The following is a 144,179-nucleotide window of genomic DNA, read 5'->3' as shown; positions in this document are numbered from 1 at the left end:
TGTTTTCCATAGTGGCTGTGCCAACTTCATTCCCACCAACAGTGCACAAGTGTTCCCTTTCCACATCCTTGCCAACCCTTACTATTTCTTTTTGATAATAAGCATTCTAATAGGTGTGAAGTTATATCTCATTATGGTTTTGGTTTGCATTTCCCTGATAATGATGTTGAACACCTTTTCATGTACCCATTGGCCATCTGCATGTCCTCTTTGGAAAAATGTCTATTCAGTTTCTCTCTCTCTCTCTCTCTCTGTGTGTGTCTCTCTCTCCCTCTGTGTGTGTGTGTGTGTGTGTGTGTGTGTGTGTGTATAGCTATTGAATTACAGGAGTTCTTTGTATTTTAGATATTAACCCCTTATTGCATATATGACTTGCAAATATTTTCTCCCATTAAGTACATTGCCTTTTCACTTTGTTGATGGTTTCCTTTGCTGCATAGAAACTTTTTAGTTTGATGTGGTCCCACTTGTTTATTTTTACTTTTGTTGCTTTGCTTTTGGTGTCAAATCCAAAAAAATCATCACAAGACTGATGTTGAGCTTATTGCCTATGTTTTCTTCTAGGAGTTTTATGGTTTCAGGTCTATAGTCAAGGTTTTTTTTTTTTAATCCTATTTTGAGTTATTTTTTGTGTATGATGTAAGGCAGTGGTCCAATATCATTCTTTTACATGTGGGTGTCTGGTTTTCCCAACACCATTTATTGAAGAGACTGCTCTTTCCCTGTTTCCTTGACTCCTTTGTTGTAAATTAATTGAGCATATAATTGTGGGTTTATTTCTGGGCTCTCTATTCTGTTCCCTTGATCTATGTGTCTGTTATGCCAATACCATACTGTGTTGATCACCAGAGCTTTGCGTTATAGTTTGAAATCAGGATACATGATGCCTTCAGTGTTATTGTTCTTTCCCAAGATTGCTTTGGCTATTTGGGGTCTTTTGTGGTTTCATACAAATTTTAGGGTCATTTGTTCTTGGTGAAAAGGGCCACTGGAATTTTGATAGGGATTGCATTGACTATGTAGATTGCTGCGGGGAGTGTGGACATTTTAATATTTATTCTTCCAATCCATGAGCACAGCGTATCTTTCCATTTATTTGTCTTCAATGTCTTTCATCAGTGTCTTACAGTTTTCAGTGTACAGGTCTTTCACCTCCTTGGTTAAATCTATTTCTAGATATTTTTTGATACAATTATAAATGAAATTATTTTCTAATTTTGTCTTTTTGATAGTTCATTATCAGAGTATAGAAACACAACTAATTTCTGTATATTGATTTTGTATCCTGAAACTTCACTGAATTTGTTGATTAGTTTTAACAGTTTTGGTGGAGTCTTGGGGGTTTTCTATATATGGTATCATGTTATCTGCAATTAGAGACTGTTTTACTTCCTCCTTTCTGATTTGGCTGCCCCCCTCCCTTTTTTTCCCTTGCCTAATAGCTCTGGCTAGTGTTTCCGGTACTATGTTGAATAAAAGTCATGAAAGTAGGCATCTTTGTCTTGTTCCTGATCTTTGAGGAAAAGCTTCTAGTTTTTGATCACGGAGTACGATGTTAGGGGTGGGCTTATCATGTATGGCCTTTATTATGTTGAGGTATATTCCTTCTATACCTACTTTGTTGAGAGTTTTTATCATAATTTTTTAATGTGCAAAGTGGGTCCTTAGTTGGGGAGGGATTCACAGCAAATCCCTTGGCATCATAGTTATACAGATTGTGGTTTCCCTTTGGTGGGTAAGGAAACAGGAGTTTGGGGACCCTCAAACGTGGATATAAGGGTCCTGGTGGAGAGGGTACCACTGAGGAAAAAAGGGCAAGGAGAGATCCCCAGTGATGGGAATGTCTATATCAGGGAAGTGATGCCTGATGTTGAATTATTACCGATCCCTGTGCTGTTCTCCAGTTCCATTAGATCCAAACCCTTGATAAAAATATATTGCTGTTTCCATGGTGCTGGGCTGGGGTGGGGGTGGGGCGAGTGGAGAAGGAGGGGTGATGGGGGCTGGTGTGGGGCAGAAACAGAAGAGCAGCAGCTCAGGGAGGCCAGGAGCTAGAATGGAAGTAGGAGAGATGGTGGGAATGTGAGCCCCTGGAGTGCTGGGAAATCTGGAAGCGGTGCTGGGTTTCACACTGGGGAGGAGGATGCTATTTAAGGATACGGCAGCTCAGAAAGGATAAAGGGGACACCGTTCCTGCCCCTAAAGCTGACAACAACGCAGTTAGGGGGAGAAGGTGTGTGTGCACGCACACGCACGCACACGCACCGACAGGAAATGTGCCTGGTAACTAAGGCAGCAAATGCTAAATGCCCATTCAGTGAGCAGAAAAGATAGGAAGCACTTGGAGAGTTTCGAATTCAGAGGGATTACTTTGGCTGGCATCAGTGGTGGTGCTGGTAAATGTTTAACAACCAGCTCCCAGGGAAGAAAATAAAAGCTTTACTTTGTAGCATTTGCCACTTTCCATGGTGTAAATACCATAATGCCACCCTGGTTAATTTCAAGACACCAGGCTGATTTCACGAAATGTGGAGCTGGGAAGACACACACAGGAGACACACAGGAGCAGCCCTCATAGAGTAGTTCTGCCATGAAGGTGCAGTGGGTGCAAAGACACTCAAGCATAGATTATTATCAGATGTAGGATAGTAATTCAGAAGTGATGAGTTCTGGGCATTTACTACTTTTGTCTTTAATTTCTTTCATTGTTAGTTTACATGATGCAATTTTAAATGTCCATGTTCAATAATTGGCTTGCAAAATTCCTGAAAAATTACCAGTTAACCAACTCTTGTGAGCTCATATGAGCCAGCTCTGGGACCCTGCTGGCTCAGAGAACATGGGCCTTAAGCTGGGCTTTGGAGGGTGAATAGGAATTTGATAGGCCTGGCAGAAGACATTCTAAGCAAGGCAAAAGATGTGGTAAAGGTGTGGCCGGTAAAGCAGGTGGCATGAGTGACAATAGTAGGGCTTCTCTTGGTTCTGTAATGTTTCAAGGTTAAGAAATTATTTTTTTAACAAATCAAAAACGATGGAAAGACCCAGGAGGCACTGAACGTTCATAATACACATGAAGTATATAAGGCACCAAATATTCATGGTATCCTATATATAGTCAGACCTGGTACTGAATATTTATAAGGTCTTAAAATGGCCACATATTGGTGTTACCTATTCTGATGCCTATGTTCCCTGCCAGATGAAATTCATAGCCACTCAACAGGCTGATTGACGAGCCACAGCTGTGGCCGTGAGCACTTGCCCCTGCCCTCCCCCCATGGAGCAAATGTATGTTATTGGCCCAGGTACCTTCTGCCTGTGGGACCTTAGCTCGGTCTTCTTAGTGAAACCATCAGTGGGGAGGGTTAACCTGGCCAAAAGAGACCAGAGACCCACATACTGCATAACCCAAGACTCGGGTAGTGTGGTCCTTCACTTCTGCCCTAACCCATCTCTTTCCCCTTGTTTCTCAATTTTTAAATTGATTTAATAAACTATATTAATGTCTTGGTGAGGGCTGCTATTGCGGAATACCACAGACTAGGTTATAAACAACAGAAATGTATTTCTCCCAGTTCTGAAGGGCTGGGAAGTCCGAGATCAGGAGTGGCCAAATTTGCTGTCCGGCCACATCCTGCTTTGTAGACAGCTGTCCTCTCGCTGCCCCCCCCCCCCCCATGGTAGAAGGGAGAGGACGCTCTAAGGTCTCTTCTCTAAGGGCACTAGTCTCATTCATGAGGGCTCCACTCTTATGACCTAATCACCTCCCCAAAGTCCCACCTCCTAATATTGACATACTGAGGATTAGGTTTCAATGTAAGCACTGGGGTGGGGGGGGGGAGTATGACAACATTCAGTCTATAGCAGTTAGTTCTCTATGGCTGTGTAAAAAAATTATCCCACAACTAGTGGCTTAACATAACAAACATTTATTCTCCAAAATTCTGTGGGTCAGGAATCGGGATGGGTCCTCTGGTCAGGGTCTCTTGCTGGCTATCATTTGGGCGTAGGCTGGGCTGCAGCCTTCTCGAGGTCAGCTGGGGGTGGATCTGCTTTTAAGCTGCTTCAGTGGTATTGGCAGGATCCTCCCCTCCGTCAGAGGCCTCCCCCAGTTCCCCGCCGCGTGGGCCTCGCTACAGGGTACTTACAGCATGGCAGGTGCTGTCCATCACAGCAAGGGGGTGAGAAAGCGAGAGATGGTAAGACAGAAGTTGGGGTCTCAGGAGAGAGAGCCCATCACTTTTGCCAGGTTCATTAGACCGTAAGTCACTAGGTGTCCAGTCGATACTCAAGGGGAAAAGATTACACAAGGATGTGGCTCTCAGGAGACAGGGATCTTTGGGAGCCATCTCAGAAGCTGCCTGCCACATAAAGTTCTGTGACTTCCAGCTTAGCCAGCCCAGGGTTGGACTTGGGGGCTGGCGTCGCATCAAAATAATTCCATACCGCAGTCCCCCAGAGGTTCTCACCCCTGTCTCACAGCAACCTTGAGATGTCAGTGGTGGTGGTCCGATTTTACGGCAAAGGCATTGAGAGTTTAATGACTCATCTGTGTCCACATGAGTAAGTAAAAGAGCCAGACCTTGAACCCAGGTCTCCTGAGTTCAAGGCTGTGGCCTTTACCCTTTGCTATATGGTACTAGGGTGAATGGTGTCTCCTTCCTCATCTCCCACCCCCACCAAATTCATGTCTACTCAGAACCTGAGAATGAGACCTTATCTGGAACTAGGCTCTTTGCAGATGTATTTAATTAAGATGAAGTCATACTGAATTAGGATGGACCCTAAGTCTAATGGCGGTGTCTTTATAAGAAGGCCATGTGAAGACACAGAGACACGGGGGGATGGGGAGGGAAGGATACTGTATAACAGTGGAGGCAGAGACTGGAGTGCTACAGCTACGAGCCAAGGAAGGGCAAGGATTTCCAGGAACCATCAGAAGCTGGGAAGAGGCAAGGAAGGATTCTTTCTTCGAGCCTACAGAGGCACTGTCAGCCCACCAACACCTCGATTTCCGATTTCTAACCACGACAACTGGGGGAGAATAGACGTGTGTTGTTTGAAGCACGCAGTTGGTAGTCCTTTGTTACGGCAGCCCCAGAAGCCCAATACATGGATCGTCTCCCTAGAAAAAGATTCCAGCCGCAAACTTCCCGAGGTCTACAGCGTGCTGAAAGGGTTTGTTGATAGCGGTTCGTAAAGCACAACTACTCTGGCTTAGCCTCCATCCAGAATTCGGTCTCCCAGTTCTCCTCCTGGCTGGCATATCCTGTCTTCTGAGTCAGCAGCCATAACCCAGGACTGGGGGAAGAGAAGGGAGTAGATTGAGTACATGAGAAGATTCACTGCCTGTGATCTAAGATGATAAACGTTACGGGACAGAAGCGTGGGTATGTGAGATTTGCTTTCTTCTTCCATGTGACAGGCCAAAGATTAGAATCCCTCTGCCCTTCTCCCCCTCATCCCCTTGAACTTGAAGGCAACTTGGAGCAACTGGCTCACAATAGCTCTGGGTGTGCATGTGGAGTTGTCGGTAGTCTCTTGCCTTGTATGGGCTGGCTTAGAATAAGAAGCGGAGGTCAGGGTTCAGCTGGAAAAGGGGTGGGTGGGGTAGGATGGCTGTGGGACCCGGCCTTCTGTGTGTCCACGTTGGTAGGTTCACACAGAGGAATCAGCAGCACTGGATCAAAGGAGAGGGAGGCTCAAAGGATGTTCTTCGGACTCAGGACTATGGCAAGGGGCTCCTGGTCATGTTTGCAGCTTTCGAAATGCAAGAATTTCCTCTTGTACAAGGAAAAAGAGCTCATCATGTGAATTGTGATTAAGGTTTAAGGATTATCCTTAAAATAGCGCTAAAAAAAATGCCTGCCACCTTCCAGCTGACCTTCTGATGAAAGCGACTGTCCCATTTGTATTCTGCGGGGCCCAGTGACTGGTGATTCACAGTTTGTGGTCCAAAAGCATCACAGCCTGGAAAGGTCTAAACGTACTCCTTTGGCAGAAAGAGAAGTAAAGGCACAGAAATCCTTTCCAGTCCACCCAGAAGCTTCCCTGTCCCCCAGAGAACCCAGCTGGACCAAGGGCTCTGCCCTCCATTTGTCTCCCTACTTGTGTTCTGGTATCTTCTTCTGACCTCCACATCTGCCTATACAACCTCTGTCCCTACAGCATCTGTAGTTTACATGGTGGGCTCCAGCGCGGTGTAGCCCTCATCCCTCCATCCATGTACCCGTCCCATATTTACTGAGGGAGTTGCTGTGGGGCCACCACTAGGTACTGTGGATATGGAGACTAGCAAGATCCTTGCTGTCAGTGAGCTTACTGCCTGATCAGAGAGCAAACACTTGCATGCAAGGAACTAGACCTCAAATTAGCCTGCTTCAAGGGAGTATAGACTAGTTCCCACCCAGCAAACCATTTGAAGAATTAGGAAATAACTGTCACTAAGTGGCCGTAGTCTCACAAGGAGGTACCGTCCATTGGCCTATACAATTTGAAAAGTTAGTGGAATGTATATTTGGCAATCCTACATCCTGAATTTTTCAAAATAGCTCCGATGTAAAATAATTCTCTTTTCAGTTCATGTGTCCTAACTGTTGGTCAAGAAGAGCTGGATGTCACGCAGGCAGGGTTTTCTCTACCCAATCCAGCTTCTCTACCTCCTTCCTACTTTGCGTCTGACGGATTCATTCTTTGGACCGCAATCTTGCAATGCATCTCTCCTTGGAGGAGTGACACCCTAAGTCACAGACCAGCTAGCTCTTCGGCAAGCACTGGAAGCCCCACTTCGGACGGGGCACTGCTCGGGTGATCCAGAGGTGCTTAAGTGTGTCCGGGAGCACTGGGCTGTTGGGCTGAATGGGAGATGGAATCTTATGAACATCACGACATAGACATCAACAGAATGCTTAGGGGATATTGTCAATGGGCCTTGGGGTAAGTATTCAGGATGAGCAGGTAGAAAATGAGAGAAGGTCCTGGGCAGCGGGAGAGAATCAGATTCTTCCAGCCATTTAACCACTCTACCCAGGGCTGGTCCTGTTAGACGGGGGCTCACTGGCTGGAGACCTGGAGATGGAAACCATAGCAAGCAGTAAGAGCCTTTAAAGTCTTTGCGTTTCAGTTTTATAGGTAAAGAAGCCCTGCTCTTTCTTTTCCCAATGGCTTGGAGAGAAAATAAATCAACGTTGTTTTCTGGATTAGTGTGGACGCCTTTTCTCTCTGTATAAGGACAAATGGTTCCCCTGCGAGGCAGATATTCATTCAGTCATGGATGAATTAACCAGAAATTAGGGAGCATGCTAGGGAGTGGTCTCAAGGCATCCAGGGTTCATCCACCCTGGTAGCCCTGACACATGACCCTGTGCTGTCACAGATGTCCTTATTCCCTCCAATGTCTTTCTCTTACTGGTGTTTGAACAACAATTATCGGGGTAATTGAAGAGTATGTTATATAATATGTGTATTTGAAATAGATATGTAAGTTTAGAATAGATTTGCTCTATTTTCCTTCAGTAAATATATTTTATTTACTGAATAAATATATTTTAAATATATTTATTTAGTAAATATATTTTAAGCACCAACTGTATACCAAACACGAGTGGGGCTGAAGAGGGAAGAGTCCCTGGGGTACGGCAAGGTGTAAAGTCTTCTGGGAAGGAAGCAGGAGCAGTGCCTCCTCCCTGCTGGGGAGTTTCCTCTTTAGACCCCAAACCTGCTCTCAAAGTCAGGTCAAGGTCATGAGCCTCACGGCGAGCTCCCTTACATCCCATGGCTGGGCACTGGAAGGCACTGTCCCAACACTCTTCTTGATCGATTTCATCTGAAATCCACTTCAGAAAACCTCTGTTTCACAAATGTTTTGACTTCAGTCATTTTGATCTATTGCTTTTTGCAGTGCTGCCTCAAGCACTTGGTGGGCTTCTGTCGTCCCAGTCTTTAATCTTGTCTCTGGATTACAGGAAAGACCTCAGAGCAAGGCCCAAGAGGTTCAGGGACCTCTTCCAGGTTGGACAGTGAGTTAGGATGCCTGCACACTGTTCCCAACTTAACACCAGTTTACCACGGGATGGGCTTACACCGTCTGGGGCGGAGAACGATCTTCGATGTCTATCTTGGGTCAGGGCCCTCATCTTTTGGATAAGGAAAGCGAGAGCCAGAGTAAGTTACTGGTTGTCCACAGCCACGGAATCACAGACTCCTTGAGCTGGAAGGCACCTTGGGCCTTTTGTTATCTAGTTTCACCTCCAACCCAAAGGAGCAATACTTTCCAGACACTGTTTGCCAGTTGATCACCCAGCCTCTGCTAGAGCACTTCTGGAAATGGGGAGTGCATGATCTGTCTGTCCATTCCACTTACAGTCATGTCTCATTGTTGTCAAGCTCTTCTCTGTAATCAGAGGGAATCTGGTTTCCTGCCCTGTCTACGGACAGCTGCCTTGCAGAGCGATCACCGCACAACCTACAGCTTCTGTCCTAGGACCGTTGTCCCCACCATGGATCCCTTTACCCAGCTGGACCCTTTCAGCTCACCCTGCCTCAGTTTCCCTGGTTCAGACGGCCTCTCTTAAGCATGGCTTAGTTCAGAATGTTTATTTTGCTTTTATTTATTAATGGGAACCACCGCCTTCTGTAAGTCCCACCCATCTCCCCCTTTTCTGAGATGCAGAAGGCTCTCGTTGAGCATCAGTGAGTTCACCTCACTCTTTAAAATCAGGACAACAACAAAAAAAACTTGAGTGTACTTCCCCTGACAGGCCTCCTTAAATATAATCATAGATCTGTCACAAAATCAGCAGGCTTATGAGGGCTTGTCAAAGTCTTTTCTGGAGTGGGAGATGTTCAGGGGCAAAAAATTATTTTACATTAACTGAAAAGGAACAAAGTAGGAAAAAAACGAGGACCAAATGATTTTGTGAAGACTTTACATAGCTATGATGTCACAGACTTTGCCTTGATTAACGATAATGCAGCCGATTCCGAGGAGGGAAAGAGGAGGTTCTGGGCTATAACCGTAATTCTGAGCGTGTAGTTGGTCTTGACATTTCTATTCTATGAGTTTTTCTCTTAGTGAGGAAGCAGGTGAGGTAAGAGCAGCAAAGTCTTCCTTTCCAGTCATTACGGTTCCGCCTCCAGTGCTGATGGGGAGTAGACCAAAAGGCTCCATGAACGCCCCATTTCCTTTAAGCAACGTCTTGCTTAGTGATTCCCATTATTAAGTTGCGTCCACACCATGACTCTGTTGGGTTTAGGGACTCTGAAGCATTTGGCATTTTTAGAAAATTTCCTTTTAAAGCCATTTGGCTTTATAGCTCAACACCAAGGAGAATTCAGATCCTTCTGGGTTCTACAGATGGGATCCGTAAGGTAGTTCTGGTTTTCTCTGCTTCTTGGGGCAGGCTCTTCGAGGTCTGGTGGACATCTGCCTGTGTGTCGGGTTCCCAAATGAATTCCTCACTGGCCTAAGCATCTGGTTGCTTCAAGGGCCAGCATAGACATGTCCCCACATTGCATAACATTAGAGGAGTAATTACAAGGACAAACAATACAGAGATCTGGTGCCCTGGCTCCTCTGGGACTCTCCAGCCATGATCACATCACTCTGTCCTCATCTGATGCCAAATCTCCCAACCAGTGCAGGGATTTCTGAGCCTTCGGCAATTACTCAGCATAATAAGATTTCAGAGCTCTCCCTGGCTTAAAATGAGCTTTCCGTTTTCTCACCAGCCCACTCCCCTCCCCCGGCCTTGCCCTGAATTAGAAGTACATCAGCAGAAAGATTCACAGGCCCTTAAGCTGCCCAGTGGCATATTTCTGCCTTCCCTTTCTTCTGTGAGCATCTCCTCGGCCCTTCTCCTTCGCACACCGGGCTGGACGGGAGCATTACATCCAGACACACCTACGTTGCCCTGCCTGGAAGTAGAGCCTTGCAAACATCAGCTTAGTCTTTCCTCCACATGAGAAAGCTGTCCCCACCTTCTAAATTCCCAGTCGTTGTGATGAGGATTATAAACAAACAGTACAGAGATCAGTTTTCGAAATGTAAGAACCCTTTCAAGTGCCTAACCCTAATTGTAGGCTCTTTCGGTCGTCCTGGAGTTGGTTTTGAGAACCACGTTGATGATGCCCGAAATTAAGTTACCATTCACCTGCGCACGCAAAAGGCAGAGACATCAAAGGAGGACTCCATGCAGACGACCAACAAAAGAAACGCCAGGCACAGACATTGAAGACATCTGGCTTTTCTGGAGCCTGGTGTTTGTTTCTCAGGCAAGGACAATTAGTGACTTTAACGAGAGCTGGGTGTGGCTTTGTTCTGTCCTCAAACTTGACTGTGAGTCCGTTTCTGAAGCCTCCCTAATTTCCAGGCAGAAAGGATGCGTCATTGTCTTACTTGTTACTCTTTAAAACTTTATCTTGTCTTTTAATAAAGAAAAGTAATCTTTTAGGTAAGAAGTCGATGTCGACCTGAACGCGGGCAAAGTCAGATTTAGGCTATGGTGAAGGGAATGCAGCTAGCTTTCTTTCAACCTGGAGAGACAGAACATTGTATGGGAGAGAGAGGTCTTTGGGAGATTTGCTCAGATGGAAAAAATAACAAATATTTTTAATTAATGTCACTTGTCTTTTTTTGTGGACTTTGACGCGTTTCAAATTATTTTTGTATGCAATTTTAACACTATCTCCTAAGATCTTTTTATACTTTATCTCTGAAATGTGTCAGATTCCAAACTGACACCATTTTAATAGAAAGGAAGTGGCGTTGGTGGTTCTAGAGTCAGCGGGGACCGGGATTTGAATCCTGGGTGGGCAGCACTGTCTGGGTGCCTCTGGGGCACGTCATTAACTTCAGGGGGCGGTGACAGTCCCCACTTTCTGACGGCATTGTGGAGATGAGATGACCCCATCAGTGGGCACCGCCGCTCACAGCAGGGCTGGGCACAGAATGTGAAGAACACTAGCTGATAACGGGATTTCTGAGCGCAGCATTGGGGATTTCCGATTCGTGGGGCAAAGGCTTCGTCTGCAAAGGTCTCTGCTCCCCACCGCCCTTCCCAGGAGGAAGCCGGACAGCGCCTGCTCTGCCCAGGCTTGAGCCCTAAGCAAATAACAGATCTAATCTCAGGGGAAGCAAGTGCATTTTGTTATGGGTACGGAAACATTTTATCAGTCTTCAGACAAAGTAAACAGTAGATGAAAGAACGTCATCTTTCCAGTGTTTCTGACGTGTTGGGCGAGAAAACAGCAGTGCGAGTGGCTCGGCGGCCTCAGGGGCACCTGTCGTATCACAAATAAAACCCCGATGGGTGTTAAGTGCGAAGTAAGAGCCCCACCCAGGCGTCTCTGGACGCCTGGGTTCTAAAGCCAGTTCTGCGCTGTGCCCCAGTCACAGGTGCCGTGGGCCTGACTCCCCCTGAGGCTACGATGGCTCCACTCATTTGTCGCCTTAGATTCTGTGACCTCCTGAGGCGTCCTACCAGCTCTGCGGGGGTGTTTGTTCACAGCAGGGATAAAATCCCCTCTAAGGTCTAAGAATACCTGCCTTCCACAAAGGCCCCCAGGCAGGAGGTGTTTTTTCCTGCCAGATATCCATGTCCCCTGGGGAAAGACCCCACCCAGCCGTCCCTGGGGCTATTCCAGGCAGGCCAGCCAGCCCCCAGAACGGGGATCCCTGCAGGGAGGTTCTTTTCGGGACCAACACCCACCATCAGGCGGATGGGCCCTGGGCTTCCATGGGGCCTTCTCAGGAGAAGGACCACGCGTGGCTGGAGCTGCGGTGATTACCCAGATGGCCAAGAACACGTACCCACTGCTCAATCCCAGGCGCGGAAGGTCTTTACAGGGAGTTTTAGAACCTTCCCTATTTAGTTCCAGGCTGCACGTCCCTGTCTGCGTTTTGTCGGCAGGCCAGCTGTCTCTCGGGGAGTGCGTGCTGCTGTTTCTCCCTGACGTGGGCTTGCTTGACACCGTCGTGCTGGCCCGTTCGAAAGCAGAGTCCACTCGCTCCAGCCAGAAGCACTTAGAAACCAGACGCGGGTCTCTGCTGCTCTCAGAGGACGAAGCTGCGTCGTGCTGGAAAATGGGCCACCGGTTCAGCTCTGCGTCTTGTAGGGTCCAAGTACGGACACGCCTTCCAAGTGCCGCAGAGGCGACGAGAGCTTGGTGGCACCGCGCGAGGAGCGCCGTGTGGCCAGGACGGCGCTCCCCAAGTGAGCCGCTTCCCTTTCCTCAGCTCGCTGGCCACCTCGACGTCTGTCGTCAGGGCGCCCGATGTCTCAGCATTTGTGGCCCTGGTGGGCTTGCTTTCCACAGAAGGAGTGACGCTCTTGCTTTTCTCTTAATCGTTCTTATTTTTGCTCTCTAAGACTTGGGCTTATGGGAAGAAGGCCTTATTTAACTCCCCCCCTTTTTTTTTTCTGAAGCAAAGGCTGGTCTGGAGACAGAGGTGTGGCTCTGAGTGGCACACTCAGACCCCGGAGAGCGTGAATCTAGGGTGGTGGGAAAGAAACCAGTGAGCCTGGGAAACAGTGACAAACCGTCGCTCGGTGAGTGAGTGGCTTCGGCCAGGCCTGGTTCTCGTGTGTGGAGCACATGGCCGGACCCTCGCGTCCCCTCCCAGCCTTTCCGACGACAGCCATTTTATAAAGTAGGTTGACTTAAGCCACCAAAGCCTTTGCGGGGCTGACACAGGAGAGGATCCGGGGCCTGCATTTCTTTTTTCTTTTTTTCTTCTTCTTCCATCCCTCCTCCTTTTCTTTTTTTAAAATCACAACTTCCCACCTGTATGAGTTTTCGATGCGATGTGGTGACAGACGGCCACCAACCTAGTGGCTTAACGCAGCACACGTTTACGTCTAACAGTTCTGGAGGTCAGAGATCCAGACTGTCTCCGCGACCAAAAACATGCCTGCTTTCCTTCCGGAGGCTCGAGGAAAGGTGGTTTCCTTGCCTTTCCCTGCTTCTGGAGAACCCCCGTCTTCCTTGGTGACCAAGTCGCAGGTTCCGGGGACCGGGATGTGGGTATCTTTGGGCCATCCGTCTGCCCACCGCACGGGCAGACTCGTGGAGCTCAAGGGCGGGGGCGGAGGGGGGCACGGTGACTGCTCACGACAGGGGACGCTCACGTCAGACTTGATTAGCTTTCCGAGTAAGCCAGGAGTCCAGGGCCTCCGGGATAGACTTAAGTCTGTCATTCAGCGTTCTTTCTTACAAAACCACACAGCTCGCTGTGCATTTCATCAAACCTTAACTCGACTTAGTTATACACAGAGACCTGTGTAAATAGGTACAGAAGAGATTATCTATTATATTTTACAAGTCTTCAGGCACCAGGAGACAAATGGAAAAGAGGATTTTTGTTGTTGTTGAATGTAGCTCTTCAGATGTAGGCAAGATTCTGAATCTTTTAGGGAAGAGTTTAGGGAGGGGGATGGTGTCTGTGGTAGAAGATAGGAAAAATCCCAGAGTGCTTTCAAAGTGAGTAAAGGGAATTTTCACCAATCGACTACATTTACTCAGGCCCGGCCCACGTTCATCACTGTCTGGACCTATTCCTTACCCTAAAGCAAATAAAATCGGAATGCTTCCTTAAGCAGAGACCATGGCTGAGTTTCCCTCCAAAAAACAAATAGTCACCCCTGTACCAAAAATGAGAGCAACAGAGATGTGCTTCTGACTTTGAGACAAGCTACAGTTTTAAAGAAAATCTTTTCCTTTGGGGGCCTAATGTTGTCTTTAAAAGATTCCTTGCCTTGCCATTCTCTTTCCCCTAACAGAATCACCATCTCCAAAGGAATATATTTATTTTGAGAGGAGGTAGGCTCAGTAAAGGTCAGGAAGCTTGCTTGTGGGTCAGTCCCCTGCTGTGGGTCACAAGATTCATTTGTGATAGTTCGAGGTTGGGAAGGGGCAAGCTAATAGCCCTTCGACAAGGAGACAAAGACCAAGGCTCCGTCCGTGTTTTCGTCTTTAATCTGGTTGCCATATGTTGTTTCTGAAGGATTAGATAATTAAAAGACCTTATTTTCAGAACAAGTTGAACTAGCAATATGCCAGAAAATAAGAAAAACAGATTAACTAAATTTGTCAACTGCAGAAATGTCTCAAAAAAATGCTTAATAGGCTTTTGATAAAAATTTTAAAAAATTAATCTGGAGTAGGAAGAGAATATAGATTTTACTCCAAATTCGTGAGTGTTATTAACTCACAAGAAATGAATACTCACAATTCTTTCTGAGATCATACTTAAGGATCCACTGGTAATAATGAAGTCAGTGCCCGTGATTTGGACACCTCTAAATCCACTGTATTTTTTAGGCAAAAGTTAAAGCAGTAAGTGCACACTAAGTTAGGATTCAATATAGCTTTGCTGTTATCTTTTTTTAAACAATAGTCAATATTTGCAGAGTTTATTTAGATAATTACTGTATGCTTCCTAAGGCTGCTGTAGCAATGTACCACAGACCTGGTGGCTTGAAATAACAAATATTTTCTCTCCCAGGTCTGGAGCCTGTAAGTCCAAGCTCCCTCTGAGGGTCCAGAGAAGGAGCTGTTCCATTCCTGTCTCCCTAAACTTCTGGAAATCCTTGCTATTCCCTAGCTTGCTGATGTAATGACTCTGTCATTACATAACCTCCTTGTGCATCTCAGGGTCTCTGTCTTCCCATGGACTTCCTTCTCTCCCATGTCTGTGTCCAAATTTCCTTCTTTTTAATAAGAATACCGGTCTTTGGAGTAAGACCACCTTAACACATTATGACCTCATCTTAACTAACCACATTGCAAAGACACTATTTCCAAATTAGGTTATATTCTGAGGTTCCAGGTGGACATGAATTTGGGAGGTCCACTCTATTCAACCTGGTACAGTTCCTTTCTCCCTGGATCAGCTTTTCTGTGAGTAAAATGGGGATACATACTATTGCTTGTTCATATTTGGTTTTAGCATAATGAATATAAGACTCATTCTTTGACTCTTACTCCTGAGATCTAGTGAGAGCAGAAGTGAAACTTCCTCTGGAATTATTTTTATGTAACCTAAAAATTACTAAGCAAGGATTTTTTTTTTTTTCCATTTCATCTAGCGTTTCTCAGAACATACCTTGGGAAACATCAATTTCATAATGTGGCCTATGTGTCAAGTAGAAATAATAAAACTAGAGATGTAAGTAGTGTGATCTGAATGTTTGTGTCCTTTCCACCCCCTTAAATTCATATATTGAAGTCCTAATCCCCAAGGTGATGGTATTAGGAGGTGGCTGGGCGGGGTGGGTGGGGGGCTTTGGAAGGGGCTTAGGTCATGAGGGTGGCGGCACTGTCATGGATGGGATTAGTGCTCCTGTAAAAAACAAACCCAAAACCCCACAGAGTTAGACCCCCCTCTTCCACCACAGGAGGACACAGTGAGAAACTGGGAGCCGGCCGTCCAGAAGCAGGCTCTCACTGGGACCTAAGCACGCTGGCACCTTGATCTTGGACTTTCAGCCTCCAGAACTGGGAGAACTAAATTTGTGTTGTTTATAAACCATGCAGCCTGTGGTATTTTTATAATAGCAGCCGGAAAGGACCAAGACCGTCAGTAAAACTCTTGCCCTCAAGTCCTAGTCCCTCACACACACACCTACTTCGAGCCCTTAAATGCCAGGTGAGATTTGGCTTCAGGAGGGATGTTTTGGAATTTCTAGTAGTGCGGCTTAACATTTTCATTAGTGTTTTGGATGAAAGCCTTAGGCTTTAACGACGTTAGAAGATGCCCGATGGCTTTGGAGATGGCTAACGTTGACAATCATAAAGGAAGGAAAAGTCTCATGAACACAAGGCAGGGAATGATGGTTCTTGCCCAGAGGACAGCACATGAGGATATGGGAGAAGAGACTGATTTTCGGAGTGACAGTGTGTGGAACTCTGCTGATCTGCTCCCCAGTGAAACTGGTGAAAATGATTTTAAAAAAGAAACAAACACACACACAAAAAACATTTAAAGCCTCTGGAAATGGTCCTAAGGTCAAACAGTAAATGAAGAAACATTTGAGAAAATCTGTGCAAACTTGGTAAAAAGTTGGCGGTCTGGGGTATGTGAAACAAGACTGCCCTCTCCCTCATCCTGCTGGCTCAGCAAAGTTAAGACCCCACTCCGGACAGCTGTGGCCACCAACATGGGCTGCCTGGCCCCCAGCTCCCGGGTGGAGGGCTGTCTTTCTGGGAGGAGCAGACCTCAGTGTTTCCAACCTCCCAGCTACCTGTTGCTGAGGCTTAGTCTTGGCAAGTACGGTCAAAATGTGGGGGCTTCCTTGTTTTGCTCAGCCCCTGTTCGTGGAATAGAGACTTGACCTTGGGAAGGGTGTGATGAAAACATTGGAACCCGGACTGTCCTTGCCCCTGCTCTTGAGGCTGTGGTCCCAGGCTGGGAGAGGCAGGCCAGGAGGACCTCAGGCTGCTGCTACAACCTGCCCCCCCCCGCCCCGCCTTGCAGGGAGTGCTCAGCTCCTAGAGCAAAAATGTCAGAGAGCAGCTTGCCTTTGTGGCAGTCCCAATTCCAGGGCCCTGGCTCTGAGATTTTGCCCCGGGGAGAGAAGGGAGCAGCAATTTTAAAAACAGCTCATCTCTTCCCGGAGAAACTGATTTCATTTTACAACAGAGAGTGAAAAAGTTCAAATATAAAGGCACTTTCAAGGGCAGGGGAGGTTGTGGTTAAAGGCAATTGACAGGTGATTCATCAATTCCATGAACAGCCTAGATTATAGGCTAACTACTTTGTGGGACAGAACAGAGGAATAAGAGCTGGGGAGGAGCCTTCCTGAGGTCAGAACAAATAGCAAACACTGACCTCAGGAACTATTCCTTCAAAGGAGCCACAATTTGACTGAGTTCACTTGTGGAGCAATTTATGCCCGAGTGCACTGCTGAAAACAATAGAGCAGTCAGCTGGAAATTAGTAGAGTTTAACAGCGGGGTGTGGTCAGTGAAAGAGAGGAAGGGATCCCTGTGAACACCACAGTCACCCCAGAGTGACTGTACTCCAGCCAGTCACTAGAACTAAACAGGCAAGTAACCATAACAATTGGGGGGCCCGTATCCAGAGTGGCTGCAGCTCGTTATCTAAAGTGTTCCGTTTCCAACAAAAAAATTACGAGGCGTGCAATGAAACAGGAAAGTATGACCCACACACCAGAAAAAAACCAGGCAACAGAAGCTGCCTGTGAGAGACAAGATGTTGGATTTAACAGAAAAAGACTTCAAAATAGCCACTATAAATATGTCCACAGAACTAAAGGAAAGCGTGATTACCCAAGGAAAGGAAGGTATGATGACAGTGTTGCGTTACACAGAGAGCATCAGTGAAGAGATAAAAATTGTAAAAAAAGAAGCAAATGGAAGTCTTTGAGTTTAAAAATATAATAACTGAGATTAAAAATTTACTAAATCAGGAGAATGAGAAGACGAGTCACAGACTGACATTCTGATAAAGGAGTATTATCTAAGAAGTCAACAGTAAGAAAATGAGCAACCCAGTTTTTAAAAGGGCCAAAGATGTGAACAGACACCTCACCAAAGAAGATATATACCGGTGGCAAATAACCATATGAAAAGATGCTCATTGTCACATGTCATCGGGGAAAGGCAAGTTAAAGAAATGATGAGATACCACCACACACCTCTTTTAATGGCCAAAATCTAGCATCCCAACACCATCAAATGCTGATGAAGATGTGGAGCCATGGGAACTCTCATTCAGAGCTGGTGGGAACGCAGAGTGGTACAGCCATCTTGGAAGACAGTTTGGCAATTTCTTAGAAAACTCTGTGTGTGTGTGTGTGTGTATTTTTTTTTTTTTATCACATCCAGCAATTGTACTCCTTGGTATTTACCCAAATGAGCTGAAACCTTATGTCCACACAAAAATCTGCACACAGATGTGTATAGTAAGTTTATTTATAGTTGCCGGAACTTGGAAGCAACTGGGACGTCCTCAGTAGATGAATGGCTAAATAAGCTATGATACATCCAGACAATGGATTATTATTTGGCCCTAAAAGAAATGAGGTGTCAAGCCATGAAAAGATACAGAGGAATCTGAAATGCATACTACCTATTTGAGAGAAACCTATCTGAAAAGGCTACATATTATGATCTCAACCATATGACATTCTGGAAAACAGAAAACCATGGAGATGGTGAAAAGATCCGTAGTTGTCAAGGGTTAGGTAGGGTGAAAGGATGAAAAGGCAGAGGATTTTTAGGGCAGTGAAACTATTCTGTATGATACTATAATGGTGGATGCATATCATTATACATTTGTCAAACTATAGAATGTATAACTGCAAGAGTGAACCCTAGTGTGAGCTATGGGCATTGGATAATAATGATGTGTCAATGCAGGTTCATCAATTATAACAAATGGACCATTCTAGTGTAGGTTGCTGTTAGTGCAGGAGGCTGTGCATGTATGGGGATAGCAGATATATGGGGAATCTCTGTACTTTCTGCTCAGTTTTGCTGTGGACCTAAAACTGCTCTAAAAAATAAAGTCCATTAAATTTACTAGAGGCTTGACAGCATATTTGAACTAGCAGAAGAAAGAAGTTAGTGAACTTGAAGATAAATCAGTAGAAAATATGACAGCTGAAGAACAGAGCAAAAGAAATGAATAAAAATGAACAGTAGCTCAGGGAAATGGGGACACCGTCAGCACATCAACAGGATAACTGGAAAGAGAAAAGAGAGAAAGGAGCAGAAAAATTATCAAAGAAATAAAAAGTCCCAAATTTGGGGGGGTAATCAGAAGGGGGAATGAAACATGAGAGAATATGGACTAAGAGAAACAAACTGAGGACTTCAGAGGGGAGGGGGGTGGGGGAATGGGATAGACTGGTGATGGGTGGTAAGGAGGGCATGTATTGCATGGTACACTGGGTGTTATACGCAACTAATGGAGCATCGAACTTTACATTGGAATCCGGGGATGTACTGTATGGTGACTAACATAATATGATAAAAAATCATTAAAAAAAAAAAAGTCCCAAATTTGTTGAAAAATAATATCCTGCACATCCAAGAAATTAAGCTCAAAATAGGATAAAAACAGATCTATGAATAGATACATTATGGTAAAAATTATGAAAGTCAAAGATGACAGAAAAATCTTGAAAGCAGTAAGAGAAAAATGATGTGTTACATGCAAGAGAATCCCAATAAGATTAGCAGAAACTAGTGGAGGCCAGAGGCAGGTAGAATAACATGTTCAAAGTGCTCGAAGACAAAAACTGTCAACCAGACAGACTTAGTATAGACCCCATGAGTTAAAGGGTTAGTAAAGGTCCACAGCAAGACTGATCTCATGTCAGATCAACTTGCTATAAGCCTGGGAGGTTTCCATGACCTCTACGGGTTCCGTAATTCACCAGAACAATTCACAGATCTCAGGAAAATACCTAAATGAAGAGACATGTAGGGTGAGGTCTGGAAGGATCCCAACATAGGGCTCTGTGCCTTGTCCCCATGAAATCAGCACCTGTCACCCTCCGGGCACAAGATGTGTTCACCAGCTGGGAGGCTCCACCAGTTGTGCCCAGAGTTTTTATTAGGATTACATCACATAAGCATGATTTATTGAACATTAACCATATGCTTGAACTCTAACTCCAGCCCTGCCTTCTCCTCCTTGGAGGTCAGGAATCTAGGCTGATATCATGTTGCTCATAGCTTCAACCCTCTAATCACATGGTTAGTCCTTCCAACCGTGATCAGCCCCCCATCCTGAAGCTACCCAGGGGCTCTCCAGGAGTCACCTCATTAGCATAAACTTAGATGTGGTCCAAGAGGCTCATAAACAACAAAGACACTTCATCACTCAGGAGATTCCAAGGGTTTTAGAAGCTCCATGCTAGGAGCCTTAGGCAAAGACCAGACAAATTCTTTATTATACAACAGTCACGGCATGCCATTCTTTTTATATGTTGCTAGATTCAGTGTGTTAGATTTTTTTTCCAGTTTGTTAGATTTTTTTAAAAGATTTGAACATCTGTATTCATAAGAGATATTGGTTTGTAGTTTTTTTGTGACATGCTTATCTTGGTTTGGTACCAGCCAACACAGAACAAGTTGGGGAGTGTTTTGCTACTTTTTGAAAAAGTTTTATGAAATTTAGTATTAATTCCTCTTGAAACACTTGGCAGAATTTACCAGTGAAGCCATCTGTTCTTGCGAATATTTTTGTGGGAAGTTTTTAAATTACTAATTCAATCTATTAACTTGTATAGATCTTTGAATATTTTCTATTTCTTCTTGAGTCAGTTTCAGTCATTTTGTCTCTATAGGAATTTGTCCATTTTATTAACGTTATTAATATTTTTCATTCATAATCCTTTTTACTTCTGTAGGGTTGGTAGTAATGTCCCCCCTTTAATTTCTGCTTCTCTGTATCACAGTTCTGGACATGGAAGTGAGGATAGTAGCCTACTTTTGGGGAGTGACACTCAGGCTTTGTGAGGAGGGCACCAGGCAGGGTGGTAACCTCTGGTCTTTCTAATTTGCATCTGGTTGGAACCTCTGCCCTGAGTGAGGTGGGCTGAGTGTCCAGGGTCCCAGTAGTCTTGGCTTGCCATGCCTAGGGTGGAGCCTCCACTGTATGAGTGGCTATGGATGAAGGAAGGCAGACCCTGATCTCTTGGCTGTATGCACCTGGAATTTAGCTTTCTCAACACCCAGGTTGGGGAGATGAGAATGTTGGCAGCCTGCCTTCCTGGGGATCCACTGCAGCCCTCTCCTGGGAACCAGGGGAGAAGCAGTCTGAGCTTCTTGGCCACATCCACTGGAGTGGAGCTTCTGTCATACTGATCTGGGGTGGAGGACGTGGGAGTGGGTCATGGCTCTAAGGCCACAGATTCTCAAGCTTTTTACCTAGGTTTAGTAGATTTTCTTGAATAGATGTTTCTTCATTTGCTGTATGCTCTTGGAACAATTAACAGGGATTTTAGATGGTTATTTAGAAACAATTTTCACCAGTTATGGTCGTTCAATGGAGAGAGGGTCCTCAGAACTCATGGGAAGTAAGCCTAATCTCCACTATTAGCTGTTCTTTTCACAGAATGCACTGGTTAATTCTTGGCTTATGGCTTTAGGTGGCCGTCAACAGCTCAGGGAGAGCTGAGAGAAAGCAAAAGCCTGAGGAAGAGAACCTAGAAGGCATATATATGGGGAATGAGTATTGATTTGAAGACGATGCTAAAATATGAAATGACTAACTTTGAAAAGAGAAGGTTAAGGGTATGAAGAGCTAGGACACATGCTCACTGAGTAACAAATGAGTGGAATGCTTTGTAATGCAGAGCGAGGTACTTAGACACAAGGTATCATCTCTTTGCAAGGTTGTTAAATAATAGAATGTACTACCCATACAGGTTGGAGAATTGCATTTTAAAACAGGCTAGACCCTTATTTTTAGGTCTCGTGAGTGACTAAAATGCAACTTATCTATCACCTCATTCATTACGATAAAATCTGGCAGAGACGCTTTATTAACACAAATTATCAAAATAACTTTGGTGTTGTACCTTTCACCTACCACTCTGAACCACAGCAAAACACCCAAGAATATCTTACAGTTTGTAATAGCAAGGTGCAAGTAAACCAAATAAGGTTCTGGGCCACGCGGATGATTATTTCATTCTTCCTCCAGAAAGTTAAACAAATAAAAGCAGCTGTCTTTTCTACTTGCTTTTCGCAAGGCTGACTTAGGCGTGTTGCTGCCCCAAGACCGGGGCACAGGGTAAACAGCCTCATTAGATCCCTTGCGATGCTTGGATTCTTAGGGCATGTCAGCTTCCTGAACATGGGTAAGCTATTGTTTTTTCCCTCTCCAGGAATGGGGAGATAAACGACACTTCAAATATTTATCCTCCTTATCTTTCTTGTTCTAATAAGGGACTCGGTTGTGGTGCCATTTCCAACAAAATGCCGACTATAGAGCTAGTTCAATTTAAAGAGGTAGCTGTTATTTAACGAGATGACGCTTTTCAAATTAAAACCTTAAAAATGTTAGGGTCCATGAATGCTCTCTTGTGTTGGCAGGATTGCAGAACTTGACCTTTCCACTCTGCTAAGCGCAAGTCAGTGTTTTCTTCAATAAGAGGAAGAAGAAACAACAGACACAGTGATAATGTCTAGCAGTTTCTCTTAGCAACGAAATGCAAATAGGCGGGGCATAGATTCAAATTGTAATTTGTAAAGTTTAATTAAACTTAACTACTTATTAAAGTTGTGCTCTATGCTTGACTAGAACTTGAGTTTTGGGTCAAAAAGGGGACACTACAACTGGCCAAATATACACACCCAGGAATGATACACACTAAATTATATATGTAGGCCATGATTTTATATAGATAGATAGATAGATAGATAGATAGATAGATAGATAGAGATAGAGATATATCCATAGTGGTTATAACTAAACTGTATCTCGATCTAGATAGATCTGTATCAAGGAGTTCGAATAATGGAAAGGATAAGCAGATATCCCAACTTTCGCAAGCTGAACCTTGCCTTTTGATGTGGGGACTAAGCCCCCGTCAGCATCCAGTGGTGCGTCCGTGCCGCTGATTGTTTTTCAAGAAGGGGAGAAGCCCCTCAAGATAAAGAAACAGGATTGTTTCAGATCAGTTTTAAAATCAACAAGTGTTAGTGAACCTAGGATGAGAATTTTTTTCCACATTAATGAATATTATAAAGTCCTAAGGCATAAGCATGGTTTGGAGGTCAGGGAGATGTCTTTAAGCTAAAAAGTGAAACCCTACCTGAGCATTAAGGAGGTCACTTAAAGTGCTTTGGCGAAGAGTAAAATGCAGTACAGTGAGTTCCTGTGAAAAATTGGTCTCATTGTAGTTTTACTAAAACCTGATGATTCAAAAGCTGATTTGAAGCAATCTATTGATTTACTTTGAGGGGTTCCCTGCTGTCTTGGACAGGACAGGCAATTTCAGACTGTGAGAGTTTAGAAATACATTGGCCTATCATTATCCAAATTCCTTGATTCCTTAACAGCTGACGAGATAAGCATTGAGCACAAAATATCCTCAATGTCGAGATGTATTCCCTGTACCATGAAAAAAAATCACATAATAAAGAGCAATTTATTGTTTGGAAAGCTGTTAAGTTCAAGGTCATGAATCCATAAAATAGCACGATGACCGTATGTTGGATAACCCGTGATTTTTAAAAAATAAACCTTCATTTAAATGAAGTTTAAAAATATCCTAAATAAGATTTTATATACATAAAGGATATTTCAAATATATTTGTGGCATATTCATTAAAAAAAGGAGAGGGATGAATATCCAATTTTTCCCCCTCACGATTCGTTTAAGTCTGAAGTTTCTTACCCAGTTAGCAATTGAATTAGCTAGAGAATGGAGTTGCACAGCATTATTTACACTAATAGGGTTGCCTTTGGTGAGGTAAAAATGTTTTAAATAATTTTCTCAGTCCTATTCGAAATCTGCATATCTTTAAATGTACTAAAACTTGAGTTGGTTTATAGGTGTGTGTCTCTTCCTAAAAAAATAAAGTCCCAGGGTGTAAATAACAAATCATTGTTATTTTAAAGTAAAACTAAACGAGCAGATTTTTCCCTGTCTATTCCCAATTGCTGAATCTTAGAACGGCCCAGAAACTGAGGTCTTTGGGTTACATTCCCCTCTTGGGATAAACACATCAACCGTCTTTGAGTCTCTATTTGAAGACATTCACGGGCAGGGAAGTTGGTGTTCTCCGTGGCATGAATGACTCAATGTTTGGAGTCTTCACTAGTTGTTAGTCACTGGGCTAAGTGCTTTTCTAATGTTATAAAATGATTCCGTGAGGTAATAATATCTAGGTTAACAGATGAGGAAACTGAATGTCAGTGGATAGGAAGTAACTTGCTCGTGATCATTGTGGGATTGAGTGATAGTATCAGGTCAGCTGGCACAAAGTTGGTGTGTTTTAGACATGGTAATATACCTTGTGACAGACTCTCGTTTATGTGATTTCTCTTCACATATTCTAAAATAGCCAGTAGAGGCTCCCCCCCCCATATTTATATATTCAATCATGTTTCTCATATTAGTCTTCATGACCCTTCTGGTTACCTTTTTCAGGATGCGCACAAAGCAAGCAATGTGATTGTAGGAAACAGAAGTAATCCTTTTCCCACTTTAGTTTTCTCTAAAAACTTGTAATATTAATTTGTAAAATTCTAAACAATACAAAAATATATAGGGTAAATAATTACCAGTCCCTCCCTATCCCCTATATTCAACTCTATGTAGTTATTAGGGTTTGTCGTATTCTTCCATTTATCTATTCCCTTTTTTTTTTAACCCCCCCCACTCCACATGCAGATAGTTCTTACTCTGAACAGTTCTGATGGGCCCAGTTTCAGTTACCACAGTTTAAATAACACCACTCCCTCAAGAACCCAGTTCTAATTTCAGCTGCACAGATTATTGGCTGTAATCACCTAAGTACAAACTTCACTGTTAGCTCTTCAGTCCACAAATCACTGTGCAATATCAGATGTGTCCCATGATCAGGGACCAAAAATGTCACTTCTTCCAAAGTCTGTTGGTGACTGGTCGCTGGGTGTGATAGTTTGTGCACAGACAGCAAAGTGTGTAGTTGTGGTGACTTCTTGTTGGATAACCAAAAGAGGGATTTGGCCAGAAAGACAGGAAGTCCAGCAAAGAAACGAAACACACACCGGAAGTGACATTTGAGTTGAACGTAGGTGTAGTGAGAGCTAGCCTTGGGAACGCTGTAGCTCTTCGATAGACTCAATGTGCACCCGGGGACATTGACGGAGGGTGACCTTGACATCCGTGAGGAAAGTGGCTGTGATGAGAAGGATGATGATGTCCCAGAGGAAGTGATGATGGAAAAAAGCCTCACATTAAGGAAACCGTGGGAGATAGAGCACAGCATTGAAAACACGGATGAAAATGTTGGAAGCTGATCCAAACTTAGGCAAAAGACAATTTGCCTTTGAGAAAAACACTTGCTATCATAAAAGTTATGAGGAGAAGGAAGCAGGCACTGTTCCAATACTTTTGATACGTTTTCTTACAAAGAAATGGAAGTTTAATTCTCAACATTTGTAATGTTTTAAACTACAGTGCAATAATATAAGCTTTATTTTTTCATTTTCCCGTACTTTCATAATTCAGTGGGAGGCCTTACTCTCTTATTTACCTTGTTTCAGCAATTACTCCTTTGGTTTATTTGTTCATTCTTATCTCTCCTTTCATGTACAATGCAAGCTCCAGAGCAAGGACCTTGTCTGATGCGTTGGTCACTGGACCTAGAGACGGGACAGATGCTCAGTAAAAGCTGAGTGGATGGATTTGCATTTGATTTAGTGGAGTGAGCATTTTCTCATTGCTTTCTTTTATGAGCTGTATGCTCACATTCTCTGCCCACTTTCTAACGGGTATGTTTCATAGGATATATGAGCTTCTGTTAATACAGACACTTGAAATATATATATTTCAAATATTTCATATATATATTATAGTTCATAGGCACTCCTCATATATGATTATGTCCAATATTGTTTTTGCAATACTTTTTCATCTTAACTTTTCATATCCGTTCTCATTTGTTATACAAATGCTTAAAATTTTTATGTAGTCATACATATCAACCTTTCCCATTATTACTTTTGGGTTTTAGGTCATACTTAGAAATGCCCTCCCCACCCCTGACACTATATTCTCTTTCATTTCCTCTGGCATTTTGTATTCTTTTTATGTGTCATTAATTCCTTTCGAATTCGTATATAGTGTTAAGTGGAGATTTTTTTTTTTTCCTTTCTTTTGTAAAGATTTATTTATTTGAGAGAGACAGTGTGTGAGCTGGGGGACGGGTAGAATGACAAGGAGAGAATCTCAAGGAGACTCTCCACTGAGTGCGGAGCACGACGCAAGGCTCAATCGCATGAAGCTGAGATCGTGACCTGAGCTGAAATCCAGAGTTGGATGCTTAACCAACTGAACCACTTAGTCACCCTTAGATATAGTTTTTCTTTTCAAATGTTCCCAATACCATTTACTGAATAGATGACCTTTCCTAAATGCAGTTTTTACACTTATGATTTTAATTACTGTAATTATGATTGCATGATTTTATTTTTATTTGCTTGCAGATGTTTTTTTAAATTAAGTACTATGCTCATTTCCCCAAAAGTTCAAATACTAAATCGTGACTTACAGATTTGTAGGCAGTAAAATTATCTTCTGGTGTATTTAAAACAGAAAGCATATTAAAAACAGAAACATGGCTTTAGAGAGAAAATATTTAATCTATTCCATGAAAAAAATGCAAAGTTTTAGAAAAGAGGCATTAGGCATTAGTGTACAGTATAAATACATTTTTGGTTTTATAATCACGTGTTACACTTCTGAGTTGGTAATGAAGGCTGGTGCACACATTCATTCTAAATGATCTTGTTAACACAGCACTTGAAAAGGTCACTGAAAATAGTCTTGAAATACATGTAGAAATACAGTGTTGTAAAAAAATATATTAATCTGTCTACATTAAACACTTAAAAATACAGACCACATTAATTTTTAGAATTAGAGCATGAATGGAAATATCAGTATATGAAATTGTAAGTTGGATGTCCTTGCATTTTTTATCTTTGGAGGAAAAAATGAATGTAATCAAACCTTCGGAATGACAGATGTGAAGTCAGCACAGCAGACCAACTCTACTCTCAAAAATAAAACCACAACTATCCACACAAAAGATGGGAGCGTCTGAGTCTCTAAAATTTGACAAATTTATGAAATGTTACAATTTGGGAGTGTATTACACATACAGATCTCAAGCACACAGCAAACTTTGATTTGTCCATAAACCACAAGTAAAGTAGTGACAGCAACAAAAACGTTTCTAAGCTGGTTCTCAATGCACCCTAACAGTGAGAATTTCAAATCTTTAAAAAAATATTAACCTAAATATTCCTAAAATATTAGGAAGGTGTATTGCAAATTAGAGAGCAATTAATCTTTAAATGACATAGGGCACTGTGCTTCTCTGGAAACTGAGATAGCATTAGGAATTCTAGGAAAAAAAAAATTCCTGCAACAAAACCATTCTGCTCTGTTACTTGTGAAACCATAGCTCCTCACTGAAACTTCAACAGAAACTACTATTGTTTTTAAAGAAAGGGAAGACTACGGTGTGGAGAGAAAGTGGTAGTGTATGTTTTACAGGTAAATTTGGATGATGAATGTCACAGTGTGCATGAACAATACATTTCAACTCTATACAAGCAAACAAGTGTTCGTTTTGAGCAGTGTAATCAACAGTACACGTTCACGCAGGATTGTAATGCCGGTGGGATGGAGAGTAAGGACCACCAATGCTAACAATAGAAGATTGTCACATGGCAGAGTCCTTCTACATTTTCAGAAAGGAACATGTCTATTTTTACCCTTCATTACCATAATTTATCAACTAATGTTTTGCCCTGTATATCTTAGTATATATTTCTCACGAGCATAGCACAGTAAAGAATCATAAAAATTGGCTGTTTAAACCGGGCATATTTAAATCTGAAGGCCAATGTTTTTTTTCTACTTCTCAGCATTATGAGGTCTCATTTCACTGGATTTGAAATCTAAGGATGTAACCAAGTCTATCAAAACCAAAGGCAGTAAGTTGTCCATGTCATTCATAGTCTCAAGTTTCCAACATTAACAGCTTTTGCTTCACTCTGTTGCTGAGCAACACCAGCTGTCAGTTGCTACTGAGAGAGGAAGGAATTCATACCCTGCCCTGACAGTCACAGAAGGGCCTGACTATACGCTTTTCAGTGTTTTTTAGGATACGGTTGCTGGTACAGGCAGGGAGGCCTATTTGGAAATACCTGTGATTCTTTCCTTTTGGTTGGGGGCTCTCAACACAACTGAACACCCTTTGGTGTACTTGAGAGTGACGTGTCTCAAAGAGGGACACGCTGGACAGTGGAGAACTCTAGGCAAACATTCCGCAGCAGGGATCTAGAGTTCTCACTTTTCAGTTCTAACGTTTGAAAATTATTAAACCAAATCAGCAAAAAAATGGAAGGGTTGCAATCAGAGAAGCTGCCTAGGCTGCCTCCTGGTCCACTGTACCTGGGCCCTCTGCGGTCGGACAGGCAGCTGGGAGGCCAGAAGCAGCCAGAGGAACCTGCAGGTCTGATGGAGAAGGGCCAAGGCTTGCTGGTCGCGGAACACATATAGGCAGATCAGTAAGTCCCTACTGTGTCACACTGTTCTTTAGGTTATCCTATTGCAAAGAAATGGGGAAAACAAACTTTTAATTATTCAGGACAAAATAGTGACTTTTGGTGAGTGTGAATTCATTTAAATAAACTACGTATGTGCCCCAGGAGAAAGAGGAGGAAATCTTGGTGACTAAAAAGTAAATTCTATCTCTAAAGTATGACATGATAATTACTTTTTAAGTTGTACATTTCCTTATGGGTTTCAGGAATGGGATTTTATAACAATTAAGAAATTCTAATAGTTTAAATTAGCAGACTATCTAATGAAAAGATGTTTATAATCTTGTTCCTAGATCACGAATCACAGCGGTAGAATTTTACTTCGTTCCTTTCAGTACTTAACACTAGAACAGGCTGACCTGTTGAAAACTTTNGGGGGGGGCGGGGGGCGGGTCTCATCCAGTGTCATTTATAGAGCAAGTAAGCAGAGAACTTTGTGTGTTAACAGGCTGGCCAAATATTACGCTTCTAGAACTCATTTTGGTTATTAAAACAGAATGCTCCTTAAATATGAAGATGTTTAGGGTCTGAGACAGCCCTGTGCTAAGAATTCAGTTATTCTTTATGACAAGGCCTTATAATTACCTTTTGAAGACCAATTAAGATAGCATTGTTGGAACGAACACTGAAAATCTACTTAATTCCTTAATACATCCGTCTGCCAAGAAAAATTCTGGATAATAACCGAATTTAAGAAAGAATGGTACATACAATCTTTTGGGAAACAAAAGCAGACAGACTGTTCCAAGCCAGGAAGGATAAGAGTATAGAGTGAAAAGTCCAAAGAGCTATTAGAGTTAAATGGATTTAACTTAAATTTCAAAAACAATCATCACTAGGACTTTTTGGATTCTTTGGGTTGATTATTATTTACCATATATAGCTTTGAAGATTTATGTCTAAAAAAGCCCTACTTTTGAGAAGCAATGCGGCATGGTAGTTGAGCAGACTCGTCTAAATGGATGATCCTGAATCTACTGGCGTAACTGCTTGGAACTTTTTAGTTTCAGTTTTGTCATGGGGAGATAAGGAAAAACAGTCTCTCAGAAGGCTGTTGTAAGGATTAAGTGAATTAATGCATAAAAAGCACTTAGAAAAGTGCCAGGCACATAGTAAGCACTCAATAAATTCAGCTATTTGTATTACTTTATTTAAATACTACAGAGGCTGAAGAAAGCATTCACAGAAGTAAGTACTCTTAATTCTGCAGTTTGTTTTCACTCTCCACTAGGAACAGAGGTAGGAATTAGGAGTCCTATATTCAGACAAGATACATCACTCACTATTCACCTTTTAGTCACTCCACGCAATTGGCCGAGCAACGGCCCAGGCCAGGCCCCATTCCAGCATCAGGCATTCCTCTGAGAACTTGAGTTATGTCACCCACATTTTCACATCTGTAAAATGGGCGTAACATCTACTTGTCTGATTCATAGGTTACTTTGAAGCTCAAATGAGGCAAAATGCATGAAGGCACTTTGAAGATTTTGTAAAGCACCATCAGAGTGTGTCACAGGAATGGGGTGTAGGGTGAGTATGTCTGGACCCTCTCGAAGTTTATGACTCATAGTTCTGGGTCTGTTTAAGAAAATTTTCATAAAACTGTAGGTTTGTTTCTAACTATAATATTTATAAAATAGTAATATACTTTATTATAAAACTGTTTCTGTTCTTGAATCCCAGTTCTATAGGGATTATTAACATATCAGATAGCTGGTTGAGAAATATTTTCCTTTAGGAATTGCAGCTGCAAAGAAAATGTCAAGCTATGTGTTTATGGTCATAAATTATTATCATTAAGCTAATAACTAGCAGTTCCATTAATTACTAAATGCTTTACAAACACTATTTCATTGGATCCTTACAGTCACCCCATAAAACAGGTGGAAATAGCCCCATTGCACAGGGTTAGAATCCTAGAGCCTGCAAAGCACATGCTCTCCACCACTACACTACACTACACTGCACTGCACTGCACTGCACTGCACTGCCCTGCACTGCACTACACTAAACACCGGAGACAAGTCATGACCATTTCTGTCTTCACCAAATCACACAATTAAGAGAACCAATCGAACAAAGGCTCCAAACTATGTTCTGATACTTGGTAATAAAGATGACTTTAGAAAAGTTACATCAGTGCTTACAATTCAGTTCACTTTAAATCTTTAAAAAATGCTCCCAGTTTTTTTTTTCTTTCTGAAACTAACACGTTCACTGAAAAAAAAAATACAGACAAGCAGAATTCAAATATTCATAATTTCATTCAGGAGAACCACCGTTGACATAGTTCCTCTCCATAGTATTTTTATGCAATTATGAACTATGGAATTTATTTTTTGATAATTTTTTTTTAATTTTATTTATTTATTCGACAGAGATAGAGACAGCCAGCGAGAGAGGGAACACAAGCAGGGGGAGTGGGAGAGGAAGAGGCAGGCTCATAGCAGAAGAGCATGATGTGGGGCTCGATCCCGTAACGCCGGGATCACGCCCTGAGCCGAAGGCAGACGCTTAACCGCTGTGCCACCCAGGTGCCCCTTGATAATTGTTCTTAAACACGATGCCAAATACAATGGTTAGACTGAAGTCTTTTTAAATGGCAGATATAATAAACTAATAGTAAATTTTGTGCAGGCAGAAAATTATTACTGATACATATTTTCAATATTTTCCTAAGTTTTCCAACCATGGAAAAACAAGCGGAAGGTTATTTCGGTGACATTAACTCAAAACTATACTGCCCATGAGAGGATCTTAGATGGAAATTCTTGACTTGATCTTTTTTTATTATCTTATCCACACATATGACATTTTTTTGGTGGTGTTAAGATTAAGGCTTTCTGCAGGCCCGATAATACTAGAACTATAGTATTAGAACAGTTAAGGAGAAAATTGTTTTGTCATCATTGAACTTTATCAAAGTTACACTTACGGGTGATTAAACTGTTAAGTTTTGCCTTGTGAATGGGTTAAATATTTGCTTGAGGCAGCATATTAAGATAAGCAAAATTCGTTGCACGATCATACTAATCCTGAGTATAAATTCAGGGAAAAAAAGTTCTACCAGTTGTGAAATGACATCACAAAGATGTGTAAAAAATAGTGACAAAGCAGCACAATAATTTAGGGCAAAGATTCTAGGTGTGATGTCAAAGTGTGTGTGAGGCCGCATTACTGGCACTTTGATTAAGGTGACTTAACGAAAACCTTACTCTTTCTAAACTATCACTGGACATAATTTATACAGGAAGGGAAGCAAAAGTTAAAAAAATATGGAAGTCCTTATAGAAAACAGAAGGCAGACAAGGATCAAGTTTTTAAAAATAAACTTTCTAGTGCTTCCTCTTATGTAAGAGGTTTATGTTAGTCATAAGTTCTAGGAACCTATTTTTACTGCTCTAGTAGGATTTACAAAAAATCATACTAAATCCATATAAATAATATTTTTAATGTAAGTAATGGTACAGACTGGTGACTGGGTAAGAGTAAGAATGTTCAATAAAACTATACTTTGAAAGAAAAGTATAAGCTTAATACTAACCGAAACTGTCTAGACAAAAGGAATATTAATAGATTCGGAGAAACATATAACTGTATGTGTGCTTATGTATTATATTGAAACATTAATTGTCAGGTATTTCTGAATTAGGTTAAAACTGCATATACTTCTATCCCAGGGAGTGAAAATATTCTCATCATGTCCAACTGGAAATAAGAAGTGTAGTATTTCAAATGAGATTAAAACATGACTTCAGCCTATTCTCTGTAAAAGAGAGTATTAATGTTATACATCCCCTTATTACAGAATGTTTTTTTGTGGAAAGAAAAGGTTTATGAGGTAATTATGTATAATTTTAAACTTTACACATCTCTTTAGAAATAGCTTTAGCAGGTTACAAATCGAATCCAAGTCAGGACTACATACTTCCTTACTTCAGAGGTTTAGGACCTGAGTAAGTAAAGCTAGTATGTTCCACACTGTATTTCAAAACCAAAAATGGGCAGATGACGGTGCTCCACAGATCACATTTCTAATTTGCTTTTGAAGGGGGAAAAGCATATTATGCCATCTTGTCTATAAATATTTATTGGATAAATAAATATAATTTAAATATAATTTACCTAACGTTTTCAAAATCCTGTAAGCTGATTAAATCACAAACATGTTGAATCAATTATAGTAAAACCAAGAATAGGCTTTTAAATAGTTATAAAGGGAAATGATGATATTAAAAAAACTTTTCAGCATCTTCTAGTGACAATTTCTTTTCGGTGTTAAAAATAACCCCAGTGTCATTAAATCCCTCTATATTTTAGAGTAATAAATATATATACATATTAATAGCATGAAAGTGCCTCACACTAAAATTTTCTTTGAAGGCTTAAAAGTGATTTTTAAAAACATTACAATAAATGATCATAATTTAAGTTCTGGATATGGGAACCAAAAACCCAAACCCCAACAAATCTGCACATTTTAATGTGTACAAGTGAAATTTAAACCTCTAAGACGACATATATACCCATTTACTCAGATTCAGCTGTCACAATTTATTCTTTATCGTAAATAGTATCACAGACAGTAATATGTCCCAAAGTCCCTTTCTCCGTGAAAGTTGTAGTCTCTCTGGGGACTCATTCATTATCTGGTAAGACTGTATTCATTCAGAAAAAAGTTAAGGGAGTAAGTCTGTACATCCTTTGACATACTTTTTCTGAATAGAGTTATAAGGCATTATTAATAATGGTATGTTAAAATAGCAAATAATTTATAATAAAAATAGAAATTCTCTTTTAAATCACTCTCAACTGAGAGAATCACAGAAGAGAAAAACATATTTACCACCCAGATCTCTTTAAGTTTCTACTGTGATGTGAAGACTTTTTTTTTTTTTCTTTTTGGCTTAAAACAGACCTTAGGCTTTGAATGGCAGGTGTCCTGATACCAACATGTGAACTGGATCTGAGGTTCTGTTTAAAAGTTATTGTGAAATTTATATATTCAGATGTGCTCCTTGCTACTAATAAAGGTAGAAAAAGTTAGTTAAAATATTTGGTTTCATCATTATTATCAGTATTCACTGCAAATTATCTTCATGATAATATTCTAGACTACAGTGTGGACTTAAGTCTTGTGCCAAGTAGCAGCAGAGATTACAAAATCATGGTTCAAATGATGGTCAGTGATTCAGCTGGTACACAGCCAGAATGAAGGAATTTGTTTATAATAGATAAGTAAATATGGAGCATAGCTTTATTTTAATATCAGCTGCTAGAACTGAGCAGTGGGTTTCTTGGTATCCAGAGGCAAAAATAAAGCTGCTTTTCCTAAATTACAGTGACGATGAAGACAGAGGACGGTGGCCGTGGAGACCGGGTAGCTAACTGGCTTGTTAAAATCCGTACTTGAGCTCTACTGGAGCGATGCAGGCTTGGTGTGCACTGCTTATTTGTAAAGGCTGACTGAACACAATTCCCTTCATCATACAGGCATTGCTGTCTGCGCTACAGTAATAAAGGAACACGCTGATAGAGATCACGGCTTCAAGGGATAAGCAGTCTCCAGGAATCTGAAGTGAGATCACTGGTTGACTGGAAATGCTCTCTATTTCTCCAGAGGGTATCTGTCCTTGAAGAAGCCATTCATTGCCTAGAAAATAAAAAGGTAAATTCCTAAGACTGTACAAGAAGACAAGTAGGTAATTAGACAAACCTTATGAAGACCAAATTCATTCAATCAACAGATATTTACCGAAAGCCTCTAAGTGCCAGGCATTATGCTCTGTGTGAAGGACATAGATGGGATATAATGACCGCCCATGAGAAGTTCCCAGGCTAATCATCTTGATATCACATTATTAAAATTTTTCCTTTGAACACTGTAAATTGCAAATTTCTACTGAAACTGAACTGAATAATGCAAATATGGCTATGGATCCTTAATGCTTGAAATTAAAAATGAAAACTATTAAGTTCTAGAAATATAAATAGGTCATTTTTATCAGATAAAGTGTTTAGGAATAGCATATGACAACTACAAAATAACCTAGGGTATACGAATTATGTACAACTCTGCTGTGACTTTCTGAAAGTCACAGTCAAGATAATGATGAATTATTAACTATCCAAAGGTAAAAACCAAAAAGTACATTTTTAGAAACAACACTGCATATATTATTCAGATGGGCTCAACAATGTAAATGCTAAGATTCTGTCTACCTCATTTTAATACGTAACTCTTCTTAAATTTAAATATGTAGATTATAACACAAGTCTAGTAAACCACGAAAAATCTTTAAGCTTCTAGTATCAGAATTTTAAAAATGTCTTTATTCATGCAGTGCCTCCTCTCCAAAAGGACATCTGTGTCATATTGAAGAAGGACACGTTTACATGGACATCCAGCTTAGAGAGGGGTTAGAAATCAAGAGCCAGCATCAGGAAAACACAGGACACGCTTTCCTGCCATCTTAAAGAGAAGATGCGGAGCACAGTCTCATGACTTCTCAATGACTTTGGTCATCTGTACAAAAACTGGACCACCTACTGAGTGGTAATGAAATTCTATGTCTACTTTTTAGCTTTTTTTTTTTTCTTTTCACCTCAGGATGAGTCAACAGACTCGGAGCACCTGCTTCTATTAGGCCTCTCCATCTCCTTTCCAGTGTACTGCTTCTAGTTCTCTGTTGATTGAAAAATCAAATTTGAGAAAAATCTGCCAAGTCAGAGGAAGGAGAAAGTGAAAGGTAAAAATCTAAAGAGTTAAGGGGCGCCTGGGTGGCACAGCAGTTAAGCGTCTGCCTTCGGCTCAGGGAGTGATCCTGGTGTTGTGGGATCGAGCCCCACATCAGGCTCTTCTGCTGGGAGCCTGCATCTTCCTCTCCCACTCCCCCTGCTTGTGTTCCCTCTCTCCCTGGCTGTCTCTATCTCTGTCGAATAAATAAAGAAAATCTTTAAAAAAAAATCTAAAGAGTTAAGAGATTTTAAACCATTATTTACAAATTCTCTTTAAAATTCTTTGGCCGCCTTTGCTTACTTTTGTATTGGGGAAAATGTTTTATTTCATGTTTGGCTTGTGGGGAACTGCTTATATTTTAAAACAGGAACACAATTGTGCTATTTTAATAAACACAGTCTTTTTAGATATTTTTCAGATACATCACAGTGGGATTTGTGGAGTTATAATATGCCAGTGGTGCTTTTATAACCACCTTTCGGGGGGGGGGGCTTAAAATCTTCACATGTGCTAACAACTTTAAGATTATATAGATCAAAATTTAGTTAAAAATAGATGCTTTAAGTTCTCTAACTGGCCAAGAAGAAAACTTTCCTTTAATCATAGATGTACAAATGTACCCTATAAAATAATTTTGAAAAACCTTAAATTATTAGGACTCTTGTCTGAAAGCTTATTTGGCCATGTACAATAAAAATGGAACCACTACTTTGGACAAGTGATAAAATAGGAATTTTCTCTACAGACTTCACCTTAATACTACCTGTATTTTGTACTCCAGTGGCTCATTATTAATCTGCTGGTTGGACCAAATAGACTTGAACACGTTAATTTGTCAATATCGTATTTTAAAAATCAATCCACCGCTCTTTAGTTACACACAGAGAGATGAAATTAACAGTGATCTCCAATCGACGCAGTGCTTGCAGACTGACAGACACGACACAGCAGTTAAGCCGACGGTCAAGGACTTGCTCTCTGATCTACTGAGGACTGGCCAGGGTTTGAGTACTCTCCTGTCCACAGGACTGGCTCTGAATGTCTTCCTCCTCCTCACCTGCAGAGCTCAGCTCTCTCCCTTGTGGTGGTCGGGGGTGGGTTCCCACAGCTCAGTCGCCCCAGGGCCAGCCTCCCCAACTCTGATTCAGCAGTTCCTCCTGGCTCCACCACCAAGATCTCTGTTCCCTTGGTGTGCATGCCCAGTGGGTAGCTGCAGGACAGCAGCTGCCGCCCTGAGAAGTAGCAAGGTAGGAAGGCATGGAGCCTGGGACTGGGGAAGGCACAAAAGAAGTGTGTGAGAGGGTAGGAGGGGGAGGCGGGAGGAAATGGAAGACTGAGAACGTGTGAAAGAGCGTGGGAGACCAGGACAGAGGAAGGTCATTAGAGACAAGAAGTCAGCACTTAGTTCTGGACGGCTAATATTTTACTTTACAGTTGCTGTCCGCACTATTAGAGGGGTGGAAAGCACTGCTATCAGGCAAGCGGCAGGCTGATTCCTTCTACTACGCTAATCAAGCACACAGCGACTCAAATACACATTCAAATCTTTACACAATTTATAGTCACTGAATACTTTGAGAATAGACTCGAACAGGAAGTGCTCTTGGCTTAAATGACTACAAATTATTAGTGAGTAAGGACAAAGGCTCTGCCTGCATTCTGATCACAGTGATTCATTTGTATTCAATCACATATCCTCCAACAAGGTTTTATTCTTCTACTTGGAAGGCATACTTTTAAGATACGGTTTTGGCATCCATTTTTATTTATTTATTTATTTTTTAGATTTTTATTTATTTATTTGACAGAGAGAGAGACAGCCAGTGAGAGAGAGAACACAAGCAGGGGGAGTGGGAGAAGCAGGCTCCCAGAGTAGGAGCCTGATGTGGGGCTCGATCCCAGAATGCCGGGATCACGCCCTGAGCTGAAGGCAGATGTTTAACGACTGAGCCACCCAGGCGCCCCTGGCATCCATTTTCTTATAGCAAGCAAGTAATGGGGCTCGAGTTCTACCTCTGGCATCTCTACAGAAGAAAATGTAGCTTTAGGCTTAATAACTGGTAAATCAAGTCCTTCTGAAATAAAATGAACTGAAAGCTCTAAAGCATTTGACAGACGCCGATCTGGAAAAGTAAAAGATAATAGTAAAACCACCAAAACACTGAATTGGAAAAAGCCTAAATCAAGTTACTTCAGTTAAAAGAGTATGTATTTAAAAATAGCCAACTCAAGGGGAAAGTCCATTTCCTTCTTTAGAACGGACTCTGAGACTTAGATCACTGTATTACTGGAAGGTAGACTGGTAAATACAATTTCATACTGGAATGTTGGCAAGATGATTCTCATACCTTCAGCTGTTAGAAACCAACAACTGGATACTCCTTCGGTCAGCTTGGTTCCTGATGGGAGGTCTAATCTTAGCTTGAACTGGAGAGTCTGGCCTGGAGATGCAGCCACTGGAGAAAGTCTAATGTTTGGAGCCGATTTAGGTAGTTTGGGTAATGTCTTCGGTTTCTCCACTAGGAATGGGCCGTCTACCACAGCGCTGTCAGGTATGAAGACTGGGAGCTAGGAAATAAGAGAATCTGTTAATTAAAGCACAAGTACTTTATAGTAATTGTAAAGAACTTATTTTTGAACCTTAGTCAAAAAATGAGGTTCTATGTCAATGAAACTTAATTGCCAATCTAGTCTGAATTAGAAGTGTGCTTAGACATCCTCATGATTATTTTATAGGCTCAAAAACATACTTCATCCTGGCAAAAAGATTGCCAATACTAATGAAACAGAACTAAGTTCATTGTCCAGTATGTTTATAGATGGTAGGAAATTAAAGTAAAACTTTATCAATTTAAACAATTTTCACTGCCAGCTATAAGATCGTCTATGTCAGGAGAAATGACACTTATGATGGCAGTCTGTATTTTTATTTTAAAACATATCTTGGGAATTCCTAGAATTTTAGGAAAAAAAACTCTCACTTTTTTCCCCCCTCAGCCAAATGTGATATATCAAGAGGTAGCTTGAAAATTTTTGGAGACTATATCCTTATCTGTAAAAATTGATTAGAACTCATTTAAGTTTCTTCCAATCTTATTTTCAATGTGTTCAGAAATGTGACTCCTAGAGTTTCCTTTGGGAGGTTATCTGGTAAGAGATTATTGTGTGATCTTTGTTTCCTATGGTGAATCCAAGAATCCTTAAACAAAAAAAACCCAAAACACCTGGACAGCGCAACCCATGTAGTACATATGTGCAGTGTGTCTCTGTCTATACTTTTTTTTTTTTGATATTTAAACGGATGAAAGTTCAAATTCTCTCCAACTTTCAGTATCTTAAACACTCTCATCACAAACGGAATTTTTATTTTAACAAGAACAGGGCATCCTAGAAGGAGGCATTCGCTCACTACTCTACCTACATACATCACGTTCAACACTGGAGATGGTTGAACCGAAGGCACCTCCTTCTGTGCCGTGAGGACTTTAATATCATTCTTAAAATGATACTCTAACTTACACTTTGATTGCTTACCACAGAAATCGTTTTTGTTTCTAAATCCATCACTTTAATTTGATGATTATTGGTGTCTGCTACATATAATAACTGGCCATCCTCTCCAATACACAAGCCTCCTGGTTCATTAAAAGTTGACTCGGTAAAGCTGGAAGTGATAACATTACTTGCGTCTCCAGTTCCTGCTAATGTTGAGCAGTTTTTTGTTTTTGGATCCACAACTTTAATCTAAAAAGAAGGAACAAAGCAAGTATATATCTGAAGGTCAATCTCGTGTTCATAGTATAAAAAAGTGTAGTGAAAAGCAAAGCAGAGAATTTGACTGCCATTAGCATTCTTACTAAATCTCAGAAAAAGAATAGGCATTTCCAGTGTACCTGAGTGGCTCAGTCGGTTAAGTGTCTGACTCTTGATTTCAGCTCAGGAAGTGTTCAAGTTGTGAGATGGAGCCCTGCATCAAGCTCCATGCCCAGCAGGGAGTCTGCTTGAGATTTTCTGCCTCTCCCTCTCCCTTTGTTCCTCCCCCCACTCATGCGGGTGCTCGCTCTCAAATAAATAAATAAATAAATCTTAAAAAAAAAAAAAAGGCATTTCCATACTTTCTTGAAAAGCCAAATACTCAAATTATAGTCTCAGGGGAGACACTCCATTCTGAGAGTGAAAAACTACGTAAAACACCCAGTTACATCTTATCTCCCAGCAGCAATCTTTGATGAAATTATTTCTGGAATTGAAAAATTTGAAATGTTATTCTTTTCCCTCACAATGAGACCCAGTTGAACTGAATTTCTTCTTTCTCACGAGCATCTAACACGGGCTGAGAATTGGCCACTTATGTTAAACCTAATGATTTTCAATTGTGCCTCAATTATGTTAATTTATGGTGTCATCACAAGGTATTAACATTTTCCACTAGTTTTTATAGAAAAGAAAAATGCAATAAAAAAGGCAACAGTTGAATAATCCGTGCAATAGAGACAAAAATGGAAATGCTGAAGATGGAATTATTTGCTAGCAGCCACTGCAACTATGCAACAGCTCGAAAACGTTCGTTAGTTGACATATTAATTTCCCTGCCACCTGCCGCCTTCTCATTTACCCTGTTACTAAGCAGCTTTGATGGACTGCAATTCACGATTTTTTGCTGTAGTCATGGGGAATTTATTTAGTCCCTTCCCCAGCTCTGAGTGCCATCATATCCTCTTTGCAAAGAAAGGACTAAGAAAAGAACAGCAAAGGCTTGTACATAGTTGTCAAAGACCGTTACTCCTCTCTATTTTAAAGTGGCAGTTGGAGGAGGCTCACAGAGCTTTCAGCTTTTTAAATGCCATAGATGAAAAGCAGGATATTCTAGAATTCTGTTAAGACTCACCTTGTGATTATAAGAGTCTGCCACGTAAAGTAAATTCCTTTTTTTGTCCCAAGTTACTCCAAGTGGGTGCTGAAGCTTGGCATTGATTCCTACTCCATCAACATCACCAAAAGCAAATAAATTCTTTTTTTTTTTAAAGAAAGAAACAGCATGTATTAAAATTTTTACAGTGCTACAGCGTAGGGTATAAAGTAAAAAGAAGACTATATATGCTACTTAAGTTAAAGGGGAAATGGGCCTGATTTCATATAAATAGGCCTGGGTATTCGATTCAGACAAGAAAAAAATGACAAAATTTTGAACCTATATTAATTTGTGGCACTTGGTAGTTTTAGTCACAGTAATCACACATCTGGTTAGGAACAGGTCAAGTCTACTAATCTCTTTCCATACTCCTGCCAAGTATCTAATTTACATTTTCTCCTTCCCTCAGTAATCAATATTTTATCCTCCATTCTTCCTGAAGCCTTGACATTTGTGTAATCAAGTAGAGTCAACTGACTTCTCTTAGATGGTTTTGCTACTTGTTTCATTATATTCACATTTCCTTTGGCCTGACTTCCAATTTATGGATAGGCCAAGAACTTGCTCTCCTGAAATGGATTAACTCTTCACAATTCGAAACACACAAGAGTGGTGAGGGTCTGGGCATAGAGCATGCGAAAGCAGTCTTCACGCATTACCATGGGATCTCTTTCTCCTCCCACAAGGTGCTTCACTGCTCCGTCTTTCAGCGAGACAGTTCTCACGGTGCTGCTCTCACTGTCTGCCACAAACAGGCAGCTCCAGGGCTCGTCGGGGGCCAGAGAAAGACCTGAAGGCTGGGCAAAGCCCGCCTTGTGAGGATACGCGTTATTCCGGTTCTCTTCATTTCCGCTTCCAGCAAACCGAAGGCAGGTTCCTTTTTTCAGCTCACTAAAAAAAAGCCAAGTTCACAGGTGGAATCGACATCGTTATGTTCTGTCCAACTGAGTTATCAAATGAATCCAAGTGATGAAATCGGTGGTGATAAGCACTGTTAAAAAGCAGACTCGTGATCTTGGCCTCAAGTGTGCAAGTCAGCTTTACACTCCCTGTAGTTTTTCTAAGTCATTAACTTATTCACTGTGCTGGGACCTACACAAAATTGAAACTATGTTCTCAATGGCGGGAGAGGCAATCCCTGACAAGAATAATGATCGTATCGTTGACTGGATAGTTGTGTGTTTATTTTTTTTCTCCTACAAATGGCCAGAGATAGGTACATCTGGATCCCACCTTAACTTCTTACAGGACAATTATGCTGCTTTAATCAGCTGTAAAATCAGTTTCTTAGGGAAGTTTCTATTTAAAGGACTTTGCAATGATTCTTTTTGTCATAGTAAGTTTTATACTTTGACTTCTAGGCTTATGCTGGAGGAACTGGAAGGAAGTCACGGCGGTGCGCTATGTTGAGGGAGGGGAAGAAGCTGATTCAGGATGCAAAATAATGAGATGACGTGTACATCATCTCTAGGTATGGCCCAGCAGGCAGAAGTCTAAGATGACCACCAATCGCTTACCCATTGATATGTTCCCAATGCTAAGTTAGGTAGAGAACAGAGGATAGAGGCAAAGGGATATAGAATGTATAAAATACAGCCACTTATTCAAGAAACTTATAGAAAAAAAAACACGTAGAGAAATACATGTAATAAATAATATGCCAAACAAATTAAAAGGTAATTAATATGAATCTTAATTTCAAATAGGAGTTTCCTTGATTAAATAAAAGAAGGAGTGGGCAGAAAAAGTACCTCCTAAAATGTTAGCCATCTTTACCACTGTTAGATCAGTAATAAAGATCAAGTATCCTTAAAACCATGATGCGGGTCCATGTGATCCAACTGGACATTTTCCTATTATGAACGAGAGCGACAACTCCACTTATTTGGAAATTTCGCCCACTCTTGACCATATAGGTTGAAAATAGCCATCAATTAGAACTGCACATTCTGGCCATCTCTGTTAGTTTTTTCTACTGTTTATAATTATGCCTCATGTTAATGTTTCTGGTCACCACACTGTTCAGGCTACTATCATCTCTTGCCTGGAGATAACCATAGCTCCTTCTCTGCTATCTCTGTCTCTAGTTTTGTCCTAGTCCAAATGCTGCCAGTATTCTTTCAAAAACACAGACTGAATCATGTCACTAGCCAGCTCAAAACTTTCCATAAAGGCATGCAGAACAATGTTCACATTTCTTCGAAGGACACATAAGGCGCTTCACAATCTGCCTTTTACTCATCACATCACTGGTGTTGTATCTTGCCTGGAAAACCTCCTTCTCCCTAACTCCTACTCCTCTATCCAGTTTTAATTTAGCAGCTACTTCCAGGAAGCCTTCCTTGATACCTCATATTTTATTGATATCCGATGTGCCTCTTATTTATGTAAGGGACAATTTTACTATAAGGGACAGTATAGTAGGAGGAAATAGTTATGGAAACCAGTAAATGCAACCAGAAACAGGGCGGGGGAGAGAAGAAGAAAGAGGGAGGGAGGAAGGGAGGGAGGGAGGGAGAGGAGGAGAGAGAAGGAACTTATCAGTGCACTAATGTAGCTACAGAGGGAGTGTAGTGAGGTCAAAGAGAAGAAAGCGTAGTATGGTCAGTTCTACCTGGAGTGTGAGGGAGAAGATACAAGGCTCTACAGAAAGGATGTAAGAAACTGTGCAGACAGCCTACTTTTTCATCTTTATATCCCCAACAGTGGCAGCACAACTCCTACATTTACTGCATAAACCAGGTGCTAGGCTGAGCTCTTTACACATACTATCAATTTTCAAAACAAGCCTATGCAATAGATATAAATAGAGAGACCGAAGCACAGAAAGTTAAATTGGCTCTCCTAAGCTCCCAGAGATAGTAAGTGGCAGAGCCAGGATTCAATCTCAGGACCACAAAACCTGAGCCACTGAGCACTCTGCCACGCAGTACTCAAACGTGCGCATTCCTGAGCAGGGACGTGTGAACTGCATGTTAAGAGAGGCATGGCCACCAAACATTCCCAGTTCTCTCTCTGGAGGCTCCACAGGACTGATCTTCCCACATTCCCAGAAGTTAGCAAAGGTGGTCAAAAGACTTACTTGGGCTGATGAAATTTAAGTAAAAGTGATACGTGTCACTTCTGAGTAGAAGCTTTAAGAGCCACTGAACGACTCATACCTCTCTCTCTGCCAGAAAGACTGGCAAAGCTCCAGATGGTGGCTGCTTCACCAGCCTGGTCTATAGCCTGGCAGAGCAGCGCTCCCCAGTGAACCTGTGCGAGTGGGAAAGAAGGAGAGGAACCTTGCCTTACGCTCCTGAGAATCCGGGCTGTTACGGTGCCGTGGCCCAGCACATCCCAACTAGCACAGAGGCGTTGCAATCACGGGGACTCGAGGAGAGGGAATTCTGTGAACTCTTGTCCTTTACCAAAGAGACATACTGTCACTTACTTTTTCTTTGGTAGTCTGCCACTGTCCAGCAGCAGTGCCCATATCTGATGAGTCCCCGCCATGGCTATCCACAGAATGTCATCTCTTTGGATCTCTGAACCTTTATAAAAACAAACAGTAATTAATATATATGTATCTCGTTAATACAAACACTTCACATTTCAGAAATTTAAAGATGACAGTATGTTTATAAATCATCTGAAGAAGAAAAAAGTATTTACAGTTTTAAGCTTTAGAAATTTTTCCATTTTCCTTGTGAAAGGCTTGTTTCTTTAGATTTATAAACTTACCTGTAAATTCACAGAAATCCAAAGTATTCTTAATAGCAGGATGCCCCTCTGCATCTCTGGGCACCATGTTTTTAAATATTTGATTTCTTATTTGATAAAATAAGTTGACAGACTCTCCAAAGAAGCTCTCCCAAATACCTAGCAAAAACCGCTGAAATCATATGCTTTAATGACAGGTTCTCTTAACAATTTCTCATGAAAAAACCCTATCTTTTAATGGTGTAAGAAATAAGTACTTCCATTGGGGCGCCTAGCTGGCTCAGTCGGTAAAGCATGTGACTCTTGGTCCCGGGGTCGTGAGTTCGAGCCCCACGCTGGGCATGGAGCCTACTTAAAAGTAAAATAAAATAAAATATTAAAAAAAATGTATTTCCACCACAGGATTAGCTAGACTTAGATACACATCACAGCTGCTATTTAAAAATCCACTGTTTAACTGTCTATGAGGCTTTTTCCAAAAAATATAATTGACATGCAAAAAAGCTAAGACTACAATATATTACAATATTTACAACTGTTTACTAAAAGTCATAAGTAATTTTCTACTTTGACTGATGTTACAACTTACTACAATATGACAAGGCTCTATTTCTCAAATTAATTCTACTGTTAAAATATTTAATTTAGGGGCGGCTGGCTGGCTCAGTCCGTGGAGCATGTGACTCTTGATCTCAGTCATGAGTTCGAGCCCCACACTGGGTGTGGAGCCTACTTTAAAAAACACATCTATTTTAAACTGTATCTTGAGGTGACTTTTACATACAGTTGAGAATTTTAACTAAAATCATTTGGTCAGATATTCCATAATATCTAAAATATCTAAATTTAGCATAAGCTAAAAGAAATATCTTGGTAAGGCCATTTTATTTATATTTTCTTTAGCTTTAAGTAGTATGTGTCCAGAAGGAACCTGTTTTCCTTCACTTATGTTACCTTCAAGTGTCTTTCAATTTAACGACAAAAACAATATTGATGGTTCTTAATAAATTGTGGTGGCTATGTGCCAAGCACTTTACAGAGATTATCACTTACATTTTCTCAAATGTACCAAGGGACAGGTAATGTTATTAGGCCTTTTTTACAGATGAAGAAACTGAGGCGTTAGAGAGATGAGGTAACTTGCTAGGATCCCAGCACTAATAAATGAACTGGAATCTGACACCAGGCAGTCTGACAGAAAAATCTATATCACATGTTGCCTTTTTTTTTCTGTGTTCTTAATTGCTAGCCTATGAAATCTAAAAGAAAGTATTTCAATTTAATTTTTCATAGTCAAATATTTTTATGAACAAAAATTATAAGTGACAAGGGCATCCATTTGTTCTGGGGACTCAGTCTCTGCTTAATCACCTTCAGAGTAGATCAAAAGCTTTTCATAATTATTTTATTTTGCTCCTGCCATGTGAGGACAAAGTACAAAGGTGACATCCATAAGCCAGAAGAGAGCTCTCACCAGAAACCAATCATGCTGGCACCTTGACCTTGGACTTCCAGCCTTCAGAACTGTGAGAAAATAAATTTCTGTTGTTTAAGCCACCCCATCTGTGGTATTTTGTTATGGCAGCCCGAGGTGACTAAGACATTCCCCCTGAGAATAGAAATGAGACAAGGATATCTGCTAATCAACACTTTTATTTAGCATCATATGAACGCCCTAATTTGTGCAAGAAGAAAAAGCATAAAGATTAGAAATAAAACTGTAATTATTAGAAGATGAGATGCTTTTAAAGCTCTACCTTGCCATAGGAGAGCTAAATTGGTACATAGCTGAGTCAAAGACCGAATCAGGTCTCCAAACAGACCAGCCTAGTTCAACCAGGGTCTACTACATGAAGGCCAAACTTCATAGTAAAGTGCGGACAGTTTGTTTGGTTTTGCTCTCTGTGTACTTATTTCCTTTAGAAGCCTAAGGAATGAGAAAAAGTACAGAAGCAAAGGCTGCGTCAGATCAGGACTTCGGTGTCTCGGGATTTCCCGTGACAACTGATGGTGCTGCTGCTGACAGTGGGGACAGGGTGAGGATGGTGACCATCCAGAACATTTCCTATGTTTAAGGTACTGAGCTAATGAATAAGCACCTTACATGGATAACTTCCTTTAACAACTTTAGTAACATCTCCATTTTACAAAGAAGCTGAAATCGAAAAGGGTTAAATAAATTGTTGAAATTCACACAGCTAAACCTGGAATAATAATCTATTAGCGAGTTTGACTCCAGATTATTAGTGTTCTTATTAGAAGGAAGGAAATACAGAAGTAAGCCTGGGCTCTTCTGGCCAAGTCCCTGCTTGGCCCACTGACTTTCCCCTCCCTCCTGCCTCTGCCCCATGGACTTAGCTCAGGCTTGAAGTATACAAGAGCATTTTCTGTGTGATCAGAAGCAGAGATCTGATCAAATGTAATCATGGCTGTCTATTCCAGAGTGTGTGCCTAGGTTCACATCTTGTCCTGCCCTCCCTGTAGCCCGTGGAATAGCCTATGGCTGAATAATCTCTTACCAGTTTTTTTTTTTCCCCCAATCCCTTGCCTTTCCATTTTTGGGTTGTTTCAGCTTATCAGCAGCTCTTTGTGACTCACGGGATGAAACTCTATGTTATAGCAAATACTTCTGCAGTACTTTCTATGGGGCCAGGCACTGTTCTAAATGCTTCATGTATATTAACCCTCATAATTCTTCCAATAAAGTTTTGAGCTAGATACTATTAATATCTTTAATTCAGATGAGGAAATTGAGGAATAAAGAGACTAGGTAGCTCCTCCAAAGTCACATAACTACTAAGACATAAAACTAATTAGAATCCAAGCGGTCTGGCTCCAGTCCATGCAACACTGCCTCTCAGAAAGTTTTTACCCGGCCTGACCATTTCCCTGAGGGCTGAAGAGTTTGTTCTTGAAGATAAAATGAGAGTTAAAAAAAAAAAAAGAAAAGAAAAGAAAAGAAAAGGATAGTCTGGCATTTATAAAGCTTATCAAACCAACAAGAATCATATTAATAATTTATACCATTCACCTTGGATTTTGAAATCTAAAGCACACGGTGGTGTCACCAAGTATGGGTATTAGTTTTGTTCCTTCTAACAAGAATGTGACAATCATGAACATTTCAATTTTAAATTAAGAGTGCACTTAGTATTACTGATTTTCAACAGTCACTTAAAAAAAATATAGACAATGACAAAAGCTGAAAAAGGTTTTGCAAGTATTTTAAAAAGCAAAGTCTTTCATGATTGTAAGGATTAGTGAAATAATTTCAGAAGACAGGAATAAAACCAGCAAATGAAATATGAAAATAAAATTACCTGCCAATAAGCTTTTAAAAATTCAGTGTTATTTTAAGCAGCTATGATCAAAAATAGATCCCAATCATTAGAACCCTCTAAATAGCAACTGTGAAATTGTCCATTTGTATAAATAATTTTTTCTACACATTCTCTAAACCTCCTAAGAAGAAAAACCTTGTGCTATTAGAAGAAATAAAGCCTAGCACCCCCACGGCACAGGAAAACACCAATCACAGCTGGAGAAGGGTAGGAAAAAAAACCCTTTCTACCTCAGGGGGAGGGGAAGAGAACTACCTTTGGCTAAAGACTCCATCCTGACACCAATACCCACTGCTGGGGGAGCAGCAGCAAATTCCTGAAAACCACTCAGAGTTTAGCTGCCAGAGAGAGAAGGAACGGTAACAATGAAAAAGCTCCCTACCTCCCTTCCTCGAGGCCCAGGCACACAGGGTCTCCCCAAGACTGAGGCTGACCAGAACAATAGAACACCTCCTTAGCCCCAGTGAAGCCTAGTACAGAACAGCAAACAGCAGCCATCTATCTCTTGGGGAGCTGCAAGAGTGCAGGGAAACAAGCACTCTGTGGCTCAGCTGTGCAGGATGACTGCAAGCTGACGGGGTCCTAACACGGAGAAAAACCGTCCAGCATGTAGGCCCCCATGCTAAGGCAACAGCAGCCCACTGCCAGAGGAACTTGAAAGCTATGATAAACTGACAGTCACCACAGCAATAATAAAACCCAGACCCAGCCTAGGTTCTGATTTAATTGACTCAACCTCCCTTATAATGGCATAAATATACTGATCTCATCAGCCTCCATAGTTCTATTCAAAATTACTGGAATATAATAAAAAATGAGAAGACACACATAAAAGCAAACCGGAACAAAACAAAACAACCCCAAAACCAAAACTCCATTTTCAAGGAACAAAGCAATCAAAAGAAACAGACTCAGAGATGACCTGAAATTTAGAACTGTATGACATGGGCTTTGAAAGAACTATACTTTCTATGTTAAAGAATCTAGAAAAAAAGGTGGCCAACATACCTAAATAGATGAAGAATTTAAGCAGATAGATGGAATCTATAAGACATAGTAAAATGGAAATGCTATACTGACAGAAACTGTGATAAAAATTCCTTCAATAGGGGCGCCTGGGTGGCACAGCGGTTGGGCGTCTGCCTTCGGCTCCGGGCGTGATCCCGGCGTTATGGGATCGAGCCCCACGTCAGGCTCCTCTGCTATGAGCCTGCTTCTTCCTCTCCCACTCCCCCTGCTTGTGTTCCCTCTCTCGCTGGCTGTCTCTATCTCTGTCGAATAAATAAATAAAATCTTAAAAAAAAAAAAAAAAAAAATTCCTTCAATAGACTCACCACCAGTTGATTAAACACAGCTGAGGAAACAATGACCCTAAAGGTAAATCAATATAAATTATTTGAACTGAAACACAAAGAAGAGAGAAAAAAGGGGAAATAAAAAAAAACATGATATGTAAGAATTGCTGGATAGAACGTATCAGAGTCTAACATATAAGTAACTGAAATCTCAGAAGAGAAAGAAAGGAGCAGAAAACATATCTGAAGAGATGATAGGTGAGAATTTTTCCACACATAATGAAAGACACAAAACCACAGACTCAAAAATTCTAAGCAGGATAACTCCTAGACATTATCAGTCAAACTACTGAAAACCAAAGAGAAAATCTTGATGGCAGCCATGAAGGAACTAGGAAAATAATTAAACCTCTTGTTTAAAACTATGTAAGTTATAAGGCAGTGGAATGACATCTTCAAATATATATATTTTTAAAAGTCAATCCAGACTTGCATATGTAATAAAAAATATCTTTCAAAAATAAAGGTAAATACTTTTTCAGACATTCCACCTCCAACCCCCACTTAAAAAAGAAAGGCCAAGAGAAATTAATGTCAGCAGACATGTGCCTCAAGAAATGTTACAGAAGTTCTCCAGGCTAAAGCAATATTATTCCAGAAGGACACTTGGGACTCTAAGAAAACAGTCTGAAAATAGTTTGGCAGTTTCTTACAAAACTACACATACACTTACCTATGACCCAGCAATTTCAATTCCTAAGCATCTACCCAAGAAAATAAATACACATGTCTACATAAAAACCTGTACACAAATGTTTATAGAGGTTTTAGTCATAATTGCCATAAACTAGAGATATCCAAAATGTCTATCAACTAGTGAATTAATGAACAAATTGCGTTACAGCCATACAATGGAATACTACTCAAAAAAAAAAAAAGAACAAACTGCTGATACAAGCAACAACAGGATTAATGTCAAAAGCACTATGCTAAATGGAAGAAGCCAGACATAAAGACTACAAAGAGCAAGAAGAAATAGATGACTGTTGCCAGTAGCTGGAGTGGGCAGTAGAGGTGGTGGGAGGGACACTGAACAAAGGGTTACGAGAACTTTCTGGGGTGATGGAAATATTCTATATCTTAATTGTAGTAATGGTTATAAGATTGTATATGTTTGTCAAAATACACAGAACTTATACCTAATAAGAGTGAATGTCACTTTCTATAAATTATACCTCATTAACCAAAAAAAAATGTATTAAAAAATCTTATATATACAAAGGCAATGTGATAAGATAATAAAATAATCTTCTCTCAAATTTTACATATACAACTATTTTAACAAAATAAAAACACATCAGTCATATTGTATAAAATTTATTCCTCAAGGAGGAGGTTAAGATGGCGGAGGAGTAGGGGACCCCTTTTTCAGACGGTCCCCTGAGTTGAGCTGGATAGGTACCAGACCAGCAGGAACATCCACGGAATCAGCCTGAGACGCAGGAAGATACATCTGGATCTCTACAAATGAACATCTCCAGCGCTGAGTATCGAGGTACGAAGCGGGGAGCCGTGAAACCGCGCACAGATATCGGAAGCTAAACAGAAGGGGGAGGGAGCCGCCGTGTCAGGGCGCCGGGAAGCGGTAGCCACCTGCAAGGGGGAGCGGACAGACCGCGGACCCGCACGCTTGAGACAGCAGGCTGAGAAGGGAGCTCCGGGAGCGCACGCGGGACGGCTGGCGGTTGGCGGGCCACCTGCACGGGGGAGCAGGCGGACTCGCGGACGGCACCCGCGAGACAACAGACTTAGAACGCGAGCTCCAGGAGCGCGCGCGCAGGGCGGCTGGCGGGCCACCTGCACCGGGGAGCGGGCGGACCGCGGACCCGCACTCTGGAAACGGCAGACTGAGTCCGTGAGCCGGGAGCGTGCACCACCAAGCATCTCACGGAGCTCCGGAGCTCCGGTGTGCTCACTGGATCGAGGCTGAGACCGGGAGCTCCGGGAGCGTCCGCGGGGCGGCTGGCGGCTGGAGGGCCACCTGCACGGGGGAGCAGGCGGACTCGCGGTCAGCACCCGTGAGACACCAGACTGAGACGGGGAGCTCCGGGAGCCCGCGCGGGGCGGCTGGCGGCGGGCGGGGTTGGAAACACAAAGGACAGAGACGTGCCGGCCCTGGAAGTGAGGGCTGGGACGCCGGGTGTGGGGCGCACAGCCCGGGATGCTGCAGGGTTGAGCAGCACCAACAGAAACAGAGTTAAAGTGGCCAGAACATCAGTGGAGAACGATCCGCGATCCCTCTGTTCTGAGACAGAGGCTGAATTTCAGCCGCTGCTGCTCTCTCAGAAGAGGCATAGCAAACCGCCAGGGAAAGCCGCCAGAGAACAAAAGCCCGGAAATACCGGCTCACAGGGTGCCCATCCCCATCCCCCCTCGCAAGGGACACAGAGACTCTACCCAAACAGGGTTTTCTGAGTACCTGCAGGCAGGCCCCTCCCCCAGAAGGCAGGCTGAAAAATCAAGAAGCCCACAACCCGGAGCGCCTGAGTGGCGCAGTCACCAAGCACCTGTCTTCGGATTAGGGTGTGATCACAACGCTCCGTAAGGAGTCCTTCATCGGGCTTCTCCACCGGGAACCTGCTTCTTCCTCTCCCACTCCTCTGCTTGGGTTCCCTTTCTTGCTGACTGTCTCTCTCTCTCTCAAATAAATAAATAAACTCTTTAAGGAAGAAGCCCACATCCCTAAGATCTCTATAAAACAAGGGCGCACGGCCTGGGTCCCAGTCAACACTTGGGCTCTGGACAACCCTGCAATCTCTCTTCATCAGAATGACGAGAAGGAGAAGTCCCCCCCAGCAAAGAAAAGATAATGAGTCTGTGGCCTCTGCCACAGAATTGGCCTCGGCCACAGAATTAATACATATGGATGTATCCCAATTATCAGAAATGGAATTCAGAGCAACAATGGTCAAGATGATGAGTAAACTTGAAAAAAGCATCAGAGAAAGCGTTGCTGAGAATATAGAATCCCTAAGGGCAGAAATGAGAGCGAATCTGACAGAAATTAAAAATTCTATGAGCCAAATGCAGTCAAAACTAGAGGCTCTGACGGCCAGGGTCACCGAGGCAGAGGAACGCGTTAGCGAATTGGAGGATGGGTTAGTAGAAGAAAAAACGAAAATAGAAGCTGGTCTTAAAAAAATCCACGCCCACGAATGTAGATTACGGGAGATTACTGACTCTATGAAACGATCCAATGTCAGAATCATCGGCATCCCTGAAGGGGTGGAGAAAAACAGAGGTCTAGAAGAGATATTTGAACAAATTGTAGCTGAAAACTTCCCTAATCTAGCAAGGGAAACAAGCATTCGTGTCCAAGAGGCAGAGAGGACCCCATCCAAGCTCAACCAGGACAAACCTACGCCACGGCATGTCATAGTGCAATTCGCAAATATTAGATCCAAGGATACAGTATTGAAAGCGGCCAGGGCAAAGAAATTTCTCACGTACCAAGGCAAAGGTATCAGGATTACGTCAGACCTGTCTACAGAGACCTGGAATGAGAGAAAGGCTTGGGGGGGCATTTTTAAAGCTCTTTCAGAGAAAAACATGCAGCCAAGGATCCTTTATCCAGCAAAGCTGTCATTCAGAATTGATGGAGAAATAAAGACGTTCCAAAATCGCCAATCATTAACCAATTTCGTAACCACGAAACCAGCCCTACAGGAGATATTAAGGGGGGCTCTATAAAGGTAAAAAGGCCCCAAGAGTGATACAGAGCAGCAAGTCACAACCGATACAAAGACTTTAAAGAGAAATGGCATCATTAAAATCATATCTGTCAATAATCTCTATCAATCTAAATGGCTTAAACTCTCCCATAAAACGCCACAGGGTTGCAGATTGGATAAAAAGACATGACCCATCCATTTGCTGTCTACAAGAGACTCATTTTGAACCCAAAGATGCATTCAGACTTAGAGTAAGGGGATGGAGTACCATCTTCCACGCAAATGGACCTCAAAAGAAAGCTGGAGTAGCAATTCTCATATCAGATAGACTGGATTTTAAACTAGAGGCCATAGAGAGAGATACAGAAGGGCACTATATTATTCTTAAAGGAAGTATTCAACAAGTGGATATGACAATTATTAATATATATGCCCCCAACAGGGGAGCAGCAAGATACACAAGCCAACTCTTAACCAAAATAAAGAGACATATAGATAAGAACACAGTAATAGTAGGGGACCTCAACACCCCACTATCAGAAATAGACAGAACACCCTGGCAAAAACTAAGCAAAGAATCAAAGGCTTTGAATGCCATACTCGACGAGTTGGACCTCATAGATATATATAGAACACTACACCCCAGAACCAAAGAATACTCATTCTATTCAAATGCCCATGGAACATTCTCAAGAATAGATCATGCTCTGGGACACAAAACAGGTCTCAGCCAATACCAAAAGATTGAAATTATCCCCTGCATATTCTCAGACCACAACGCTCTGAAATTGGAACTCAACCACAAGGAAAAACCTGGAAGAAACTCAAACACTTGGAGGCTAAGAACCATCCTGCTCAAGAATGACTCGATAAACCAGGAAATCAAAAAACAAATTAAACAATTTATGGAGACCAACGAGAATGAATACACAACGGTCCAAAACCTATGGGATACTGCAAAGGCAGTCCTAAGGGGGAAATACATAGCCATCCAAGCCTCACTCAAAAGAATAGAAAAATCTAAAATGCAGTTTCTATATTCTCACCTCAAGAAACTGGAACAGCAACAGAGGGACAGGCCTAACCCACTGACAAGGAAGGAGTTGACCAAGATTAGAGCAGAAATCAATGAATTAGAAACCAGGAGCACAGTACAGCAGATCAACAGGACTAGAAGCTGGTTCTTTGAGAGAATCCATAAAATTGACAGACCACTGGCAAAACTTGTCCAAAAACAAAGAGAAAGGACTGAGATTATTAAAATTATGACTGAAAAGGGAGAGGTCACGACCAGCACCATTGAAATTGCAAGGATTATTAGAAACTTTTATCAACAGCTATATGCCAAAAAACTAAACAATCTGGAAGAGATGGAGGCCTTCCTGGAAACCTATAAACTACCAAGACTGAAACAGGAAGAAATAGATTTCTTAAATAGGCCAATTAACTATGAAGAAATTGAGTCAGTGATAAACAACCTTCCAAATAATAAAACTCCAGGCCCAGACGGTTTTCCTGGGGAATTCTACCAAACATTCAAAGAAGAAATAATACCTATTCTCCTAAAGCTATTTCAAAAAATAGAAACAGAAGGAAAGCTACCAAACTCATTCTATGAGGCTAATATTACCTTGATCCCCAAACCAGGCAAAGACCCCCTCAAAAAGGAGAATTACAGACCGATTTCTCTAATGAATATGGATGCCAAAATCCTCAACAAGATCCTTGCTAATAGAATCCAACAGTACATTAAAAGGATTATCCATCATGACCAAGTGGGATTCATACCTGGGATGCAAGCATGGTTCAACACTCGCAAATCAATCAATGTGATACATCATATCAACAAGAAAAGACTCAAGAACCATATGATCCTCTCAATTGATGCAGAAAAAGCATTTGACAAAATACAGCATCCTTTCCTGATTAAAACCCTTCAGAGTGTAGGAATAGAGGGTACATTTCTCAATCTCATAAAAGCCATCTATGAAAAGCCTACTGCAAGCATTATTCTCAATGGGGAAAAGCTGGAAGCCTTTCCCTTAAGATCAGGAACACGACAAGGATGCCCACTCTCGCCACTATTATTCAACATAGTACTAGAAGTCCTTGCAACAGCAATCAGAAGACAAAAAGGGATCAAAGGTATCCAAATCGGCAAAGAAGAAGTCAAACTGTCTCTCTTTGCAGATGACATGATACTCTATATGGAAAACCCAAAGGAATCCACTCCCAAACTATTAGAAGTTATAGAACAATTCAGTAAGGTGGCAGGATACAAAATCAATGCCCAGAAATCAGTTGCATTTCTATACACGAATAACGAGACTGAAGAAAGAGAAATTAGGGAATCCATCCCATTTACAATAACACCAAAAACCATACGTTACCTTGGAATTAACTTAACCAGAGACGTAAAGGACCTATATCCTAGAAACTATAGATCACTTTTGAAAGATATTGAGGAAGACATAAAAAGATGGAAAAATATTCCATGCTCATGGATTGGAAGAATTAACATAGTTAAAATGTCCATACTACCCAGAGCAATCTACACTTTCAATGCTATCCCGATCAAAATACCGAGGACATTTTTCAAAGAACTGGAACAAATAGTCCTTAAATTTGTATGGAACCAGAAAAGGCCCCGAATCTCCAAGGAACTGTTGAAAAGGAAAAACAAAGCTGGGGGCATCACAATGCCGGATTTCGAGCTGTACTACAAAGCTGTGATCACAAAGACAGCATGGTACTGGCACAAAAACAGACACATCGACCAATGGAACAGAATAGAGAACCCAGAAATGGACCCTCGGCTCTTTGGGCAACTAATCTTTGATAAAGCAGGAAAAAACATCCGGTGGAAAAAAGACAGTCTCTTCAATAAATGGTGCTGGGAAAATTGGACAGCTACATGCAAAAGAATGAAACTTGACCACTCTCTCACACCATACACAAAAATAAACTCCAAATGGATGAAAGACCTCAATGTGAGACAGGAATCCATCAAAATTCTAGAGGAGAACATAGGCAACAACTTCTATGACATCGGCCAGAGCAACCTTTTTCACGACACATCGCCAAAGGCAAGAGAAATAAAAGATAAAATGAACTTATGGGACTTTATCAGGATAAAGAGCTTCTGCACAGCCAAGGAAACAGTCAAAAAAACTAAGAGACAGCCCACGGAATGGGAGAATATATTTGCAAAGGACACCACAGATAAAGGACTGGTATCCAAGATCTACAAAGAACTTCTCAAACTCAATACACGAGAAACAAATAAACAAATCATAAAATGGGCAGAAGATATGAACAGACACTTTTCCAATGAAGACATACAAATGGCTAACAGACACATGAAAAAATGTTCAAAATCATTAGCCATCAGGGAAATTCAAATCAAAACCACACTGAGATACCACCTTACGCCAGTTAGAATGGCAAAGATAGACAAGGCAAGAAACAACAATTGTTGGAGAGGATGTGGAGAAAGGGGATCCCTCCTACATTGTTGGTGGGAATGCAAGTTGGTACAGCCACTCTGGAAAACAGTGTGGAGGTCCCTTAAAAAGTTAAAAATTGAACTACCCTATGACCCAGCCATTGCACTACTGGGTGTTTACCCCAAAGATACAGACGTAGTAAAGAGAAGGGCCATATGCACCCCAATGTTCATAGCTGCATTGTCCACAATAGCCAAATCATGGAAGGAGCCGAGATGCCCTTCAACAGATGACTGGATTAAGAAGCTGTGGTCCATATATACAATGGAATATTACTCAGCTATCAGAAAGAACGAATTCTCAACATTTGCTGCAACATGGACGGCACTGGAGGAGATAATGCTAAGTGAAATAAGTCAAGCAGAGAAAGACAATTATCATATGATTTCTCTCATCTATGGAACATAAGAACTAGGATGATCGGTAGGGGAAGAAAGGGATAAAGAAAAGGGGGGTAATCAGAAGGGGGAATGAAACATGAGAGACTATGGACTATGAGAAACAAACTGAAGACTTCAGAGGGGAGGGGGTGGGGGAATGGGATAGACTGGTGATGGGTAGTAAGGAGGGCACGTATTGCATGGTGCACTGGGTGTTATACGCAACTAATGAAGCATCAAACTTTACATCGGAATCTGGGGATGTACTGTATGGTGATTAACATAATATAATAAAATAAAATTTTAAAAAAAATTTATTCCTCAAAAAAATCTATCATCTGATTATCTTAGAGGATGTTTTTTATGGTATTTTATAGCATATTAATGGAAGTCAAAGAAGCATATTATCTAAGCACATAAGTACCAATACTAGATTTTTAGACTAGCATACTAAACAGTTGGATTTCAATCATTTAAGGTTGTATAAGCACAGCTAAATTATAAAATGCTGATTAAAGGGCCAAGGAAGGTTAATGGGATTCGGGCACGTGTCCTTTCCATAAATTATTCTAAATCAGGTAATGTCTAAAGTACTTAGAGATTAGCAGGGGTTTTGACCTTTATGATAAAAAAGCTCTTAGAAACATGGCAAAGATCCTGAAAAACTATAAATTTATTGTAGTTAGTAATTATTTTTAGTGCATTATGAAGCTCTGACCATATTCACAGTGATAAAAAATGAACCAAGATAAAATGATCTCTTTTGTAAAAATCATTTTATTTTAATTATTTTTATGATAGCATAATTGGGCTAAATATTCAGTCGCCATTTAAAATACATACATACATCTTCACATTACATGTATACTTAAAACAATTAGAGGTATTTAAATACCTTTCCCTAATTTCTTGAAGTATGTTGTTTATTAAATGGGTCTCTTGATAAGATACACATTCAGCTGTGTATTTGCCCCCATTATTTTTCGTTCTCTTTACGTCATCTGTAATTTTTCATTCAATTTTTAATCAAACATAGAAATGGATATATGTTCTATACAAAGTTTAATAACTAAAAATCTATGTGCACACCACCAAGTTGAAGAAGAATATTTGAAAACCTCAGGCATCCCTCCATGATCATATCCCCTCCTTTTCCCACAAGGAACCACTGGTCTAAAAATTTGTGTTTTTCATTTTTTTTTCTATTCTTTTTAAATTTTACCATGTCTGGTTGGAGCTCTCAATGTACAGCTGACCCCTGAAAACATGTTTGAACTACATCAGTCCACTTATGCACAGATTTTTTTCAATCAATACAATATAGTAATTCAATTGTATTTTCTCTTATGATTTTCTTAACATTTTCTTTTCTCTAGCTTACTTTTTTGTAAGAATACAGTATATAGGGGTGCCTGGGTGGCTCAGGCAGTTAAGCATCTGCCTTCGTCTCAGGTCATGATCCCAGGGTCCTGGGATCGAGTCCTACATTGGGCTCCGTACTCAGCGGAGAGCCTGCTTATCCTTCTCCCTCTGCCACTCCCCCCCCCACTTGTGCTCTTGCTCTCTGACAAATAAATAAAATCTTAAGAAATAAAGAATACAGTATATAATACATGTAATATACAAAATATGTGTCAACCGACTGTTTATGTTGTCGGTAAGGCTTCCAGGCAACAGCAGGCTATTGTAGTTAAGTTTTGGGGGAGTCAAAGGCACATGCAGATTTTTTCCTGCAGGGAGGTCAGGGCCCCTAACCCCTGTGTTGTTCAAAGGTCAACTGTATAGTCTTGCTTCCTATTCAACTTTCTGTAAAAGAAATCATATTGTAGGTCTCTTCTGTAACTTGATTTCTTACTTAGATGCCTGAGACGTGTCCACAAATGCTAGCTGTAGCTGTGGTCTGTTATTTGCACTGCAAGACAGCCTCATGTATGAAGATACCATAACCCCGAATCTAGTTTCCATGTTTTTCCTCCTGATAATTCTGAACGCTCTCAAATTCACAACTACGGTAGAATTTCAGAAATACACTTAAAGTGTTAAAAAAAACTTAACTGTTTACAAGAACAGTGTTTCTCAGCCAGTCCCCTTCAAGTTGTGTTTAATTCTACATCTGTTTAAACCAGTCCTACAATTACATAACTTATAAATATAGTAACCAATCCAATATGAATGCAAATGGAAAGTTGTTTTTATGAAAACAAAGTTGAATACTTTGGAAAGACTTAATAAAAGCAAGTAGCTAAGTCAAACTGTTGAACTAAGTGTGGAAAGACAATTGAAAGAGTAAGTTAAAAACATTGCAGCCCCGGGGCGCCTGGGTAGTGCAGTCCTTAAGCGTCCGCCTTTGGCTCAGGGTGTGATCCCAGCGTTCACGGATTGGGCTCCTCCGCTGGGAGCCTGCTTCTTCCTCTCCCACTCCCCCTGCTGTGTTCCCTCTCTCGCTGTCTGTCACATAAATAAATAAAATCTTAAAAAAACCCAAAAAACCAAAAAAACATTGCAGCCCTCAGACTTCCTTGCAAGTGTTTCAAAATTCTCATCACACTTTTAAGGAAATTGAAACAGCTTATTTGGAGTCGTACAAGACTGTCAGGGGCTACATGAAGAAAAGGCTTTGGTCCTACATCAAAAGATCGGCTTAAAAATGTACATTTATAGTTCTTAGAAGAAAGTATTTTTACTTTTATGATTCTCAGATTTAAAAGATTTTTTCCTATATCATAGCTTTCCAATTATCATAGTCAATCACATCAGTAATGGATTCTTATTCCATTTACTTCTACTTTTATTTCCACAAAGGATTCAGGTAGCTTACAAAGAAATAAATACTAATAAATAAATTTAAAATAAAAAAGTGAAGCAGTAAGTAAATAGGGTAGAAAAGAAAGAGATGCAGCTGTATTCACATCAAAAAAATAAATGCTATGTTTCCATTATATTTTGCTAAAGATAATTTGTCTCTAAGTTTTCTGGAAATCAGCACAACAAAGCAAATACAATCAGTATGATATTCAAATTATCAAAGAGCTTAAATCAAACTTGATACTTAGGAAAAAAGTATTATTTATAATATAGAGATGAGAAAAAAATTTCTCTAGTAGAGAAATTTATTTATAAGGTAATGATTGAACCACCAACAAATCCCTATAGTAAAAATTGTAACAAGTCCCACAGGGCTGTGTTTTGATGAAATATGTAATATCAAACATATATGCACACACAGAGATATAAACGTGTTGATACATTTTTAAATCAATGACATGATGCCAAAATACTATTTAGTAAAAACAACTGTAAGAACAAATATTCTATGATCCAATTTCCCCATACTCTGATGATATACATTAATCCAGGATTAGATTTTAGAGTAATTGAAAGCAGTGGCTCTTAAAATGCTTTTGGGTAATGTACAACTTTGAAATTCTGATGAAAATCTGATCAATTCCCCCAAATCTTATACAGAATTTCTGAGCAGTTTAAGTACCTCAAAAAGCCTAATCAGGAATGCCTGGAGTATATGACTCAAGGTTAAACATTCTTGGACTACAGTAGTCATTGTGATTATAGGTTCCTCATACAGGGCTTAAAAACCATTTTCTCTTAGCATTTTGAAAGGTGTTAAACTAAGTGCATTCAAGATTACTCCCTTTGCCAAGTACCTGGAGTGGAGCTATTCTAAGCTGTAAGTGAAATGCAGAGCCATATGCTATTAATGATCTGCCGAGCTAAGGTAGGACTCACCTCCTTTACTGAGAACTGAGCTTAATAAAGACGGAAGTCTCAGCACATTACTCCAGTTGGAAGCTGAGGGGTACTTGTCTATAGAGCCAAGATTTTCCTTAGAAAGCAATTTGGGTGCATTCTCAATAGGAAATAAACAACCAGAGATTCCATGCTATAAAGTATGAGAAACTTTCAGCCTAGAAAAAATATTTAAATAAATCCAACTAAATAAAGTATCCAGTAAAGTACATCCTGTTTTTAACCAATGTAAATTCTGATTGTGATAGACTGAACTACTAGTCTTAATTCTTCACTCCTCTGTTGTAATATTATACATACATACCCTACCAGGTCCTCACTGTAGGCAAGGTGCATATCTCTGCTCCATGACTTTGAGCTTAGTCATGTGGCATGCTTAATAACAGTAGGTAAGCAGATACGACATGAGCAGAGGCTTAAAATGTGTTTAACTGGGCTTACTCTCTTGTGCTCCTGCCTTCTGACTAAAGAATATGCTTCAGACTGCTACTGGTTCAAGGAGGTTGAGAAACAAATGGGGTAGATCTAGACCAAAGAAACAGCCTGGAACTAAGCCCAGGCTTAGCCTTGATCAGCTGAACCCCAATCCTATATATGAGTGAGAAATAAAAGTTTAGGTTTGTATGAGTTTTGGGATGCTTTCTTATGAAGTATTATTATGGCAATTACTAACAAATACAGTAAATACAAGTTGTAAGTTGCAAAATGTAAATATCTATAACTGAATTGCTATATGCACTATTAGCTTTAAATCCCTGAGGGCTTACATGCTAAGGGGAGAAAATTTTTTTTTTCCCCATGAGGAAGGGTGACAGCACACCAAAGTAACAATTCTCATCCACTTTGACTATTTTACTGAGAGAGATGTTTCAGACTATTTTTCTGTCTATAAGGTTTATGTTCAAATAGCTCAGTATATCAAAGGCAAGGAGGCAGGGCTGATAGGTAAGTCCTAGTGGGGATGAGTATTTTTAACTCTGAAATTATGTAGAATTGGGGGTGCATGGTGACAAAAAGAAGATTGAACTGTAGCTGGTTTTATTACTGTTTTAAAATTCTCTGCATATATCCCTTTACTGATTGTGCCTGGGATACACTGCTCTCCTCCCTTCCCAACCCCTTCTCCCTGTGAGCCACTAAAACAACTCATGATTATTAGGACACAGAATTCCAAAAATAAAAGTCTCAAAAGTAACTTATGCAAAAACCTAAGTTATTATTAAGTGTAGTAATACCAGAAGTTCATTCAATTATTTTATGACTATTAAAAGCTTTACAAAGTTAATCACAATGGAAAAAATTAAGGCCTTTGAATTATAACCAGATTAACATCACAATAGGATATTATCTCAAATGTAAAGCCATTAAACTAAGCTGGTGCTTATTCACTCTATAAATATAATTCAGCTCATACAAACCATTTAGTCCCAAATTCCATTTTCAATGTACTCTACTAACTTTCTTTATTCATTACTCTGGTTTTAGACGTGTAGATAACTATCTCAGAATCACTGAGGGCCAATGAAAAATAAGAGTACTAATGCTCCAAGATTATTTTTAGTCAATTAATACAGGCAATAAAGATTATAAAGATAATATAAATCTCATTATCAATACCTACATAATTCAGTAAAGTTTTTTTTAATTACCCAAATGGAGCTATCATATTTCAATACAAATTTTAATGATCTAAAAAAAGCAGCTATCATTTCTTGATTTCTTTTCAAATTAGAATAAAAAGGACGCTGTTAAACAGCATAGTTCATGAATAATCATTTGAAGTTCTGAAACTACAATCTTTCCAATTTAAGAATATTCAGAACTATATATATATTTTTAAAGATTTTATTTATTCAACAGAGATAGAGATAGAGACAGCCAGCGAGAGAGGGAGGGAACACAAGCAGGGGGAGTGGGAGAGGAAGAAGCAGGCTCATAGCAGAGGAGCCTGATGTGGGGCTCGATCCCAGAACGCCGGGATCATGCCCTGAGCTGAAGGCAGACGCTTGACCACTGTGCCACCCAGATGCCCCAAGAATATTCAGAACTATATTAACTGGAAACTGCAGCTAAGACAAAATTCTTTAACATTAGAGTAATATATAGTCTATCTTGTATATAAAATATAAAACATAATGTTATATATAACAATACATACTGTAAGTTATATATATTACTGTTGGCTTTATTTTTACACAATAAATCCCACCATAGGTAATAAAAGTATAAAATAACTAGCAGTTAGAATTAATCCAAGTGAATGTCCCCAGAATATTTTAAAAATCTTACATTTGTTAAGCAAAGTTTACTTATATTTAGTATTAAAAGTTTACATACCTGACGTTCCAAAAACTACATCCCAAGGGGAACTAATGGGTTGTTCTTCTCCTTGAGCTCCACCTTCTTTATCTGTACCTTGAATTCCAATGCCAGCTACAGTGCTCACCATCTCAGCTTCTAGATCAATCTATAGAAATTAACACGTTTTATGCAATGCATGTTACTTTTGTTTTTTTTTCCTTTCGGCATGTGAAGATTTCCAACAGAACATATAGAAAATTTTTGCAAAACAAATACTCTTAAAAAAAAAAAAGGCTAATCAAGTATAGGGTGAGCTTGTTATTCAAATGCACAAAACTCACTCCTTTTCATTTCCCCACCCATCCATTCCCCCCTTTATCATTGGCCTCTACCAGGATTGGTGTTAACGTCATCTTAACTATAAAATATGTTAAAAGAAAGTGAAATTTGAAATTTCAAAGCAAAATCTAGAAAGATGCATGTTTCTTACAATTAAATGTATGTATTTCAATTATGCTTGACTAGTAATTGACAAATATAGAGCTTAATATGTGCTAGGCACTGATCCAAGAATCATCCATCCATCCATCCATCCATCCATCCATCCATCCATCCTCGTAATCACCTAGGACTGTGATTCTGATTTATACTGAGGAAACGGAGGCACAGATCATAAAGCAGCTTTCCCAAGATCCCACAGCTAGTAAGTCAAAAGATCTGGGATTTAAACCTGAGTGGTTCTAGCTCTATTACATTATACTGCCTCCACCTTATAAACTGAACTAATGAAGTCTACTGAAAAAAGATGCTTTGGTTTCATCTCCTGAGATCCTTCCCCCAATATTTTAGCATGAAAATTATCAAACGAACATAAAAGTCGAAAGAATTTTGCAGCAAACATCCATACACCTATTACCTCATATCAACATTTCATTTACTTGCTTTATCACATATCTTACTGAGCTATCAATCCCTCAATCCATTTGCACTTTTGGATGCATTTCAAAATAAACTGTAAACATCAGTACACTGACTCTAAATACCTCAGCATGTTTATAATTAACAAGAGTTCCATATTATTTCAGTTCCCTTTTCTTTTTTGGAGCCAAAACTTACAATGAAATGCACATACCTTAAGTGTACCATTCAATGAATTCCCATAAATGCATTAATCTGTGTAGCCTCAACTTACATAAAGATATCAATGTTATCTTCACTCTAAGTAAGTCCCCGTAAGCCTCCTTCCAATCACTCCTACCCCCAGAGGCAAACAGTATTGTTTTTCCATCATAGATCAATTGTATATCTCTTCCAGGATTTCAGATGAACTGAATCAAACAGTATGGACTTGTGTGTGTGAGGCTTCTTTCACTTAACAGGTTTCTGAGATTGATTCATATATAAGTAAGTTTGTTCCTTTTACTGCCGAGCAGTATTCCATGATAGGAACATACCACAGTTTACTTATTTTCCTACTGATGGATACCTGGACTACTTCCAGTTTGGGGCCTTCAAATAGAGTTGCTCTCAATATTCTTGTATAAGTCTTTTGGTGAAGGTATATTTTACTTCTCTTGTGTACATACCCAGGATATAACTGCCGTCTTACAGGGCAGGTATTGGATTAGTTTGATTTAAAAAAAAAAAAAAAGCTGCCAGGTTTTTTTTCACAGTAGTCTATCATTTCTGTACACCCTCCAATAACGTATGCAAGTTCCAATTGCTCCACGTCCTTGCCTTGCCAACCTATGGGGTTGTCATTCATTCATTCACTTTTGGTCAGTCTTTTTAATTTTAACCATTATAGTGGATGTATTTCATTATGGTTTCACTTTGCATTTCCTTTTTGACCTGTGACGTTGATTACCTTATGGGTTTGTGGTCATTCTCACATCTTTTGAAAAAGGTCAGTTCAAATCTTTGCCCATTTTTTATTTGTAGGAGACTTTATATTTCATGGATCTTAGTCCCTTCAGATATATTTTGTAAACTTTTGTGACTAATTTCTGACAGCCTGTAGCTTGTCTTCATTTTCTTAACAGTAAATTTAATAAGTTTTAAATTATGATAAATTCAAATTTATCATTTTTTTCTTTTATGATTGTTTCTGTGTCCTGTCTTTGAGAAACCTTTGCCTACCTGCAAGTCACAAAGATTCTCAAGTTTTCTTCTAAAAAGTTTATGGTTTTAACACTACATTTAGGTCTGATGCATATTGAATTGATGTTTTTAATATGATGTGTGAGGTAGGGGTCACGTTTCTTTTTTTTTCCCCATGAGTATCTAGTTGTTCAAGCATGATATGCAGAAATGACTTTCCTTTCTCCCTTGATTACTTTGATGCTTTCTGAAAAATCAAATAACTGTGTAGGTATGAGGTCATTCCTAGACATTCCATTCTTTTTTATTGAAGTACACATCTATCCTTATAAAAGTATCACACTGGGGCGCCTGGGTGGCACAGCGGTTAAGCGTCTGCCTTCAGCTCAGGGCGTGATCCCAGCGTTCTGGGATCGAGCCCCACATCGGGCTCCTCTGCTGTGAGCCTGCTTCTTCCTCTCCCACTCCCCCTGCTTGTGTTCCCTCTCTCGCTGGCTGTCTCTGTCTCTGTCAAATAAAAAAAAAAAAAAAAAGTATCACACTGTTTTGACTAGAGTAGCATTATAGTTAAGTCTTTAAATCACACAGTGTGTCTTTTAATGTTGTTTTTCCAAGACTGTTTTAGGTATAATAAATCCTTTGTTTTGCAACCTCCATGTAAAAATATCGGAATCTGCTTGTCAATATCTTTAAAACAAAACAAAACAAAAAAGCCAGATAGAATTTTGATTGAGATTGCACTGAATCCACAGATCAATCTGGAGAGACTGGATATCTTAATATTGAGCCTTCCAATTCAATTACTGGATTAATTTTTCTCAACAATGTTATATATATTCTCTGTATTTTTTATTACTGCAAATAAAATTTTAAAAATTCCAACCTAATTGACTATTACTAGTATATAAAAATACTGCTGCTCTTTTTATACTGACATTGTATTCTTCAACCTTCCTAAATTCACTTATTCAAGTAGTTTTTCTCAAAGATTTCTTAGAATTTTCTATGTTCATGACATGCAATTGGCAAAAAGAGATAGTTTTTCTTTTTCAGCCTGTATGCCTTTTCTCTTTCTTGCCTTATTACAATGGCTAGTACTTCCAGTATAATATTTAACAGGTGTGGTGAAAGTGGGGATTCTTGCCTTGTTCCCAATCTTGGAGGAAAAGCATTCAATATTTTGCATTAAGCATAGCTATAAGCTTCTTGTAGATGCCCTTTGAGGATGTTCACTTCCATTTCAAGTTTACTAATTTTATCATAACTAGAAAAACATTTAAAAACATTTAATACCTAATCTAGCAAAGCAATCATATGGTTATTATCTTTTATTCTGTTACTATGGTGAATTACATTGATTTAATTCAGCAATATCCTCTTGCATTATTTCTAGTGGCTGTTCTATAATATCCTGAAATTGTAAAGAATATTTATCAATGTAACCTTATTTGTATTTTTCCTGAACCCAATCTGCAAAAATGCAATAGGCAGCTAGGGATGGGCCCTTGAAATACATCTTGATTTAAGAAATGTATCAAAGACTTGTTATGATAATTCCTCTTGCAAAAAGCCACAGGTCCAGGTGATGTTACAGGGGAGTTTTAATGAATATTCAAAAAGCATTAATTCCTATGTTAGACAAATTATTCCAAAAAAAGGAAAAAGAGTGAAAACTAATTAGCTCATTTTTTTTTAAAAGATTTTATTATTTATTTATTCGACAGAGATAGAGACAGCCAGCAAGAGAGGGAACACAAGCAGGGGGAGTGGGAGAGGAAGAAGCAGGCTCATAGCAGAGGAGCCTGATGTGGGGCTCGATCCCATAACGCCAGGATCACGCCCTGAGCCAAAGGCAGACGCTTAACTGCTGTGCCACCCAGGCGCCCCTTAATTAGCTCATTTGATGAAGTTGGTGTGACCTTGATTCCAAAATCAGGTGAGAACAGTATAAGAAAACAAGAGCCATTTAATTTATGAACATGAATTTTAAAATATTTAATTTGGGATAATCAAATCCAACTTGACTTTTAAAAAAAAATTCATGATTAGGTAAGATTTATCCCAGGAGTAAAAAATGACTGAACATCAAAAATCTATTAATTCATTACATCAAGGCACGAAGGGCAAAAAACTATATAATTATTTCAATAAATGTAGAAAATGCATTTAATAAAATTGTATAATGAAATAATTCTTAGTAACTAGGAATAGAAAGTTTAACCTCATGAATAATTTTATTTCCCAAAGTTATGAAAAATATTAAACTTCTGGAGAAAATTTACTGCCTTTAAGATTATAAGCATGACAAGATATCCACTATTATTGCTAATGTTTAAAGGCATTTGAAGTTCTTGCCAACAATGTAATAAAAGAAAACAAGATGTGTAAAAATAAGGGAAAAGATAAAACTCCCATTTGTTTTTGTAGACAATAAAATTATTTATATGAGAAACAAACAGGATTTTACAGGAATGGATGGGCTAATCTTAAAATTCATATGGAATTGCAAGGGACTCAGAACAGTCACAACAATGTTGATAAAGAAGAAAGTGAGAGGACTCCTATTTCCTGATTTCAAAATTTATTAAAAGTTACAGCTATCAAAACAGTGTCGTATAGGCATAAGAACTGGATGAAACAGACTTGAAAGTCAATGGAATACACCTCAAAGCCCAGAAATAAACCCATGCATGTATGAATAACTATTTTCTACAAGGTTGCCAAGACAACTCAACGGAGAAAAAACAGTCTCTTCAATACACAATTCTGGGATAACCGGATAACCACATTCAAAAGAATGAAGTTGGACCCCTACTTCACATCATATAAAAAAATAAATTCAAAATGGAGCAAAGACTGAACTGTAAGAGCCATAACTATCAAACTCTCAGAAGAAAACACAGGAGTAAATCTTCATGATCTTTCATTTGGCAATGTAATCTTACATATGACACCAAAAGCATAAGCAATGAAAGAAAAAAATTGGAAATCATCAAGATTTAAAACTCTCTACATGAAAAGATAGGATTAAGAAAGTGAAAAAGACAACTCACAGAATGTGAGAAAGTATTTGAAAAATGACATATACAAATAAGGGATTTTTATCTAGAATATATAAAGAAATCTTATAACTCAATAATAAGAAATGCAACCAAGTTAAAAAACAGGTGAAGAATCTGAACAGACACTTCTCAAAGGAAGATATACAAGCGGACCATAAGGATGGGAACAGATGCTTGACATCTTTACTCATTAGGGAAATTATTATCAAAACCACAGTGAGAGGCCAAGTCACACCTAGTAGGAGGGCTAGAACTTAAAAAATGGAGAATAACAAATAATGGTAAAGATATGGAGAAAATGGAACCCACAAATATTGCAGGTGAAATGTAAAATGGTACCACCACTGTGAAAAAGTTTAGCAGTTTCTTAAGAAGTTAAACATAATATATAAAACATATAACATATAAAACATATAACTTAGGTATCTACCCAAGAGAAATGAAAACAAAATTTTTACACAAAATTTTTACATGCATTTGTAACAACACAAAATTTTACATGTATTTGTAACAACCAAAAATTGGAAACATACTAAATGTCCATCAATTGGTACAAAAAATGTGGTATATCTATACAATGGAATGCTATTCAGCAATACAAAAGAATAAACTGATATGCCACATCATAGAAAACTTCAAAAACATTGCTCAGAATAAAAGACACAAACAGCCATATATTATATGATTCTATTTCTATGAAATGTTCAAAAAAGGTAAATTTATAGACAAAAAGTTGATTAGGGCTGGGCCTGAAAATAGGGATTAATTATAATTGGGCATGAGGGTTCTTACAGGGGACTGAAAACGTCCCATAAACAATTTATGGTTATGGTTGTACAACTTGTTAAATTTCCTAAAAATTCTTGAATTACATACTTGAAATGAGTGCTATGTAAAACATATTACAGTAAAGTTGTTAGAAAAACACACACAAACATTACATTTTACAAGGTCACATACAAATAGAAAGATTGGCATTAAACGTGCCAGAATGGCTGCCTCCAGTTGTGTTTACGTAGGGGAACAGCAGAGGGAACGAGAGGGGGGTTAAAAGGAATTTATAAATACTAAAGAAATTATTCTAAACAAGAGTCAGGTCTGCATGAAACAATGATGTTTTTGAAATATGAACATATGATCAATCCTCTCCAAATGAGGTCTTAAACAAAAGTAAACTACAATAAATATTTTTATATATTTAAAAAGAGAAGAAGAAATAATAATTCCACCTCACTTCCTTTTTTTGTAGACACTAAACTAAGTCATATAATTTAAAAATAAGTTCATGTAACCTAAATTTTTATGATTATGCTACTTAAAAAGTATTTGAAATGCAGTGAATACTCTAATTATAATTATAATTATAAATTATAAATTATAAATTATAATTATAAATTATAAATTATAATTATAATTTTCAATTATTATAGAAGCATACAACCCTGAAAAGACAATGATAAAGAAACACTGACCTTTAAGGACTTGGTAACAACAGAAAAGCATTTTTTCCCAAAGTGGGAAATCATGACATACCATAAAATCATTAGTCCTACAAAAAGTTCTGCCTAAAAAAAGCTTTTTCATCAAATAAATTTAGAAATACTGCACACATATCCCCCATTAATGTATTCACAATATATTAACATATTAAAGTCTCTAAGAACACAGTCTCTAAGACTTTTAAAGAATAAATCTGCTTTAATTAGTAAATCCACAAAATCCTTGCCTCATATAACACGTTTTCATAGTAAGAGGAATACACACTTTAGAAAACATTTCACTACATATTATTTGTTCAAAAACTCATTCAACAAGTATCTACTGAACACCTATTATGGGCCAGCCCCTGTTCTAGGTGCTTAAGATTTCAGCAGTAAAAACAAATTTTGTGACCTCATGGTATTACAAGTTTTATACATGTTTTTTTTTTCTATTATATTACATGATAATATTGCCAAATGGGCACAAATATCAATACAGAGAAAAAGTGAGAAAAGCAAGGAAGTATCTGAAACAATGTGTTTTGGGAGGATGGGTTAGATGAACTTAATTATTTTCTAAATAGACAGCAACTTCAAGGCCAACGGATTATAGCCAAAATATTCATTAATATGAAATGTTTAAAATAACTAAGTACTTCTACAATGGGATACTACGCAGTCATATCATTCATGTGACTAATATGGAAAACAAATTTAAAAGAACTGCAGAAGATTATGTATGTACAATATGATTTCATTTGCTTAAAAAAGTATTCTCCAGAGACAGTCTTTTAAATATAAATTTATTTGTATACGAGTAGAAAATTACTGAAAAGACAAAAATTTTAACAATGGTTGGTTACCTCTGGGGAGCTAGAACAGATGGTATGAGCCTTTTTTACCTTTATGTATTAATTCATGTTTAATAAATAAGATCATATATAACTTTTATAATGAGGTAAAACAAGGGGCGTCTGGGTGGCTCAGTTGGTTAAGTGTCTGCCTTTGGCTCAGGTCCTGATCTCAGCGTTGGGGATGGAGTCCTGCATGGGCTGCCTGCTCAGCGGGGAGTCTGCTTGTCCCTTTCCCTCTGCTTCCTCCCCCCGCTCATGCTCTGTGTCTCTCTCTCTCAAATAAATAAAATCTTTAAAAAATAGTTTAAAAAAATGAGGTAAAACAAATTTTAAGATTGACTGGTAAGTATTTCCAGGCAAAGCATTTGAGCTGAAGGGAGGTGGGAGTGGTATGATTTTTTTTTTTTTTCCCCTAGATTTGAGAAAATTTAACTGAGAAAAGAACAAAAGCATCACTCTGTAAACAGTGGTTAGGAAAATACCACAAAATGAGGAGCTTTGGGGGTGACTAGGCAGTTTGAAACAAAGGATAAAAAAAAGACTTGATTGATAGGTTTGTCTTCTGTAACAACTACAGGCTGACACACAGAAAAAAAAGATACCTAAGAATAAAACTAAAGCAGTTACCTCTGAAAAAAGCTGAATAAGAAGGATTTGAAGTGTTTAAGTATCACCCTCTCATTCCAAATATTTAATGTAGCAAGTAAATACCATTTTTTTCTGATTAGAAGTACTAAAACTTTACTTAAAATTGAAAATTACCTTTCTCACAAGGTGGTTTTCAGTATCTGCCACGTATATGATATTATTCCTTATGGCTACACCCTGTGGTGAATTGAAAGTTGACTCTGAAAATACTCCATCTTTTCTTCCAGGGTTGGGTCCTAAAAGACAAGAGCACCACAAAACAATTTTTTTCCACTTAAAAAGTTATCTCAAAGTAAACCCCCCCCAAAATATCTTTTTCCTTTCTTTTTATTGTAACTATAGGGAAAATGGATGTTAGCTGAACTTGCTGTGGTAATCATTTTACAACATGTAAATCAAACCAAAATAAATAAATAAAATTTGTATTTAAAGCTGGGATTTTAATATAAACAGCATAATACTTTCACCTAAAAACTATTTCCCAAGATACGTTTTTCTCAAGAGTAAGTTTTGCTAATGACAGAGCTTACGGGATAATGGCTACTTTAGTAGCATGTATCAGAAGAGAATATTTTTTTTTAATTTATTTATTCGACAGAGATAGAGACAGCCAGCGAGAGAGGGAACACAAGCAGGGGGAGAGGGAGAGGAAGAAGCAGGTTCATAGCAGAGGAGCCTGACGTGGGGCTCGATCCCACAACGCCGGGATCATGCCCTGAGCCGAAGGCAGACGCTTAACCGCTGTGCCACCCAGGCACCCCAGAAGAGAATATATTTTTAAAATTATTTTAATTATCTATTACTTAGACTAGAAAGAATTAAAAATAATTTTAATCCTTTCACATCTAGATGAATGATTTTTAAAAATTTTGGAAGATATACTCCTTTGATAATACATTAAAAATTATGAACTCTTTCCTTAGAAAAATATATATGCCCATAAGATGTCACAAACAATTTCAAGGGGTTCCTAGATCCTGAGGACCATTCAAGCATTTCTTAATAGTCTACGTACCCCAGGTTAAGAAACCTTCATATTTACTATTTCGCTTTGCCACAAAGTTCTATAATATCCTATAAACACTTGGAGAGACAGAGTGATTCTGGTCTAACGGCCTACTTCTCAGCTTCTCTAATACATGAAGAGTTTCAAGGGTGGAGAGTACACAACATAAAAACATGTAACTGTTATTTCTGTGACCAGACAACAAATCATTCAAAGCCTCTAAGCACTCCCAAACTATGCTTTGCAGAACTCTGCTGTCTCAGATGTTAGCAAGAGAAGTAGTATAACATAGTGCTAGGAACATGAACTCAAGAATCCAAGTGACTTAGTTTAAGCTCTACCTCTTCCTAGCTGATGAGCTAAACAAGTTCTTTATATCTCAGTTTCTCTTCTGTAAAATGGAACTAGTAATATACCTAACTCATAGCACTGTGAGGACTAAATTAATACAAGTAAAGTGCTTAGAATAATGCCAGGCATATATATGTTTGTTATTATTACTATTATTAATAATACTATTATTGTTGTTAATGGGCGTCCCCTGTGGGAAAAAAGGGGAGTATCATGGCCCCTTTAGATTGGAAAACATTGTATAGTACCACCTCTCTTGAATATTCATGAGGTACATAAACAGAGTAAAATATGAGGAGTACAGTGACACCACTACCAACAAATGTCTCTTAAATACATCTAACCAGTATTTCCTAATTGTATCTCATCATAGTATTCTTTTTAAAAATTATTGTAGATTAACTTTTAATTTATCATGAGATAACATTATTCCTAAAAACACATTAGGGGAAGGTAGCTTGCTGCTGGTTTTTCTGTTTAACAAAGGAAAATATGCATTTACACTATTTTGAAAATTATACAATTAAAAACCTCTTACCATTTAAATCAACCTACTACAACAGATAATTTTTAAGCAACAATTCTCATAACTGCCTGTCATCAACCCAAACATCAAGCTGCTGAAACAAAAGAAACATGAAACATATACTCTAACAAAAACAAAAAAGAAGAAATGTGAAAAATTCAAGGGCTAGGGGAACAACATCTAGGCATCCTAAGAATAGCACCAGGGCTTAAGAATAAGACTAGTTCATTTGCATTAGGAATGCAGCTACCCCTACTTTATGTACTAATGCTGCATATGTTACTAAAGCAGGATTGAGAAGAGATGTGACTTTGAATATTATGTTACCAGATGTCAATTCAGCCTGAGTAAGCAGGATTAATACGAATGTACTTAACAGATTTTATTAACTATGTAGATGTCAATAAGAGCCTGTTTTAAGATCTAAAACCAAGGTGATAGGGGCGCCTGGGTGGCACAGCAGTTAAGCGTCTGCCTTCGGCTCAGGGCGTGATCCCGGTTATGGGATCGAGCCCCACATCAGGCTCCTCTACTATGAGCCTGCTTCTTCCTCTCCCACTCCCCCTGCTTGTGTTCCCTCTCTCGCTGGCTGTCTCTATCTCTGTCAAATAAATAAATAAAATCTTTAAAAAAAAATAAATAAAAAAAATAAAACCAAGGTGATAAATTTCAATTTTTACTGTAAACTATATTACGTATCATAATTAGAAGCAAACTTTACCTCCAATGCTGTACTGAATTTGTCCATTCTTCCAGACGACCAAAATTCTATGATGTCCAGTGTCTGCTATTACCAATCTATTAGAAACATGGTCTACTGTTACTTTGCCAGGAAACAGCAATGGTGAAAGTGGCAAAGAATCTTTATAGAGTTTTACTTCAATTTTATTATCTCGGATCTGTCCCCTGTCTTTATAATACTTTAAAGCTATGGAAGTATATAAAAATAATTTATCTTTGTGTCCCTCTCCAATCAAAGAAAATAACATATTTCCACGGGGTCCAAGTATGACCAGAGTTGGCCAGCAGGAAACTTCTAGTTCTTGCCAAAGACTGGCATCTGCATCATTAACCACAGGGTGGGTGATGTTGTATCGAAGAACAGCGCTCTTAATGTTATCCAGGACTTTTTCATTTGGAAACTTAGCCGAGTGAACACCAACAATCAGAAGACCATCTAAATGGGAAAAATTATAAGTTAAACATTAGGAAGTATTAAAGTTTGAATGTCACCATCCACACATTAGGTTATGGGTCATTAATAAACAGTTCAAATTTTGTGGGTTTTTTTTTTAAAGACAGAACTAAAACAGTGTTTTCAACCACATTTAAACACATGTATAAAAAATGAACATTTTAAATCTAATGACAATCTTGATAACCACATAAAAATACATATGATCAAAATCATGTAGCTATTTCAGGACTGAACCTCTTTGTGTCCTTTATCTAGACAAATTTTTAAAAAACACGGGGCGCCTGGGTGGCACAGCGGTTAAGCGTCTGCCTTCGGCTCAGGGCGTGATCCCGGCGTTATGGGATCGAGCCCCACGTCAGGCTCCTCAGCTATGAGCCCTTCTTCCTCTCCCACTCTCCCTGCTTGTGTTCCCTCTCTCGCTGGCTGTCTCTATCTCTGTCTAATAAATAAATTAAAAAAAAAAATTTTTTTTAAAAAAATAAATAAATAAAAAACACATTAATTTCTTTACAAAGATATTGAAATACTGTTTTTCCCCCCACCACTTATAAGCCCCTTTGAAGTGATTATGACCGCTTTTTGCTAATATTTATTGTCATATTATCCTCTTAGAATTTTTCTGGCCTACCTACATTATAGATTAACAGAACAAATATAAGCAAGATATTTCTGTAATATAAGGTTTTTGATTTATTTAAAATTTGTATTACATGGTTCTTAAAACAAGCCTTAATTGTAGATAGCAGAGCTGCTAAAAACTAAGAACAACATATTTCTTTTACCTAATCAACATAGTATGTCAAAAAGAGATATAGGGAAAAAAAGTAAAAAGTGCTTGGCTAGATCAGAGAAAGAACTCAATACTGACTACCAAGGTAAGAGAGGTAATAAGGGCTACGTAAATTACAATTTCCCAACACACTCATCAAAAACTATGCACATCAGCATGAAGAAAAAAAAAACCCAACACAAATTAGGGGGTATAATTTCCTCATAGCCCATCCTCCCATTTGCAACTATTAACTCCCAACAAAACACACACATCACACACATACACATACAGCCCCCCTGCCTAAGGACCCGGAAAAGTATACAAAAGCAGGTACATAGTTAGCAAGGGGTCAAAACTTGGAGAAGCCAACCCTGAAGGGGAGTTTTCAGTTCTTTTCTTCTTCATGGCTTTGCACTGAGGGTGGGCACCAGTCTGGAAGCAATGCAGGTGGTGAAAACAATGGAAACCCCTTCCTGACCCAAGGAGCCAGGGAGACTGGAGGGTGTGGGGGAAACCCCAAGGGGAAGAGAGCTGGAGAAGGGGACTCCCCATTTCTGAGTATGAACACTCACAAGTCTTGGCTTAACTCCTAAACTATACATGTGTGAGGCAGGCCTACAAAAGTACAGCCAAGGCTTAAAGAAGCGAGAACTGAATTGCTGAGCTGATGAAAGAAGAGCAGAGCTGAGAGAAGATGAGACAGAACTTAGATTCCAAAGCAACAAAGCTGAATGCCTTTGAAAACAAATGACAGATATCAGTACCAAATAAAGCAACAGTATGAATTAGTAGACAAAGACTTCAACTATATCTATGCTCCATGAGGTAAAGAAAAACACGCTTGAAATGAATGAAAAGACAGGAAATACAAACAGCAATAGAAACTATAAAAAAGAACTAAATGAAAATTTTAGAACTCAAAAATACTATATTTAAAATAAATTCACTGGATAAGCTCAATGGTAAAAAAGAGATGACAGAAAAAAGAGTCAATAACCTAAAAATAGCTCAATTGAAATTATCCAATATAAGAAACACAAAGAAAGAAGGCTGGAAAACAAAAATGAAAGAACCTCAGGGACCTGTGGAACAGTTTAAATGATCTAATATCCGTATGTAGATTTGGAATCACAGAAGAAGAGGACGAAAAGATTGGGCAGAAAAAATATCTGAATACAAAAACATCCAAAATTCGACTAAAGATATAAATTTACAGAATTCAAGAAATTCCAGAATTCAAGAAATTCATTCCAAATAGGATAAATTAAAAGAAAATCATGTTAAGACTTATCATAAACTGAAAACCAAAGATTAAAAACCAAACCCCATAAACATTTTGAAAGAAGACACACAGAAAAATGACACGGTGATCAGTGGTTGCTTAGGCACTGGGAAGAAGGGTGGTGGGGAGGAGTGGGAAGGATTATACGCTTAAAATATATGCAGTTTATTGGACGTCAATTATGCAAAAATAAAGTTTTTCCAAAAAAAAAAAAATCATTAGCTCTGGGGTCATACAACCTGTAATCAAATTCTGGCTTTACCATTTGCTGAGTTACTTTGGGCATGTTACTTAACCTCTCTGGGCATCAGTTTTCTTATTTGTAAAACCGGGAAAATAACAGTAACTGCCTCAAAGGTCAGTTTTGAGGATTAAAAGAGATAATCTGTATAAGGCATTTAGCATAGTACCTAGTATACTGTAAAAGCTCAATTAATATTTACTATCATTTTTTAAAGTTGTAAGTACAAAGATAACCAATAAAAGAAAAATACAACTTTTTCTAACTAAAGCAATTAGTAAAATAAAATAGCAAATACATCACATGAAGAAACACAATGAACAAAAGCTAATACATTAATGATTATGCATAATAATCATAAGAAATATGAATGGGCTTAACTCATCTATTGAAAGAAAAAAATTTGGATACATTCTGTGTATGAGAAATACAACTAAAACAAGTTAACCAGAAAAGTTAAAAATAAAGGGGTAGGCAAATGTGCACCAGGCAAACGAAAGCAGTACAAGGTCATGATCCTAATATTAGACAAGGTAGATTTCATGCCCCAAAGCAATAAACATGACAAACATTTTAATGTAAAAAGTATTCATGATAAGGATAAAATAATAATAGGATAAAACAGTATGAATATCCATGTACCAAGTAATAAAAGAAGCAACTTAATAAAGCAGAAACATACCACTTTCAGTGTGAACCAGATCAAGCAGACACAAGATACAGAAAGCCTAATTAACATAATCAGTGAGGTAGATACTGATACATATCAAACTGTACTGTGATAATACACTTTCCTCTGAAGTATACACAGAGTATTTATAAATACTGATCACACAAAGAAAGCATTCTAAAGAACACACTCTAACCACAATACAATAAAACTGGATATTAATAATGAAACAAAAGGCCCTTTTTTTAAAGTAGCCTCCATGCCCAATGTAGAGCCCAACAAGGGGCTTGAACTCATGACCAACCCTTGAGATCAAGACCTGAGCTGAAATCAAGAGTCAGATACTCGGGGTGCCTGGGTGGCTCAGTCGTTGGGCGTCTGCCTTTGGCTCAGGGCGTGATCCCGGCATTATGGGATCGAGCCCCACATCAGGCGCCTCTGCTGGGAGCCTGCTTCTTCCTCTCCCACTCCCCCTGCTTGTGTTCCCTCTCTCGCTGGCTGTCTCTTTCTGTTAAATAAATAAATAAAATCTTAAAAGAAAAAAAGAGTCAGATACTCAACTGAGTTACACAGGCACCCCAAAAGGCCTTTTGTTTAGGAAAAACACACTATTTCTGTGTGTTTCTCCTTTCCTCTCACAATATGACCACACTCAAAACACTCTTGACACCAGAAATGTGGGGTTTTTTCCCCCCACATTAGGCAATTGTCTGTGACACTGAGTGAGTGGGCGTCCTATTATTCAATTCTGATATGAACCAGAATTAGCAAAGATGACATAGGTTAAGGGCTCAATCCCACAAGATGGGGCCCTGCCAGTTTAGATGCCAATCACAAGTAACAGGTCCCCAGGTTATTCTCAACTTCTGTTGGACCTGTCTACAAATGAGATTCCTTTGACTCTTCCCTTGGATTCAGTTATTTGCTAGAACAGCTCACAAAACCCAAGGCAACAGTTATGTTTATCAGTTTATTATAAAAAGATATGACAGGGGTGAGCACCTGGGTGGCTCAGTTAAGCCTTCGGCTCGCGGTGTGATCCTAGCGTTCTGGGATCGAGCCCAGCATCAGGCTCCTTGCTGGGAGCCTTGCTGGGAGCCTGCTTCTTCCTCTCCCACTCCCCCTGCTGTGTTCCCTCTCTCGCTGGCTGTCTCTCTCTCTCTGTCAAATAAATAAATAAATAAAATCTTAAAAAAAAAAAAGATATGACAAAGGATACAGATGAACATCCAAATGATAGATACACAGGACAAGCTCTGGGAGAGGGGGCAGAGCTTCCATGCTCTCACCAAGGCCTTCACTCTCCCAGCACCTTCATGTGTTTACCAACTTGGACGCTCTGAACTCTGTACCTTTGGAATTTTTATGGAGGCTTCATCACATAAGCATTATAGATCATTAACTCCATTTCCAGCCCCTTCCCCCTCTCTGGAAAATGGGATGTGGGGCTGAATCGCACACTTCTAATCATGGCTTATTCTTTCCTTCTGGTGACCAGCTCCCATCTAGAAGCCCACCAAAGGTCACCTCAGAATAAAACACACTGTTAATCTCCCAAGAAACTCCAAGGGATTCAGGAACTCTGTTAAGAATTGGGGTCAAAAACCAAATATTAAAACAAAAGATGCCCTAGTGCTCTTATCACTTAGGAAGTCACAAGAGTTTCAGGACCTCTGTGCCAGGAACCCAGGGCAGAGACCAATATATATATCTTCTATTATCTTACACTTTTCCACTTAGAAATTTAAAAACTCTCTATCAACTTGACAGAAAGGTGAAACAGAAGTCGAAATTACAGAATTTCTAAAAAATAAGGAAAATACTATCTATAATTTATGGGGATATACATAATGTACTGACAGAAGAAAATTCATAGCCATCAATTCAGAGTCTTAAACATTTATATCAAAAACTAAAATAGATAATTAATTACCCTGTTATAAAAACCTAGGAAAATACACAAAAGACCTCGAATAGCCATAGCAATCTTGAAAAAGAAAAACAGGGGTGCCTGGGTGGCTCAGTCAGTTAAGCATCTGCCTTCAGCTCAGGTCATGATCCCGGAGTCCTGGGATCAAGTCCCACATTGGGCTCTCCGCTCAGCGGGAAGCCTGCTTCTCCATCTCCCTCTGCCAGCTGCTCTGCCTACTACTCGTGCACTCTCTCTCTCTGTCAAATAAATAAATAAAATCTTAAAAAAAAAAAAAAAAGAAAATCAAAACCAAAACTGGAAGTATCACAGTTCCAGACTTCAAGTTATAGTACAAAGTGGCAGCAATTAAAACAGTATGGTACTGCCATAAAAATAGACACAAAGATCAGTGGAATAGAAAACCCAGAAATAAAACCATAATTATATGGTCAATTAATCTTCGACAAAGGAGGAATGAATACACAATGAAAAAAAGACAATGTCTTCAACAAATGGTGTTAGGAAAACTGGATAGCTACATGCAAAAGAAAGTGGATCAATTTCTTTCACCATACACAAAAATTAACTCAAAATGGATTAAAGACCTAAATGTGAGACCTGAAACCATAAAAATCCTTGATGAGAACACAGGCAGTAATTTCTCTAACATCAGCCATAGCAATGTTTTTCTAGATATGTTTCCTGAGGTGAGAGAAATAAATGCAAAGATAAACTATTGGGTCGACATCAAAATAAAAAGCTTTTGCACAGCAAAGGAAACAATCAACAAAACTAAGAGGCAACCTACTGAATGGGAGAAGATATTTGAAAATGACACATCCAATGAAGGGTTAGTATCCAAAATATATAAAGAACAGATATAACTCAACACCCAAAAAACAAATAACCCAATTTAAAAATGGGTGGAAGACACGAACCGAAATTTTTCCAAAGAAGACATCCAGATGGCTAATAGACACATGAAAAGATGTTCAACACCACTCATCATCAGTGAAATACAAATCAAAACCACAATGAGGTATCACCTCACACCTGCCAGAATAACTAAAATCAAAAACACAAGAAACAACAAATATTGGTGAGGACGTGGAGAAAAATGAACTCTCTTGCACTGTTGGTAGTAACGCAAACTAGTGCAGCCACTGTGGAAAACAGTATGGACGTTCCTCAAAAAATTAAAAATAGAACTACCCTACCATCCAGTAATCACACTACTGGGTATTTACCCCAAAAATACAAAAACACTAATTCAAAGGGATACATGCACTCCTTTATTTATTGCAGCATTATTTACAATAGCCAAACTATGGAAGCAGTCCAAGTGTCCATCCATAAATGAACAGATAAACATGTGGGGTGTGTGTGTATATATATATACGATGGAATATTATTCAGCCATAAAAAAGAATAAAATCTTAACATTTGCAACAACATGGATAGTTAGACTATAATGCTAAGCAAAGTAAGTCAGAGAAAGACAAATACCATATAATCTCACTCACATGTGGAATTTAAGAGACAAATGAGCAAAGGGGGAAAAAAAAGAGAGAGAAACAAACCAAGAAACACATTCTTAACCATAGAGAACAGATGGTTATCAGAGGAGAGGTGGGTTGGAATATGTGTGAAATAGGTGATGGGGATTAAAGAGTACACTTATGATGAAAATTAAAAAAAAAAACTAGGAAAACAACAACAAAATAAATCAAAAGCAAGCACAGGGAAAGAAATGAAAATAAAACCAGGAATTAATGAGGTGCAAAACAAAATCCAACATCTATTCCTGATTAATAATAAAGAAATAAAGAGAAATAGAAAATAAATAGAAATTGATGGGTATTTTCTTTCCGGAGGAGAGGGTACACTTATTCACATTTATTGATACAACTGGTATGTCTGATCTAAATTCTTTCATATTTTCCTCTACTGTAATTTCTGTATATATTATATTTGTCTGTGTTTCTCTATATGGTGTGTCCTTTCTTGTAAAAAAAAAATTGGGTATAAAGAAGATGTGTATGTATATGTATACATATATGTGTGTATATGTATATAATATTACATATAATATTATCCAGTCATAAAAACTAATGAAATCTTGCCATTTGCAACAACATGGATGGAGCTAGAGAGTATAATGCTAAGTGAAATAAGTTAAAGACAAATACCATATGATCTCATTCATATGTGGAATTTAAGAAACAAATGAGCAAAGGAAAAGAGAAAGAGACAAATCAAGAAACAAACAAACCAAGAAACAGACTCTTAACTATGGAGAACTGATGGTTACCAGAGGGAAGGAGAGTGGGGGGATGGATGAAAATAGGTGATGGGGATTAAGAGTACACTTGTCATGATAAGCACTATGTATAGAACTGTTGAAACACTATATTGTATAAGTGCAACTAAAATGTAACACTGTATCTTAACTATACTGTAATTAAAATAAAAAAATAAATTTTCTTTGGATTTTAGGAGAGTTTGTATTTTTCTTCCAGTGGTTACCTTTGTAATATAATAATATTTTTTTATCATTTTACAAAAATATTAATCCCCATTTTTCATAACCTTTTACTATCTGGTCATTTTTTTTACAGTGATTGATTTGAAAAAGAGGAAGCGAGCATGCAGGAGAAGGAACAGGAGAGAGAGAGAGAGAAAGAGAGAATCTCAAGATGACTCTATGTTGACTGTGGAGCCTGACGCCAGGCTTGATCCCACGATCCTGAGATCCTGACCTGAGCAGAAACCAAGAGTCAGACATTCAACCGACTGAAACATCCAGGAGTCCCCGATCAATCATTTTTAAATGGCATCCTTTAATTCCCACCTATTACCTATACAATAATCAATAGTTTTCATTCTCTCCCTCTTTTCTCCCTTTCTTAGTTGTATTCTTTCTACCTCTATATGATTTTACGTTATTCTTCTACCCATAGGTGACAGAGCTATATTTTATCAATTTAGCTAAAGTGGAACTGTTTTCCAGTATTCTACTCCCTGCCTAGTTCTTATCCTCTACCGTAAGAGATATCTTGTGCGTGGACTGGAAGGTGCAAAGGCAGCAGCAAACATATTCTCTTCTGCTTGGAACACTGGTGCAGGGCACCACGTGCTACCGCATTGCACACACTCTGTAGCTTATCTGCGGTCTCACCTTGCTGGCTGGCTGGCTGGGGGACAGGAGCTAAGCCCCATAGCTGTACCAGAGCTCCTGCCAGATCTTCTCCCTCAGCTTCTCCAACTCCTGGGTCAGATGAGTGCATAGCTCCCCAACAAAGGACACCACCTTACTCTGTTGGTCCCCTCACTATTTAGGTTGGAAGCCTGCATGCGTTCCAGTTCATGCTTGCAGACGGCAGCTTGCTTTTGCTCTCCCTTATTTCATTTCCATCTTTCCTTTTCAACTGCCTCACCTGCTGACATCAAGTTGAGGCACCAGACACACAAGTAACAGTCATATGCAGACTAGATGATCAGCTCCCACAACTATATAAGGTTAAGTGCCTATAAGAAATCCTTTATTATTTCTCATCATGAATACACATATGAAATCTTCAGCCATCCATCCATCTGGCAGTTTCATTAGTCACCCTGGTTAGAAGAAGCCATCTATCCCTCAAATAGATTCACCAGCAAGTAGATTGAGAGGTACATCTATTCACAGGTGACTCTGAGTTCTTGGACATTCAAAACTGGTGTTCTACAACCCTGATTGACTCCTGAAAGATAGCTGGTTAGCTATAATATCCTTGGTTTGTAGTTTCTCTATAAAGATTCTTAAAAATGTGCTGTTGCTTTGCTTTGTATGTTATTTGTGTAGTCTGTCCTGTCTAATCTACATGCTTCTGAAAGTCATCATTTTTCCTGGAGGTCCTAAAGGTATTTTTTTAAACATCTTTAGAGTGTAATAGTTTAAAATAGGATACTTCTTGGGCTGTTGTTCTATTTTAATTTTCCCTGGTATCTGGTAGTACCCTTCAACATGTAGATTCAAGGTTTCTTTTATTTTCAGAGCATTTTTTGGATTCTAATTTTACATATTGGTTTTTGTCAGTTGTTTTGATTTTTGTCTTCAGTCTCCAAGCAGACCTCTTCTGCCTTTCTATTCAATCTTTTCCTCTGTTTTTATCTTTTTAGCTTATTTTCATTCTCTAAGTTTGTCTACCCCCCGCTTTACTTCAATGCCCCTTATTACATTTTTATATGAATTTATTGCCCCTTAGGCACCTTATAATTTAGTCTTTACTTCTAACATAATTCTGATCTTTTTCTTATTCCTTCTCTGCGTTCAATCACCACTCATTTCTTACAACTTTGGGCGGGGGAGGGGGCATTTCCATTCTTAGTTTTTGAATTTCTGATTCAAGATTCTTTTTCATTATTCCTAAATGCTGTTTGAGGATCTATCTATCTCTAATTCAATATGGACTGTGTTACAGTTTTTGTCAATTTTGTGATCATTTTTAAGAAAGGATGTTCATCAGCATTTCAACTCTGAATCACATTTTCAGCTTTTTACAGTTTTATATGGATGTGATCTGCTTTTTAATAGTCCCATCCATTTTGTGGACAGGGTTCCTAGGTCAAGAGTGTGCTTTTCCAATAGTTCCCTTTTTCTGTGCAGTTTCATTTTTGGATAGCTATTTTTGGAAGGAGGGATTGATGTGTATTTTGTCTTTTTTTTTTTTTCCTACAAGATCCTTAACTTTTCCCTCTTATTTTTTTTAAGTAGACTATCTTCAAGGGAAACTAGAACTCTGTATCTAATTCCCTCCAAGAAGCAATGCTTCTCTCAGGCTTCTGTTCTTAGTCCCACACTCTTCCAAGAGCTGGTGCTATGATCCAAACCGGTGTTCGGTATTTTGCACTTAGTGCTGGAGTTTCTCTTTCTGCTGCTAAGGGGGTCACTCTGTGCCTCTCCCGAGATCTGTGAACCACTCTCCTTTTTTTCATGGAGACTTTTAAGCCTCTCCCATTCCTGTTCCAGCACCTGCAGGCTTGCAGGAAAAGGATCTTTAATGGAATTCAGTTTATTTCTCAACTTACAGGTAGTTTGAAGGCCATGATATTCTCTGTCTCCTAGTATTGCTGAATGAATGATCAAGTGTGGTTTTAGTTACTCTCCTTTTTGTTTTTATGTTTGAGGAAGAGGAAAAGATAAATGAGGAGACTCAAAATCAGGTGGCCCTCATTCTCCTCCAAAACCAGAGACAGGAGAAAGAGATTCCTGGTTTTAACATCAGTTATATTGAGATATAATTTACTTAATTTTGTCCCTCGATACTTTGTTAACTGATTAAATAAATATAACTAAATCCTAAAACCAGCCTCTTACTTAACAGAGAAAAATGAGAAGTATTTCCAATAAGATAAAGAACAAGGGAAAGGTGCCCACTGTCTCTACTACTACCGAATAATGAATTGGGAGGGGGTTTTTAACCAACTTAGACAAGAGAAATCAATTATAGAAAAAAGATTTGAAAAATTTCTTTGCAGATAATACGGCATGTTAGGGAAACCACAGAGAAACAATTATAAATGCAAACCAAGTAAAAGATTCAGGAAGCAGAATATAAAATTAACAGATAAAAATCAATAGCTTTTATATACCTATACAATAACCAGTTAGAGTATATAATGGTAGACAAAACCATTATAATATACCCACAAATAATGAAAAGATTTTCGACCACATTCTAAAATGCAATTTAAAACTACATCAAGGGGCACCTGGCTGGCTCAGTCAGAAGAGCATGCAACTCTTGATCTCAGGACCATAAGTTTGAGTTCCATGTCAGGTGTAACGTTTACTTAAAAAATAAATAAAACTACACCAAGATACCATTTCTCACATATTAAATCAGTACAAATTAAAAAGCATGTCGGGGCGCCTGGGTGGCACAGCGGTTAAGCGTCTGCCTTCGGCTCAGGGCGTGATCCCAGCGTTGTGGGATCGAGCCCCCACATCAGGCTCCTCTGCTATGAGCCTGCTTCTTCCTCTCCCACTCCCCCTGCTTGTGTTCCCTCTTTCGCTGGCTGTCTCTATCTCTGTCGAATAAATAAATAAATAAAATATTTAAAAAAAAAAATAAAAAAATAAAAAGCATGTCAACACATTTTACCAGAGCAGCAGTGGGGTAAGAAGCACCTTCACACTCTCTCAGCAGAAACGCAAACTAGTACAACCCTCCTCGAGCAGAATATGGCAATACCCAACGAAACTATACTATATGTATTTAACTTTGACCCAGCAATCCCCCTTCTAGGAACTTACCCTTAAGATATGCCACCAGCAATATAAAAACATATTCATAAAGTTATTCACTGTTTGTAACTGCTAAATACTGAAAACAACCTAAAGGCTGATGCATGGGATAGGACAGTAACTGAATTATTATTATAAATTACAACACACACACTCACACACATTGGGGTGCTAAGTACTATTAAAAATAATCAGGAAGTTCTCTACGTAGAGTGGCTACCAGAATACACTGCCACATTAAAAACACAAAATGAACAAAAACACCTGGAGTAGGTTACTGTTAGCATTTTTTTTAAAAAAGAGAAAATAGAAAGAATGGAAGAATGGGATGGAAAGAATGGGAAGATAGAAACAGCTAGAAGAGATGGCTAAATGGAACTATACTTTCTGTATAGTTCTGACTTTCAGGGCCATGTTTAAATTTTACATCCTCAAAAACAAATAAAATCAACTAAAAATACAAACAAACAAATGAATCTAACTGTACTTAAAATGAATAACATAACGTCATGGGGAGTGGGGAGGACCATTCTAAGTAAATTTTGAATTAGTTGAGAGGGACTAGAAGCAAAGACAACCCAGTAGCAATGAACACAGGTAGTGCCCACATCTTGGTTTCTCAAAACCATTCCCAATATTCAATACTAAAAGGTATCAGAGCTCCCTAGAGAAATGGTTGATTCAGGGAAGGGGCTGGGAAAGTACAAGAGGAACCTTTAAATATTTTGTTGTGACAAGTAAGAAAGTGCTCAAAGAATGATAAGGACATATCAAAAGGACACAGGTGATAGCCTGAAGAGGATTCCATTTGTCAAAGAGGGTCAATATGAACATCTAAATAATGATGGTGATGATTATAACCAAACGAATAAGATTCCACGAGTCAAATCTTTATATATTTTATGTGTAATATACATACACACAATATTTATATAGAGCATAACATACATTACGTCAAAATATACATACATATATTCATTCCTTCTGATAAATATATCCAGCACTTCTTCGAAGAAGTGAAAATTAGGGGGAGATGGGAACCCTGAGAAGGTGTTAACTAGGTGAAGAGCATAAGGAAGGAGATGCATGGAGAGAAAACAACACACTACAACAGAGTACATGAAAGACAGAAGAGACTGAAGAAGGTAAGTGACGAAGCACAGAGAACGAAGGGGAGCATGGGACAAAATGAAAATAAGCCTATAGATAGGATCGACCTTGTAAGTCATTTAAAGGATGTTTTGGATTGTTATTCTTAGGAGCAATGGAAGTCATATGGAGAATGAAGTGCAAGTCTCAAAGATAATTTAAACTCATGACCCTCCGCTCTAAAGCTCTTCTTTCTACAGTGTGTCCTTTCACTGAATGGTACCAGCATCTGTCCAATTATACAAGCCAAAAACCTACCTAGGGTATCTCTGTAATAACCAAAGGGCTCTCTCTCATCATCCATATTTAATTCGTGACCAAATCCTATTAATGTTATCCCTCTATAACTAGTTTCAAGCTATTACCATGTCCCATAGGGAGGATAATAGCCTTCTCACAGGTCTCTCTCATCCCTTCTTGAACACTAATTAGTTACCCACCCAGGAGTGGGACTAATCTTTAAACAAACACAAATCTCATCATGTCACCCTCTTCCAGAAAATCTTTCATTGTCCTTTGTATAAAACCCAAATCTCATCTCCCCAGCATGTTTTCCACTCCTTCTCCTCCCCTCAGGGTGTGATAGCAACCTGGCCTTCCTTCAGTTCCTCCAGAATATCATTATTCCCCTTGCTTTGATCCCTTAACACACAATGTTCCTTCAGCCTGGAATGTTCTTCACCCTTTCTCACCTAGTAAAGCCACACTTTTCTTCTAGATCTCAAGCTCAATTTTTGCTCTTAAGAAAGCCTTAAATTCCTCCAGGTTAAACGCCATTATTTGTTTTCATAGCACCCTATAATTTTCCTTCTTAGCACTAATCAGAAATTATAAAACTATTTGTGAGTATTTGATTGTAAGTCTTGCCCCTGTTAACAAGACTATAATTCCTATTAATTATTTAGGGATCATGCATGTTTTATTATTCACTAGCGCAGTGCTTAGTAGGAAATAAAATGAATAGATGGGACAGAAACACTGAAGAAATTTATGTTTATACAATATATAAACCGTATCATATTGTCTAAATAGAATATCTATATTAATCTACAAAGACAACTGCTAAGTAGTGATGACTCAAATTTTTTCAGTGTCAATAATCTTTTTTTTTATTTTTTTAAAGATTTTATTTACTTATTTGACGGAGAGACAGCCAGTGAGGGAGGGAACACAAGCAGGGGAAGTGGGAGAGGAAGAAGCAGGCTCCCAGTGGAGGAGCCTGATGTGGGGCTCGATCCCAGAACGCAGGGATCACACCCTGAGTTGAAGGCAGACGCTTAACGACTGAGCCACCCAGGCGCCCCTCAGTGTCAATAATCTTAAAGTATAGAGATTTTTAAAAAATTATTTTGCTTTTTCTGTCAATCATACACAATAAAAAATAGAATGTAAAAGATTCTTCACTTTTTGAATCTTTTGCCAGCACAGGGATCAAAACTACTCCATTAAAATAAAATATGGAACAAAAAAATAAAATATGGAAGGAAAGGGAGAGGGAGATGAAGGAGGGAGAGGGATGAGCAGGAAGGAGAAGCCATAAAAAAGAATAACTGCTTCTAAAAATATTAGTAATAAAATAATAACTTCAAAAAATCATTTTAAAAGCTTCAAAGGTCTTAGTTTTCAGAGATATAGATATATAGAATGTACTAGATTATAATTATATATAGCAATATATGTAACATTATATTTATATAATATACAGTAAAAAGCACAGTTTAATCACAGACACTGTAATAACCTAGTTAAATGCAAGGACTGAAAACAGTTGAGGAGTTTTACATGTTACCAAATCGTAAACAGACACATTCTGAGATCTAAACGACAAGGATGACACTTCACTAGGCCAGAAAGGGTAAGGGTATTCCAAGCAGAGTGCACACTATGTCAGGGACTTAAAGCTGGAAGAACCATGACACTGGGGAACTAAAGGAAGGCCAGGGAGGCTAGAACACCCTGAGGGAAGAGGAGTAGGGTGTGGACAGGTAGGATTTTAGGTTTCATACTAAAAGCAATGGAAACATGAAATGATCAAAAATCACTGAAAACTAAAACACAGAGCCGAAACAAATTTGAAATTTTTTTTTTAGAATTTCAAAAACTGACATTGCCCTAGGTCTCTCCTGAAACATCCCAGAAGTTTGCCATAAACTGACCAATATTTCCATCATACTTCATCTATTTAAAAACAGAATAATATATGGACTGCTACAAAAAGAATGGCTAACAGACACATGAAAAAATGTTCAACATCATTAGCCATCAGGGACATTCAAATCAAAACCACACTGAGATACCACTTTATGCCAGTTAGAATGGCAAAAATTGACAAGGCAAGAAACAACAGATGTTGGCCAGGATGTGGAGAAAGGGGAATCCTTTTATATTATTTGCAGGAATACAAGCTGGTACAGCCACTTTGGAAAACAGTGTGGAGGTTCCTCAAAAAGTTAAAAATAGAGCTACTCTATGACCCAGCAATTGCACTACTGGGTATTTACCCCCAAAACACAGAGGTAGTGAAAAAAAGGGCCACATGCATCCCAATGTTCATAGCAGCGATGTCCACAATAGCCAAACTGTGGAAGGAGCCAGATGCCCTTCAACAGATGAATGGATAAAGAAGATGTGGTTCATATATACAATGGAATATTACTCAGCCATCAAAAAGGATGATTACACAACATTTGCATCAACATGGATGGAACTGGAGGAGACTATGCTAAGTGAAATAAGTCAAGCAGAGAAAGACAATTATGTGGTTTCAGTTATTTGTGGAACATAAGAAATAGCAGGGAGATCATTAGAAGAAGGAAGGTAAAAATGAAAGGGGGGGTGAATAACAGTGGGGGGACAAACCATGAGAGACTATGGACTCCGGGAAACAAACCGAGGGTTTTAGAGGGGACGGGGGTGAAGGGATGGGCTAGCCCAGTGAAGGGTATTAAGGAGGACATGAATTACATGGAGCACTGGGTGTTATATGCAAACAACGAATCATGGAACACTAAAAAAAAAAAAAAAAAGTTAACATAGCATGCCGGACTGGTATTCTTTTGAAGACCTGCTTATAAGGCCCTTGCCTGGATTTCAGGAGGGTTCCCGCCATTCCCAAAACAGGTAAGAGTGTCTTGCCATGCCTAAACTGGTCGTACAAATAATATGGTTTATGCTGAACACTTGCCTTCGTTCAGGGGCTCTAGAATCTTCCTACTTGCTGCCAGGCAGAAGCTGCCTATTTGGACAGCCCCAGTAAAAACCTTGGTTGCTGAGTCTCTAATGAGAGTCCCGGGTAACATCTCAAATGTGCTGTAACAACTCCTTGCTGGGGAATTAAGTTGTCTTGTATGACTCCAGTAAGAGAGGAAGAAGCCTGTGTTTTGTCTCCTCTGGACTTAGCCTCACCTGAGCACCTTTTCCCTTTGCTGCTTTCACTTTGGATCCTTTAGCTGTAACAAATTACAGCTGTGAGTCCTCCTAAAGAATTATGGAACCTGGGGATGGTACTGGAAATCCTGACACACCATCAAATTATATATGAAAGGTTTAATTTCATTATAAAATTAGAACTCCATTCTTCTAATTTTTAATAAAGTATAAAACAGAAAAATAGCATCTACTACATAGTGAGAATACCAGCATTTACCCAGTAGTACCCTGACATTTAGGTTGTCAAGTCTGACTTAATTATGCATTAACATATACCTAGCAGTCACATTGTAAAATATGTCAAGTGTTCCTAATACATGTTTTTTTTTAATAAAACAAGAGTACTTTTCCTTAATAGCCATTGTGCTAAATTTGGGTATTATATAATAACATACCATTAATGCATCCAGCATAAAAAGGCAAAACAATTTATAAACTCTCAAGTAGAAACAGAAAAAAAAACAAACCCCAAAATGTGCGATACCTATCAGTTTAATGTAAACATGTGCTAAATCATTATGAATTAATAATAAGCTTAGGGCACACCTACATACTTAAATGTTTGAAGATCAGAACCATTCATTACTATTAAATATCTTTTTAGTTTAGACTCTGGCATTTATAATATCTCATGCTATTATAAAAATACTGGTCACTGTTACAAACTTGATTTTAAAAGCTGTTTTACAGAGGAAGGAGACTGGTATTAATTTGGACTCTTTCCAGGCTGTTTTTGAATTAATAAGCACTTCCTCACTTAGCTGAGCATTTTTGGCTTACTGATGAAATGAACTGAATATTCCATGGAATTTAAAATAGGCTGCTGAATGTCACTTCAAGAACTATTATCGTTGCTGCAAATATGTTCAGAAACATAACAGATAGTAACGAGACAAGACACATCGCTGTAAGAAAGCAAATTAATTTAGTGACAGCTTACTGAGCTTTCATGTGATAATCTCTGGGTACACCTGCTTTTGTGAATATGAATTAAATGTATATTTTGAGCAATGTAAAAATATTTTGAAGTTACCAGCATTTTCATAAAGTAGCATATTATTGAAGTAATGTTTCTTTGAAATTAGTGTTGGGATCACTTCAAGTATCTGACCTCTCAGAAGTGTATTTGTATGTAAAAATAGTTTTTATTTTGCGTCACAATGTGCTACAAAATTGATGCTTCCAGTAAACCAAGAAAGAGGTTACAAGGACCCATTCCAAGAAGTTTTTGAATTTGCTTCAGGTGTGGGGTAACCAATTAAGTTAACCAAATACAGTCTTTTAGGGATCATCTTAAGTATGGAAACAGTTAACTCTGGAATTCTTAACCCAGTCTTGCATCCTCCTATTAAACAAACAAACAGGGACGCCTGGGCTCAGGTCATGATCCCAGGGTCCTGGGATTGAGTCCTGCATCAGGCTCCTTGCTCAGCGGGGAGCCTGCTACTCCCCCTACTTGTGCTACTTGTGCTCTCTCTCTCTCTGGCAAATAAATAAATAAAATCTTTTGAAAAATAAAATCTTTTGAAAAATAAAATCTTTTGAAAAATAAGCAAATCAAAACAACCTCAAACATCTCTGTATCTTCAGTGGAAGACAAAAGCTAAGCTATTATGAATGTTAATTCTTAATAACAAAACTTTTCACAACTGATCTGAACCTAACCCACTTCCTCTCCTTTCGTCTTTCCTAGAAATCCCTACAATCCTGCCACATTGAACTACTGTCCTCTCCCTAAGAAGCCTACTATTCCTTGTTTCCCTGCTTATTTACCCGTCACTTCCTCAGCCAGCTTTCTCCTGCTCCCTTTTCATTTTCAGCTGTACTTCTGCTTATTTGTCAAGTTCCAGCTTAACTGTCTCCCGCTCTGAGAAATCTTTTCCAGCGCTTCTAGACAAAGTGAATTACTCCTTTCTTCAGGTACCATGATGCTTTTTATTTTGTTAAAACTCTGTTACATTATTTCCTCAGCAGCTAGCAGAGTACCCTGCATATACTACATGTTCAATAAATACACTTCCTGTATTTCAATATACTACATGTTCAATAAATACTTACACATGAGCTTGACCAAGACACACAGGCATCCAAAACTAGCAGATAATGAGATACTCTTATTTCTTAAATCAACAGAGGTAAATTTTTGAAAACGTTGATTTAGCTACCAGGAATACTAGAGTTCTTCATAAATCTCAAGGACTGGCAATTTCAAGACACGATGTATTACAATTTATAAGCATCCATATGTAAACATACAAAATTTTAATCTATCACTCCTTTTTAAAAATTACTCTTTTAAAAACTAAGTTATCTTTCAATCTGTAGTATACTCTGTTCTCATTTTTACTCGAAGATCAGTGACCCTCTCTCCTTTTTATCACTCCAACTGTAATTTAAACCTAATTAAATGGAACTTGTAATTAGTTGCATTCACCCCATATGCTTTTTTTTTAGAAAGAAGTAAACAAGAGAAAAATCTAAAAAAAAATTTCAAAGTTCTAAAGCAAATACTAAGTATAATCTCTTACATCTTCAGAATTTGTAATACCATAAAAGAGGATTTCCTAGTGTGCTTTGGAAAACATTAACCTTTATAAATCATTTTTTAATAAAACAGGGTCAAAGAAAAAGTATCTGCTATAATACTTGGCATTCCACTGTAGTTCATGTCATCTGAAATTAAAGGAAGTCCAATCACATTTCCTAATAAGAACTTTAAACCTTTATATCTTAGTGGGAAGAGTGTAAGATTTGAGTCACAAGTTTCATTTTCTCACAGGACAAATTTAGGTAAGTCTAAATATACAAAATGAACTTTTACAAATACTTGATCATAAAAAAGTAAATCATGTCCTCAGCCTCAGAGGAAAAAAATATACTAAATGCTGGTTCTTTAGGAAAGCAAACCATTATCACTAAGCTTAACTCTTCATGAGAGGGTACATGGAGTCCTTAAACCATAGATTAGAAATTACTTTTAGAATCACTGAAGTCTTGCCAAATGTTCATTTTCCTGTGAGCAAATGAGTCAGCTACTCCTCCAGTGCCTATGCCAGGACAGTCTGTTAGAAACCAATCAAAGGGCAGATACCTTTATCAGAGTATGTGTGTTCTAATGCATGAAGATCAGGCAATAGGTGAATACAGTTTATGCAGCAGTAGGTGAAGAAATCGAGGATGACTACTTTTCCACACAGATCCTTGTAGACAGAAATAGGCTCTTCTGTGTTCAGCCATTCTAATCCTGAAATTTACACAAAATAGATTATGATTAAAGGAAAAGGCAGAGATAATTTATCTAAAACTTCCCATTAAAATGTAAACCATTATTATTTCTAAGGAAGGGATGAGGGGGTGGGGTAAGATGGGAAAGATTCTATTATGGGGCAGTATGCAAAGATAGTAAGAAAAAGCTACTAAATTCTTTCAGAAATAGAATAGTCTGTGTGTGAAAGAAAGCAAGATCAACACATTTAGGCAAGAATGAGAGTAAATATCAAATATTAAGACGACTCAAGTACACAATCAGGTTCAAATGAACTTTTGAGAATGAAGTAATCTTAAGAATAGTGAGACAGGACTAAATTCAAAAAGGAGCAAAGTGTTAAAATATAAACATATAAAATGCCTAAGCCAATTTCATAAGAACTAAAGTGCTCTAGATTTGAATGAGACCTTAAATACAAAATATTTTAAATGCAAAGTTAAGCAAAATATACTATTATAGATTTCACAGAAGCAACATTAATATTGATAAAGAATGTGTTCCCTTCCTCCAAAGAAAAATGGAATCTCATTAATCTGTACTTTTATAAATCAGAATTTATAATTACCTGAGCATGACTTATACTTTTAACTATGCACTATAAAGATTTTATTAAATATTAAAAGTACAGCATCTCTACTTAACCAACTTAGAAAAACAAAGATAATGAGCTTATTGTTTATAAGTAAATGCAGCCACTAAAATTATTAATTACATCTCGAAGCAGATACTCAGAAATATTTTATAGAAACTGAAAGTCAAAGTTGGGTGGAAGTGAATAATTAACAACTAATGACTAGTCATAGTAACTGGAGTTACTCAAAACAAAATTCTAATAAATAAATAAGTAAATAAATGAATAATCTGCCAATCAAACTAGACTTTCCGCCTTAAGTAGTCCAACCTGGTGAGGTTTTAGGGTAGAGTAAGCTCTTAATTATGCATTAATAAAGCGTTAATGGTACACCAGGTCAAGTAATCATATAAAATTTCAAACTTATGTATGTTTCACATCTTAATTGCAAAATATCTATGAATCGGTCTTTTAAATTTATTTTTTGTGAATAGTCAAGAGTGACTTAGATTGGAGGGTAAAGAAAGTATTATTATTACATGTCAGTTATTGCACTTACCAGGCTTAATAATAAATTTTACAATAACAATTACAATTAATATAATTTTAAAAAACTGTCAACATTTATTGAGCTATCCTACAAACTAAGAACTTAATATATATATCACCTCTAATCCACATAATTAACCTGAATGCTAAATACTGGTTCTATTTTATGAGGGAGTAAAGTAAGGCGTAAGGCTTGGAGAAATCAAGTAACTTGCTCAAAATCATGCAACTAACAAATGAAATAACTAGGATTTAATCCCAAATCTGTCTGAATCCATCTGTTACACAGTTTCCCATAAACACATCTCTCTGAAGAAATGAACAAAGCATATTGTTTCTGAGATAGTTATGTTTATGACTTCTTGATTATAGCTTACTGATAAACCAAGAAAAACTGTTACCTCGTATTCTGAACTCAATAATCAAATCCAGCAGAATATTTCACTATCTCAAATACGAAGCCTGAATATTTTGTTATATTATTTATGAGTCACTACGGTCAAATCTCATGGTAATAAAATACACCCACTGTAAATATAAACACGACCAGAAAATAAAAACACTGGCCCAAAACCTAGCTGGTGGCCTGCTTGCTTATAACACTATACCATGTAACTAACTTCTTAGCAAACTTTTAAAAAAATATGCACATACGTATATAATCTCTCAAAGTTCTTTTGATGGGAGAAGCAGTCATGCACCCAATTCTTCCCTAATAACTCCACAATATTTCAAATTCATTATAGGATTAGTAACGGAAAAAATAAGCATTTTTGAAGGTGGGAGCAAAAGGCTTGGAAAAACACATAAGACTCTTGTCAAAGGCAAGGTTCTGATCTATCTCCCATGAGATACTGAACTCTGCCCCTCCAACCAATTAACTATACATGTGGTTTCAGTGTCACACCAGGAGACATGCCAACACCACAAAACAATGCCAGTCCCAACCAAAGAAGGGAAAGTATGGTTTCATTTATCATAGCAAGAGGTGCTTCCCAAATAGCACTACTGGGAATATCTGTTCCCTGGTATTCCAAACACTCAGAGCTGGGATTCAAACCCTAGAGACAGACCATAATTGATTCAGGTTTTAAAAATTACAAATTTCAAGACTTTGAACAAAGAAGTGCCGCACAGCTAAAATGCTTGCCAATCCGGGGTCTGCATAATCCGGCTGTGGCAGTTATTAGTTGTGAAGCCTTGAGGAAATTACTCAGCCTTCTTGTGCCTCAGTTTCCTCAACTTTAAATAGCTCTTTAAGAGGCCTCAACAAGTTGTAGAGAGGATTAAATAAAATAGTCCCCTGACGTGTTTACAATTGTGTGTGGCACATAAGTGAGCAATAAATGTTAGCTTGATGTGCAGGGGATGACAATGACGATGCTGGGCAACCAGACTGAAAGGACAGGGTGGCATAGACATTTCAATCCTTGCCAACCGGGGCCACTAAACATTCATGGAATGTCTACTTAGTTTTACACAAGGCCCACCGGCAGGGACTCGGGATACAGAGGCGTAAGTGCACGTCCCCTCGCTCTCCAGAAAACCACCTTTTTCCGCCGCTTGGGGACCCGGGGAAGCCGCAGAGCTGGCGAACCGCCCGGGAGCGGTCGCGCAACCCCGCCTCGCCCCTCGCTTCAGGGGAGGGCGCCGTCCCCGAGGAAGGGGAGGTTCCGGGAGGGGTCCCCACCCCGAAGCCTGCCCCTCACCTTCCGGAAACTCGGGCACTGACAAGTCCTGCTCCCAGCCGTCCACCTTCTGCAGATACTGGTAGACCAGGCTGTCCTTCTCCTCCTGGGTGACGGCGTCGAGCAGGGCGTACTCCAGCGAAGTCTGCGCCGGGAGCAGGCCCGCGAGGCTACAGCCCCGGGCTCCGGGGGCCGCCATGTTCTCTCCGGACAGTCCAGAGGCGGCCGCCGGGCCCGCGGGAGGGTCTCGAGTGGGGAGAGAGGAAGCGCTTACTGTCCTTTGGTTTCAAAGCGGCACATTCACCTCACTCTCCAGTAGCCCAACTCCACATAAACGTCACCTTTCCCTTTCGTAATCATGCATTCCAATGCTAAGGTGCAAACTGTTGGAATTCCCGGGCCCGTAATTTAGCTACGGGCCCAAACCACCCCGCCCCTTCCAGAGCGTCCCGGCACAACTGAGCCTGGACATTCAGAGCGCCAGATTCAGCATGGGGAAAGCCTCTGGGTCCGCGTTCCGGAAGTTCTGAGAACCGTTCCCCCCTCCACTTCACTTTGGAAATTAGCGGGTTTTAGAACAAAAATAAGATAAAATAAAATAAATCGGAACTTAAAAGGACACAAACTTTTTCAAAGTCCCGCCCTTAGACCAGGATCAGCCGATTCGACACAGCACTGGCGAGGGGAAGCTGTTCCCGCCAAGACACCGGAGGTAAAGCGGGTAGATATAGCCTCATGGGATAGATTTTGTTTTTGTTTTTTTAAGTTGGGAGTAACTGGCAATGACTTTGGCTTATACACAAATACAGCATTTTGTCTCCCCGCAGTGCTGAAAGTGCGAGCGCGGACAGATTGTCACCGGAGCAGGGGAAGGGGGGGCGCCGAGGGGAGCGGACGCAGCTGGAACTACTCCCGAGGGTGTGCGGGTGGCAGGTGGGCTGCGGCGAGGATCCGGGTGGGCTGGGCCTCCGACTTCAGAAGCAGAGGGCTCTGATAGCTTTTATGGAACCGCGTGCTAGCAACTCACTCTCTCCCTGCCCTGGAAGGGATAAGGCCCTCCTCACTGGCCTTGCAGCCTCCTGAGTTCAAAGAGAAGGCAGAGCAGGTGGGAAGGCATAAGGCAGGTGAACCTTGGTTTTGAGGCTGGTGGAGAGGGGGCTGGCCAGCTCTAGGGCAGACCACTTCTGCAGTCTGGAGTTAGGACTGTGGGTGGCCTCTGTGCAGTCACAACTTCACATATTTGAATTTTGTTTGTTCATTGCGCAGTGTTTGTTCGTTGCTGCTGGAAGAAGATACAGGACTGACCCAGGAAACTGAAGTGGTTGACTATCCAAGAGTCAAGGATAAGGGCAATTACTGCTCCCCCCTTCCCCTAATCACACACCTCTTTGATTATGGTGTGATTATGGTGGTACTAGCAAGCTGAGAGAGCCATTTAATGTTTAGAAACCCTGCTAACCCACTTGGCCAGGGACTGTGGTTTTATTTGTGAAGTATTTGGACAGTTGTCCAGTTGAAGGGGAACTGATGGGAGCTTTATAACAATTTTACAAAGCTCATTCTAAGATTAAGCTATTGAATCTATACTTCCTATTAGTGCTTAATTTTCAAAGCATTACTGATTCTTATTTCTGTGAATCAAGTCCTTGGAAAGGCTGTCACACTTGAATGAAATAGTGGTCAAAATGCGAAAATTCTCAGATGTTACCCCTGTGGTAGGTTCTCTTAATTTTATTGTGGTATAAATGGAATAGCAGGTGTTCTCAGGTACAAGGTTTGTAGTTTGCTAATATATTCATTACCAAAGCTTTAGATTCCCCCCAAGTTAGTGGGGGTTTCGTTACTTTTTTTTTCTTCTTCAGCAAAATAATTCCATTTAAAATTTTTGTAACAACAAATAGATTCTCCATTTACTTAAAAATCATTTTGCCATGTTAGAAGATGCTTTTTTGGAAGAAGACATCTGGGAATACAAATCTAAAAGAAAACCAAAACTAGTACATACAAATAATTGCTCTGAGAATATTCCAAAATCTGTTGAAAAAGCAACAGATGGAAAATACCAGTCAAAACGAAACAGAAATAAAAAAAGAACTGCAAAAGCTAAAGAGAAGACAAAGGACCCTGAAATGTGCTTTGAAGAAACAGATAATCAGACTTCCGTAGCTTCTAGTCAGAATTCTAGTTGTGGAGATGGTATTCACCAGTCCCAAGACAAGGAGACAACTCCAGGAAAGCATTGTCGGACTCGCAAAAACAAACAAGTATCTCCAAAGATACGTCCAGTTTATGATGGACACTGCCCAAACTGCCAGATGCCTTTTTCCTCATTGCTAGGTCAAACACCTCGATGGCATGTTTTTGAGTGTTTGGATTCTCCGCCGGTCTCTGAAACAGGTAAGACGGCAAAAAAGGGAGTAGTCTTTAAATAGTGTAAAAAACCTGCATTAGGCCAGATGAATTAGCCAGATGGAGCAAGCAAGGCAAGCAGTAAAGTGAAAGGGAGATACTTTATATACTTTATACTAAAGTATAAATGATTTACCGTAGAAGGAAGCAAGGAAACCCTTCTTGAGAAGGGTAAAGAGATCATAGTGAATGGTGTAATTGTAAAGAATGTTGCAAACTTGAAAACAGTTGAAATGCATTTTATGACTTCATCGAAGTTCCTAAATATCTCAGTGGTTTTTCATAAATGTTAATTGAGCACATACTATGCTAGATACTTTCATTCTGTTAACTTGACTCTCACCATGACTGCAAAAGGTAAGTGGTATTGACGTTTTACAGATGAGCATCTTTAAAAGTTAAACTGCCCATTTGTTATCTTTTGTGAAACAGAAATTTAGAGGATTATGCATATAGTCGAGTCTTCTAAATGTTGGATTTATCATGCGATGATACAGGAAGAAGATCTGGGAAGGAGTCTCAGATTTTTAAGATTCGAATTAAAAATGTGCCAAATGATAACGGAAGTAATGTTATGCTTTTATTATATTTTAAAATATATAATGTCATGTTTAACATGTAGGTAGTCCTACTTGGTGTATGTGAAGAATGGGTTGTTATGATGATTTGTATATATCAAAGTTATATATACACCATATATGGATTTTTAAATCTCAAAGAATGAAAATTCAGCAAAATAAAAATACTACTCAGTATGGCTTTCATGTTATGTATGATTCAGAAGACATTTTATTATTAACCTTTAGTTATTTTAAAGTACTGCATAAAGACGCAAAAGAACTTTATAAAAAAAAAAGCTGATGCCAAAATTTTTTTAAAGTGAAAGTCTCATCAAATGCTACTAATTTGCTTTTAAGTGGCTCGAAAATCAGAAATGGAAGTTGGAGTCTCGTGGTGAGCAGCTCAGGGTGAAATGTCTATGATGAAGGCACCTCAGAGATTTTTCTTTTGGTTTTTTCACTGACTAAACCCCTTTGAATAGAATCTCAGATGGACTCTTCTTGAATTGAGTTCTGTGCCACAACAGATATTTCTATGAGGTGGTTTTAAGTTAAGCAACGAGGTCTTCTAATTTAATGTAATGTCTTTTTTAGGAGGGAGAGTGGGTCATTTTTTGATAAACCTGGAAATTGGGACACCTAGCTGGTTCAGTCCGAAGAGCATGTGACTCTTGATCCAGAGGTCATGAGTTCAAGCCCCACACTGGGTGTAGAGATTGCTTAAATAAATAAAACTTTAAGAAAAAAAAAAAAAAGGCTGGAAATTAACACACAGGGGGATATGCCAAGATGGTTCACGGACTGTTTCTCTATTATAATGGTATGACAGGGAATAGTTTCCAGATTATTATTAAAGCCTTTTTATTAACCAGTTCATCAAATTGAATTTCAAATCTTAGAATCCAAACTACTCAGTGTATGAACAGCTATAACTAATTAAGATTGTTATTACTCTTATTGTATGCAGTGTAAATATTAAATAACGGACCCTAATTGGGTACTTTAATTGTCACAAAGCTGTATTACTTGATAAGATAAAAATTGGGGTTGAACTTTAGTTCTCTCAGAGACACACTAGTCTTTTTCACTCTCTATTGCCGGAACAATAGTGAACTAGGGAGCACCTGTAAATACCTTGTGTAGACATGAACTGTAGCTTGAAGGGGCTTCTATTTGTGAGAGTTACTTAGGGGGGAAAGGTGTTAGTCTTACAAAATTTTTGTGGAAAAAATCTGAAAAGAAATTTGAAGAAGTATTTGATTTAAATATAATTTAAAAATAATTTTACAAGTATTTAAAAATAATTTAACCATATATTTCAAATCCATGTATGATTTAAAAATAATAACTAGCATGTAGCAAAACCATACTGGGTACTTATTATTTTATGCTGGATCTTTTGACTGTATAAAGAGAGCCATGGTCGTAAGGCCTCAAGGTAGGACTGATGACTTTCCACTTAGGTTTTAAAGCTGTCCCTGCTTTGATCCTGCATTGCTTTTTAAAAATTTTCAGAGTGTCCTGATGGTCTTCTGTGCACCTCAACGATTCCTTCTCATTTCAAGAGATACACTCACCTCCTGCTGGCTCGGAGCAGGGCGAGCCACAGTCCTTTCAGCAGCCCACCGCATGGGTCAGGGGATGGCTTCAGTGAGACTAATTCAGGCTTTCTCTGGGGCCTTGAGGAAAGATGGTCTCTGCATCAGAAGCCAACGGAAACCTTAAGAAGTGTTTCAACTCACCCCTCGTTAGTGGCACCGTGTCTAAGGAAATCTCAGTCTCCAACGGAAGCCAATAAAAAGATTTCTTCTTCTTCTTCGACAAATATCCAAACGTCCCAACAAACCCCACAATTTCCAGAATGTGTTAATAATGACAAACTGGTAGGAGTTGGTTTGCCTCTTGCTGAAGAATTAGACAGCCAGTGCAACTCAGAACACACCCCATTGCCAGAAAATGACTTCAGTAGCTGTGAAATCTCTTATTCTCCACTTCAAAGTGATGAGGAAACTTACAGTCTGGAAGACGAGCTGGGTGATTTGCAGCAGGAGCTATTCTTTACAGAGAGCTCTAAAGATGGCAGCCTGGGAGAAGATGACAGCAACTCCACTTGGTTTCAAAAACTCCATGGCTCCTTCCTGAAGGAGCAGCAGGAGAGCGGCCCCCACGTGGACGGCTTAACTCAGGATAAATACCACGAAGTACTGTATAAATACAACACGCTAACTGGTTCATCTCCACTTTTTTTCCAAAATAAGGGTGTTATTCCTTGTGATGATCCAGCACGTACCGGTAATGATTTTGCACTGTTTCCATCTGCGTTAACACGAGGGCTTGCTTCTAGTTATCAGGCCACGAAAGCAAAACCTGGTAAGCCAGAATGTGACCCATCTCAATCAAATCAACAGAAGCAGGTAGTTCAAGAATCAGCTGTTCGCAATCAGATTTCTCTGCCGTCACCTCATAGTGAGAAGCCAGAAGCTTTCGAAAGGCAGGGAGAAGGGGATCTTTCTTTCCGTCCAACCCAAAGTAAAACTAGAAAATCAAGTAAGAACTTCAATGCAAAGAACAATGCTAATTCAGCATGTGTCTGCAGAAAGGCATTAGGTGGTCGACTAGGCAGTAAAGTTACAGTTCCCAATACAGAGAATTCTTCCGGTGCGCTTAATGCTGCCGAGTCTCTGAAAATGTCGCCTTCTGGTCCCAAGTGTCCTGCAACACAGCCTTCTTCCAAAGTAATGAAACAAATGGATATAGGTGTTTATTTTGGACTACCACCCAAAAGAAAAGAAGAGAAATTGCTCGAGGGAAGTGCAGAAGGGATGAATTTAAATCCAGCTGTAAGTCCTAATGAAAAGAGGTCCCGGCAGCGCAAGAGGAAAGCCGAAAAATCCTTAAGTGATTTAGAACTTGATGAAAAGAATTTAAGGGAGAGTCAGCCCTCTGTGGAACTTTCCAGTAAGAGGTCACAGCATCAAAGAAAGAGACTTAGAAAGTCAGATTCACTACAGGAAGGAGCACATCAGAAGAGGTCACGTCACCTTAAGAGGACAGAATCTGGAACAATCAATTTAAGGAAAGACAAAGTCTTCATAAAATCACCTTGTGGGAGGCTGCAGAGAGGGAACACGAAAATCCCAGAGTCACCTAGTGCAGGACAATTAAGAACAAGGACATGTCCATTCTATAAGAAAATACCTGGTAAGTTGAAATACCAACGCTTAATCTACAAAGAATTGACTTTTAAAAATTTCATGTTTATTGCCCATGTTGTGTGTGTTTGTATAGAACAATTTGTATGTATTTCCTTTGTTTTTTATACTTTGTTGTTGACATGTAACATAGATTTTTTTTGCCTATTTAAATGTTTTTGCCCCATTCAATTCAGCAGACTTTTATTAAGTAAATTTTGTGTACAAGATACTGTACTAGTAGGTAGATTTTACAGATTTGACACAGATGAGTAAAGGTCAGCTTAATACGGAAGGAGGAGAGGCTCTCTGTAAGTAATTATAATAAAAACATATAAATTATAAAATTTAATTAAAATAAAATAAGTCTCTAAGCCCTTAGGAGAAAGACAAAGTGCTAAATAGCTTCAAAGAAGGAAAAGTAACAGATTGTATAGGTTCTAATAAATGCCAAACATTTTTAACCCCTATCATAACTTAGTTTCTTGCCCTTTTTTATATTTTGTAATTTCTCATGCCTTCATAGATGAGTTAGAAAAACGTGTTGTAAAATGAATTTTATTATTGAAGAAACCAATAATTCTTCTTCTGAAAAGAATATAAAATCTGCCAAAATATACCTGGTTCCAGAAAGATTGTTTAAAATGCTTTGATAGTTGCAACCTATAATTTGCTCAAAATGTTTATGTAGGAATTATCATTTACATACATCATAACGCCAGTTTTATCTTTAATACTTATGGTGATGTATTTCCTATATTTTAAATGAGCCCAAGACCAGTGTGCCATATGTGGGGATAAGCCTCAGTGAGACTGTGAAGGTGTGCCTATTGACTTGCATATCACAGTTCACGCACTTGGTTATTTCCTTCATGAACATTTTTCAGAACAGCTCAGCCATTTTTTCTCTTTACTGCTCCTCTAGATAGCCTTTTTTTGGCACTTATGTTCTTGTTTCCCTTCTTCCTCCCCCACCTCCCATCTCCCACGATGAAATTCAAATACTACAGATATGCTGTCCCTCTGTTATTGCTCTGTGACCCGGTGGAGGGCCACAGCCACTGTAATACGTATGATCCGTTGGGCCTTCGACCATTTGTGCCCCCAGTAGCAATTGCCAAAATAGAGTAAAATAAGAAGAAAGTGAACATTTTCCTTCTGTTTCACAGAAGTAAAGAATTTTAAGTCAGTAAAACAAACAAGAAAAAATGGTTTGTAGCTTAGTATTTTAATTTTTTGGGTACAGTTATTCATTTTTAAAAAAAGCCAGTGGGTACCTGTGTGCCTCTGTTGGTTAAGCATCAGACTCGTGGTCTCAGCTCAGGTCTTAATCTCAGGATCATGAGTTCAAGCCCTGCATTGGGCTCCACACTGGGCGTGGAGCCTACTTAAAAAAAAAAAATTAAAAAAAATATTTTTAAAAGCCAATACTGGGATGTTTAATAGAAACTTACAAGACTCATTTTCATCTCTAGTATCCCCTTTTGCTGAATTTATGTGGCATACGTTTTTAAATTATGGAGCTTAGTTGGATTTGAGATGTAAAGACATTAGGGGGCTCACTATTTACATTCAAATTGGACATCTTTCACTCTTTCACTCTGTTTCTCTTGCTCAAGCAGCCCTGTGCCCTTCTCATTGCAGGGACTGGCTTTACAGTTGATGCCTTCCAGTACGGATTGGTTGAAGGGTGCACAGCCTATTTTCTCACACATTTTCATTCTGATCATTATGCTGGATTGTCTAAAAACTTCACATTTCCGATTTATTGTAGTGAGGTAAGTTTTAGCTTTCTAAATTCTTAATTTATGGAATGCAGTGAATTTCTAAGCAATTTGGTTAAAAAAAAGAATAATTAACATTGTAAGATCTATCACTCTACTAGAAAAGATGTGAGAGAAAACAAATTCCACTTGAAGAGTCTAAGATGAGCTACTGTCAGTCTGTTACAATCTTTTTTTTTAATGCTTTAGTATATGGAAACAGTAAAGTACTTCACGGTGTAACTAAAACACCCATGTTCCATTCAGTGAACATTTATTGATGCCCCAAAAGACATTCAAGGCGAAATACCTAACTTGAAGGAGCTCACAGCCTTCAGGGGACACATTCACAAATACAGTGCGAAGGAATTGGAATTGTGACCAAAAACTAAACAGACTACCAGCAAGTAGGAGAAGAGAGTGCTTTATTCTGGCCCAGGCCAGGGTTAGAAAAAGTTTCATGGTGGAAGAGATACCTTGAATTAATTATTAAATGGTGACCTTTCTAATGCCTACTACTAAGGGCTTCGGCCAGAATTCAATTTAATCGTTAAGCATTCTTGAATTATTTTTATTGAAATAAAATGAATCTCTTTTTATTAATGAAGCAGCCAAGGCTGGGAGAGATTAAGTGGTGTGCCCTAAGTCACAGAGCCAGTAATGGCAGAGTCAGAATTCAAACGCAGTTATGCCCGATTCCAGAACCAGGCGGCGGAAGGAGGAGAGAGCATCCCAGGTAGAGAGCAGAGTTTGCATACAGGCATAGACACCTGAGAAATCTCCCCATTGCAGGCACTTCAGATAATTCCTAAAGGCTAACCGTGAGTTAGGGAATAACAAAAGATAAACCCGCAGAAATGAACAGCGGCCGGATCATGAAGGGTTTTGTATGTCATCTGGGGACAAGGGACTTCTCACAGGTGAGGGAGAGCCAGTGAACCATGTTTAAGCAGAGTTGGGACATAGTCATGGTAGGAAGTTCTTGCGGGCATTCTGGAGGGTTTCTATGGATATAAGTAAGTGGGAGAACAGAGACTAAGATACTTAGTTCTAAACTAGATCTGGAAAAAGAGACTTATGTAGTGTTTTACTGTATCAGCAATAAGCACATTCTGTTTTGCAGATAACTGGCAATTTGTTGAGGAGCAAACTGCACGTGCAAAAACAATATGTCCATCCATTGCCGATGGACACGGAATGTATAGTAAATGGTGTAAAAGTTGTTTTGCTTGATGCCAATCAGTAAGTATTAAAGTTACCTTCAGACTAGCCTCATTTTTTAAAAATAAAACCATATTAGTGTGGCTATTTAAGAACTTCCTTGTGTTGGAACTAATATGGTTGATATTTTTAAAACTTTGAGTAAAACGTGTTTCTCCGTTTGAAAAAAAACAATATACCCAATTACAGAATCAGAGATTAAATGTACTGAGAGAGCCTTTGAATGTTATCTAATTCATTTTTAATGCAGTTTAAATTACTATGCTTGACATATGAGACTCCATCTTATTTTTTTAAAAAATATTTTAATATGTTGCTGCTGTTTTGAAGAGCTAACTTTTGCCATTTTATTTTTTTTTTTTTGCCATTTTCTTTAATATCACTTATATAAGTTAACAGCTTACACTCCAGTCAGATACCAGAGGATTTTTTCCCCCGTTTTAAGAAATCCTTCAGGCATTTGATACTAAAGACTTGGAAGATTTTTTTTCTTGGAAGTGGTTTCCCTTTTTCCTTCATTTTTTCTTTTTAATGTAAAGCACTGTCAGTATCCTGTTACCAAAATGCAACTGTCGACTGTGCTTTTTACTTTTCATAGGGTTTTAGCCATCACAGACGCTTAGAGAATTAAAATTAAGACAAGGTCTCCCAAAATCCAGACCCATGCTCTGTGTTCAGGTTGCTTTTAACGTTTTGTATGCTAACTTTGTTGCTGTTTCTTTTTTTTTTCTTTTTTCCTTTTGTTTTTGAGAGGGGTGGGGGGCAGAGGGAGAGGGAAAGAGAATCCCAAGCAGACTCCCCACTGAGTGCAGAGCCTGATGCAGGGCTTGACCCAGGCCTCAATCTCATGACCTGAGCCTAAACCAAGAATCATGCTCAACCAACTGGGCCACCCAGGTGCCCTGCTGCTGCTGCTTTTTTAAATCAATGATTATAACAGCTCAAGTTCTGATTTTTTTAGTCAACTTTCTTAGGTGCAATTTACATAAATAAAATAGACCTATTTTAAGTGCTTGCTGAATTTTGACAAAAATACACACCCATGTAATATCCACTACAGAAAAATAGAGGAAATTTTCCCCACCCCAAAAGGTTTCCTTGTGCTCCATCCCAGTCAATTCCCAAGCCCAACTCTAGCCCAGGGGACCATTGATCTATATCTTATCACCATGGATTCGATTTGTCTTTCCTAGGGATTCAGTGAAGTGAAATCCCATGGTATCTACCCTTTTGCGTCCAGCTTCTGTCCCTCCTCTTGTTTTTGAGATTCATGCCCGCAGTTGTGTGTATCAATGGTTTTTTCTTTTTATTGCTGAGTCGTATCTGTTGTATGGGCACACTACAAAGTCTATCTCTTCACCTCTTGATGGACACCTGATTTTTGTTTATTGACCTTGTATCCCGAGACCTTGCTGAACTTGACCTTTAGTTGTAGTAGGTTTTTTATAGATTCCTGAAAATGTTCTGCATGTACTGTCATGTCATCTGCACATATAGACAATTTTCTTTTACTTCTTAACTTTCCATTCAGAGTGCTTTTTTTCCCCCTCTTGTTTATGGTCCTGGGTCAGACCTCCAGAACAGTGTAAAGGGAATAGTGAGAGCAGATACTGCCTCGTTCCTGACCTTAAGAGGAAAGCTTTCAATGTTTCTCCATTTAGCTTGATGTTAGCAATAGGTTTTTCATAGATGCCTTTCATCAGGTTGAGGAAAATCCCCGCCATTCCTAGTCTGCTGAGAGTTTGTAATCATGAATGGGTGTTGACTTTTGTTAAATGCTTCCTCAGCATCTGCTGAGGTGATCAGATAATTTTTCTCCTCTATAATGTTAATAGGGTGAATGATAATGAGGGACTTTTTGAATGTTAAAGCAGCCTTGCATCGCTGGGATAAACTCCACTTAGCTTTCATGGATTATCCTTTAAATATATATATATATATATTGCTGGATTTGATATGCTAAATACTTTGTTAAGGACTTCTTTGTTTTCGTAATGGATATTGGTCTGTAGTTTTTTTTATAATGCTTTCATCTGGTTTTGATATTAGGGTAATACTGGCCTCACAAACTATTCCCTCCCACTCTGTTCTGAAAGATGTTGTATAGTATTGCGACTGTTTCTTCCCTAGGTGTTTCATAGAATTCTCCAGTAAAGTCATTACTGTCTGAAGTTTTGGGGTGGGGAGGTAAAGGGAAGTTTTTAATTACAAAAGTAATTATTTCCTGTGCTTTCCCAGAATTCAAAACGAAAGTTCCGTGTGTTTTGGCAGTAATTTCCAAGCCCCAGTGTGTCAGGGGTCCCCAAGACCACCTTGAGGCTCAGTGGTTTACTAGAAGGACCCACGGGACTCAGAAGGGCTGTTGTACTCATGGTTACAGTGACAGGATACAGATAAAGTCAGCAAAGGGAAAAGGCAAATGGGGGCAAAGTGCAGGAGAAAGCAGGCCCAAGTTTCCAGGGATCCTCTTATGAGTAGCACAGACACACTGGTTCTCCCAGCAGCGGTGTTCACCGCACATGCCACGCGTGGCCAAGTAGGGAAGCTCATCTGAGCCTTGAGTCCAGCTGGAGCTTTTACTGAGGGTCAGTCCTGCACACATGCAACAGCCACGTGACTTGCCTCAGCTCCTCAGACTCGGCAAAACAGATAGTCACCGTAGGTAACATCCTTAGCATTAACTGGTCACACACGGCCCTGCATCAGGCCTACAAGCACTCTCACTGAGCAGAGCATTCCAGGAGTTAACTCCTCTCTCCAGGGCCAGCCAAGGACTATTCCTGAAGACATGCCTTAGGTGGGAAGTGTGGAGTTCCAACAAACGCGGCCTGCTGAATTAATCCTTTCCTGCACACCACTTTTTTTTTTTTAATTACGATGTAAACTTCCTAAAATGCTGCATTTCCTTTGTAGTACAATGCTGTGTCACGCAGTCAGTCCTGAGTGTATTACCTTGCTGATAGTGAAGAAGTCCTCTTCCTTCGGCTGTCTCGAGCGTGTTGCCTATTCCTCTGAAATGTTTGTGTTCAGTTGTCCAGGTGCTGTAATGATCCTGTTTTATCTTCCTAACGGTAACGTCCTATTACACACGGGTGACTTCCGAGCAGATCCCACCATGGAACGTTCTCGTCTTGCAGGACAGAGAGTTCACACACTTTACTTAGATACAACGTAAGAGAGGCTTTGTTTATATGCTTCCTTTTTCCACTGACAACATTTGCCCTGCTTACTATGAACAATTTGGCCAGTTGCTTAGGTAATCAAAATGATGGCTTATTGTAAAAAAAAAAAAAATGATAGCGTATTGTCAATTACCATTTTAAGATCATTTATCAGTGAACTGCTATTTGAAAAAATACACACTTGCTTAAGAACAAATTTGGGATGCTGTATCTTAACTAACTACAGCTCAGTTTGTGTTTTTTTGTGATTTCCTTTGGTTTATGTGAGAATCCTGTTACTGAAACAAGGAAGAAAAATTGGGGGGCACACTTTAGAACACCCTTTTAAGTTATCTTTTCAAAGGACCTGTGTAAAGAAACAGAGGCCAAAATGTGATTGTTTCTGAATATTCAAAATGACTTTGTTCCTTTCTCCAAAAGGTAATTTAAAAGCGACAACTTTGAATTCCTAAATGTTATTAACATCATGGTACCAACCATTTTTTATTATATATTAAAATACCTCGTCAGTTTGTTAGAAATGAATTATGTCAACTATTTCAATCTGTTTTAAGAAGTGAGTTTAGATGTCATATTTTAGTAAAAGATGGTCTTTCCACTTCCAGTTTTCTAACGCTGTAGCTAATTTTTCCATTCTTTTATATGTACTTTAAACACTAAATAAGTTCGGAAAATAATAAGTAAACCCTCCCTCCCCTTTTTTTCCTTAGTTTTTCTCTGCATAGAATTCTGAATTTCTTTGTGGGTTTTTCATCAGAAAAAAGACAAGTGTTTTCTCTATTCTTTTTTTTTTTTTTTTAAAGATTTTATTTATTTATTTGACAGAGACAGAGACAGCCAGCGAGAGAGGGAACACAAGCAGGGGGAGTGGGAGAGGAAGAAGCAGGCTTCCAGCAGAGGAGCCCGATGTGGGGCTCGATCCCATAATGCCGGGATCACGCCCTGAGCCGAAGGCAGATGCTTAACCGCTATGCCACCCAGGCGCCCCTGTTTTCTCTATTCTTATGCCTGACCAGCAAAAACAATTTTGAAAATGGGGAAAAATATGTTTCTTTGATGTTTGTACTTTATGACTTTCTTTTTAGTGAGAAAAAATGCTTTATTTTCATCCCAAGTAGAGATAGCTAGCGAGTAGTCTTAGGGTTACTTTTTCATTGGGTGTTATTGTATTGCGGTAGACCCAACTGGATCTGTTGTATTGTAATACTATGTATATTTCTGTATCACTTCAAAAGAGCAGATAACCGTGTGAATACTAACTGATTTAAAACTGCTTCATTAAATTCGTGTTTGGTTTCATTATTTTAAGAATTTTTTAAATGGAATCAGAATTCTTTAGTTCAGAGATAATCCCTACCACCAGTATTTTCTTTGATAGTGATTGGAGTTAAAAAGATGCCAAGGTATACAATTTACAGCTAAAATAGCCAACTAGAACTGTTCTGGAAGAAAAAGAGGCAATTTCTTTATGTGAGGGCAATAAAGGAAATACACTGTAAAAGACGTACTGGCATTGTAGAATTCCGTCATAAATTATCCATAGCTTGTAACAAATATTTTAACCAGAGGCAGTGGGATAACCGCAGCGGGGTTAATCTATTACACTACTCTGTCTGTAAGTTTGCTGAAGCTTGGTTTCTAAAACAGCACCTCCCTTAATGCTGTGGCTTTCTTGTTGCTCATTTAATAAGCACCATACTTCCCTATTACAGATATTGCAGCCCAGAATACTCCTTTCCGTCTCAGCAAGAGGTTATCCAGTTTGCCATCAACACTGCCTTTGAGGCAGTAACTCTAAACCCACGTGTTCTCGTTGTCTGTGGCACTTATTCTATTGGAAAAGAGAAAGTCTTCCTAGGTGGGTGGTAGCTGTATCTAATTTACATTAATATATTATAAAGATCAGATTCTCTTTTGCATAAAGCCCTTTCAGTCTGGATGCTGCACTTGATACTTATTTCCTGCAACGGTGCAATATTACCTTCAAAGAAAAATTTGATAGAGCGGGATTCATTTAAACTTGGAAAGGCTTAACTTAGTGGAAACACTGGAGAAGGGTGTTTATGGTAGACTTTACACCTGCAGAACGTTTACAGGGCAAATGTCCATGCTACACTAGTATTTCAGTGAACTTTGAAAAATGTCTAATGCATCGTTGGACTGCCGCCATCTTTGAGGATGACCATCAAGTAATTATTTTAGAGAACAGTTTTGATTCTTGTACCTAAATGATTTTGGATGTGTAATTGTAGTTTGTCTAGATGGCGTTATTCTGTTTCACAAAATACTTTTCCATTTCTTCCTAATGATGGTCACATCATGTCAAACATTAAGCTATGAAGTGATAAGGCAAGCTTTTCGCTCCTCCGGATTTGGTTCCTTCTCCTCTACCCCTTTCTACATATCTTTTGCGGTTTTTAAATACAAAGGTCTTTAAAAAGAAAGTCTTTGAATTTCTCATAATTTATTTCATACAGTTAACCAACAAAAGTGTTCAGCCTTTTTGAAGTAGAGAGAAAGTGTGAATGTTTTGAATTCCTTTTGTTGTTGTTGTAAATTCTTATTTTAAATTTTGATTAAGTTGTAACTTTATTTTTTTCATAAGCTGCAGTTTTACTATTTTCAACCTTTTCCTTTGCCTGTAGCCATTGCTGATGTTTTAGGTTCAAAAGTGGGCATGTCCCAAGAAAAATATAAAACCTTACAGTGCCTCAACATACCAGAACTTAATTCCTTCATCACTACAGACATGTGCAGTTCACTGGTTCACCTTCTCCCAATGATGCAAATTAACTTTAAGGTAAGCATTCAGAGAGATGTATTTCTAGGGTGGACTAGGAAAGGTATTACAATGATTATACACTGGAATCCCCTTTTACCTGCATTTAACACAGAGGAATTCAGTTACAGTGGAGTCATAGTAATCCTTGCCCTAGAAGATCTTTTAAGTGGAATTTAAAATGTTTTTATTTGTTGTGTGTGTGCACCTGTGTAGACTAATTCATAGGCCCGTAGGAGAATTGTCATAAAAGAAACAAAAATAGAAAAGCGTGCAACCATCTGGTCCTTCAGATCTTCTGTGTTTAAGATTGTCTTCCATTTCTTTCCATTGAGTGGGGAAATGAGCAGAGCACTCTAAGGAATTCCTACTTTTCTTCAGGTCTTTTCTGTATTAATATTAATCCCTAATAACATTGATATATGTTGGAAGTTTACGTGTGAGGATTAAGTGAAATAGTGGAAGTGTCTCCTAAGAGCAAGTTCTAGTATCAGTTCTGAGGTATAGATTAAGATACAGAGATATGTACCTTCCTGGCTCAGTCAGTAGAGCATGCAACTCTTGATCTTAGGGTCATGAGTTCAAGCCCACAGTGGGCACCGAGCTTACTTAAAAACAAATAAACAAGAAAAAGATAGATGTTAGGATCTCACTGTGATTTGGGAGACTTCTCAGATTTATTCATATACTAAGATTCATTCCATTTACTAACATTTTGATGCCTAGCAATGGAATACATCAGACCTGTGTATTAAAAACAGATCAGAACATAAGGTACACCAAAGAATGTATTTTCACTTTTGCTATAATTTCATTAACTAACTTTTATGGAACTTTTTGAAATAGATTAGGATGTCGATTATTATATCTGTCTTATAAATAAGAACACTTAAACTGTATTAATAAAATGAGTATTTTAGCTCTATCCCTGGACTTCCAAGGGAATTGTAACTGGGAGAACTCCTTTCTTCATGAGATTAAGGCGAAATGTTTATGGCCTAGTTTCCTGAGTATACACTTCATAAAAATTTCAGGGATAATCAAGGCAGAATTTTGTCCCTTTAAAGCCATCTTTGGAAACATATTTTAAATTTGGGAGGCATCTAATGTGTGTGGAGGTTAATAAGATGTTAATCATAAAATGAACATTGGTATCTTCAGGGTATAGCGTATTTTTTTATGATTTTTATCTTACACTTTTATTTCCTACTAACTTAGTTTGTTCCATTTGAACAAATGATCCATTTAGGAGGATAATAGGGATGGCAGAGTGAGAGTTTTTTGGCAATGAAGGGGCAAGAACTTTTTATGAGAGTTTTTAAAGGTGCCCAATGCTGCAACGAGGTCATAGAAGGAAAGAATGGCAATTTGGCAGTTAGAACATCTTTAGGGACCTGCACAAGAAATGTTTCAGTGAAGTGATATTGAAAGGAGCCAAATGGCAGAAGCCTAAGGAGTGATTGAGAAGGTATAAATGTCCTAAAAACATGAAAAAACAAAATCAACACTGTTGGGGTGCCTGGGTGGCTCAGTCAGTTAAGCATCTGCCTTGGGCTCAGGTCATGATCCCAGGGTCCTGGGATAGAGTCCTCATCTGGCTCCCTCCTCGGCGGGGAGTCGCCTTCCCCCTCTGCTCTTCCTCTCCACTTGTGCTCTCTCTCAAATAAATACATAAAATCTTAAAAAAAAAAAAAAAAAAGAAAGAAAGAAAGAAAGAAAGAAAGCTCATGGTCACCAAGAGGCTATATTTTAGTTAGTACTTAAAGCCAATATTTTGCCACCAAAAATAGTTTTGTTGCATCAGACCTAATGACATTTTGTGAAAATGTTAACGAGTGCGATTTTCAGGGTTTGTAAGGCAGGCTTGAAAGCCCTAGAAACCCTGTAAATCCATTCATGCTATCTAGTTCGACATCCTGAATTCATTTCTGTGATATGGATTGACTGCCATCTCTGATTTAAACCCAGTGGACTGAAGGTGGTAAAACATTACAGTAATAAACAATAACATGATAGATGATTATTTACCTACTGAAAAACAATTCTAGTGGCATAATCAGTTTTATCACAAACAGGTTACCAATAAACAAAGAGACAAGTCATGGATCAGAGACTTTATGTTGACTAAATCATTCTTTTTTTTTTTTTTTTTTAAATTTTATTTATTTGAGAGAGAGCATGGCGGAGGTGGGGGGGGCAGAGGGAGAGGGAGAAGAAGACTCCTTTGCTGAGCAGGCTGCCTGATGCCTAGGGGTTCGATCCCAGGACCCTGGGATCATGACCCGAGCCAAAGAGACGCTCAGCTCACTGAGCCCCCCAGGCGCCCCTTGGCTAGATCTTTCTTAGTAAAATTAATAAAATGGCAGTAGTTCCCAGATTGTGGTTTATGAACGACTAGTGGCTGTTGGCAGTCTTTTCTGTATGTTTGGCTTGGATGATAATGTCTATTTTTGTTTATGGCATAGGTTAATAATGTTTTTGTGATAACTCTAATTTGTTTTATGAAAAGCATAAATTCTCACTAATTCTACTGCGTGATTTTGTGGAGCAAATGGGAATGGATGTGTTTCATGACCTGTATTGAAAATTGGATTCTCACTTTATGATACTAAATGTGTAATTGCTTTAAACCTCAGTTTTATATTATTTCCTTTCCTTTGTGAAGACAAGGGGAGGAGGGCTAGTAGTTAAGCACATAGTATCACATGACCTAGATCCTAGACTAAACAAGCCAAAACCTGAAAATTTGCAGAGCCAGGGATTATAATGAAAATTTAGCTATCTATCCATAACTTAAACTTTTTTGTGGGGAGGCAATAGTTGGTAAGAAATACCACTGTTTAAATGATAGGTATTGGGGCTCTTGGGTGGCTCAGTCAGTTACGCATCTGCCTTTGGCTCAGTTCATGATCTCAGGGTCCTAGGATCACGCCCCACACTGGGATCCCTGCTCAGCGGGGAGCCTGCTTCTCCTTCTCCCTCTGCCTGCTGCTCCCCCTGCTTGTGCTTCCTCTCTCTGTCGCTCTCTCCCTCCCTCAAATAAATAAAATCTTTAGAGATAAATAAATGGTAAGCATTTAAGTTAATAAGAGATCATTGTTTGATACAAAGGAGAAATCAGAAGATTGTTATTAATTCACCAGTGGAATATAAATATCTGATAAACACAATCAGATGTTTAGCCTCTAACTAGTAATCAAACATAAAAATAAAACAAGGATGTGTTTGTCTCCTACTAAATTAGCATACTTTTTTAAAAGGTAGTATTCCTATGCTGTGATTAGAGGAATTAGCACTCTCATCCACTTGGATAGAAGTAGAAATTAAGGGTAAATCCTTTAACGCAACAACCCCATTTCTAGGAATTCTACTGAAAATGAGTCCTTTGTGGAAAGGTCAATCTGCAAGGCTTCTAGTTGCTGATGGTATAATAGATAATGAGAATTCGAAAAAGTTAAGAAAGGGCATATCATTTCATTTAAAAAAAAAAAAAAGACCCAGAAAGTGGGTTTTATTGACCATCTCCCTGCTAGGCTCTAAGCTTCCAGAAGGTTGAAGGGCTGTGTCTGGGATCCACCACTCTGACAACACACATGGCCTAATCCTGGAACAGTCATGTATTAGATGAGGACCAAGTAGACGGATGCATGGATTTGGCTTTGTTTTCTTCAGAACTTTCTACCAGCATCTTCTACAGCACTTTAATAGTCCAGAGTATGGATGACGAAGGAAGAAAAAGGAGACCTTTGGAAATCCAAGATGACATCATGTACAGTTTAGATTTTTTTATTTTAAATAAAGCTGGAACTTTATTATAAATTTACACTGAGCCCTTAACACTGTGGGTTTTGCCTGAAGACCAAAAGTATTAGACTTTCAGTATCTCTTGCACCATTACTGTCTTTCTTTGGATTTTTCTTATCTTCCCAAGATTGAACTTTGGTTGTTGATTTTCAGATTTCATCAAATGTCATCACTTTTGATGACTTTAGTTTGGAAAGTTCTGCTCAAGATTTATTAGGAAACATAGTACTCCCAATTGTAGCAGCATGAAAAGTTTTGCAAGTATTCTAGTTCATGATTAAAGAGTGAAAAGGAGTAAGAGCCTGAGAACAGTGCTAGGGTGCATCTTTGAAATATACGTGCATGTTGAGTATAGTGCTGTTCATAGAATTAGTCCCATCTTTCTATCCACCTGTCAGTCCTCCGTTGTACACATGCAGGTGGGTATGTTTGGGCTGCTGTTTACCAGTGTTAATATTGGTATGTAACTCCTAACAATATGTTCAATATCCTAACAGTAGGATCTGGAGAGTTTCTTTCTCTTTCTCTCTTTCTCCTTTGCCTTTTTTGATAGCTATCTAAATTGTAATCTTTCAGTTCATAATTCTTGTGTTTAAAGTTGCCTCACCTTTTTTTCAGACTGCGCTTAAGCTTGTTTAACTTTAGATAAGGGGAAAAATTTTTTTGTCAGTGATTTTATTCTTTCTGGAAGTATGGCTCGAGGTTATTGCAAATTAATATTTGCCAAGTGCATATTCCCTGAGACTATACCAACGTGATCACTCTCTTTTATTCCACATAACCCACCTTCACTGACAGTTAAATAAATATCCTATTTTTATTTAACAGGCTTTACAGAGTCATTTGAAGAAGTGTGGTGGAAAATATGATCAGGTTTTGGCTTTTCGACCTACGGGATGGACGCATTCTAACAAGTTAACGAGTATCGCAGACATTATTCCCCAGACCAAAGGAAACATTTCAATATATGGTATAATTATGAATTTTTTTCATTTTTAATGTTTGTTACGACGTTTTTTAAAAAGAGCTGTAAAAATAAGATCCAAGAAAAACAGACACCAAAGAATCTTTAAAAATCGAGTGTCTAATGGCTCTCCGTACTATAAAGCTGTGTCTTCAGGCCTCAGAAACCGATGGAAAGGAACGTGGCAGGAGGAAGAAGACATTGGCTAATACATATGGTTTCGTTTGCGTGCTTGGTGCTTTGTGGAGGAACTGTAGAGGAGGGGCGGGCAGTGCAGTTGGGTCTGGGAGCTCAGGTGCCACAGTCAGACGGTCAGCAGGAAGACTGGATTAGATGCCATGATGGCAGGAGGGACCCAGGAGGTTTATCTTTGGCCTCAGAAATTGCTTATTGTAATCATGGCCGATGGAAATGTTTTTGATAATGTCCCTAGGCTAGTGACTTAATTTCAGCCCCTGGAGATCCCGTTTAAAACAGGACCCCTTCTCCCTTTCTCCGTGGCACGTGATCTTCAGGAAAGATAAAGGGACTTTTAAGATATTATTATTATTATTATTATTATTATTATTATTTTGCTTATTTTTTATGTGTGCAAAGTTCAGGGACTAGAATCTGCTTCTTTGCTCTGGAAACCAAGAGTCTCTTGCTAGTCACTCTTCACATTTTACTCATTTTTTCCAGGATTTTCCTGAGTGAAGTACTTAAAGAGAGAAGCCTAATTTAAAAAGAAAGCCTAATTAAAAATAAGAATCTATAGAAATACATATGAAATGTCTACATAGAAAAACAGTAGAATTATTTAATGTCCAAAGTTTCTGTATCATTTTAATGTTTTAATCCTTATTCTCCATAAAAGTTATTAACAAAGCTTTTTATCAGAAATAAAGTACTGAGGAGTTTTTGACAGCAATACTCTGGATTGCTTTCCTTTTTTATTTTATTTTGGGCTTGTATATATATATTTTTTTTTAATAATTTGATTTTTCATCTGCAATATCTTCTCTTTTGTGTTGCAGGAATCCCTTATAGTGAACACAGCAGCTACCTAGAAATAAAACGTTTTGTTCAGTGGCTGAAGCCCCAGAAAATCATACCTACCGTGAATGTTGGCACCTTGAAATCTAGGAGGACAATGGAGAAATATTTTAAAGAGTGGAAATTGGAAGCTGGATATTAATGTTATCTGAAAGGACTCAGAACTAGTTAAGTAACTTAGGTATAGCTCGTTACTAGTTGAATCTTTAGTGATATGAAGTATGCTGTATGTGGAAAACTTTGTGAAGGCTGCTCAGATAGGTTGTTTTCTTTTTTTTTGTTTGTTTTTTTTGTTTTTTATTTTATTTTTTTTTGTTTTCTTATTTATGTTTGAATCCATGTTCATGGTGCCAGGTATCTCTCAGCATCATCAGTAATGATGCAGACTGGCTCCCAAGGACCCTTGATTCTTGCTCCTCCCTCAGGAGCAGATATTCTCTGCATCTAGCCTCAGGAGGGGCAGCCAAGGCAGCCTTAGGGACCAAAGGAGTCATGATAATAGATAAATGACATTGAAAGCATTATATATAAATAATTATGTATCTTTAAAATTATTTAATATGGAGCATATTTTTATGAAATAACTTTTATATGATGCTTAAATAAAAGATCTTCAATTTGCCATAGTGTCTTTTGGGTTTTAGGATTTATAACTGTGGTGTTCATGCAATTTTTAAAAATTTCAATGAAAATAATTCAACATTTGATGCTAAGGAAGAGAATTCAAAGAGCCTAGGTAGTCGCCCATTAAAGGGCGGCGAAAAGTTTGCATGAATAGATGTTTATCTGAACTGTTTACTCAAGACCTCAGATAACTAGAAATTCAGATTGCCACATTTTGTTTTTTTAAGTGAGCTTATATAATTTATTTATATGAGTCTTGATATCTCCAACACAGAGTAGCTGATCCAAAATGAAAATTTGGGACAGGCCAATGCATATTAAAAATGTTTTTATGGGGGGCGCCTGGGTAGCGCAGTCATTAAGCGTCTGCCTTCAGCTCAGGGCGTGATCCCAGCGATCTGGCATCGAGCCCCACATCAGGCTCTTCCGCTGGGAGCCTGCTTCCTCCTCTCCCACTCCCCCTGCTTATGTTCCCTCTCTCGCTGGCTGTCTCTCTGTCAAATAAATAAATAAAATCTTTAAAAAAAATTTTTTTTAAATGTTTTTATGGGATTTAGATAAGAAAACAAGTATAATGCATGTATGCATGTGTGTATATGCGTATCCTTGCATTACCTCTAGCAATGAAATTATTTGGGGAATTTCTTAATTAATGTTTTCATGGAAAATTATTTCCGGTAATGATTTCAGTAAGGATAGTAATCTCCATGAACTTTATTTTCACAAGCTTGGATTTTACTTTGCTGTGGAGGTAAGGGCTATCGGGATCACATTTAAGGGAGGAAAAGCTTTTAGGGGCACAGCGGTAATAAATCCAGTTTAACTGTGCTCTCAGTTGACTTCAATTACACATTTAGAATATTTTAACTTGTTCAGGCTTTTGATGTTTTAAACTTTTCATAAGTTGTTACAAGTTACAGTTAGAACACTGTGCAGTCCACAAAAACAGGCATTTTGGGGAAATGGTCAAGTCATTTATGTTCATTTTAGTTTATTATTTGAGTAATAGTTTTTTCTTGGAATTGTCCTTTTTCATCGATAAAAAGATTTTTCATGATTTTGGAGATTTGACGTTGAAATCCAAGCGTGTTACTTAAGGGCAGCCTCAGCCTTTTTATTATCCAATGCAAAAAACCTCTTTCTACACAAACAGCACTATTTACAGCAGCTCGGAGTGATTGCGTTTGCTGCCATTGCCGCAGAACACGCAGAACCTCATTTAGGGACCACCCCAGAGAGTTTTAAATATAAGTCACAATCACAGCCAAACCTCCCGAGGCTCCGTCGAGAGCTATATCTGAAATTCTTCGTTCCAACACCTCACACTTTGGTGGATAAAAAATTTCAATTTTAAAGTGAAACGAGAGAAGAAGAAACCTACCACCAACCCAAAATAAATGGATGACAGCTCTTGAACATCTTAAACACGTGTAGGGAAGAAATAGAATTAAGCCAGCCCAGAGGAAAACGTTTGACTATATCTGTACTTGGAACTTTTCAGAACCTTCTGCTTCAGCACCTTACCTGACACGGAGCATTGAATTCCCAGAGGCAGTGACACTGGACAGGCTGATTCCAGGTGGTCATGACTTCAGTGTCACAGGAAAATCTTTTCTACTTGATGTCAGTGCCCTTTGAAACCTAAATCACTTATCCCTGATTCTGTGTTTATTAATGTACCTAAATACGAAATGGGTTTTTAGAACAACAAATTTAAGTTCATGGTGTGTTCAGTTACTGAGTTATAGTCCTATAAATCAAACGCATCCAGAATTTCCTTATGCGGTCCTAAATAACCATCAATAAACAGACCAAGGCGCCAAGAAGGGAATCATCTTCAAGTACTAATCCTCGAAATAAGCGGTCTTGAAGGAATGTTACTGTTGGCTTGTAACCTTCCTGGTGCTTTTATTACTGTTCATTCAGTTCATTTGATATTGATCTTAGAAAAATTCCAGGGGCGCCTGGGTGGCACAGCGGTTAAGCGTCTGCCTTCGGCTCAGGGCGTGATCCCGGTGATCTGGGATCAAGCCCCACATCAGGCTCCTCCGCTATGAGCCTGCTTCTTCCTCTCCCACTCCCCCTGCTTGTGCTCCCTCTCTCTCTGGCTGTCTCTGTCTCTTTCGAATAAATAAATAAAATCTTTAAAAAAAAAAAAAAAAGAAAAATTCCAATAAAGAAGTTATTTGAGGGGCACCTCGGTGGTGCAGTCGGTCGGGCCTCCGGCTCATGGTTTCCGCTCAGGTCGTGATCTCAGGGTCCTGAGATGCAGCCCCGTGTCAGGCTGCAGACTGGGTGGAGAGTCTGCTTGAGATGTTCTCTCCCTCTCCCTCTGCCCCCACCCCCCTCCCCCCACGCTTTTGTTCTCTCAAATAAATGGGTAAATCTTAAAAAAAAAAAAAGTTATTTGAAGCCAGCAAAACCGTAAGTTAATGGTTATAGATAATAGTAGAACAGTTTAGGTATAAGAATTACTTCTAATCTGAATAGTTGGAAGCTTTTAACTTGGCAGTCATTTTAATATGCTAAATATGTTGCCTCTTTCCCTTAATATCTACCCCTTCCTCCAAAAAGTAGACCTGCTCTTTTCATAGGTCTCATTCCCATGATTTCACAGTTCCATTTTTGGTAAGCCAGAAATAATTTGTAAAACATTTGTTATAGAGTGTACCAAGTCTACAAAACTGAGTATAACACAAAATGATTATTTTCTTAAAATATTCATAGCTGGTCCAGAACTAGGGTGAAGCAGGAAAGGTTAGGGTGCATGCTTTAAAGGGGGCACTTGTTCTCAAGGCTGACCCTACATTTGCGTGGCCTGGGGAGGGAGAGCCTCCCTACTTTTTTTTTTTGTAAAGATTTTATTTATTTATTTGACAGAGAGAGAGCCAGTGAGAGAGGGAACACAAGCAGGGGGAGTGGGAGAGGAAGAAGCAGGCTCCCAGCGGAGGAGCCTGATGTGGGGCTCGATCCCATAATGCCGGGATCACACCCTGAGCCGAAGGCAGATGCTTAACCGCTGTGCCACCCAGGTGCCCCGAGCCTCCCTACATTTTACACTAGGAAACTCTCTTGCCTTACCCTATTCCCGGGCCCTGCTTCACAGCATCTTAATTATGTGTTTTGCTGTTCTGGTGAATCCAAAGTAGTTTTCTAAATAAAATACTGTTATAGCTTTGTTTTTAATATACATTGAAACCTAAGTATTATAATCTGAATTGAAAAGTGTACATTTTAAAGAACTTCCAGATTCGTCAGCATAGAGCTAATTAGTCCCTGTTTTTCTAAGGCACCAAAACCCCGATTCCTGTGAGACTTGTCCCGCAGGATATGCAAACACCTTCAGGGCAGCTTATCATATTCATTTTATGATCTACCTTTTTCAGTGTTGGGTCAGAGACATTTCTAATAAACGTAAGCGCTTGGATGAATCTTGAATAGACAGTGAAAAATCCATCCACATTCCCAGAATTTGACTTCCAAAATTCTTACACGTGCTTTCCTTAGGTGAAAATAATTTCACTCCAGAAGAACCACTGAAAATAAAAAAAAATATTGAAACTACTCAGTTGATTGTTTTCGGTACATTAAAACTTATCTGTTACTTAGGTCTGATTCAGTGTGGGAACAATTTAGAGAAGCAGCTTTTCTTTGTCAAGATGTATCTCTTTAGTTTGTCACTAAAATCAGTTACTGAGCATTTAAATCCTCTAAGAACTTTTATCAATCAATATAATTTGTTGATTAACTGCTATGTGCTCCACACTATTCTTGGTGTTATATGGAAATTAAGAGCTATTCAATCTAGGGGCACCCAGGTGGCTCAGTCACTTAAGCGTCTGCCTTCGGCTCAGGTCACAATCCTGGGTTGAGCATTGGTGTGGTGGTGTTGGTGTGTGAAGCTCAGGCTAGAAAGTGTAGGTGGGGGAAGATGGCAAAGACGTTTGAGAGCCATACTCTGTTGTTTGGAGACTATCCTGAAGAAAATCAAGAGTTTTTGAAGATTTCGGTACAGTCGACACAAATTTATGTGTTGGAAATGAAGAAAAAGTGAGTTAGACATCCATACACACACCATGTATTGAATAGTATGTCAGCCTATGAATTAGAGCGTAACAGGAGAAGGAGGCCAAGCCTTGAACCTTGACAAACACATTGTAATTATGGGGTCTCTGTAAGGTGTTGATGTTTAAAACAAGGTCCTGGCCTTGGAGAAGCTTAGAATTTCCTTAGGGGGCAGAGTAAAAGCTCATACATGTAAAATACTTCAGAGGTTAGATTTGTGCGGTTTTGTATCTTAAGAAAGGAGAGATTGGGGTAGGTTGGAGATGTATGAGCTACTTGGTGAAAGGATATATGAGAAACTAGCAACACAAAACAGTATGTAAATAATTCATGAGTGATCCGTTGAACTTCTCTAAGAAGCTCATTTAATTTAAATGAAACCTGGTTGGAGAAGAGCTGCTCTTACGTTTGGGACCGCATCCCGTGGCTTAACTCCCTAGAGAGTGTTGTAGATGACCTACAGATTTAAAAACACCTGAGAACCCTGGTTCATCCTAAATATGATAGACGTTTTCTTCAATGAGAAACAGTTTCGTAAAGTCGAATTACATGACCTGTATAAGCCCCTCTGTTATTTCAAAATGGAAAGCAAGAGCTTGAGGTGGTAAAATGGCGTCAAAGCAGTGCTTTAGCGCAGCATTAGATAATGTGATTAAACTGTTTTTAAGTTTGTTTGAAAGAACAGTTACAGACTTCCCGTGGAGGCTCAGAGCTCTGATTACATATCGCACGGAATAAGTAGATAAAATTGTAAATGAAGTAACAGCAACCGTGTCTGGAAGGGGAGTAAAAGCCAAATACCCCAGTTTTGCCACATTAGCCAATTTCTTTTTATGAGGGTCTTTTATGCATGGAAAGTGCTCAACTCTGGTATGTTTTGGGTTTTTTAAAATAGGTTTATTGAGATATAGTCACATACCAAATAATCCACTCATTTAAAGTGTGCAATTCAATGGCTTTTAGTATATTTACAGAGTTGTGCAGCCATCACCACAACCAATTTTAGATTATTTTTATCACCCAAAAAAGAAATCCCGTATCCGTGAGCAGTCGCTCCCCAGCCCTCCCCTCCCTCTCCTCCATAACCCCACCCCCCACTCCCATCCTAAGCAGCAACTAATATTTTTGGCTCTATAATAGGTTTACCTATTCTGGCCATTTCATATAATAAAAAAAAGGAATGGGGTATGTGTTCTTTTGTGATTGGGTTTTTTGACTTAACATAATGTCTTCAAGTTTCATCCACTTTGTAGCATGTATCAATACTTTATTCCTTTTTATGGCTAAAAGTAGTCCACTGTTAGAAAAGACCACATTTTGGTCATCCATTCATCTGTTGGACGTGTGAGTTGTTCCCACTTTTCGGCTATTGTGAATAATGCTGCTATTAACATGTTGTACAGGTTTGTGTCCATTTCTCCTGGGCATTTACCTAGAGGTGGAGTCGCTGGGTCTCACTGTCACTGTGTTTAACCTTCTTGAGGAACTGCCAGATTGTTTTCCAGAGCACCGCATCACTGTACATTCCCATCAGCAACGCAGGAGGGCTTCAGCCTCTCCACATCCTCTCCAACACTTGTTATTGTCTGTCTTTTTGATTATAGCCATTTTGGTGAGTGCGATGTGGTATCTCATTGTGGTTTTTATTTGCATTTCCCTAATGACGACTTATATTGAGCATCTTTTCACTAATTTGAAAGAAGACACCTCCCAGAGAGCTCAGTGCAATGAAAGTTCTAAATGTATTATTAAGCCTAAGCAAAATAGTCAGTTTTATATACTTTGACTTTGATTTGCTAGAAAATGATGGTGTTTAATGATTATATGCCTATAATTTTGGTCCAATGAGAATTTTTTGAATTAGTGACAGGGCAAATTTAAAATGCGTAGCAGCATTTCAGGTATCGTGGAGTGGTTATATGCAGTGCGGGTAAGACAGACTTACTGCCTTAGCTTATGGAAAGGAAGCAAAATGATCCTAATCATAAGTTAGAAAGGCGGATTTAAGATAGGAGGGTTTTAAGTATCAGGGTGGATAACACCAGCTGACCTTGAATAAGCACAGCCATTTATAAAAATGGCCCACAATGTTGACGTGATATATAACCGTAAATCTTTACCCAGATTTTATATTTTAAAATTGCAGCATGCTATTTAAGATCTTCTCTGAAAGCTAGATAACGAAATAAATAACTTATCTGGGTCCCATTTAGCCCTGAATCCTATAATTATATAATTCCTGGCTAACATCAAGTTTTCCTTTAAGTACATAATAAAAGCATACTGTTTTAAACAACTCAGCTATTCATATGTCATGAGAATAATCAGCCAAGAAACTTATCTTTTTGTTTCAAAGCTGTTGACTTTTATGTAAGAACTCTATACTTCTTCCAGGTTGTGCTCTAGTCATTTATTTTTCTGTGTTAAAAATTTTAACAAGTTTCTGACAAAGAACAGGTGACATAAGTTGGGAGTCATTAGAAGTTCAGCATAAAGTTCTTTGTGTCACCATTCGAAATCCCCGGACAAGAGGAAACAGATGGGTTTGGTTACATTATCCTTGCTGTGCCAAATAAACAGTCGAAGAAAACGTTAACTATCCTTTCACTGCGTGTCTGCATCTAGGCTGAGAACGGCGCTTGATGTTAACCATGCTAGCTTGTCAGCTGCTAAATATTTAACGATAGAAGCTGGAAATTTTAAAAATACACAATATTAAAAAAATGTATTTGAATCCTCATTGGATGACTTCATTTATTTATTCAGGAAACATTTCCTGGATGCTAATTAAGGGTGAGACGCTGACCACGCTGAGTAGAGGAAGGGCTTTGGATTCCTTAGGGAAGTCCTCAGGGGCTGGTAGCATTCGAAGTGGGCTTTTAAACATGAGTAAGATTGGGATTCTCAGAGGGAAGATAAAGCTAAGAGCGGCATTGACATCTCAAAAAAAAAAAAAAATCAAACGTAGTTATGAGTAAAATCTTCCTCTGGAGGAAGAGGTAGATATCGCATCCACACATCCAAGAAGTAGGTAAGTGTCCGCCAAAGTCGTTGAGGCCATAAGCCGAGCGGTTCAAAGACAACCAACAGGACAGAGATGCCTGCCTTTCCAGGGTGAGAGGAATATACAGGGCAAACGAGAAATGATAATTATAGTGGGAATGGGACGGCGTGGGCAGGGACAGTGTCCAGGCTGGGGGTCCAAGGACAGAGGAGCGGAGCCGGATGAAAGCCAAGCCAGCTCATCGTCCCCTCCTGGCATTCAGTCCCATTCAAAGGAACAGCTTGACAAAGCTTTGAATCTTTTCTGCGGTCTCACAAAAACGTCTGAAGGGGAGTCTCATTTTCAATGTGTTTTACCAAGTTAAAAGCTATCGCGAAGGAGAGAGTTCTTAAGCTAAAATGTTAATGAAATTTCGATTAAATTGGTGGCTAGAGCATGCTTACTTTTTTCTTCTCTCTATCCCAAACTTCCTTCACAGGATAGTAAAGATATTAAAAAGGAACCAACTCACAAGGATAATCTCCTGGGTGGATGAGAGATTGCAGTAAGAAATGTCTGGAAGACAGAAAAAAGTAAACTGGGCAGAACAGACGATAGAACGTCTGAGAGGATCTGAGGCAATTGAAGCCATGGATCTGTGTGCATGGTGTGTGTATAATGACGTAAGCAAAACACTAATGGTATTGTTCCCTTGAGGCAAACTAAAAGCTGTACAAGAAAGGAGATGGACCCTTAGTAAACTGTGTGGTTCTGCGAGGAACAACATTTACATGTTCATGATAATGTAAATAGTGATGAATGATTCAATCAAGATCAATGATAGGATGCTATGAAGGAGTGGGGAAAGGGGACGGTGCGCGAGAGAATGGCTACATCAGTTCCCCACTGAAAGCCCTCCCATCGCTTCCAACAGAATAAAAGCAAAATTCCTTGCTGTGGTTTTGAAATCCCCGCGTCACCCGGTCCCTGTCTGCCTCCCTGATCTCATATCCTCCAGCTCTCCCATTTGCAGCCACTGTGGCTTGGCACTGGCTGTTTCTCCTCTTTAAACAAGTCAGGGCCTTTCTCTCCGCAAGGCCTTTGCCTTTGATCTTTTCTCTGGGTGACGCGTTCTTTTGGCAGAGAATAAGTCAGTCCCCGATACCCGTTCTCCTCTTCTTCCACAGGAATAGAACTTAAGCTCAGCTCACGACTGCCCAGAAGAGAAACCACATTTCAAGTTTCTCTTGGAGCTAGGTATGTCCTTGTGACTACATTCTTGCCAAAAGTGTGTAGGCAGAAGAGATGGGAAACTTCTGAATTGTGCTCTTATAGAAAGGGGATGCGCCCTTCTCCTTCCCCCGTCTTGCTATTTGAAACTAGATGTGGTGCAGCGATCTCGGACCATAGAGATGGGGAGCAAGAAACTAGAAGGAGGCTGGGCTCCTTGAAGGCCTATCCTCAGGCTCTTATATAAGGCAAAAAATAGACTCCAGTTCCTTAAACCATCGCAGGGTCTGTCACATGTGCCCAACCCATATCCTAATGAATACAGCTTTTGCCATAGATCGTCACCATACAACTCAACTCAGATGCCATCTCAGAATGTTTCCTGACCCTACCTGAAGTCAGTCTTTTTAATCTCTATTACCATGTTTTATTTTTTTGTAATACATAACAGTATATTAAATTGTTTTATTCAGTTATTTGCTTTATAATTGCTATTCTTCTAGAACATAAGTTTCATGAATGCAGTGATCTTGTCAGTTTTGCTCATTGCCTGGAACAGTGCCCGGCACTGTGAATAGCATATATGTGTTGAATGATTGACTACATCACACTGTAAGTTGACAGGTAAAATAGATGGATCAATTAAAAAAAAAGTGTCAGGGCACCTGGGGTGGCAGAGGCGGTTAAGGTTCTGACTCTTCGTTTTGGCTCAGGTTGTGATCTCGAGGTCATGAGATTGAGCCCTGCGTCGGGTTCCAGGCTCAGCACAGAATCTGCTCCAGATTTTCTCTCTCCCTTGCCCTCTGCCCCTTCCCCACTCGTGCTCTCTCTGTCTCTAAAATAAATAAATAAATCTTTTTTTCTTTTAAAGTGTCATGCCCATATTATTTGGAAATATAGAGGTAAATTTAGAAAAGCGGCAGCTAAAATATTCTTCAATGGCTGCTTCTAGAAACGGGGGCTGAAATGGGGACAGGTGGCACAGGGTGCTGTTGTTTTTTATTATAAACGCTTTAATACTATTTGAATTTTTTAAACTGTGCATATGTCAGTTTGGAAAAGATCAAATTTAAAAATAAACAGACCAATAAAACACTGCGGAGTCATCAAATGATGTGGCAGAAGAATGTTTAATGACACGGAAGGACATCCACGACATGAAAATGAGAAGACTGGGTTACATAACCTGTCAGTATGTAGTGCACGGTCCAGTTTTGTAAACGTATGAAGCACGTATGCATAAAATGTACCATGTCATCGTCAATGCATATGGCAAATTCCTAACTTCAGATGGAAGTGGATATTCAATTTTTTATTAATAGAATCATTTTTTTCTGATTAACAATGTTGAATGAATATTTAAAGACTGCAGGGGATACCGTGTTTCCACAGAACTTGGCCAAGCCCTTGCTTTTAGCATCTAATGAGGAGTTTAACCTTTATTCTAAGAGTGGGAAGGAGCCGCTGAAGTATACTAAGCAGAGATCGTGTGAAAAAATTGGTTTTAGGCAGATTTCTCTCCCCTGCATTGTGGAAATGATTTGGAAAGGCAAGCCTTGACTCACAGAAATGAGTTAAGAAGCAGTTGAGGCAATCCAGGCAAGGGATGAGGGATATGCAACCCTTTCGGAGGAGAGTAGCCCTCTGGTAGAGAGAAGGCGGCTGTCTCAAGAACAATAGCACGGTGTTAGCAGGGTGGGTGGTGAGAGTGAGAAGTACCGAGGCTGTAATCTCCCCGAGAACAAGGACCGTTCTGACTCCTATACGACTCCATCCCCAGGCCCGCCTAGCACAGTCTCTCCTACATACGGACATCAGTAAATACTTGTGATCCAAGGAAGAGGAAAGAATCAAAGATGAGGCTCAGAAGTCTGACGAGGTTACCTGGCTAAGGGAAGTGGTGTTCACTGAGCGGTAGCACGAAGGCCAGCGTGGGTAGAAGGAGACCAGGACCTTGGACTTGCAGCATTATTGTTCCCGGTGCTCATTCACACGAAGGCAGCCAGTGAATGCGTTTCCGGGGCTGTAAGATCTTGGCTCAAGATAGGTTTGAGAGTCTCCAGCGTAAAAATGGTACCTTGAGGCAGAGAAGGGAATAATAATTAATTAGAAGAGTAGATCAAGTAAGGGGAGAAGATAGAACAGACTGCTCCCAAATTATAAGACAGCTGGCCAAGGAGGGGACTCAAAGGGAGCGACCTAAGAGCAGAGGGACAAAATCTGGCATCACAAAAGAAGCGAGAGTCAGCAGTGAGGAGCTTTCTCAATACAGCATCAAGATGGGTCTTGAAAAACACCTGCTGTGTTTAGAACAAAGGCATTGTTGGTGACATCGGTGACATCGAGTGGGGGTTTTAGGATGTGCAGGGCAATTGAAGATTGGGAACCGTTTTACTGTGTTAAGGAGACTGACCGAATGATCTACCGCCTCTCCTCCTTTTTAGTTTTTCCCCCTTTTTTTGAATGTGTCTCTGAACTTGGACCCACCACTGCACTGTCACCGTCTTATCAACCTTCCAATGCCGAGTTTGGCAGCAGGGAGGTTTTTCCACTCGGTCACACTGGTAATCAGTGCACTATCAGGAGGCTGGCAGGGACTTGCTTGTGGTGGTTCCGAACGTGGCTGCCACAAAACCAGTCCTACAAGTACTTGGCTCTCCCCGCTGCATGATTGCACCATAGTTCCTGTGTGTCCTTCCCATCTCTCCTGGAATAAAGACACACACACCATACACAAATCCAGAGAAGGATAATCAACTTTGCGACATTAAAAATTACACTGCCACCATATTCTAGGTTATTGATTGACATTTGCATTGTGTATTTTCCCAATTTTCTCGGCCAAAGACATTCTCAGCCCATGGCTATTTTCTGAGTCTAGCCTTTTCCCCTTCTCCTTTCATCCCTCAAGCCGTTATTTCTCCTTGTACCCTAGCTCCATAATATTATTACTTTTCCTTTATAATCCACTGGTCCTGTGTCTTGCTTCTCCTTGGACAACATGAAATCTCTCTCTGTCATCTTTCCCATCTTGCCTTTCATTATTTTCTCTTTGTAAAAACTCTTGGAAGCAATAAGTGATTTGGAAAATTACACGGGAATATTAAGGGCATGATGGCTTTGTGGTGGAGTGTACTGTGTTCAAACAAAATGCTTCTAATTATATACTACTTGTTTTATCATCAAAATATTCATTCAGAAAACACTTTACTGAGCACCTTCTGGGTGGTGGGTACCACATATGTGCTGTAGATACCAATAGCAAATGCAAGCCCCAGCAACTATGCAATAAATCCGTGCATGAATGAGAAACCTCAAGCAGCCACTGACGGGAGGTTTGGGGGACAGGATGATATGAGATTAGTCTTCACACTTGGAAAATCCAGGAGATAAAGCCACGGCAGCATTCCACAGGGGGAACGGTGGTCCCTGTTACAGCAGCCCAGACAAGAGCAGCCGAAACGATGAATGGCAAGTCTTGAGTACCTTTTAGTGATGAACACGAGTGGATGAAGCACCCCACACTCCACCATGGCTCTCTGATGATGAAAACCTTTCGATTGGAATGGCCACCAACCAAAGGAAGAGGGGGATTTTTCCAGTTCCAGTTAAGCCTGGTGAAATTAGCCAGATGAGCTGGGAAGACTAATACCACTTCTTGTTGATCTGAGGGGCCAGGGGTTAGCTCTGCAAAAATCATCATCATACAACCTGTAATTAATGGAGGACTCTTTGAGAAGAAATATTGCTCATGCATCAGATGTAGTAATGAAAACTTTTAGCTTAGTGTCCAGAGACTATCATTTAGGCCTGATTCTGCCACTAATTCTGTGACTTTAGCAAAGAAATTCACTTCTCTGAATTAATGAAATCTGGTCTCATTTCTCAGTTTCTTCCACTACAGTTGAGAAAGCTGATTGCTCTCTAGATCATACCTCTGCAATTCTGTGAGTCTTTCAGCTCAGTTTCTTTTTTTTTCCCAGAATGCTTCATGCTTTCCCAGTAATTAGATATAATGGTATTTATCAAGCTAATTATTACAATGAATCTGTTCTACAATATTAAAATGTCAGATGAGAAAATGTTTTGTGTATTTCTTACTTAATGTTCACCTTTCTTGTATATAAACAGCAGAACTTCACCAGCTTAGATATGGGACCATGGAGGTGGAGCAATGGGAAATCAGTCCCTTATAATGGTATTAACTGTAATATGTTTGCATTAACTCTAAAATAGGGCCAGGTGCCCACAGCAACAGAACAGCTGTCAGTAAGTGGGGGAAAGAGAGAGCAAAGCACATTCATTCTTTAGTATTTGCAGGGTATAGTGAACACACAGGAACAGAACAATCCCACAGATGCAGATTATTCATTTTGATAAACCAGATGTTGGTACAGGTAATTGGTAAGACTTATGTGTTATATCAATCGCCAAGTGATGACTTATGGTTCAGAAATGCAATTTCCAGATTCAACTTCATGATGCATTGCATTAACAGGCTTTGGCGGAACTATGGAACCTCTTTGGTGATTCCATGGGTGGATAATACACTGCAGTATCTGCTCCTCCCCTGCACATAGACTAAAGTGATGGTTCCAGAGGCATCAAAGAAAAGCATGTATTTAAAGGTTTGAGGTGTCTATGGGGAGAATTGGTAATTGAAACATACAGAAGTTGAATGGCCCTGAGTAAGAACTGCTCATTTCTACTCATAGGAGAGAACTTTTACATCCCATACCCTTCCATGCATCCAGGATTCCCTCTATAGGCTTAAGATAGACAAGTTTCCAGAGGGAAAATGGGTCTATTCCCAATCAGGAAAGGCAAGACCAGGCAATGGTCCCTAGTGGTGTCACAAGGAGACAGAGCTATTCTGCTTTTGAAGAAAAGAGTAGCTTTTAAAAGTTCCATTTCTCTCTCTCTGTCTCCCTCTCTCTTTCCTTTCCCTCTCCCAATTATTCTCTGGAGACAGCTCTAACCACAAAAAGCATGGCTACAAACACTGCCAGAGTTCAAACCCCACTGTTAATGTTTGCCCGTTCTCGCAACTCCTTTCTTCCCAACCACATAGCTAAATGTTCAAGAGATAATAAGCATTTCCCTCTGTTTATCCCTAAAGGGGTCCGTGGAGACATTTTTTCATCATTTCCTGGCTTGGTGAGAGAGGATGTTGTTAACCGGCTGCCATTTTACTGGTGAGATTACAGTGTCAAGACTGAAGGGCAGCTGGTTTGCTTCACCGATAAAAGAATGAAAGCCCTTGCTTGTAAATAGCTTTGTCTGTGTTAGCAACCTCTTAAATGGTCTTGGTGCCCTCACATTCCCCAACTGCTGCTTCAAAAGCTCTGCCCCATTCCTAGGCTCTGTTACGCTGGTGACTAATCTTGATAATCAGCTCTTGGAGGTTTCCACGGAGGCAGTGTCTTAGCACCTGTGTGTGATGGCTTTGAATGCGATGGGACAGGTGACTGTGGACTGTGGCAGGTGTGCCTGGTAACGGTGGCGGTGGGGTGGGGTGGGGTGTTGTATTTGAGTGGACTTGAGGGGGAGATTCCCTCGCTCGGATCTGAGCAATGGTGTGCTACTGAATTCTGCGGCCACTTCGCATCCCACGTATCATGGTTATCTTAAACGTAAGAAAGGGGACTTATTCCCAGCCAATGCCAAGCTGTTGGAGAGGGTGGCCTCTTGGCTTTTTGGAAGTTCTGAATCTCTCCTCCAAGCTCTGCTAGGGGTTGATACTGACTTACTACATCTTCTAAAAATGGTCACCTGACAGAGTTTGCAACAGTTTCTGGGAAAAGAGTTTGGGTGAAAGGAGAAAAGAATATAGTGCCTAAATGAACCAAAACAGGAGGAGTAAGAGGAGGAGGGGAAGAGAAGAGGAGGAGGAAGGGAGAGGGAGGAGGAAAAAAGAAGGGAGGAGGGGAAGGGAGTGGGGAGAACAGGAAGGGGAAGAAGGAGAGGGAGAAGGGGAAGGTAACCAGATGATGAAATGAGGCCAATTTTTGAAACAAGCATTTGCCGTTCTCTCTTCCCAAGGCTTCCAGAAACTTCCCACTGTGTAATGCTTAGTTCACTCACAAAAGGGTTTTTTAACTCCTCATGGGTTTCTTTCTGAGCTTAGACAGAAATTACTCCAGATGGCAGCTTAGTAAGTGAGTGGGAAGAGCTAAACCAGTTCTCCCCCATTCTAGGCTTTCTCAGAGCATGGTCTGTGGGCCTTTCTCAGAGTCACCTAGGGCTCTAGTTTAAAAAAAAAAAAAGACACATTCTTGGACCTAAATCATATATTCAGGGGTGGATTCTGGGAATTTGCAGTCTTCAGGCATTTTTGCTTTTGTATTTAAGGAGGAAGGGCCCCAGATGCTTCTTAATGCCGATAAAAATTCGTGAACAACTGCTTTAATCCATAGGACTCAGAGCTCTGTTTTTCTCTCTGTAAAAGATAGCATTTAACGGTTTTTTAGCATTTGAATCATCAGCCAAGACGTGTGGGTGTTGCTTAGCTCCAAGCATCCTGAAGCGTTGAAGAAGTGTGTGTGTACAAATATTGAAAGAGCAAACAGTGGTTGCATCGCTATGACACACAGTCAGAGAGCATAAAAGATACTGGCGTGATGGGTCACTTAAAACAGTGCGAACTAGGAACCACATGGGCTGATAGCTTAAGCATGTAAGTAAGTACGGATCAGGAGAAAGATGATGCGCCTGAAAACAAAGCTCGAATAAGGAAGTGGCTTTGCTAGGGATCCCTTCACGGGCTGCACTGCAGTGAATTTCTAGCACACGGAAGCACTCGTCACTGCCTCTTGGAGGGCGCAAGGCTCAGTACCCAACATCTGTGGGCTGTAGGGCTGACTGCTGTAATCTAAGTCAGAAACACATCAGGATCTTGTGCCTAGCCCGTTGGCTGGCTTACTCCCATCCTACAAAGCCATGCTGCCATGTTTTCTCTGGTGGGCTCGATGTGTACGAGCTTCCGGAAGATACTCATGGGTGATCCACAAAGCAGAGGGAAGTAAGGATTATGAAGAGGGGCCCAGATTGCCAATGGCGTGCTGGAAAATAAAAAACATTGAGTGCATCTGAAAGCCTGGTTCTTAGAATACTCAAGGAAACAAACAAAACAACAGCATAGAAGCCCCTATGCTTTCCAGTTTGTGTCCTATAATGACCCATCTGCTAAACTTCATTTTTCATGAGTAGGAGTTGAACAAAGAAATTCCTGTATGCACTTAAACTTAAACCAAAGTAAACCCATCAAAAATAGGATCATTAAATAAGCAATGAGATTAAAGAATCAAACATTCTCTATCTCTAAAGAGATAAGTGGCTAGAAAGAGGCAGCCAGCAAGGGCAGAGGAAGAAAAAGCTGGTTAGGAAGAGGGAAAGCATGTGCAAACATCTTGCGGCTGGGAAGAACTTAGAGCCTTTCAGGTGCTAAATGGAAACCAGTGGTTGGAGTGTGGGAAGCTCAGGGACAAGTGACCATGATGGTGGGAGAGCCATCACACTGGGCCTGAGTGATGGTGACAAGGAAACTGGATTCCATGTTGGCGATGGAATGCTGTGCAAGGGCACTGGGAGTGACCTGATCCACATGTTCAGAGATGTGAATTTGTTTCTCAAAATTTGCAATAAATAAAGGCAGAATAAGAGGGAACTATAATAGTCCATATTTTATTGTTATCCTGATTTTTTTTTTGGCGGGTTAACTACATGTTACTGACAATTAATTGATTAGACATTGTATTATTTTAAAAGCAATAAATACAGGTATCCCCCACTTTTCAAAAATTCACATTCCACCATTTTTCTTTTCCGAAGGACCTACATGAGTACCTGCTTTCACGAACCATAAGAAATCCAGAGAGGATTTTTCCTTTTGAGGAAAAAAAAAGATGAAAAGAGAAAACAGCGGTCAGCGTTTGTTTGGTGGCAAGCCCTTACAGAGGCAGCACACCCGAGCAGTGAGGATGGCACCGCCAGCTACCTTTCCTGGGAACGGCTCTCAGCATTTCAGCACGAAACCTCCAGAGCTCTGAACTGCCTCTGTGAGCACCTGTGCTTTATCTCCATTTATTTTGCACTCCATTAGCAAGTTGCGTCTGTCCTAAGGTATCAGAAAAGCCTAAGGGGCACCTGAGTGGCTCAGTCAGTTAAGCGTCCATCTCTTGATTTTGGCTCAGGTCATGATCTGAAGGTCGTGAGATCAAGCCCCGCATAGGGCTCCACGCTGGGTATGGAGGCTGCTTAAGATTCGCTTTCTCCCTCCCCCTCAGCCCCTCCTCCATGCTCCCTCTCTTAAAAAAAAAAAAAGAAAAAGAAAAGCCTAAAAGAGGTTATCTTTTGAGTCTGGAAACGCTCAAAAATTTTCCTCATAAATGAATGGTAATTAGCTCCTCACTTTATAGCATTGGCTTAGGAAGGGTTTCATAGGAGAATTCTATTTTCAGATAGTGGGGGCCACCTGTACTTCAAACAATGACCGCACTTTGGGGATAACTAAACATCCATAGCCAGCAGCCAGCACAGGACCCCAAGTCATGATAGATTCTAGATGACTTCTTCTTGCTAATGCTGCTCTCTCTACTTCTGTCTGGGAAGGAAAGACACAGATAAGGAATATAAATCAATGATGTCTGTAAAACATTATCAAAAGGGATACAAAAGGAGGCTATGAACGCAATGAATAGAAACAACAGAAAACTTTGTCACAAAATAGGTGTTGAACTTCACGTTGTTAATTATGTACATGAAGTCACTGCTTATGATTTGTAATACTTCTCACTACAAAAGCTTTTTATCCATTTACTTTTTAAGTTTTCCTATGTTATGAGGCTCTATTAAGATTACTGATAGGGGCTCCTGGTGGCTCAGTCATTTAAGCGTCTGCCTTCATCACAGGTCATGATCCCAGGGTCCTGGGATGGAGTCCCACATTGGGCTCTCTGCTCAGAGCCTGCTTCTCCCTTTCCCTCCACCACTGCCACCCCCAGCTTGTGTTTTCTCTCTGGATCTGTCTCAAATAAATAAATAAAATCTTTTAAAAAAATTAAAGAGATTACTGATCATTCATCACTTATGTATTTTGAAAGAAAAATCCATTGTATTTCCAAATATCATCATGCCCCCCCCACTTCTTGCTGTTTCTGTATTTGTTGTTGCTTTGGTAATCAGTCCATTCATCAATTTTTCAGAAGCCCAGCTTCAAAATCCCCCCCATACTCTCCCAAATAAAATTGTTGACACTTAGAAACTTAAAGAACTCAAGTAAAAATTTTCCAGGTGGATGTGACCCTAATTCAACCAGTGTAAAAAATGATCTTTGAGAGTAAAAATGAGAGGAAAAACTACCTTTGAGAGGGGATGTGATTTCAATGCTGTACCATTTCCAAAGGAATAGATATGTCACTCAGACATTCCCAGTGTCCTTTAATAACCCATTGGGTGTATCATTCAGGAACTTACTTAAACCTTTGTTAAGCTCATCTATGCTTTCAACCTGTACCTCTTACTGGGTGAGGAATTCCTTGATTGTATAGGTGTTCGGTAATGTGTTTATCTTACATTCACTTCCTTAAAGTAGACTTTCAAAATGTCCCTAGGGCTCTATGCTCAGCCTCTACCCAAGCTTGGTGTCCCTTTCCTTCCGGGGTGACACTGCAAGGAGAGGGACAACAACACTCCTCTGTGCTCCCAGAAGAGGCTTCCTTAGGAGAAAGGAAATTAAAACTTCATGGAAAGCCTAAGGACCAGAGGTTCCCATGGTCATCAGGCTGGGGAGTCAGGCAGCGTGGGGTGCAACACTTGCCGCTTACTAGCATGTTGTTTAATGTCTCTAAGCCTCATCCCTTCTTTTGCAGAGTAGGCTAATAATTAGTCCTCACTTCATGGAGGCCTGTGTATAACAAATGAGAAGACGAGTGCGTGCGAGGCGCTCAGCACAGAGCTGGCACATCAATGGTCTAGAGCGTTCGTCCTGATCAACTCCGGCTTGCTCTGACTTCACAGACGGTCGTCACCACAGCAAGTTTCATCTCCAGGACTCCAGACACGGCAGCCCCCCAGGCCCTTCCCATGCAGCTCTGACCCCTCCCTGTCCAGTGTGGCTTGGAACGTGGCATTGAAGCTGCCTGGTGGTGTCTGAGTACGCTACGGTTTGTACAGTTTCGTTGGCACACCCCTTCCCGAGGACATGATGTTTTGCTGGCATTTGATTTCAGCTGCAGTACTTTGAGCCCACGTTTTTAGAAAACTCCATTACGGCTCTGCAGGAATCAAAGTGATAGCTGGATCCCATGATCATCGAAGCATGGTTGCTTACACTGAAACTTTGTATTTCCATTCTGGCCACTCTCAGAACTCAGCAAGCCCTGCTACCATTTATCCTTCTTAGCTTGGCATTCAGCTTCTGGAAAAACTTAGCATGATGTACGAACTCAGAGATTCCAATTCTGGGTCATTTGTAAAAATTTAGGGCTAGTTCTAGCACACATTCCTAAGAAGTCACTAATATTGGCAGTTCTATTTAGAGAAGAATCATCCATCTATCCCTAATCTTTGATTGAGTTCCCAGTTCTTCTGGTCTGGATTTATTTTATTTTAGAACTAAAGCCATGGGCCCAAGCTAATTTGCATGTTAGCTTTAGATGGCTATTCCGTCTGTATCTGAGATTTGACTTTTTGCACAATTAGCTTTTAGCTCCTGAGAACGATTCTTGAGAAAAAGGGCAGACCTCAGATTGGAGACACCAAGTTTTCTCTGCCTCCCAAGTACACAGCCATATTAACTATTCTGGTAACTCTCCTCTGGTGGGCATTGTGCCAACGTGCGTGCTCGGTCTTCACTAGGGGACCCAAATCGCAATTCTAATTGTCTAAATGTCTTTATACCCCAGAGATTTCTTGTCATGAATTAAGTAACATAGCTGAAATTGATATTTAACTTCATAAACTTCAAGTGCTGGAATGCCTGAAATCACCAAATTATACGGGAATCACTCGCAAAGCTATCCTTCTGTTCTTGTCAGCTTTCCTTTTGTCAGCCTTGACATATTATCCAGGTGTGGATTTCAATGCACAGTGTGTGGGTATGTGCTTCCTACATACATTAGAGTGAGGAAATGGTGAGGGACCTTCCCTGCTAGCAGTTGGACCTTTCCCCTGATGACGGGAACAAATGTGGCCACTCTGCATTTTAAAGATTTTATTTACTTATTTATTTGAGAAAGAGAGAGAGCATAAGGGGGGGTGGCAGAAGGTAAAGGAGAGAAACTCGACCCGGGGCTCAATCTCACCACCCTGAGATCATGAGATCATGACCTCAGCTGAAATTAAGAGTCAGATGCTTAACCCACTAAGCCACCCAGGCACCCTGCCACTCTTCATTTTAAAAGCCAAGAATGAATCCTGCATCCTTGATACTTTTTTGTTCTGACTCCAAATTCCAACAATATAAATAAAAACCAAGCCTCTTTTGCATTCAAATGCGTGATGGACAGCAATCTCCCTCTTGCTTGTCTGGGGCGCTGTTATTTGCAAATCCCTGTCCCGTTCCCTCTGCTTCCCAAATCCAGACCAATGTGAGCAGATATCCTGAGATCCTTGACTCAGAGCTTTGGTAAATCAGTTTGCTCTCTTTTAAGAACCAGGTCTGGACCAGCTGGGGAAGTTCCTGGAGGCAGGCTGGGGTAGAAGAATCCACCTACTTAATTTCTGTATCTTTATATCCCCCTGAATGCCACCAATTCTGCCTTCGCGTGTCCTCCTCAGACTTGTAACCTAGTGTCTGTCCTTCCCTCATAGGGAACCAGCGGGGTGCTGGGGGAATAGAGGGACTCCACACCTCTCACTCCTTCTCAGTGTCAGCCTTTCAGACCATTGAGTCTTCTATGAGCTTTTCAATGCTTCTTGTTAATTCATCCAACGAATCTGGGAGTTAGGAGTCCTAGCTTCAAGTTCTCATTTTGCTACTAACTGAGTTACTTTGGGCAAGTCATTCGACTTTCCCCTCCCCCATCTTTCAGCCTCAGTCTGGAGATGAGAATGTTAGAGTTGATGGCATCCCACACTCCCTTTAGCTCTGGGACTCCATAGAGGAAGAATTGTTGAGTGTCTGCTCTGAATGAGACATATAACGGAAGTCCTAGAGCCTGCCGGTCAGTAACTATGGTGCGGTTGGGGCGCACAGGCATACAAGCCAAGAGTCCAGTTTATCAGTCTCGGGCTATGTGTTATGAAATGCCCGAGCAGCTGACTTCTGAGGCTCACGATTTTGATTGCAAAGCTTGAAAATAATACTGATTATAGTTTGTAAACAAATCTGTGAGCTCTGGGGAGGCCAAGTACCATCAACAGTCTTTTGCAATTTGTTGGCATAGGGACAGACATCTGCAAATTGTAGATATTTACATAGATGAAATACAATACTCTAAGGGGATTAGACTACATTTCAGTAAAAATGAAATGTCCAGTCACCATATTATAAATTTAATTCCAACCAGAATCTTTATTAAGCCTTTTGGGGCAGGAGGACATGGGGATATAAACATTTTAAAACTCGGCTGCTCTCCAGAAGCCTGCAGTCTCAAATGCAGCAATGTTCTTTCCAGTTGCTGAGAAGAGAATGTCCTATTTTAGTCACATTTAAGTAACTTTAATTGAACATTAACTCCTTACTAGCTAGTTCTTGAGATGCCGAGAAAAAGTCAAGGCATGTGCAGGTATTTAGAAAAATGGCTACATTTTGGGGCGTGTATTCTCAGTCATACTTGACAATGAGTCAGGGTCTTCATTGGACCACAGCCCTTAAGGATGAAGTTGTACACATGGGAGGCTCTTGAAAAATGATCACTGACCGAATGACCTTGAAATTCCAATATACCTGAAAGCCAATTTTAATTAAAGAAAATAATTAACACTTGTACACTTGAAAATTGTCTAAATGGTTTGGATTTCCCTTATTTTTCTACCTAAACCTCATTTTACAAATAAAGAAACTGAGGCTCGCAGAGATTAACTTGCCCAAGATCACATTGTCAGGGCACCAAGATTCTTCCACCTTTAATTTTAAATTCCATCGTTCTTTCCAAAGTCCTGATGGTTTAAACCATACATAAGTACAGACATAAATATGGATGGAGATATTTCTCCCAATAATTTTGCATGTGTTGGAGGTAAGGAAGTCCTTGAGAAAGAACAGTTTTCGTTCTGTGATTTTTTTTTCCCTTCGCATGCCCTCCCCCATCTTCCAGGCTTTTATATACAACTTGCCTTGGTTGCATATGTTGAATTTTTGAAATATCGTACCCAGGTATAAGTTTCAGAAAAAGCCGAAAACACAACCTTGAGAATAATTTTTTTAAAGATGTATTTATTTATTTGAGAGAGAGAGAATGAGTGGGGAGGGGGGAGGGCAGAGGGAGAGGGAATGAATCCTCAAGCAGACTCCCCACTGAGCGGGGAGCAGGACCTGGAGTTCCACCAGGACCTTGAGATCACAACCTGAGCCGAAATCAAGAGTCCAACACCTAACCGGCCTGGGGAGCCACCCAGGCGCGCCGAGAATAATTTTTAAGAAGTCCTTCAGTCTTTAAAATTTCCTTTTGGTGCCCAATGTGCATTGGTCAAGCTTCTTAACCAGGGCTGGCATCTGGCCTGGTTTTTTTATTTCCCTCTACTGCTACCTGCTGGTGATAGGTCTGCAATGGCATCGTCCAGAACACGAACCGTGTGATCATTCATGGTTCTAGGGTCAGAGTCCCCGTTAAGACCTAAATCAGTGCTTCTCATATGCAATGTTTCCAAAAATGCTGATGCCCAAACCTCCACCCCCCCCCACCCCCCGCCCAGGGATTCTGATTCAATTCGGTCTGGGAGGGGGCTCATGCATTGGTATTTTTTGAAAAGCTCACCAGAGAATTCTAATATGTAGCCAGGATTGAGAACCACTGACCGTATCTATCAAATGTCACTAGTACAGAGATAATTAGGAAGGTTAATGTAACCATAAAAATATGCATTCGATTTTGTCATATCTAGACCAGTTTTCTAATTTATTTCATACCCTTAATACAGTTCGTTTCAACTCTATGTGACTTTAATGAATTAAGAAAGATTGAAATCAATTATTTTCTCTGCTAACTTTTAGGATTTTCCTCACGACTAAACAGGAGTCCAGCCTAAAATGAGTCAGCGTTATTATTTCTCACATTTCATATTTATAACCTATGATATCAACAAATGCTAAAAATAAAATGAATTATGAAAAATGTATGATTCAGAGAGGTAGGCTTGCATTTCAAATTCATGTTCCTATAAAGTTAGCATTCCTTTACCATATGAGTCCATGTTAGACTAAGAAATAAGAGGCTTTCTTCTATTTTACGCAGGCAGATCAAAAAGGCAATTTATCTGAGATTGAATTTCTCTTCAGTCATGAAGAAAACTGAAATCTGTAGAAGGAGAAAATAATATATGATTTAAACACACACACACACACCATACACACATCGTGTATAGGTCTTACGTGTTTCACAAATTGCAAATGAGTGGGAATAAGGGTTTGATCTTCTTGGAAGTGAATTTAACAAATGATTCACAGAACATATGTTAGAATAAGTAAATATTTACTCTGTGTTCCCAGGAGATGTTCCGTAGGTCTGCAGGTTAGGAAGTGTCTCCACACCATAGCCACCCCGAAGCCCAAACCCAAAGGAAAACATGGCATACTTATTCTATGAATGTCAGAATCTTTAATCGGCACCTGTACCTGCAAGGCCTTGACCCTTTGACCTGCCGGACTCCCTGGTATCCGGGAAACTGCAGCTGGGGCGTTTTCTCCTTCACTGTGTGAACTTTCTAGAAAAAAAAAAAAAGCAAAACCTAAAACTGAACCAAAAACCAAAAATCCCACCCAGTATCTTTCAGCCTCTAGGCCGCTTCTTAGCTTAAAAAATTTTAAGAAAACACAAGGGATTCACAATCTTGTTAGGGAGTGTTTTCTCAGCCTAATGGGAGGGAATTATCACTGTTAGCCTCGGTGGCAATTTGTACTGGGGAAAAAAGTTATATAATATAACCTGTTCCTCAGTAAAGTGAATCTGAAATTTCCACTGAACTTTAAAGATTTCCAATAAACCCAGCTCTTACGAAAAAGAAGGAAATGGGGAAGAGAGGCAGAGTAAATTCAGTTGGTTTTAGTCGTATTGCCTGATTTCAACCTGATTTAAGTTCTGAAAATATTGTGCAATTATTTATTTCCATGGCTGAAGAAATGAGTTGCAACACTAGGGAGATGTGATCTTGAAATAATCTGAAAACAAGCCACCAGCCCAGTCTCATCCTTGTGTTATCTATAGGATTAGATTGTAGTTCTGTGAGTTTCCTGAAGTTATGATTTTGGATTACAAGATTCTAATTCTGATTACTTGGAACAGACCTTGGGGAAGTAATGTGACTTTTTGAACTTCTGTTAAAATCATTTTGTGCATGGGAGGAAATAATTTCAGTGCCCTTTGGTACCAAAAAGTAGACAGCCAGCCCTAAATTCCTGAGATTAGTGTCGATACATCAACCAAAATGCTATCACGAAGATGAATTGTTCCACCTGGTTCTATTTAAAACCAAACGGGATTACTCAGAGAGGTCCAATCTACTTGACTTAAACATCAATTTGTTTGGGAGGGAAGGCTCATTATTTGGAGTCCAGCTGTAGGTTTAAAATGGAACGGGTGGGGAACCAGAGAGCTTGTCCCTTATCTAGGGTTTTGACATTGTTGGAGCTCAGACTAAATCCAGATGTTCTGCTGTTCACCAACACCCCGCTGCCTTGGGAACCCTACTGTTGAGTTCATTGGCAACATTACCCTCTTTTTGGTTCTTTTGAGAAATGCCAACCTCTGCAAGTTTTTAACCAAGTTCTTCTGTTTTTTTTTTTTTTCCTGAATAGTGTACTGTATCATTTGAATGTTAAATTCAGAGCTCTGTTGCTAGGAAATGTCTGGTCCATTCCAACTACCTTGCAGAAATGCAGCAAATTATGAGGCGAAAAATACTTGAAGTCTTTATGAGGGCACACATGTGGATCACTACTTCTCAGGACAAAAACGAGTTATTCAAGAGATTACATTTGTCAGGAAGGGAAAGACAAGATTAGGCTGACAGCAGAAACCACAATCCAGCAAGACCCAAGATTTTAGGAATAACAGAAAATTTTTGAAAGTGTTTTGATATTGTCAGCATGTTAAGTATATTTAATATTTTTAAGCAATTAAAAATATATGTATTTAATCAATAGCATAGTTATACTTAACTTTAGGGTAAGTATTTTATTAATTTTTAAAATATGAGTATAATTAAGTAATAACCAGTATGCATACTCTTTAGAGGAGTTTATTTTCAATTCAGACGTCAGTCCTAAGAAAAAACTTTGTAGAAAATACAGTCTCTGTCAACTTTGCATGGAAAATACATCGATTATTATAATTTCTTTTCTTTTTTTTTAAGATTTATTTATTTATTTGAGAGAGAGAGAGAAGGAGAGAGAGCACGAGAGGGGGGAGGGTCAGAGGGAGAAGCAAACGCCCCACTGAGCAGGGAGCCCAACATGGGACTCGATCCTGGGACTCCAGGACCATGACCTGAGGGGAAGGCAGTCGCTTAGCCTACTGAGCCACCCAGGTCCCCTATCATTACTGTTTCTATGCTGGAGGTGATGATTTTACCAAAATGTAAGCTGCATGACAGCAGTAACATGCTTCATTCGTTTATTGCTGTAGCTTTGCTGCCTTGAATAGTACCTGGAACGTAACAGGTGCTGGCAATACTTGTTGAACCAATGGCTTTTCTTACATAGCTGTGAACTGGCCAACAAGTAGACAGGACTGGAAACTGGGGAGGATTTACCAAGGCTTAAAAGCATTTAATACTTGGATCTTAGTCTCACTTTCACATTGAGGTTGCTCATCCATTTGGAAATAAAGAAGGGATTTCAGCTTTGACTTCGCTTTCTATTTTTCAAATCTTCAGCCCCTTTGTTTACGGGGAGGTGTTCACCTTGATTTGCAATGCCACAGATGACGATAGAAAGAAGGCTTATATCCCCTCCACCTGTCTCTCTTCAGGGTGTCCTGCACACAGTAGGTATTTAATAAATATTTGTAGAGTTGCACTGGACTATGCAACCCATGTCTTAAGGGTTGCTTTCTATTTTTCTTAGCAAATGTTAACCCGGAAACAAATCGACGTAAGGACTGAGCACACAGATATATTGTTCTTCGGGCCTGCCACAACGATTAAGTTTGGTTTTATTTCCAGACCTGAAACGAAAAGCAGTTAACATATGGAGAAACGCTGCACAGCTCCTTTGCTCTTGCCAGTCCTTTTCGAAATAAGTGCTAGCTGCAGAATTTTCCATGCAGTTTGGTAATAGATTTATGTTCTATTAAGATGCTCTGGTTAAGTGTTTCAATTTGAGGCCCCCTCAAGTGCCAGGTGGTTGACATCAACGGGCTGAACTTGATCTATGCTGCCTCCACCCAACCAGGAAGGACTCTTTGTAAGAGTCGGGCACCCGAGGAGAGGGTCCAGGGAGTGTGCTTCCCCAGCTCCCTGCCACGCCTTCCTCTGTCCATACATATTCCTCAGAATAGGTACAGTGATCCTCGTTACATGCCGACTTTCAACACTCTTTTCTTCCTTTCCAGGAAGGAATCTTCACATCCAGGGCCATGGGACCCCAATTTCCCCATCTGAAAAAAATGTATGCTTTTGCTGGGTATTCAGTTTGGTTTGGTTTTTAATAATTGTCTGGTTTGTAATAATTGATGTCTCGAGAGAGTCCATGCGAATGCAGGGTGTGACAGCAGCAGCCTCACCCGATGGGCACTGAGCCTCCAAGGGGTTTGCTCCTGCCGTGCACTCCGGCCACAAACTCCCACCAAGGCTGGGAGCTCCAACTCGAAGGCACAACATTTATGCCGTGAAGATGGGTGACAGACCCACTGAATCTTTGCCACTGTGGATGAATCAGAGCACGTAGGGATGCTTCAAACTGTAATGGTCGTCTAAAGAGTGGGGTTTTTTTCTGAACCAGAAAGCCCCATGATCAAAGGTGGCTTAATGGGGAGCCAGATCACTTCTTGACCCCCGAAGCCCAAAGTCATAGCCCTTGATTATTCTATTTTGTGCAAGGAAGGGAGAAAGTGACTTCTATCACATCACTTCTATATGAGAGGTATAGATTTCCATTCTCGAACTGCTTGGAGCACACGGACCAAATACATGCTGGAACCAAACAAAGCCTCTAGCCTAGAAATTTTCTGATACAGTAACATATAGAAAGAGTTGTCTTAGTTAAACAGGTCAAGGAGAATAGCAGAGAGTTAAAAAGCCTGGGAGAAAGAGAGAAAAAATGCGCACAGGCATGTAAGAAATGCATCTAGATAATAAAAATAATAAAACTTGGGACTCTTTGCTAAACATAATGAAATTCAAAGAATTTTAGACAAAGATCTCAAAGAGCTATCTTCCTCTAAAGAATCCCTGGGAGATGTATTCTCTGTAAAAGTGATTCATGGGACTGCCATCTATCAGATGGTATTAAGGGAGTAAACCTGCTAATTCATTGACCAGCCAACCCTTCGATGTTTCTTTCGACACAGAATAGACAGTTTAATCAGTAAAAAAAGTTTTTAGATATTAACTTTAAAAAAGGGAAGAAAGGATAATTTTTCAAAGGGAAAGTAGTTACTGGAAACCACTTTGATTTTATGTTGACATCAGGACTTAAACACAAAACATGAATTCTATCAACATTGGCAAAACTGAAAGGATACAGGGAATACCCGGAAAGAGTCAAATCAGGTGAGTTGGATTTGTTGTTCCAACAAAAGGTAGGACAAGTTTTAGGATTTGGGAGGAGGTATCTGTAAGGTTTTGCATTTCTTAACATTTTGTGGGGACAATCAGCTCAGGTAGACCGATCATCCCAGTGCGTGTAAGAAGCCCCTGGCATATCCCTCTCATAACCTCTCCACAACGTGGGCACTCTTTTCGGGCTGGTCAAGACGGTGGAGCCGGACTCCTGGTTCTGCAACTTAATACCGTTGTGACCCCAGGCACATCATTTCACCTCTCTGCTCCTTCGTTTTCTCATGAGTATATGGAGGTAATCAAAGAGGGAGGTAACCTCCTCAAGATTGGTGTGAAGATTAAATGAAATTATGCTACCAAAGTACTCCGCATGATTCCTGCTGTATAACAAACACAAAATAAATGGTATGTTTCGTGGGGCGTCTGGGTGGCTCAGCCAGTTAAGTGCATCCGACTCTTGGTTTTG

General features: G+C 39.5%; 2 protein-coding genes across 6 annotated transcripts; one reads left to right on the top strand and one right to left on the bottom strand.

The window, feature by feature from the left end:
- Positions 1 to 26,544: 26,544 nt before the first annotated feature.
- NHLRC2 (NHL repeat containing 2) lies at positions 26,545 to 95,470 on the bottom strand. Of its 2 annotated transcripts, none has more exons than XM_019805749.2 (11): positions 95,046 to 95,470; positions 92,040 to 92,192; positions 72,728 to 73,183; positions 70,238 to 70,359; positions 62,015 to 62,144; positions 43,391 to 43,490; positions 40,617 to 40,848; positions 39,934 to 40,056; positions 38,580 to 38,789; positions 37,394 to 37,613; positions 26,545 to 28,308 (listed from the first exon to the last, which is right to left on the bottom strand). In XM_019805749.2, the coding sequence occupies exons 1-11, from the start codon at positions 95,221 to 95,223 to the stop codon at positions 28,304 to 28,306; spliced, it is 1,929 nt and encodes a 642-aa protein (XP_019661308.1). In that variant the 5' UTR covers positions 95,224 to 95,470; the 3' UTR covers positions 26,545 to 28,303. The 2 variants fall into 2 exon arrangements, with proteins under 2 accessions (XP_019661308.1, XP_002913612.1); XM_002913566.4 differs by lacking the exon at positions 26,545 to 28,308 and adding an exon at positions 32,846 to 33,959 and having other exon boundaries at positions 95,046 to 95,469.
- A 117-nt stretch (positions 95,471 to 95,587) lies between these two features.
- On the top strand, positions 95,588 to 116,552 carry DCLRE1A (DNA cross-link repair 1A). 4 transcript variants are annotated; one of them, XM_002913551.4, is made up of 10 exons: positions 95,588 to 95,736; positions 96,291 to 97,421; positions 99,509 to 101,194; positions 102,829 to 102,962; positions 104,071 to 104,189; positions 107,199 to 107,339; positions 109,063 to 109,208; positions 109,996 to 110,150; positions 114,762 to 114,903; positions 115,914 to 116,552. In XM_002913551.4, the coding sequence occupies exons 2-10, from the start codon at positions 96,956 to 96,958 to the stop codon at positions 116,072 to 116,074; spliced, it is 3,150 nt and encodes a 1,049-aa protein (XP_002913597.2). In that variant the 5' UTR covers positions 95,588 to 95,736; positions 96,291 to 96,955; the 3' UTR covers positions 116,075 to 116,552. The 4 variants fall into 4 exon arrangements, with proteins under 4 accessions (XP_002913597.2, XP_034519191.1, XP_034519190.1 ...); XM_034663299.1 differs by lacking the exon at positions 95,588 to 95,736 and adding an exon at positions 95,749 to 95,957; XM_034663298.1 differs by lacking the exon at positions 95,588 to 95,736 and adding an exon at positions 95,749 to 96,129.
- Positions 116,553 to 144,179: the final 27,627 nt, after the last annotated feature.

This window comes from Ailuropoda melanoleuca, chromosome 6, assembly GCF_002007445.2.
Source record: "Ailuropoda melanoleuca isolate Jingjing chromosome 6, ASM200744v2, whole genome shotgun sequence".
In the NCBI taxonomy this organism is placed as follows: domain Eukaryota; kingdom Metazoa; phylum Chordata; class Mammalia; order Carnivora; family Ursidae; genus Ailuropoda; species Ailuropoda melanoleuca.
The sequence above is the reverse complement of the archived record's forward strand: the minus strand, read 5'-3'. Positions and strand labels throughout refer to the sequence as shown.

Bases quoted from the DNA above. Each gene is read 5' to 3' on its own strand.
- NHLRC2 (XM_002913566.4), bottom strand. From the start codon at position 95,223: ATGGCGGCCCCCGGAGCCCGGGGCTGTAGCCTCGCGGGCCTGCTCCCG. The intron at 40,057-40,616 runs GTAATGCGTGAA...AAAAAAAAAAAG, and splicing joins GAGGAGAAAGAGATCCCATG to AATTTATTTGCTTTTGGTGA. The intron at 37,614-38,579 runs GTAAGCAATCAA...CTTATTTCCTAG, and splicing joins AAACAAAAACGATTTCTGTG to CTCCCAGTCTTCATACCTGA.
- DCLRE1A (XM_002913551.4), top strand. From the start codon at position 96,956: ATGTTAGAAGATGCTTTTTTGGAAGAAGACATCTGGGAATACAAATCT. The intron at 101,195-102,828 runs GTAAGTTGAAAT...TTCTCATTGCAG, and splicing joins ATTCTATAAGAAAATACCTG to GGACTGGCTTTACAGTTGAT. The intron at 102,963-104,070 runs GTAAGTTTTAGC...TCTGTTTTGCAG, and splicing joins TTCCGATTTATTGTAGTGAG to ATAACTGGCAATTTGTTGAG.